Source organism: Camelus bactrianus, chromosome 11 (genome assembly GCF_048773025.1).
Source record: "Camelus bactrianus isolate YW-2024 breed Bactrian camel chromosome 11, ASM4877302v1, whole genome shotgun sequence".
NCBI classification, from domain to species: Eukaryota; Metazoa; Chordata; class Mammalia; order Artiodactyla; family Camelidae; genus Camelus; species Camelus bactrianus.
In genome coordinates, this window is record NC_133549.1 from 66,480,408 (window position 1) to 66,594,763 (window position 114,356).

At 50.7% G+C, this 114,356-nt stretch overlaps 2 protein-coding genes across 8 annotated transcripts; one reads left to right on the forward strand and one right to left on the reverse strand.

Annotated features, from left to right (window-relative positions):
- Window positions 1-6,294: 6,294 nt before the first annotated feature.
- Window positions 6,295-109,800, forward strand: PALD1 (phosphatase domain containing paladin 1). 7 transcript variants are annotated; one of them, XM_074374149.1, is made up of 21 exons: window positions 40,574-41,072; window positions 41,692-41,796; window positions 43,649-43,862; window positions 46,720-46,822; window positions 48,129-48,308; window positions 49,418-49,582; window positions 50,431-50,591; window positions 50,786-50,861; window positions 51,571-51,722; window positions 52,087-52,189; window positions 52,401-52,505; window positions 54,516-54,611; window positions 55,017-55,145; window positions 55,581-55,757; window positions 55,831-55,986; window positions 56,295-56,471; window positions 57,615-57,755; window positions 58,006-58,077; window positions 62,368-62,508; window positions 79,684-79,839; window positions 81,217-82,981. In XM_074374149.1, exons 3-21 carry the CDS (start codon window positions 43,678-43,680, stop codon window positions 81,367-81,369), a joined length of 2,628 nt encoding a protein of 875 aa, XP_074230250.1. In that variant the 5' UTR covers window positions 40,574-41,072; window positions 41,692-41,796; window positions 43,649-43,677; the 3' UTR covers window positions 81,370-82,981. The 7 variants fall into 7 exon arrangements, with proteins under 7 accessions (XP_074230251.1, XP_074230255.1, XP_074230254.1 ...); XM_074374150.1 differs by lacking the exons at window positions 40,574-41,072; window positions 41,692-41,796 and adding an exon at window positions 6,295-6,449; XM_074374148.1 differs by lacking the exons at window positions 40,574-41,072; window positions 41,692-41,796 and adding an exon at window positions 7,391-7,679.
- PRF1 (perforin 1) lies at window positions 107,256-113,824 on the reverse strand. The gene is made up of 3 exons (XM_010951709.3): window positions 111,729-113,824; window positions 109,765-110,399; window positions 107,256-108,889 (listed from the first exon to the last, which is right to left on the reverse strand). Exons 2-3 carry the CDS (start codon window positions 110,355-110,357, stop codon window positions 107,761-107,763), a joined length of 1,722 nt encoding a protein of 573 aa, XP_010950011.3. The 5' UTR covers window positions 110,358-110,399; window positions 111,729-113,824; the 3' UTR covers window positions 107,256-107,760.
- Window positions 113,825-114,356: the final 532 nt, after the last annotated feature.

Consider the following 114,356-nt stretch of genomic DNA (forward strand, 5'->3'; position numbering starts at 1 on the left):
TTGCACAGTTGTCAATTTATACATGTGCAGGCACGTCTCTAGGCTAAATTCCTAGAAATGGAATTGCTGAGGCAAAGAGTCTGCATTTGCCATGTGGATAGATAACTGTCGAACAGTGGGAGAGTGTCCCTTTCCTACACCACTTCTGGCGCTAAGGTTCTTTGAGGCTCGGAGGGTGTGGGTGACCTGACTGGAATAACACTGCCCATGAGTGTTGGCACCGAGACTAGAACATAGGAGGCTGGGCCTGGGCCAGTCAGTGATCTTTCCAAGGCACTTAGCGCCTGTGAATCCCAAGCTTCATGGGGTCTGGGATCTTCCCAGTAAGAAGTCTGGGAGGCCTTGGCCTCTCCTGGAATGTTTCTGGTAAGTAAGCACGCCTCCCTGCCCACCATTCTGGGCAGGGGTCAGCCCAGGAGCTCTGTTCCTGGGGACCAGGAACTCGCCATCTAAAGGCCTTGAGAAGACACTGCCAAGCCTCTGTGGCTCCCTTGACCCCCCCCCCGCCCCCTCCTTCCCTGTAGCATCTTCCTAAATGGCTCTCTTGGAGTGAGACATCCTTGGGAGCCTGAGTGGTGTTGCTTGGATACAACCGGGCAACAGATCTGGGTTATTTAAGGGAGACAGAGGGTGGGAGGGAAGGGGTGACAGCCTGTTTATTCAGGGATGGATGGTCTTCCTGCTGCAGGGTTTGGCAGGCCCCTTCTCAAAACTCCCCTATTCTGCCCCGCCTCATTATTTTCAGTGTCCAGGGCCTGGGATTCTGCAGTGAGACCCAGCAGAAGGCCACTTGGAGCTCCTGATAGCAGTGGGGGCAGGGGATTCTCTGCACATAGGGGAAGGGGTGGAGGAGGAGGTGAGGGCAGAGGGAGATGCCTCGGAGGGGACCTTCTGACCATGCCAGCAGCCCTGACTACTATTACGCTATTGAGCTTCCTCTTGGACTATTTGTTAAGGGCTTTACATTTGTTAGTTCATTTAATCTCAAAATTCTGCCAAGGTCTGTATGACTAGCCTCATTTTATAGATTCAGAAACAGAGGCTCAGAGAAGCTCAGAGAAGCTAAGAGAACTGCCTGAAGTCACATAGCTAAGAAGTGGCAGAAACTGAGTTAAAACTCAGGTCTATCTCATGCCAAAGCTGAAACAAATCACTCTACGTCACTGAGTTGGTAGGGCCCTCGCAGGACATCTTTCATTCTGAGCTGACCTGGAAGACTGTGCTGAGTGCCCTCTTCCCTGCTCCCCCTGCACCCTGGTCCCCCTTCCACCCTGCAGGAAACACCGTTGCTCTGAAAGATCAGTTTACAGGTCTGTGAGCAGCTGGAGCAGGGCGAGGTCTGGCTCATCTCTGCACGGGAGCCCAGAGTCAGGCACACTGTAGGTACCCAGCGATGCCACATGGAGTGCCAATGCTTGAGCAGCTCACTTTGAGATGGAATCCTCACTCTCTCCCTGACAGCCCTGCAGGGACCAGAAGACAATGTCATGCCTCTGAGCCTTTTCCGCTCCAACTGAACAGGCTCAGGCCCTTTTCAGCATTCCCTGGGGCTGGGCTCCAGATCTCTACCCTCGTGCTGTCTTGCTGGGATTCAGCACCCATGTTTCTGGGCAGTCATGGTCTGATCAGTTGGGAGTCCACTGAGGCTCTGGGTGGGGTGGTGAAGACTGCTGGGTGTCTGCCCTGTGTGGCCTGGGACACCCACTAGAGGGAATTTAACTCTTCAGTGCCCCAGCTTTTAGAGAAAGGACATCTCAAACTAGGCTGGGCTGAATTGTGTGTGGAGGGGTGGATGGGTGGGGGAGTGGGGAGAGACAAGCCAGGTGAGCTGTGCAGAGGGACAAGTCAATACGTGTGTGGGTCCTGGGCTGACTATTCAGCTATAGTCAGTATTGTCCCCTCCTCTGCCTCTGAACCCCAGTGCAACCTTACACTTCGCAGATCTTTATCACGGCCTGCCTTTAGTCACAGTTTCCCACTTAATAACGATGACAATAAAGACCACTCTGTGCCAGGATGATGCTACATACTTTGCCTTCATTGCCCCATTTAAGCCCCACAACCACCAGCTCAGGTAAGTGTCATGCATTGCCTGAGGCTCAGAGACCTCCATTATTTTTAAAGTAGCCCCACCAGCACACTCTGTTACACCATTCTGTTGTGCTCTCATTTTCATAGCATGAATCACTCAGCAATGACCTTGCTTCTGGTTTTGTTTACTTATTTATTGTATCCCCTGTCCCCTCCCTACTAAAATGTCAGCCCCTGAATGCAGGACCTTGTCTGCCTCATTCACTGCTCAGGGCCTAGAACAGGGCTTAGAATACAAAAAGGGCTCTGTAAATGTTTGTTGATTGATTGACTGAATGAATAAACTATCTGTTGGGTGAATGAACCAGGATTCCATCTCCCTTTTCTCTCTTCTTCTGATGGAGAACTCTCCCTGTAGTACTTGAGGAATGTTCTGGAGATAGAATTGCCCTCCTCCCACATGTCCTGGGCAGTCTTTGGTCAGGCACTGAGTGGTACTGGGGGAGGGAGGGGAGGTCCCTTTGCCCTTGGGACTTCATTGTTCTTCAAAGCATTTTCAAGCTGCAGGTCACAGGTAAAATCAGTTTTGTGTGCTGCAATCAGCAAAAAAAGAAGAAATAGGATAGGATAGATTAGAAAGTATCTGTGCATCACACACAGTAAGGCTGAGCATTTCTGGTGTATTTATATCTCTGTGTAGCTGGTAGTCCCAAAGTAAAATGTATTTCTTTTTTTTGTTTTTAATTTGAAGTATAGTTGATCTACAATATTGTTAGTTTCAGGTGTACAGCAAGTGATTCAGATATATATACATCTATTTTCAGATTCTATTCCATTATAGGTTATAAGATATTGAATATAGTCCCCTGTGCTAAACAGTAAATCCTTGTTGCTTATCTATTTTATGTATAGTAGTTTGAATCTGTTAAACCCCTATTCCTGATTTGTCCCTCCCTCCCTCCTTTGCCCTTCTGGTAACCATAAGTTTGTTTTTTTTGTGTGTGTAAGTCTGTTTCTGTTTTGCATATAGATTCATTTGTATTATTTTTCAGATCCACGTATAAGTGATATCATATAGTATTTGTCTTTCTCTGTCTGGGTTACTTCATTAAGTATGATATTCTCCAGGCCCATCCATGTTGTGACAAATGGCAATATTTCATTCTTTTTTCATGACTGAGTAATACTCCATTGTATAAATATACCACATCTTCTTAAGCCAAATGTCTGTTGATGGGCACTTGGGTTGTTTCCATGTCTTGGTTATTGTAAACAGTGCTGCTATGAATATTGTGGTATATGTATCTTTTAAAATTAGAGTTTTTGTTTTTCTGCATATAGACCCTAAAATGTATTTCTTACTTTGAGTCTCCATCAAAAAAGTTTGAACCTAATATGTGAATTTGGGAGGTGGGAGATGTTATCCTTGGACCTAGACCCAAAGGAGGGCACAACCAATGAAATTAATAATCCTGCTGATAATTATAATGTCAAGTACTGAATGCATATTCTATGCCAGGCAGGAGTACTCAGGTCCCAGGGCCCTGCACAGAGGTGAGGGGGAAGGAATCCAGAGCAGACAGGGATCCTGTGAGCAGGGAAGACTGCCTGGAGGAGGTGGAACTTAAGCTCAGCCTGGAAGAACCCCTCTGCCCTGGCAGGTTCAGGGCTGGGTCAGGGTGTGAGCTCAGGTGGCAATAATAGTAACAATAACAGTAGCCGCCATTAGTGAGCTCTGTCTGAACGCCAGGCACCCCTTCAATCCTCCAGGAGGCAGAAACTGTTCTTCATACCATTTTACAAATAAGGAAAAAAGGACTTGGAGAAATGTGGTGACATTTAGGGTAGGGGTCACGTAGTGGTAAAATTGCTGAGGCTAGATCCAGGGCAGGTCAGCCCTACCCAGAGCCCTTGTCTTTCAGCCCTGGACTGCACACTGAAGGGGCCTTAACAAACGAGGGCTGCTGGATCCTGGAGGTGGGGCAGTGGGCCTGGAGGGGCAGACAGCCACCGCGGGACCTGGGGCAGCCGGGGCAAATGGGGACTGGCCTGCTTTGGGGCTCAGAGGCCGCCTGGCTCAAGAGGAAGACAGGCTCTAAGACGCCCACCCTGGAGGGCCCACGTGGGTCCCAGTCTTGGCAATAATGTGGCCACGGCGGGCCAAGCCAGGTCAGCTCTCTGCCCTCACATTATCCATCCCTCTGGCCCAGCATCCCCCAGCCTGTGGTGGGCTTGGCGCGAAGTGAGGAACACAACAGAGCAGTAAGGGCTGTTTCTCATCTTTTGTTCAGGTCTCATTTTTGCTGGTTTGAACCCAGCTCCTCTGTCTTCCGGCGAGTCGTTTGTGCCTGTCAGGAAGTCATTCTTGGCTTGAGCGTTCCCACAAGCTAACTGGGAGTTCCCATAGCTTATGGTTCTGCGCAGGGACTGAACTTGGGGGCTCTCTCCCAAGAGCACTAGCACCTTGCTTGCCTGGGTGGAGGGGACTGTGGACGGCCCCCAGCGGTTCTCCTCGGCGTGTGAATAAGGGAGGGTTCACTAGCCTTTGCAACAGCAGCTTACCTGGTTTTGGATGGTGGGGGGTTGGTTTGTGTGGGTGCTACTCACACCCACCTATACACACATGCTCACTTGTTTATCCACACTCGTGCCCACTAGACACTCACACAAATATGCACATCCTCGTTCACAGCTCTATGAACATGTGTTCACACTTCAGCAACACCAGCACACATGCATACACACACATGTTCACACGCGTGCACACGTGTACTGTAGGGCTACCAGTGAGGCTCTGGCATTCTTTAGATGGTAAGGTGGTGTCTTGGATGCTTGTGCATGTGGGGCGTGGAGTGGTGGTAGTGCTGGTGGGGGTGCTGGATGAGTCGGGGTAGGACCGGAGCCCCCTAGTTTCTGAGGTCCTGTTCTGGGACCACTGATTCTTCCTCAGCGGACTTTTGGGCTTCTGCTCTGAGCTTCCAGACTTTTTGGGGAGCTTCTGTGGTAGTTTGGGCTACAAGAGCTGGTCCAGTTGATTCTTTCCTTCTACCTGGGGTTGTAGAGAGGGGGCCTTCTTTTGGGTGTACCTAGGGTTGCTGTGTTCCTCCCTGCTTCTCTTTCTCAACATTCAGTTCCCCCACCTCCCAGGCCCAGGGTGGGGTAAGTCTGGTCCTGCAGGCTTTCTTGTGGTTGGGTGGACCCCCAGGACTTGCTGCTCTGAGCAGGGACTTGGCAGAACCTCAGGGGCCAGGGGTGGGCTGGAAAGACTAGATACTGTGACCTGGATGTCATCTGTACCCTGTCTCTGAGACACCTCCAAGCCACCAGCCCTCTACTTCTAGGGCCTACCAGCTGAGCCTCGAGGCTGTCTGTTGGAGCCAAATGGGCTGTGACTCTAGCTCTTCTGGGGACATCTCTGCCCTGGGCTTTTCTGCTTGATTCAACAAGAACACCTACTGTGCCCACGGTGAACATGAATAAATGACCAACGTGCCAGGCACTGTGCTAGGGACAAAAAGACAGGTCAGACACAGACTTTTGTCCTCCAGGAGCTCAGTCTAGAGAGGCAGCCAGCCACGGATCCCAGCATCTGAGGGAGGGGTAGTGGTGTGCGTGTGCGTGTGCGTGTGCGTGCATGTGTGCACGTTTGTGTGCGCAGGTATGTGTGTGCTTGAGCACATCCTACTGTACATGTGCACCCATACCTTAGTCCTGGCTGCAAGGGAGCATAATCCTGGAACTCAGCATCCTCAGTATGGCAGGGGAATCCGACAACTGGTGGGTTGGATTATGAGGTTGTGCAAAGAGGAGGAAGGAAGGGAGCAGTGCCCAAGGATGGAGCTTACGCTATGCCAGGGAATCACACACCCCAGCTCCCTGGCTCTTCAACACCTCTTTGAAGGAGGTCAGGTCATCTTATGGATAAGGAACTTGAACAGAGAGGTTATGTCACTTTTCCCAGACCACACAGGCAGTAAAAAAAGCCAACTTGAGCCTAGCTCTACTGGACCCTGAAGGTCAGGTCTGGACTTTCTCTACTTGTCTCCTCCTCACACACCTTGGATGGGATAGGAGGAGGCCTGGAGCTGAGGGTGAGTCTTCCCTGGGACTCAGTTTCCTCACTCACTAAAAGGGGGATGATAAAATTGCTTATCTCATAAAATCATCCACTGAACAAACCCCTTGAAACCTATGTGCTGGAGATGTGATAAAATCACCACAAATAACAGCCATTCCTCTTGTCTTTATTTGTTCTTAGGCTCACACGTGCTGTAGGACCTGTGTGCCCCTCTACTAGCCCAGTGCCTTCTGGCCTAACTTTGGAAAGAGGTGAGGCCTGCACTGCCTTCATCCTGGGGAGACGGGACTTCACCAACTCCCGCTCCAGCCCTGACTGGGGCAGAAGCAGGTAGTAACAGGTGAGGAGTGTGGAGCAGAGAGAGGGAGAAAGTGACTCATCAACCACAACAAAGCCCATCTTCCCAAAAGTAAACAGTGGCGAGGGAGTGAATGCAGGAGGGTGCCCTTGAGGGCGTGCAAGCCGAGGGGAAGCGTTCAGATGGGCCTGGCTTGGTGGCAATGCCCTGCCTGCTTGGTGAGGCTGGAGGCGGCCCCTCTGAAGGCAGGAAATGTGCATATCACCACAGGCAACCTGGGGTCGGGGCAGAGGCGCCCCTCCCTTGGGAAGCTTCTGTCATGTTCTTCCCTTTTCACCACTGGGGGTTAAGGGTCCAGCGCTTGGGAGAATCCCACGATTGAGCAGTCTGCTCTTTAAGGGCTCGACGGTTGACTCCTGGGGTGGCTGAGGCCCAGAGAGGGCAATCGCTTAGCTCAGGTTGCACAGCACAGCGAGGATTTTTATTTTTTTCCCGGCACCCAGCTGCTCGTCTTGGTCCCGCTGAGGCTTGGCCTGGCTTTAAAAAGCCAAGAGGGGCGAGGGAAGCCCAGGCCCGCCGATCTCCTGGGGAGCTGGAGTCTGGGAAGGGGTGCGGCGCCTAGAGTATTTGCTTCTTTCTCCTGCCAGGGAGGCTGGATATAGGGTTTGGGCATCTTCCAGAACAAGCCGAACTAGTGACAAGTGAAGACGAACTGGCTTCTCAGGCAGTCTCCCCAGCCCCAAACTTTTCCTCCCAGGAGGAGGGTGGGTGGGCGGGAGGAGGGAGGAAGTGGGCCAGGGAAGATGGGGCCAGCCATTCACTCCCCGCCCGGGAGCCTCGGCTCTGGAATGCCAATCCGGACGCGGCTTGGGTGAGTGTGTCTTTAAATCCGAGCCCCCCGCCCCCTCGGCGGCTGGGGCCGGGGCTCGGGCTGGCCCGGCGGCGGCGGGCGCGGTGATTGGCGGCCCGGCCGGGTCCGCCCCTCAGCGTGGGGGTCGCGGGGCGCGGGGAGCGAGCAGCGTGCTGGGGCTGAGGCGCGCAGCTCCCTTCGCCGTCGAGCGAGGGGTCCCGCTCTCTTGGCTTCGCCTGGTCGCACCCGACCTGCCCGCCTCCGGAGTCGCCTCTGCCCACGGATGGGCTGGGAGAGTTGGGAGGAGCGAGGCGGAGCCCGCGCTGGACGCGCCTTGCTGCTGCTGGACACGGCGCCCGCAGTTCGGGCGCAAAGCGTTGGCCGCAGGAGCGCGGATGCCCCCCGGAGCCGGGGGCTGGCAGGTACTGACGGGTCTGGACGCGGGGCTGGCGAGAGGACGGCTAATCCTGGAATCCTCTGGGCACTCCCAGCCCGGGGCTGCTCCGACCACCCATTCCCCGTTCCCCAGAGTGCACGCCTCCCTGGGCTCTGCTGAGAGGAGAGGTCCTGGGCCCCTACCCAAACCCGCGCGGGATTGGTGCCTGAGAGAGAAGCGGAACCTCACATGTTCAACAGTGAGGTGTTTTTGAGTCGTTCTGTCTGGCTCTGGGCTACCCACTCCCTCGAGTAGGTTTTCTTCGGACCAGGGTAGATGTGGGCTAGCGACACCTCCACTCTTTATGGCCAGGCCTTGGGGCAAGGCCCGTGAGCCGGGCTTTCTGTGCAGCTAGAGGGAGGGAAGCTCTCTCCTGATCCGCACATGGGATCCCCGGGCTCGTCTTTAGGGGCTTGAGGCCATGGAATCGGGAAGTCTGGAGGTCCCAGTGGGTGCAACCTTTGCTGCTGGGTCCCACCTGGTTCTCTCCCTCTGGAGGCCTGGTGCTCCCGGGGGAGCCCCCTTTTCATCTTTAGAGGTTTTTCCTGAGGGGACAAATGGCCTGTCCGAAAGCAGAGTGCACTGTGTGGAAGACTGCTTCCCTCGAGTCTTCAAAGTGGCTAATGGTTGGAACATATTCTTCACTCTTGGGGAGTTAGAAATGGAAGAAGAGCTTCCTGACTTCTGGAAGCTTCCCAGTTTCTCCACTCTCTTGACCAGAGTTCCAGGCACTGACTCCTTGACTTCCTTCAGAGCATCCTGGACCCAGTGACTGAGAGCACTTCTTAAATGCCAGGCACTGGGCTCTGCCAGGGAGGATGGGAGTGGTGGGAAGAGTTGGGGGTTCTGCCCTCAGGTGGCTCAGCCCCATGGGGGAAGGCAAGACATAAGCACAGAGAAAGTTTGCTAATACAGGGTTTTGATACCAGCCCCAGACTAATGATAATAGTGGAAATAGCAAGAGGCTACACATGATTAATTGCTAAATGAATGACTGCGGGCTGCAGTCGCTAGGGGAGCTGGGATCCAATTCTCATTCAATCATGCGAACAGTTTTAAAATGTTCTGCCTCCATACCCATCCTTTCTTACTACCCTGCTAGTCCTTAGGACCTCCCGCCATCTCCACAGCAGGACTGTGCGCCAGCCCCACTCCCAGGTATTTTTTTTTTCCCCTGTGCTGGTGGATTTCTGGAAACACATTTGGTTTCTGGGATCAGGCTGACCACAGGACTCTCCCAGCCTCCCTGGGGCTCCTGAGGTTTGGGGTCTAGATCCAGCCTTACAGGAGGAAGTCCTTACTTCCTTTCTGAAGAGCCTCTGTCGCTGGGGGCTGGGGATGAGCTTGGGAGTCTGGAGGCTCTGAGCCAGACACTATTTCCTGTGAGTGCAGTGTCGCTTCGCTGGCCATCAGGGGTATTGTAGGGGGGTGGCCCTGGTGGAGCTGGCTTGAGGTGAGTCGTACCTGTGGCATCACTAACCTCAGCTCTGAGGTTCTGCTGTTTCTAGGGCTCTGCCCCCTCCCCCATCATCCTTGGCAGGTTTCTGTTTTTCTTGAACGTATTGCGGAGGTGGCAGTGTGCTAGTGCCCACGGCCTTGGGCTTGCTGTTCTGGGAGTGGGAGTTGCTAAGTTCACCCTTTAATCCTTGGTGGGCTAAAGGGTGAACTCAGCAAGTGAGCACTTGGGTGAACACACTCACCGACCTCCAAACAGGTGGCATATACAAGGTCACGCAGGTACAGGTGGGGAATGCTGTCGTGGGCAGAGATGTGTTTGCATGTGCTCACATTTGTAGCTGTGTGGGCAGGGACAGTGAGGAACTGGATACACATGTGCATGAAGGCAGACACAGGAAGACAAATGGAGGTGGGCAAACAATTCAGGGCACAGACACGAGCAGGAACAGACAGTGTGAACACAAGTGTGCACCATGCACGGGCTGCAGATATTGTGCAGATAGATCTATGCCATCATGGAGATTTGGCTGACAGATGTGGACAGACATATGGGTGGGCTTATAGTTGCACAGACGTGGACGTGAGCTGACATTCACAGATACAAGACAAGGAGCCACATGGAAGTGGCTTAAATCCCTGGGCAGACGTGGAGTTGGCTGTGGGCACCTGGGACACAGAACTTATAGCTGCTAAGTCACCCAGCAGCAGAGGCCAGGACACAATCAGAGGTGGGTACCAAGATGTAGTCTGAAGCACGTGCTGCTCAGTTATCTCTGTGACTCTTTGTGGCAACAGTGCCTGGAAGTTGACCTTTTGGGGAGGGTGGTGGTGCAGGTGCTCTGTGATGTGGCTTCATTTCTAGACTCCTGCTTTGGGGTTTGAATACCTCAAAGGTCTCAGTATCCTCTGTTTTACCCTGAGAGTAATTTGGCTTCTCTATTTCCTAAGTTATAGGGCTGAGCACAAACTTTAAGCATGAGCAGGGGTCCTTGAACTTTGAGGCTCATCTTCCCTGGGTCTCCAGAACTTCCTGAAGTGAGGCTGTGTGGCTGGGTTAGGGGAGGAACCTGGCTGGGGACTCTCCTTCTGAGGTTTTGTGGTGGGGAAGGGACAATCCCTGGGGGAGAGAAAAAGTAGACATGCAATTGAATCTTTGGTGAGAACTTTGCTCTCTGGTATGGATTGCCCCTCCCCCAAACCTGAGCTTGGACAGAGAAGGCCCCCTGCCCCACTTTCTGGCTATGGCCTGACCTAGTAATTGGAAGATACAGCTGGACACTAACTCACTGTGTGACCTGGGCAAGTTACTTAATATCTTAACTAACTCATCTTTAAAGTGAAACTCCTCATCTTTAAAATGGGGCCAGTGAATGTGAAATAATCAGTGGAAAGCATTTGGCCCAGGGTCTGGCAATGGAGCTTTGGTGACCAGCCTTCCCCTGTGGCCAGGACTTTCCAGATACAGCCAGTGCCTGGCTCTGGGAAGGCTAGCAGGCCAGGCACCTCTGCTTTGAAAGCTAGAGGGCTTGGTCCTCACCTTCTGCCCACCAGTCCATTCTTAGCCCTATGGGGCCGCCACATGCCTGCAGGCAGGGTGTATGAAGCTTGGACCTGCTGCCTGCTGGGCCACTGGGAGGGGAGCCAGTGGTTTGCTAAGAATAGCCCCAAATTATGGCTCTGCCTCCCAGTGGGCAGCCGTGCACCTCCCTAGTCCAGGCCAAGGGTCTTGCAGATGGGCTTTTTATGTTTCCTATAACTGACGCTCTGCACAGAGATGAGCCTGGGAGCAGCAGACCAGATCTAGGGGGAGGCCCTGCTGTTCTTCCTGGGTCTTTGGCTGGGACCTGGGGAAAGAGAAGGCTCGGGGAGCAGCAGCTTTAAAATCTCTCAGTTCCTTTTCCACTCAGAGCTTATCCTGACAGCTGACCATCTTCCTACCCCTCAGTAGACCTGTTGTGATTAAGAATACCGGGTCCAGAACCAGACCACTAAGGTCTGAATTTCGGCTTCCTCCTTCACTAGCTGTGTGACACAAGGCAACTCACCTAACCTCTCTGTGCCTGACTTCCTTGTGTAACAGGATTAATAATAGTAACTCCCTTATAAGAATGTCATAAGGATGAAAGGAGGTAGCACATGGAGAGCCCTTGAGGTGGTGTATAGCTCATAGTAAATGGTCATTAGGTGCTGCTATTACTGTCGTTATGAGATCTCAGCAGAGAGAGAGACCTGTGAGGCCACAGAGGCCAGGTTGTTTGCACAGTGCCTCATGATGGGAAAGCACCAGGATGGCTTCTTGATTTGGTTCCTGGCCTTTCCTGGTCCTGGGTTCAGTATGAGGTGCAGGGGACCAAAAGTGAGTGAGACTACAGAGAGGCACATGTATACCTTATACCACACCCCCACTGGTACCTTCCCAGGGGCTGTGCCAGTTGGAGTTGGTGGGAGGGAATGCCTTGCCTGGGAACAGGGTGGTACTTCAAGTGGACTTCAAAGGATGGCCAAGAGTTTACAAGGATGAGAAAGTCTTCCCAAGCAGAGTAAGCAGCCTGTGCAGAGATATGACAGCTTGGCATGTTTAGGGAACATGACCAGATCCACAGATCTGGGGACAGAACCCACCCTCAGCATTCCTGTCAGGAATGGGACCTGCTATCCCTCCCACACTGGGCTCAGAGGCAACTCTGGCGTCCCTGTTAGGACAGAAGCTGGATGCCCTCCCCTGGAATTCCAGCCTCTCACTTTGCTTTAACGAATTGCATTTGCTGTGCCCCATTCTCCAGAGGACCTCCCACCGGGACCCTGCCCTTGTATGAATGTCTGCCAGCCCTCCCTGAGCACTTCATTTTTGAACTGGGGCTCCGGACTGCTCCTACCCCAATATCAACATGCCTATTTTTGCTCTTAACTGAGATGCCAATAGGTTAATAGGTCCCCCTCCTCAGGAATGAACTGAAGCCTTTGAAACCTTTCCTAAGGAGTGAAAGTCTAATAGTGAAATTCCTGGACCTTGGAAGGTGTTTGAGTTCCTGAAACTGACTGTGGACTTGCTTTAGCTCTGTAGCTCTGGAGCTGGGACATTCTGATGAGAGAGGGACACGGGGCATCTGGGGTTACCTCCATGCCCACGGCAAGCAGTAGGGAGCATCTGGGAACTGGGTGTGCCGCTGCTGACCCTGCGGGCTCCCAGGGAGCAGGGCTTTTGGAAATTCCAGGAGGAGGGAGGGTGTGGTGCTGGGATGGCTGTGGGTCTACGACTGGGCTTCCTGCCCTCACCCATGAGAAATGTTCCCACTGCCAAGAGACTGGGTCAGGGGCATGTAGCGGGGAGAGAGGTGGGTGCCCTCAGATGACCTTGGACTTTGCCAGCCTCTGCATCCTGCTGAGCCCCAGGCCCGGCCTATCGGCAGGCAGTATGACCTCTGTCCAGGCCCTCCCAGAGTGGACGACAGGGACACTGGGCAGTTTTTGAAGATTCTGTTTAGAGAGCACTAAGGGGAACTTCTCCTCCCCTTTTCTTTTCCTTTTTCTGAAACTGCAGACCTCATGAAGGAGTTAACCCCTCTCTTGCTGTCCACAAAGTGGCTGATGGACGTGTCCACTTTGACTGTTGCCCTGTAGTTACTGAGTCCTCCTCCTGGGTTTCTGAGGTTGGTGCTGACCCCTCAGCTCCCCAGGGCCCTGGTTGGCAGGGCCTAGAAGACCTCATCCAGCCTGGATCTGATGGAACCCCTCCCCACTCCACCCTTGTTTTAGCCTTAAGTCTGACCATCTTCTTAGTGGTGCTCACTCCCTGCCCCCATGGCAGCCCTGTCTGCTGAATGGAGGTCTCGGACTTCGGGAGTCTCCTGCAGTCTGCCCTTCTGGCTCACTCCAAGGCCTTTGGGAAAGCTCTGGTTTCCAAATGCCCCAGAGCAAAGGGCCCAATGCCTTCCCTGGAGATGGAGCCCCAGAGTTCCAGAGCCTTCCAGGGAAGTACAGAGCAGGTCTGCCTCCTTTACTGGGCTCTGAACCAGGCCTGGGGCATAGGTGGATAAGCCCAGGACTAGCAGTTGACTGCTTCCTCTGAGCCCAGTTTTCTCATCTGGAAAATAGGCGTGATACTTTTTTCCCTATCTACTGAAAAAAAATTTTTTTAATTGAAGTGAAATTCACTTGATGTAAAATTAACCATTTTGAAGTGCACAGCTCAGTGGCATGGAGTACATTCACAATGTTGTGGGACCATCACTTCTATCAAGTTCCAAAACATTTTCATCATCCTAAAGGAAAACCTCTTACTCATTAAACCACTTCTTCCATTCCTTCTTCTACCTTATTTTTGAAAAGGAAAGTTTTATTGAGGTCTGCAGACCATAAAATTCACCCAGCCTACGTGTGCAGTTGGATGAGTGTTGGTAAATGTCACAGACATGCAGCCCCCACCCCAGCCGAGTCTGAGAACACGTCCATCACCCAGAAGGTTCCTGGGGCTCCATTGTAGTCGGCAGCCACCCCCATGCCTGGGCCCCTCGTCTCTTGTCAACTCTAATTTTGCTTTTTTTCCTAGATTTTCACATAAATGGCCTCATGTAGATACTAGGTATCTTTTATTTCTGCCTTCTTTACTCAACATGGTGTTCTGGAGTCTTATCCACGCTGTTACATGTTTCACTGCTGGGTAGTGTGTGCGGGGACCACAGCTTGCTCACTGAGTTCTCAGTTGATCGATGCCTACCCTGCTTTTGAAAATGTTTTCAGTTTTTAAAAAATTAAGTAATTATTTTTATGAAAGATTGAAGTAGTAGCTTCAAAGAGAGAGAAAAATATAAAAACCCCTTTACCCTCCTTACTTTCTCTCTTTGCCCAACGTATCCCTGGCAGCAGTTTGCTGAGTATCCCAGTCTTCTTTTCTGTGCCTCTGTGTGAATGTGTGTAGTTTTCATTTGGGAGTACAGTTGGAATTGCACTTGGTCCATGGCTCTGGGGCTGCTTCGTCATTTAGTCCTCGGTCTTGGGGATGTTCATGGCACAGCTGTCCAAGTTTCGTGCCTTCCCTGGGAGTCACTCCTGAGCTGAGGACCAGAGGTGAGGGCCTGTGCCATGCAAACAGGTGTCCACTCCCTCTTTTCTCCCCTCCGCTTTGGGCTGGGGCTCAGTGAGGCTTTGGGGAGACAGAATGATGACTTCCTGGAGGTGATCAGTTTCTTGCAGGTTTCAGGAGGAGGGATGCATTGGGACAAAAGGGATCAGTCTGTCCTGAGGCAGATGAGTTGGTTGCTGGGTGTCTGGGTGGACGTGCACTCCTGCTTGCTTCACCACTGCCTCCCACCTAGCAGCTGCCAGCAGGGGCTTCCTCTTCCTGTCTCTGTGAAGTGCTGCTGGAAGGAACAGGCCCCAAGGAGAGGAAGATTTGCTGGGTCAACAGAGATGGCTCCTTGGGGATTCCCTTCTTGTTGTGGAGTTCCCCCTTGCCAAGGCAGACTCTTTTAAGCAGAGTGCTTGGAGTCTCACCAGTAGGGACCCTGTCCTGTATGGCAGGCTGTGTCGATGTGGCGGGGAAGGTGCAGATGTCTGCTGCCTCCCAAAGCGGGGGCTGCCTCTGCTCAGATTTGCATGCTCCTGGCTCTACCCCAACTCCAGCCAATTGGGTCACCGAGGTTCTGAATCTACATTGTCATGCTTTTTTCCTTGACACTGCCATTGATGTATAGATGAATCACATTCCCTGCATACTTACTGACAGTGGTTGTTTTCATTCTTTTTAAGTTTTTCCTAATTTAATAATTCAAAATAGTACCCTAATACTGTTGTATGAAGTGGATTCCAAGAGATAGGAATCCTATGTTGTAGTGTTCCAGGGTAGCCACCTGCTCACCGGGGGTGGGCTGGTCTTGTGACTTAGGGTTTCCTCTTAGTCTCTGTCTCCTGAGCCCTTGGGGACAGTTTGGGGAGGGAGAGTGGAGTGTGCCTTCGTGGGGAACCATGAATAGGTGGGTTTGCTGATTTCCATGTGATTTCTCCAGCTTAATACTGCCTAAACCTGGGCAATATGTCAGTCCTCCCTTTTAAAAATAGCTTGATTGAGATTTAACTCACATGCTGTACAATTTCGCCATTTAAACTGTGCAATTCATCATTTAGGGTATTCACAGAGTTGTATGTCTGTCACCACAGTCTAATTTTACATTTTCGTCAACCCAGAAGAATACCCTGTACTCATCAGTTGTCACTCCCCACCCCGCAAATCTACTTTCTGTCTCTATAGATTTGCTTGTTCTAGACATTTCGTGTAAATGGAGTTTGTGGGTTTTTTGTGGACTCCTTTTTTAAGGGAGAAAAAAAAGCCTCACTTATTAAATGTTCTTATTCGAATAGTTTAAAGGTATAAATATAAAACTAGGTATAAGTGCCTTAGACGTACATAGTTTTTACATAACTATAAAGCAAACATGAAATAAAACCAGAATAAAACTAATAAAACCAGAAAGCTGACCCATTTCAAAAGAACAGTATTGATTTAATGGGAAGGATGTAAATTGGAATGAAATCACCAGTGCTGGACTGACACCAGAGAGCTGGGCCCCTCCTGTTTCCCCTACCTCTGTCCCTTGTACCTACTCTGCAGAGTGGCATTAATAGTTAATAATAATTAATAATTATAATTAATTAACTTTATTAAAGCTGGGCTGACTGGCTGATTTGGGGATAATTCTGATGACAGTTGTCCCGTGGCAGCATCCTGGGGTGGAGGGATTGGTTTCAGGATCCCCGTGGATACCAAAGTCACAGATGCTCAAGCCCCTTATGTGAAGGGAGCTGTATTTGCATGTAACCTGTGCACATCCTCCCGTATACTTTACATCATTTCTGGATTACTTATGATATTTAATATAATGTAAATGTTATGTAAATAGTTGTAAATACGATGTAAAGACTATGTAAATAGTTGCCAGCACACAGCAAATTCAAGTTTTGCTTTTTGGAACTTTTGGAATTTTTTTTTTCCCAAATATTTTTATTTTGAGGTTGGTTGAATCCAAGAATGCAGAACCCCAAAATATGGGGGGACCATCTGTACTCAAATTGAGCCCAAACTGCCAATGAGTGATCTCCAAATGTCTGTTTTAATAGTGCATCGCATGATAACCTGGAAAGCTGGCTCATTTAAATGAAGATAAGGGTGGAATGATGGTGTTTTGGAAATCTGCATATAGTGGCTCTTAAACCCACCTCTTGTGGGAATCAAGAATCTGGCACAGAGATGGGCTTTATTCAGTTCACACAGACGCTCTCAACATGAACCGATCCTGCCTGCTAAGAGCCTGGGCCTTGGAATTGGGCACATCCAGGCTGCCGTGGGCTATGGAATGGCTCAGTTCTCCACCCCACCCCCCCTCCTCTTATTTGAACTACAACCTTTGTACTGTGTGCAACAATGTCATGTGGCCTTCAGAAAGAAGGAACTGGATTTCGAACCCAGGAGCAGGCTTGAGCCCCAAATTGCATGACAGTGTTTGCTTATGAGATGTTTATTTGGATGACTCAGATCATACTCTTCGTTACTTTTTTTTATTGAGGTGAAATTAATGTAACATAAAATTAACTTTTCTATAGTGTGCAGTTCAGTGGTATTTAGTACACTTACACAGTTTTGCAACCATCACTTCTACCTAATTCCAAAACATTTTTATTTTGTTGTAATAAGAACACTTAACTTGGAAAACTACCCTCTTAATGAATTTTAAAGTGTTTAACGTATTATTTTTGACTATAAAGACAGTGATGTACAGCGGCTCTCCAGCATTCATTCATCTTGCTTAACTGAAACATTATGCCTGTTGATTAGTAGCTCCCTGTTTTTCCCTCCCTTCATCCCCTGGCAACCAACATTCCACTCTGAGGCTATGAATTTGACTATTTTAGATACCTCATTTAAGTTGAATCACAGTATTTGTCTTTCTGTGACTGGCTTATTTCACTTGGCATAATATCCTTAAGGTTCATCCATATTGTAGCATATCCTTCTTTTTAAAGGCTAGATAATATTCCATTGGGTATCTACCACATTTTCTTTATCCATTCATCTGTCAGTGGACCTTGGGTTGCTTCCACCTCTTGGCTGTTGTGTATAGTGCTGTAGAGAAAATGAATATGCTAATATCTCTTTTGAGATCTGGATACAATTCTTTCGGATAAATACCCAGAAGTGGGATTGCTGGATCATCTGCCAATTCTGTTTTCAATTTTTAGGAACCTCTATGCTGTTTTCCATAGTGGCTGCACCGAATTGCATTCCCAACAGCATGCAAGGGTTACAATTTCTCCACGTCCTTGTCAACACTCGTCTTTGTTTTTTAATAATAGCCATCCTGACACGTGTGAGGTGATATCCCATTGTGCTTTTGACCTGCATTTCCTTGATGATTAGTTATGTTCAGCCTCCAAAACGTTTTCATCAACCTAAAAGGAAACCCTGTATCTATAAAGCAGTCCCTCTGATTCCCCCCTCCCGCCCCCGTCCCTGGTAACACTAATCTGCATCTGTCTCTATGGATTTACCTGTTTTGGATATTTCATATAAATGGAACTATACAATATGTGACTTTTTGAGTCTGGCTTCTTTTACTTGGCGTAATTAATCAAAGTTCACCTACACGGTAGTGTGTATCAATGCTTCATTCTTTTTTATAGCTGAATAATAATCCATTGTATGAATAGACCACATTTTACTTATCTGTTCATTATTTGATGGACATTTAAATTGTTCCTACCTTTTGGCTGCTGTGACTGGAACATTCTTGTCAGAGTATTTATTCGGATACCTGTTTTCAGTTCTCTTGGGTATATACCTAGGGCTGAAATTGCTGGGTCATTTGTTTAACTTTTTGGGTTTGATATTAGGTAGTAGTGATGGTTGCACAACATTGTGAATGTGTTAAATGCCACTGAATTGTATACTTTACCAGGGTGAATTTTATGATAATGTGAATTAAATCCCAGTGGGCATGGGGGAAGAGCTCACGGATCCGAAGCAGACATCCTTGGAGTCTGGACTGAGTCATGTTCTCAGCTCTGGACAACACAGACTCCTGGATCACCTCTTGGAATCCTGCCGACTTCCTGGGTGGTGGGGTCACTGGGCTTCTGCCCTATGGTCCCAGTTTGGGATGGCAGGTGGGAGCTGCCTACCTTGCTGCCTTCATTCATTCTGGCCCTTTCTGGTTTCTAAATGAGAGGTGCTCACTGCAGAACTCAGTTCCCTCATCTTCCCCATCTGTGACGTAGGCCCCTGAGCAGCTAGCCGTGGCTGTGGCTCGGGCTCTGTGGGCAGTGAGGCCAGCAGGGGGTCAGACGTGCTTTCCCTGGGACCCACTTTCCCCTCTCCGGCTTTCACATTGCTTTCATGAGGAACCCACACAGGACCAGCTCCTCCTTCTGGTCCGGGTCTCCAGGGCTTGCTGCTTCCTTCTGAGATTGCAACAGGGGTGGAGACCATGGCCCTCCTGTCTGCTCAACCATCCCTGCACATTGCTCCCCTCTTTGTCTGTCCCATTTCAGTGAGTGGCAGGGGGTGGGAGTATGGCTCGGTTGGTAGGGTGCATGCTGGGCATGCACGAGGTACTTGGTTCGGTTCCCAGTTTGAAAAAGAAAAAAAAAAAAGAGAGAGAGAAACCATCTCAGTGAGTGGCAACCCCCTCCCTTTAGTTGTTTAGGCCAAACCTGAAGTCGGCCGTGTTTCCGCTGTTTCTCTCACACCTCAGAAGCATGTCAGCAGGTCCTTTTAGCTTCAGAATGTGGCCAGGATGAGCCACGCTGCTGGCCCAGGCCTCCAGTGTCACTGGCACTATTGCAGTGGATTCTCAACAGGCTATTGGCTTCTGCCCCTGGCCCCTGACGGACTCCTCTAACACAGCAGCCAGGGTGACCTTGTTAGAATGTAAAAGTCAGATCAGGGCACTTCTCTGCCCCAGGCCCCCCAGGGGTTCCTCATTTACCCACAGTGAAGGCCAGTATCTTACTGTACCTCCAGGACACCTCCATCTAGTACCCACCCCCTCACTTACCTTGTTCCAGCCAAACTGGCCACCTCACAGCTCCTGTGACCCACTGGGAACATCCCCCCTCAAGGCATTTACTTGGCTGATCCCTCGACCAGGGATGATTTTCCTTCCAGAGCCACATAGCTTGCCCTGTCACTTCCTTCAGGTCTTTACTTAAATATGAAGCCTCGCTGGGATACCCTAAAATTTCATGCCTCATCTCTATAACTCTTTTCTTTCTTTCTTATCTTCACTTATCACCTCCTGATATACCATATATTTTACTAATTTATATAGTTTATTTCCAGCTAGCATGTGCGAGGCAGGGATTTTTATTCTGTATTGTTAGCTCCTAGAACAATGCATGCACATATCAGGTGCCCCAGAAATGTTGATGGAATGGCTGCATCAGGAGGGAGTGAATTGGCCCACTTTATTGATGAGGAACTGAGTCTCAGAAAGGTTCGCTTGGACATAGTCTCTGGACTTCCAGCCCAGTGCTTGTTTTCTAAGCCATAGTTTTCACCTCCTCCCTATAGCCCTGTTTCCAGGGGCAGTCATGCTAAACCTTGTGGGTTTGGGGCTTCCAAGCTCCCCTTAGGAGGGTCTCCTTGTTAAACATGGTAGTTATGGAGTTGGCAGTCTCATCCAGGCATTCATGCAGGTGAGGTAGCTAGCGCCTGCCCCATTTGTGGAGTGTTCACTCTGTGTTAGGTGCTGGGCTCAGCAGGTTAGGTGGGTTTATTTCTTAGTTAAACCTCACAGCATCCTGAGGAGGAGGAGCTGTCATTTACCCCATGCTGTGGACTTGGTGTGAGAGCTTTTGCATGGAAGTGGAGAGTCTTCCTGTGGGCAGGAATAGAAAGGATCGATAACTTCTTGAGCCAGTGCAGACGTGGGGAAACTGGCCCTCTTAAGCAATTCTGGCCACTGTATGAAGTGCTGCAACCTTCTGGAAAAGTCACATGGCAGTTATCTACGATAGTTTTTAAAACGCACATGCCTTTTCATCTAAGCAGTCCAAATTTGGTAGCCTTTCCTGAAGAGGTAAAACTATCAGACATAAGGCTTTGTGTACTGGGATTTGTGGCTGCGCCCCAGAGACCACACTGTCTCCATTCAGTCCTGCGTTCTTCCCACGACGGGGCCCTGGTACGGGCTGTGTGCTCTGCCCATGGTTTTTCACGTGGCCCAGACCTTCCTGTGTTTAGATAATCAGCGCAGGCCTTCTGTGACTATCATATCTAAAATATAGATGGTCCCCAACTTATGATGGCTCAATGTAATGATTTTTCGACTTTGTGATGGTGTGAAAACCATACACATTCAGTAGAGACCGTACTTTGAGTTTTGAATTTGGATCTTTTCCTGGGCTAGTGATATGCGGTGCAATCCTCTCTGGTGATGCTGGGCATCTCCGTCAGCCACACGATCACGAGGGTGAACAACCGATATGCTTACAACCATTCTGCAGCCAGATCACCTTTTGTTTTTCATTTTTAGTAGAGTGTTTAATAAATTGAACATGAGAGATTCAACACTGTGTTATAAAATTGGCTTTGTGTTAGATGATTTTGCCCAACTGTAGGCTGATGTAAGTGTTCTGAGCATGTTTAAGGTGGGTTAGGTTAAGCTATGATGTTTGATAGGTTAGGTGTATTAAATGCATTTTTGACTTGTGACATTTTCAACTTATGATGGGTTTGTTAGGATATAATCACATCATAAGTTGAAGATCTGTAGGTCCTTTTCCTACCTTCCTCTTTTTCTGTCTCAGCATCTCAGCCCTTGGAGCTCACCAATGTGTATAATGTGTCACTATTATATTTCTTTGTTAACTCCCTTTTCTCCCTCTCTTTTTCTCTCTTGTGGGAATGTCTGCTCTGAGGTTCCTATCTGGTTGATGCTGTCAATACTTAGTAGCTGTTTGTTGAGTGAATAGTGATACAATGAAATGACACGCTGCCATTAAACAGTTATATGTAATTAACTGGGAGGGGTGGTTGTGTTGTTTCACTGAGGAAAAAAGCTTGCTGTAGAAGAAGTTTAAGAGGTGGGTTTGGAGGCAGATAGGAAAGGTATAAACTTTCTTTATACATCCTTGTTTGACTTGTGACAGTTAAGTACAAATTTTGTAATAAAAAAAGTCTGGTCAACAGCAACAAAAGAAATCACAAAAGAAAAAAATCATTTTTGGTCAGAGGGAGCATCAGGACTTGACCCTGGCCCTTCTGACTCCCAGCTGGTACCCTGACCCACCACCCAACACCTTCCAGAGCCTTTCCACATACAGCTTCTCAGTGTCACCTACTGCAGTCCTCAGAGGAAGACAGAAACATGAGTTACTAGCTGTTTGTATTGTGTTTTGTAAATGGGATATACTGTTCAGACAGTAAACCAGGGTGTGGCTTGATGAACTCTTACAGGTGTACCACCTGTCTAACTCATACCCACAGGGGCAGTCATGCTAGACCTTGTGGGTTTGGGGCTTCCAAGTTCCCCATTCTTGCCTGGCTTTTAGTGGACACAGACACCTCTCTAGGGTGCATATGCAGGGGTGCTTGCTGGAGGATGGGACAGAATCCTCATTTTACTAGGAAGGAAGCTAAGGAGGCTTCAGAAGTTCTGCAAGGGAAGTGACTTGCCCAAGGTCACCTGGTGACTCATGGCGGAGCTCAGCCTCTCTACCCGACCCCCTAGGCCTTTTCACACCTGGTCTTACCCACTTTGCACCCCGAGCTGTGGCCTGCTTCTTCTCACCCCAGCTCTGTGGAGAGGGAGGGCAGACCCTGCCTCGTACTGGAAGGAGCCTGGCCGAGCAGCTCAGTCTGGGGCTGGCTTCCGCCTGGCTCTGGTGGCCTCCACTCGCAGCCCTCCTGGGCCCTTGAGGCAGCTCGGTGTCTCTTTCCTCAGCTCCCTCTTCACAATTCTGTGGTACCAGCTCCCTGGGCAGCGGTGCCTTTATACTGTATAGCACAGGGAAATATATACAAGATCTTGTGGTAGGTCACAGTGAAAAAATATGTGACAGTGAATATATATATGTTCATGTATAACTGAAAAATTGTGCTCTACACTGGAATTTGACACAGCATTATAGAATGACTATAACTCAATAAAAGTTAAAAAAAATAAAATTTACCCTTTTAACAATTTTTAAGTGTGCAATTCAGTGACATTGTCTGTTCTCATTGTTGTGCAACGCTCACCACCATCCAGCTCCAGAACTTTTTAATCTTCTCAGACAGAAACTCTGCTTGTTAAATACCAGCTCCCCATCACCCTCGGCTCTCGGTTAACCCCTCTTCTACTTTTTATCTCTGAATTTGACTCCTCTAGGTGCCTCATATAAGAGAAATCATTGTAATTGTCCTTTTGTGTCTGGCTTATTTAAACACTTAGCATAAGGTCTTCAGGGTTCATCCATGTTGTAGCATGTGTCAGAATTTCTTTCCTTTGGAGGCTGTAATTATTCTTTTGAGCACATTTTAAGGGCACTTCAGATCTTTAGGATTGAGTGAGGGGATCAACTTGACAGTGGGAGTGGGAAATAAATAACATTTATTCACATTTACTAGGTGCCAGCCCTTCCCCTATGTTGTCTCATGTAATCCTCACCACATCCTTGTGAAGTAGGAACCAATATTATCCTCATTTTATAGATAAGGGAACTAGGCTCAGAGAAGTTCAGTAACTTGGCAAGGTCACACAGCAGGTCATTAGTCAGCCAGGATTGGACACTGGGTTTGCCTGACTGCACAGCCCAGGCTCTGGTCCGAGTCTCCACTGCAACTCAGGGTAGCACCCAGCCCAGGCTTAGAGTCATTTCCTCAAATCCTCCTCATCAGCTGATGGGAACTGAATGTGAAGCCAGTGGGCACCAGCTGGCACTGAGGAGGCAATGGTAGCGGCCCCTGCTTCCTGGCTGAGGTCCCCCTTCCTGGGCCCGGGCTTCTGTTGAAAACCCCTTTGTGAAGCCGCCTCCCTGGGCCGGGCAACGGTCTGCAGCACAGGCTGGCAGGGCTGCCAACAGCAGGATGTCACTCTTGGCAGAACTTTCCCTGAACAAATAGCTACTAGGAACTTCAGGATTGAGAGGATAGATAAACAGGAAGAGGGAGAAACTTAAACATATTTTGCTTCCCCTCCTGTGCCCTGGCGTTTTCTCCCTGCCCTTCCCTTGGCCACTGGAGGTTTGAGGAGGTGGAGCCCTTCACCTGTCAGAAACTACTCTGAGGCCCTGGGAGCCATGGCTGGTGAGTTTTAGAATTTAGGACTTCAGGTTTTGTTTGGCCTGATGGGCTGGGATAAGCCTGGGTGCGGGAGCCAGACAGGTCCTGGGTTGAATCTTGGCTCTGCTGTATCTTTGCCATGTGATCTAAGATGATTCACTCAGCCTCTGTGTGGGTCAGAATGGAGAAATAATGTAGTGAATATTTGATGAACATTGGCTCTGGGTGCTCAAGTGGGCATATACAAGGATTATTATCTCAGTGAATCCTCACCCAGAAGTGGGCAGGGTATTGTCTTCATTGGCCAACTGTTGAAGCACAGAGAGGTTAAGTGTTTCCGTCAGGGTCACACAGCTGGTGGTAGTGGAGCTCGGGCTCGGACCAAGGCAGTGGTGTACTCAGCGCCCTGCTGTTTTATCAGTTTGGTGTCTGGTACAGACCTTGACACACTAGAATATTGGTACTATGAATTCCTTTCCGTTCTCTTTTATAGAGAAACCAAGTTTAGTTGTGGGGATGGGGTGGTGGGATAAGGCCTGATGAGCTCTGGGCCCCAGCAGTCCCAGAGCAATCTTGAGCCCTTGCTGAGGTGGCTCTCTACATGTTGCCTCCTCCATGCAGCTATCTTAGGTTGACACAGCATTGTCAAAATTCTCTTACTGCCCTGGCTTGGGCAGCACATCCACCCAACAGAGCAACATCCTAACTCCCTGGCATGGTCTTCAAGGCACTTGGGGTTCAGACCAGCCCTGCCCCATCCTGTACTCTGGCCTCACAAGTACCTTCACACTTCCTAGGAGGCTCTGCTCAGGGCCAAGCATCTCTCTCTCCATGCTGTTCCCTCTGTGCAGAATGACTTTCTTGTCTGTCAAATGTTGCTCATCATTCAAGGGCCAGCTCAGTGGCTGCCTCTTCCAGGAAGCCTTCCTGGAGTTCCCAACCCTGAGTTAACATCTCCCTCCTCTGTGTAGCTCAGTGTAATAGAAAAGGTCCTGGAGTCTCTGTCCTGTTGTCCGCCTCTCTGAGCCTCAGTTTCCTCAACTGTGGATGGGGGATCATAGGAGAGGGAGAGGAGAAAGCCTGGATTCTCATGCCCTGGACTGTGTGGAGTTGGCCCCCTCAGGGTTAACTCCCTGCCATGCCAGGGGCGGAAGCGAGGAGGACAGAGTGTGAAATGAAGTCACTTCCCTGCCGGGGGTCTGCCATGTGCCTGGCCTTCCGCAATAAATCCTGTTTCCTCCTTGGCTGCCATGTGCCCGCCCACTCCTGGCTCCCATGACCCTGAAGGTCACCAGCAGGTGGGGCTCCTGATGGAATGTTGGCCTGTCATTCATCCGGCGAGGTCACTTCCTGTCTGGATAAGCTGGCCACCTTTCCTGCCACAGCCTTCCATGTGGAAGTTTCATGGGAGTTATGGGTGTGGGGTTCAAGGGAGGTTACCCGAGGTCAAGTCCAGTGCCCAGCCTACGCCTTTTATTCTGGGGGCACGGAGGCCAAAGGGAGGGCAGGGAACTTCCCAAGGTCAGGCCTCCGGACCACATTCCAATTGTGGGGACTCTGAGGGTGTCTCCCGGGGTCTCTCAGGCCTGCCAGGTAAGGTGAGAATGTCACTCAGACTCTCTGGGCCTCCGTTTCTTCTTCTGTTGAAACTGGGGGAGCCTGCATGTCAGATCTGCCCTGAGAGCTGACCTGGTCCGGCTGGGACATCCTTGACTACTTTTAACCCTCACTTCACTGCAGGACCCCGAGCTCATGGAGGCTCAGGAACTCGTCTGGGTCTCTGGTAGGGGACGGTGCTGGGAGAGTACCTGGGTCTTTCTGACTCTATCCTGGTTTCTTCCACAGGAAGATGGTTAGCTTTTCCTCAGAGGCAACTCAGGAACATCCTCACTCCTCTGATCTTTTCCTGGGGGGTCAGGGTCTCCTTGGGCTGTGACGTCAATACAGAACCATGGTTCCTGGTATTAGCGGCCATAATGCATGGTTCTCTCCCCCACCCCTTTCTGCTATAAGTAGTATATATTCATATAGGAAAATCAGAGAAAATAAACCTTTGCAGGGAGATTAGAAAGATCATCTGTGACCCCACCTACCAGTGATAACTGCAGTTTACCATTAATGTTTGAGGTTTATCCTTTCACACATTTTTCGTAGGGTGTGTGTGTGTGTGTGTGAGTGAGTGAGAGAGAGTGCATGTGTTTGTATTCAGGAGCCCTCTCTCCTTTTTAATGGAACAAAGCTCTAAAATACTCTTTAGTGTCTTTTTAAAAAAAAAAAAAACCTAAACACAGTATTTTCCTATGTTAGTAAATAAACTGCTCCTTCTTTCTTTTGAAACTTTTAAGTTGACGTTTAACACATCACAAGTATACAGCTCGACAGCTGTACACAGTGAGCACAGCCTTCGGAGCCTCCCCCAGGTTAAGGAACAGAATTCTTCCAGGAGGGACCCTGTAGCCCCTCACTACCCCCTCCTTCCTGCTCCAGACGTGACTTTTTGCCTGACTTCCAACACCTGATTTTGAGTTTTAGATAAATGGAACCATATACTATTTGCTTATGTTGGCTTCTTTTACTCCACGTTCTGTTGGAGGCGGTCCCCTGAGGCCCTGTCCATTTTAATGCCTCCATGATGAGTCCATGGTACGTTTGACTTTGACCACTGTTGATGTGAAAGATGTTTCCAGTCTTCAACTTATGTAAACAAATCTATACCGAACGCCTTTGTGGCCATGTCTTTGATTATTTCCTTTGACTTGACTGAAGATCACTGGATCAAAGAGTTGTACATTTTTAAGGTATTTTAGAATTATTGCCAGATTCTCCTCCAGGGAGCTGCGCCAATTTACACCCTGCCAGGTGCTTAGCAGGGAGCGGATCCCCGGCACCTACTCCGACACTGGGTGTTCTCATCTTGCTGTACCTGTGATACTGTGAAGGGCAACATGTGCCAGCTCCTTGTTCCTAGTTGATAAGTTACAAGGTAGAGTGACCATCTTTTCTTACATTTATTGGCCGTATGTTGGGTTTTTGGTATTGTTTTGGTACTTTTTACTCCTAAGACACACTTGTTTTCTTTTTTGGAAAAAAAAATCCTGTATATTGAGCATGATAAATAATAAAAATGTGTTGAAAATACTTGTATCCAATTTCTCATTTACCTTTTGATTTTAATTTTGTGGTTTTTCTGCGTGGCTTAAAAGCTGATCATTTTTTACTGTAGTCTGAGCTATCGTTATTTAACTGTATGACTCCTCTAACATTTTGCATAGGAAGTTCTTTTCTGCCCCAAGGTTATAGAATATTTACTTACGCTCTCTTCTTTCACCTCTCTGGTGCCCTTTGTAGCATGTCATTGTTTATCCTTCCTACCTCCTTTGGAAGCATGATGTTAGGTGAGGGAAGGTTTAGAGGTTAACAGGATGCACTTGGAAGCTTTTAGCCACCTGTGTAGTCTTAAGCAAGTTATCCAGACTCTCTGTGCCTCAGTGTCTGTACCTGCAAAATGGGTATAATGCTAGAACCCAATCACCAAAAGCTTACAGTGGGGGTTAAATCACAACTATTTACAATATTCTTTCCTTTACACTCTTAAAAACTGAAGGCACCAAGGAGCTTTTGTTTATCTGGGTGATATACATAAATTCAAATTTACCACATTAGAAATTAAAAAGTATATTTAATAACATTTCTATATTCATTTAAAAATAACAATAGCAAACCCACTGTATGTTAACATAAATAAAATATTTTTTTCTGAAAAGTAAGTATGTTTTCCAAAAAAAAAATGTAGTGGAAAGAGTGGCATTGTTTTGCCTTTTTGCAAATCTCTTTAGTGTCTGGTTTAATACAAGACAGCTGGATTCTCATATCTGCTCCTGCATTCAATCTGTTGTGATATGTTGTTTCAATTGAAGTATATGAAGAGAAAAATGGCACTGGGATGCCATTGAAGGCCAGTCCCATCCCCAGCCTGTGGGCCTCATGGGGATGATATCCATGGTGGGATGTGGCCAGGGGTTAAGGAAGGTATCCTAGTGCAGGAGGTGGTATTGAGCTAGACAGAGGGAGCGAGAGGGGCCACAAGGTGTAGAATGACAGAGCGTGAGGCTGGTGTGTGGCCTGCAAACGTCACCTGCCGCTCAGCAGAAGAAATACTGGTGTCTCTTCAATCACAGGAAGAAATCTGACTAGATCGAATCAATTGAGAGATGGCTCAGCCTTGTTCTTTATGGGGTATTTTAATGACTTTAATGTAAGGCACAATTTCTGCCTTACATAGACTGTAAAACATCCCACTCTAAACCCCCTGGCCTGGTAAGATGCACCTCTACTTTATTATTATTACTTTTAATTGTTTGAAAAGACCTGTTGAGTTGTTGTCTGTTCCAGGAATGGTAAGGGGTTCCCTTTGGCTGGAGTTTAGAGCACTAAGGTGGGATTTGGGGAGCAGTAGGTTGAAGAGGGAGGCTGGGCCTGCTTGGGGAAAGTCATGGATTGCCAAGTGGTTCCTTGAGTCTAACTGAAGTCTTTCATGCTGAAATCTGTCTCCTCTGCTTGGTGTGCTTCATTCCCTGGAGGAAGAGAGCTCTTCCTGGTCAGGATCTTCTCTGGCCCTGGGTGGACATGCTCACTGAAGCAGATGAACAGGTAGGTGCAGGGAGAGGGGTAGGAGACCCCTGGTCCTGACCCTGCTGTCTGCTGTCTCTGTGACTGTGGGCAGGTCTCTGGCTTACTCTGGCCCTTAGTTTCCTCTTCTATAAAATGAGAGGTATAGACTAGGATCTCAAAGGTGGCTATGAATCTAACTGTAAGATACTTCTTGGTGCCCAAGGGGGATTTGGACCTTGTACTGTTTTTGTGTGTTGGGTGTTGGGGGATGATTCCCTGGGTGGGTGGTGAGCTGGTTTGAGCCCTTGCACTGGGTACAGACCTGAAAATGTCATCCCTCTTCCCTCTCCAACCTCCTGCCCCAGCTCTCCCCTTGGCCCCATGGTAGGGGAACCCTGGAGCGCGGTGACTTCCTCTGTGTTTGTTCAGCAGCTGAAGCAGATGTTTCCTGCAGCTGGCCACTCAGCCTCCTGCCCTATTTTTAGCTCCATTGTTACCCTCCCCAGGCATCTGGCTGCTGAGGGGTGTGTGTGAGAGGCTGTAGCCCTGAAGGGACACTCTTCCCTGGGTCTCTTGTTCTCTGCTTTCTGCCAGGTCCCTGGGTTAGGCTTCCCAGTGTCTACTGGGAAAGTGAGGGTGGGTTCAGGAGAAATGGGAGAGTGTTGAGTGGATGATGCAGGAGAAAGAGCCCAGGCTGCGGAACCAGAGGAGTGGCTCTCCTGTTATGTGATGTAGTGAGAGCTCTCTGTGAGCCTCAGTTTTTCCATCTGCTAAATGGCACGATAGCCCATCCTTCTGCTTTTCTAATGGGGTTGTTCTAAGGCTGAAATGAGATAGTGGATGTGAAATTCGTTTAGCAAATGATGTTCGGAAACTACAACTGTTGTGCGTCCAACCTTGTGGGACCCTGGAGGAGAATGAGATCCAGACTGGGGAGATGAGGCATGTACTTACCTGACATCAGGCCAGTGGGCTTGAGGCCAGGGTCCTGTGGGGCACAGGCTGTGTGCTGGAAGGCTGGAGAGGAAAGGGACATTTCCACTGGACATTGATAGGTGAGGTGAAGGGATGAGGGTGGGGATGGCGTTCCCAGTTGTAGGACCAAGGAGGGCAGAGGCATGGGGCAAGGAAGGGCTGGAGTGTGCTCGGCAGTCCAAGCAGTAAAGGGCCTTGAGCATCTCTGGCCGGCAGCTCTGGAGCTGCTGCTCTCTAGGAGGGACCCCATGGTGGGTCTGGAGGCAGGAGGCTCTGCAACCCCCTTACTGAGCTGGCGGCAAACACAGTTGCCCTGCTTCTGCCTTTTATACATTGGACTTTCATGAAAGGTTGATTTTTTTATTAAGATTGATTTGCTAAAATGGTTGAAAACTACCCATCATGTTCAGCCCCTTCACATTCCAGGTAGAAATCAAGTGTGGCCCAGAGAGGGCTCTGTTGAATTTGAGGCCTCTCAGAGACCCTGTGCTGGAGGGGAACATCTTGGGGCTTCTCCTGCTCCAGGCCATACAGCAGCTGGGACCTGGCTTTGCCTGGAATGTTGAGGGTGTGGAGGGTAAACAACGGAGGTGAGGGTAGGAACCAGGGGTCTTACAGGTCAGGCAAGGGAGTTAAGACTGTAGGCCACAGGGTGGGAGAGATGGAGACAAACCCCAGAATTGGGTCATGGTTCTTTTCAGCTCCTTAAAATGGTATTTCGGGTCCCTGCAGTGTTGCTGAAGGTCTGATGTGGGGTTCAAGCATAAGCTCCCGCTGGCCCTCTGGGGCCCAGTCCCTGGAAGCAGCCAGGACAGTGTCAGCAGGGGGCTCGGAGACTCTGGGTTTCTGCTGACCTTGAGATGCCCAAATGCCCAGTTACTTGGAGTGGCATCACTGAGCAGGTGAGCGTGTCCAGGTACTTGTAACCCCGCCCTCCCCTGGGCCCTCACTGCAGTACTCTACCCTCCCCATCCTCCCAGGCCGAGGTGGACAGGAGCTTCAGGCTCTTTCAGGCACAGGGTGAATGCCCTTCCCAGAGTTGACTGGCGCCTTCCCTGGGCATTTGCTACACTCGCCTCCTGTTCCTTCCTGGAGGAACCTCCAGGTAGGGTCCCTCCCAGCCAGGTGATACCTTCTTGTTTTCCATGGAGTGCTCTTGCTCAGAAAGGCCCCGAGAGGGACACAGAGGGACTCCAGATGGGGAGATGCTTGGGATCTCTCTGCCTTTTTGGAATAATGGAAGTCACGTGTCTATTTATAATATGGGACAAACATTTAGCAGCTTGGGACTTTCTAGATTTCTGCAGCCAACTTGGAAAGCACCTACACCACACCGTCTGTCAGTCGATGGTGCTGCGATGCACGTGTATCTCCTCAGCTGCCCCATGGGCCCTGGTGGCTGAGGACAGTGTCTTCTGTATTCTGTGAGCCCCCGTGGCCCCCAAGTGGGCTGGACTCGCAGGATCCTGGTGTCGCCTTGCCTGAACACAGACCAGCAGGGAACCCAATGTTCTCCTGTGAAAGGGGAAAAATCAGTTGTGCCTTGTGGTGTGTGGTCATTGAGGGCCAGTCCTAAAAATAACACAGTGTATTAGTCAGGATTAGATTTGGCTGTGAATAATAGGAAAAGCCAAATAACAGTGGTTTATACAAGATGGAAGTTTATTTCTCTGTCCTGTCCAAGCCCAGAGCTTTGTGGTCCAGGCCTGGTGTGGTGGTTCTGCTCCATCAATTCCTAGGGTGTGACTTCATATGCTCATGGTTCCGGATGGCTGTGAAGCTTCCGCCATTGTGTGTGTGTTCCAAGCAGGATGGAGGAAGGAAGGAAGGGGGCTCATAGGAAGGATCTGGAACTTGCCATGGGGCACTGCCCCTTATGTTCCATCAACTAGAATTTGTCACCTGGCCCCAGGTATCTACAAGGGAGGCAGGGGGTGTAGTCTTGGCTTTGGGCAGCCACGTACTCAGCTAGCTGTCCTTGTCCCTCATCTGGTTTGTTTAATACAGATGGAGGGAAGGAGAGGGGTTGAAGGCATTGTGGCATTTTCATCAAACCTGAGTACGTTCCCAGGCTAAGCTGGGCCAGTGCTTCGAGGGTGGCAGAGTCCCATGCAGGGAGATTTCTCAGGACGAGGCCAGTCCTGCCTGCGGACCAGAAAGCCACATGCCCCAGGCCAAGAAAGGGAGAGAAAGGCTTTTGAGGGGCTGGAGTCAGCCCCATGTTGTGGCTAGAATAAGGGAGGCGAGCCACCCTCTTCTAAGAGGACAGAATCGTGCTGAGAAGGTGTGTCCCGTGTCTGGGCTGCTGGGGCCTGAGGGTAGGATGCGCTCACCTGTGGAGAGTGGTCAGGAGGCTGGGGGCTCGGGCTTGGGAGAGATGAAGAGCCACAGGTGCCATGACACAGGTGGACTGGATGCAGCGATTGTGGGGTGGCCCCAGGACAGGAGCTCCACCAGGAATGCTCTCCTTGCCAGCCTGTGGCAGGCATGGAGAGTGGCAGAGGTCCTCTAGGGGTGTCCCCACTGCACCCTGTGTTTGCCCATCTTTGGATTCTCCAGAGATCTGGAGCTGTATTTGAATTCCCTTGATTTTCAGGTACTGGCGGCTAATGAGAGGGGAAAATAACAAAACTGTAAGGTTCAAGCACCTTGCACATGTGGACTGCAGACTTCCCCCACCCCAGATGAAATGCATTCTCTATGAGTCTTCGGGGAGGGCAGGGGAGGACCAGGGGAGTATGTGGAAAAGTAGCTTCTCTTAAGATAGCTTAACATTAAAATGTTTTTTATTTTAAAAATGTTTTAAATATCAATTAAATTTTATTGAAGTATAGTTGATTTACAATGTTGTGTTAGTTTCAGGTGTACAGCATAGTGATTCAGTTATACATATATATAATATATATATATATTCTTTTTCATATTTTTTCCCATTATAGGTTGTTACAAGGTATTGAATATTGTTCCCTGTGCTCCACAGTAGGACTTTGTTGTTTGTCTATTTTATAAATAGTAGTTTGTATCTGCTAATCCCAAACTCATAATTTATCCCTCTCCCCTCCCCCTTTGGTAACCATAAGTTTGTTTTCTATGTCTGTGAGTCTGTTTCTGTTTTGTAAATAATTTTGTTTATCATTTTTTAGATCCCACATATAAGGGATATCATATGATATTTGTCTTTCTCTGTTTGGCTTACTTCACTCAGTATGATGATCTCCAGGCCCATCCATGTTGCTGCAAGTGGCATTATTTCATTCTTTTTATGACTGAGTAGTATGCCATTGTTAGATACCAGTTTTTTATTTTGAAAAATTTCAAAACTACAGAAAAGTTTGAAAAAAGACTACGGTGAACTCATGTCCCTACTCACCAGGGGCTAACATTTGCTCTATTTGCTCCCCACCCCCAAACCACGTGAAAGTCCCAGACATCAAAATGCTTCAGTGAACTGTCTATATTCAATTTCTTGTAATAAGCTATAATGGAAAATAATCTGAAAAAATATCTATCTATATATGAATGTATATGTATAACTGAATTGCTTTGCTGTACACCTAAAACTAACGATGTAAATCAACTATTCTTCAATAAAAAAAAATTTAAAAAATGATTCACCTCTGAATACTTTAGCCCGTTTCTCCTGAGAACAAGGCCATTCTCCTTGTATCCACAGTATAATTATCATATCCAAGGACGTTAGCTTATTTATCCAACATACAATCCATATTCATATTTTTCTCACTTGTTCTCAAAATGTCCTTTATAGCCTTGCCCCCTCCGTCACCCCTGATCCAAGATCCCATATAGACAGAGCCTCCTGTCGGGCACAGGTAACCCACCATGGGGAGTTCCAGAGGTGGAGGGCTCCCCCCAGGCCTGGAGGCAGGCAAATCAGGGTGCTGGAAAGGGTCTTCTGTTTTCCCTAAGGTCCTGAATTCTAGGAGCCCCCGGCCCCTACTGGAGCACCTGGCGACAAGTGCCAGGGTCTTTGCTGGCCGCAGAGCAGGCAGGAGCCCCTTCTCTGCCCTCCATCTGTTAGGGGAACTGAGGAGGCTTTTTTTTTTTTTTAGTGGAGGTACTGGGGATTGAACCCAGGGCCTTGTGTATGCTAAGCATGCGCTCTACCACTGAGCTATTTCCCACCCTTGAGAGGGAGGCTTGTTTGCCCCACACTGAGGGAAGGGCCTGCTGCTCTACTGGCAGCTTCTCCCAGCCCAGGGGTCCGTCAGCAGGGTGATCCCCCCCACTCTACTGCTGCCCCACGCTGGCCCCCACTCACCACAGCTCCTCAGCTAGCCACCTAGTCACTCTGCCCTCCTGAGTGCCACCCCCAAGTCCACCCTGAGGTGTCATCTGGATGTGTGACAGTGATGACTTCCGTCTCCCAGCCAGAACTCAGACTTCCAGAGGCTCACTGTTGTTTGCAGGCCCACTTCACGGAGGCAGCCTTCTGTTTTTAACTTTTAAACTTTTTCTTTAGGAAAAAAACATTTCAGAAACATATAATCTAGCTGGTGAAGGTCTCTTGTGATCTCAGACCCCAGACAACTTTATTTTATTTTTTAAATCGATCTCATCTTAGTTTTTTTTTTAAATGATTCTTATTTTTTATTGAAGTGTAGTCGATTTACAGTGTTAGTTTCAGGTATACAGCAAAATGATTTCAGTTTCGTCCTAGTTTTAAAGAGAAGGAGGCTGGGGGGCAGAGGTTGTACAGGTCTGGGTGACCCCCAGAGATGTGAGGTGATGGGCCCCACAGCAGAAGCCAGGACTCTGCCTCTACTAAGCCGTGTGGCCCTGGGGAATTCATATCGTTGGCCCTGCTTAGCTGTTTCCTCTCTGCAAAGTGGGAACCTTAACCCCTGTCTTGTTTCCCTTGAGGGTTGTTGTCAGTAGCAAAGATAGGAAAACTGCAAAGACACAACCCCACTCCCCCAGGCTGTATGAATGGAATGATTTTCTTGGGAACATGGGTGGCCACAGGCAGAGGGCGGCAAAGGCCCTGAGCTGAGGGAGCACAGGGGGACTTGGGGGTGCACTGGGTGAGGAGCCATGACCTTTGTCCAACTTTGAAACTGTTACAAATAACTATACTTAAAACAAAATTCCCAAAGTAATCATGTTCATTGTAGGAAATTTAGAAACGATGCATAAGTGAAAAAGAAAATAAATACTATACTTATTCCCCCAACTCAGAAATAAGTACCATAATGTTTAAACATCTCCCTGTCTTTTGTGCCTGCTTTTTTTTGAGTGCCATCTTTGGTCCCAACAAGGAGCTGGGCAGGCTGGGAAGGTGAAGTGATGGAGCTTTTGTTGCATCAGCAATTGTGCATCTGGCTCCTCCCGTGAGCCAGGCAGCTGGACAGAGCCAGGAAGGACACAGGATGGCTCCTGCTGGGAACAGCATGCAGTGGAAGGGGATGGAGTGTCACACTTTGTGATGCTTACAATGGGCTGTGGGAGTTGAGAGGTGGGGGTGAGTTTGTAGTCAGGGAGAGCTTCCTGGAGGAGCTGGGCTTTAACTTCTAAGGGTGGGTAGAATGGGGGTGGGTGGGGGAGGAGGGCAGTCCAGGTGAGGGGAGTGTGAGACCTGCTCCTTGCTGCCTGGCCCTCCTTTGTGGGTCCTGAAAACTGCAGCTGCCCTCAGGTTGTCACCTATTCATCTCAGAAATATTTCCTGAGCATCTGCTGGGGCCTGGATGCTGTTCTTGCCCTGCGGCCACAGCGTGGACAAATTAGGCACTGTCCTGTTCTTGGAAAGTTGGGGAGTCTGCTGTTACACACATAATCCCACCAATGAGGCAACTGAAAAGTGAAAGGTCATAAGCTGGAGAAGGACTGAGGAGGGATGTGGGCAGACAGCATAGTCAGGACCTCTTCAGAGAGGCTTCTGAGGGGGGACATTTGAGCCAGGACTACGGGCAGGGGCAGCCACGTGAATGAGCTGGAAGAGGAGTGGTGGTGCGAAGCTTTTGTAAGGAAGAGAGGGCCTGGGGTGTTGGGAGGAGGAGGGGGACACGGCCAGTGGGTGGTGCTTCATGGCAAGGGTAGGGGCTGGGGGCCTGTCTGCCGGGGTGAGGGGTTTGCATGTGACAGCGTGATGGAAGGAAATGACATGACCTCTGCCCAAGTGCCCTCTGCCTGTGGTCATCTGTGTTCCCATGATAATCATTCCATTCCTACAGACTCGTGGGGCTTTTTTGTATCTTTGTGGTTTTTCTCTGTGACTGACAGCAACCCTTAAGGGAGGCGAGGCGGGGTTTACGACACCCGCTTTACAGAAGAGGAAACGGCTAAGCAGGGCCGACAGTGTGATTTTGAGCTTTAAAGATGCATCCGGCAGCTGCATGGAGGCTGAATCACTGCGGGACAGAGGGAAGGAGGGAGGCTCCTGCAGGCTGTTGTAGTTGGTCTAGCCAGGGGCCAGGGGGTAGTGGCAGAGAAGTTGGACCAAGTAACAGTGCAAACCTGATCATCTATGCATGGGCTTTCAAAGTGGGCAGAGGACTTGCCCAAGGCCTCAGTGCAGAGCTGGGCTCTCCTGGCTCTTCATTAAGGCCAGGAGCAGACAGAAACCTCTCTCAGTGGCTTACTGGACAGAGTGAAATGGGGAGAGTTAAAATTGTGTATTACTGGAGTGGAGCAGCTGCTGTGGTCCAGCCCTGCTCTGCTCTGGTGTTTGCCTGGGATGAGAGCCAGGGGGCTGCTGGGCCCACTTATTCCTCCAGCCTGCTCCTTTTATAGGCAGGGTCTGGGCACTGCCATGGTCCTGGCTAGGGAGGTGGAGATCTGGTACCAGTCAGTGGTTGCAGGGAGAGGATATGGAGAAGGTGGGGCGAGAGTGCAGGAGGGTGGGGCCTGGGGTGCTAGGAAGGGCTGCTGACGAGTTGTGCCCTTGCTGTGTGTTGGGCTGGGTAGGTGTCACCTTAAAACATGTCCACTTGTTCATTCCCATATGATCTGATTAAGGAGGTACAGTTTATAGTTGGAAAAACTAAGAATCAGAGAAGTGAAGCCACGTGCCACACAACTAACACATGGTAGCTATGGGAATCAGCCCTATTTCAGCCCCAGAGTCTATGCTTTCTGTAGAGAGAGTTGAAACCACTGTTTCTGCCAACTAGGTGTGAGGATGTTAGGGAGTCCTCACTTTTCTATCTGTTAAGTGGGAATGCTAGCACTGCCTTCCTGGGGTTTCCTCATGCCTCAGACAGAGGCTTATTCAGTTCTTACCCGCAGCAGGCGTTGGGCTCAACTCTCAGGACCCTTAGCTGACCGAAGGGGGCCTCAGTGACCATGGAGAACTTGAGACTCAGCAGCACTGTCCAACAGAAATACAGGCTTCCCCGATATCCAAAAGTGAGCGTCCCTGTGAAAGCTTTCGTGAGCTGAAAAGGTGTAAAGTGGAGAAGCAACTACCTTAGGACGTATCTTGTGCTAACAGTGCACAAAATAAGTCAGATCAAGCAGGGATGCTCACAAACACGTTTCAGAGCTGTGGGGCCTGAAGCTGAGAAGCTGAGTGTGGTTCCCAGGGCAGGAGCTTGGTGGTGCCATCCTCGCCACTTGGGGCACGCTGCCTCTGTAATGGCTCCTGCAAAACAAACGCTCAACGCTGTTTTTTGTTTCTCAATTTTTTTTCATAAAAGCAAAATCCTCTTGGGATTTCTTTAGGTTAGCGAAAACCAGTATTAATGCAGGTCTTTTGTAAAAGCAGCGTGGTGTTTAAGTGAACTTTTGAAAAATGGGGGATACCTGTATATAGTGAGCTATGTGTGTCATTTTAAATAGCAACATAAAAAAGTAAAAAGAAGTAAATGAACTTAGTTTTAGTAACATATATTATTGAACTCAATGTATCAAAATAGTATCATTTTGACAGTATAATCAATTTCAATTGTTAAAGCGATATTTCACTTTTTTTTTTTTTTTTGCCCAAAGTCTTTGAAATCCAGTATGTAGTTTACACTTGTACCACATCCCTGTGTGGACCAGCCACATTCCCAGGACTCAGTAACACAGCCCAGCTCCTAAGTCTGAGGGATCAGTGCTCCCTGCAGTGTGGGATGTGGGAACAGCTGATTTTCACAGAGCACTTGCTGACCAGGCCCTATTCTGAGGACTTTACATACCTTATGTAGTGGACCCTTGAACAACACAGATTTCAACTGTGCAATCTGCTTAACATGTGAATATTTTTTAATACATACCTACTGGAGTATTGTACGGTCTGTGCTTGGTTGAATGCATGCATGTGGAACTGCAGGTGCAGACATTAGGCTGCTCAGGGGATCAATGTCCCTAAGCCTAGTGTTGTTCAAGGGTCAGCTGTAGTCTTTAGCCTTCACAGCAACCCCACAGGGGAGGTACTGCTGTTGTCCTCATTTCATAGGCGTGGCAACTGAGGTCCGGAGAGAGAGGCTGGCTGAGGCTGCATGGCAGGTGAGCTGTGGAGCTAAGGAGGAAGGTGTGACTAGAGGGACGAACTCCTCTTGGTTTTAACAGGTTTATTTAGGCAAATTTCTTATGAAAAAATTCACCCTTTTTGAGCATACAGTTTAGCACTGGCAAAGGTACATAGTTGTGTAACCTCTGTGTTCACTGTGTGGAGCCATCCCTTCCCCTAAAAGGTGCCCTCAAGCCCCTGTGCAGTCAACTCCCTTGCCTCTGACAACCATCCATCTGCTTTCTGCCCCTGTAGTTCTGCCTCTTCCATGACGTCATATAAATGAGGCTATATGGTTTGAAGTCTTTGAGGCCTGATTTGTTTCTTGTGTGATGTTTTTGAGGTACATCCATGTTGTGTGTATATCAGTAACGGCTTCCTTTTTTTGGCTGAGTAGTATTTCATTATATGAATATGAATTCAGACATTTCATTTTTCCATCTGTTTACTGGTTGATGGACATATGAGCTGATTTCAGTTTGGGGCTATAATGAATGAATAATACTGCTGTGCACAGGCCCTTTTTTGGAACATGGTTTCACTTCTCTTGGGTAGTTAGTTACCTGAGAATAGAATTGCTGGGCCATATGGTAAGTGTATGTGTAAATTTGTAAGAAGCTACAAAGCTGTCTTCCAAAGTAGCTGTGTGATATTAACACTTCAGCACTGTGTCTCCAGTTCCTCCACAACCTGACGAACACTTGACATTGTTGGTCTTTTAAAATTGGTTTTTCTGGTGCATTTTGCTGATGACAGAGTAACATGCTATAAAAGATGCTGAACATCTTTTACATGCTTATTTGACATCCATTTGAACCTTCAAATCTTTTGCCATTTTTAATTGGATTTTTTGTAAACTTAATATTGAGTTGAAAGAGTTGGCACCTCTTTTCTTGGGATTAAATGAGATAGTATATGTCAAATGCTTTGCAATCAGAGATCCACTCATTGGCCCTTCTGGCGTCCCCCTGTCAACACTTAGGGTCACTGTCTATCTCAAGCACCTGTTGAGACCCTCCCCTTCCTGCTCACCCCGGCAGGTACAGGAATCACACTCTCGACCAGCACCCCCTAGCGGTACAATGTCTGCTCAGTACCATCTCCCTGTGCTCACAAGAGAATCTTCCCCTGTGCCTCAGACCAGTGTTAGCATGACCCAGCCAGGGGGCTTAGGGTTGAGAGGCAGGAGCCCTGGGTCCTAATTCTGTCTTTGTGACCATTTCCCATATGACTTGGAGCTCATCACTTTCCCTCTCTGGGTCTCTTTCCTCATCTATAGAAAGAGAAGGTTGAACTAGCTGACCTCCGGGGGTGTAGCCAGCTCTGAATCTCTGCTTTTAGGGCCCTTGGTAACAGCCGTTTGCGGAGGCTCCTGTGGTCAGAGCTTTCCCTAAGGCAGGACTTGGGATTTTGTGAGAGGGTTGGGGGCAGGAAAGGCAGGACAAAGGAACAGGGAGGGGTGGTGGCTGGGTCAGAAGCAGATGGCCAGCTTTCTGCTTCAGTTCCAAGAGCCAGAATCTGCTTTGGAAAAGCCACTATTCATCTTTTCCAAGCCCACAGGATTTGACAAGCTGGAGTTCATGGCTGCTGTTCTGTGACCAGGACAAAGAATAGGGGTGGCAATTGTGAGCTTTGGACTAGAAATGGGAAAACAGACATGAATGGTGACAATTCGCTTCTACCAAGAACCACATGAAAAGAAATGGACTTGGGTTGCTGAGATGTTTAGAGCTGGGGCCTTAGGAATCAGCTGTTGAACCTCTTTTGTCTGTCATCCCCTATTCTAGGGCCCAAAATGGGCGTCTGCAGCATCCCCTTGGCTTGAATACTGCCCTTGACGAGAGGCTCACTGTGCCAGCAGGCTGGGTGTTTATACTGTAGCATCAGGCAGCTAGTTGATGAGTTGGAGCTAATATTCCAGCTCCTGAAATTTGATTCTTCTTGGAGAATCGAGGTCACCTCTCTGCCAAGGATTCCATAATGCGATTTCTTTTCTCTCAGGTCTGACTGCCATGTGATTGCTCAGAGGCAGAAGGATGGCATGTCCACGTGTGGAACTTTCTCAGATGCTCTTCGAGCTGCAGCCCAGATGATTCTGTGGCTTTGTAACTGGTCACTGAGGGCTTCTGTGAGTGAGATGGGGCCTGGAGTCCTCCTTCCCTACGTGGGACACCCTGTATCTCTCTGCCTCTCTGGGAGGCCGTATCTGGGTGCCCTGGCAGAGAGTGGAGAGGATGGGGGTCCCTAAGGTCCCTGAATGGGGGTTGAACAGATCCAAGAGGGAGGTGAGAGCTTGTGGGCTGCTTTTGCTGTCAGGGTCAGCTGTGATGAGGAGCGAGGCAGGGAGCTGTGATGAGGAGCCATTACTAACTGCTGCCACTGCTGCCACTAACCAAAGGTCAGCTGTCCTCACCTGAAATGGACACAGTAAGGCCTGGACATTGCAGAGTTGTTGGGGGCGGGGACCATAATGTTAAGCATTTAGCATGGTGCCTGGCACTTAGTAGGTGCTTTGAAATGTGAACAAACAGAAGCTAAGGAGAAAGGGGAAGGGAACCTGTATTTGGTAGGGAATGTTCTTCCCTCAAAGCACGGGGTTCCTTTTTTATTTGCCAAGAACCCCTCAAGCAATCTGGCAGAAAACTCTCGGACCCCTTCTCAGAGTAATGTTTTTAAATGCACAAAATTAAATATATGGGATTACAGGGGGGTGAATTTTATTGAGAGCTATCAAAATACTAAAAACCAAATTGGTGATGAAGTAGTAAGTGTCCTTAGTTATTCTTGCATTAACGAGATAATCCATTAGGTAAGTTAAGGTTAAATTTTATTTTTAAAGATACTAGTGACAAGGCTGCTGTTGCTCAGCTTTGGTGGGGACGTTCAGCTGGGGCGTACCTTTCAGAACACGTGCCCCGTGTGATGGACAGACAGACTGCAATTGGTTTGACAGTTCCTGGTGTGGAGAACCTCACTTTGCAGATGGCACGGCAGCTTCTTTACAGCTGCTTCGTGAGGTGAGGCTAGGCTTCTCTCTTGGATGGTCACATTCTCCACGCTTGTTGAGTTAAGCTCGGCTCTGAGAACCTCGGATCCCACCATGGGGGCCTGAGACCACCAGGTGCTGAGTTGCCCAGGGTTGACCAGTCCTGTCACCCCAGGTCTGTGCGCTGGGATCCCGGCTCTGGTCATCATGGGGATGTCAAGCAAGCGATGACTGATCCCTGCACAGCTGCAGTGTGATGTGAAAATGTCTCTGAGCTCAATGGCCACCATGTCCCTGTCTCCGCCACGTAACAGGGGCGGCCTTCACTTGTGGTTGAAGGAAATGCCAGCTTTTAGTTAGAAGTCAGGAAAATAAGGCAAAGTTGTTTGCAAACAATTCAGGCTCTTAGACCCCCTTACTGTCTGGTCTCATCCCAGTCTAGCCCCCATGCTCCCTCCTAGCAGACGTCTGAGCACCGGGGACCCAACCCACACCCCTGCCCTTGCTGACCCCTCACCCTGGACAGCAGTGGAGTGACCACTAGGACTGCCAGTCTTAGAAGCGAGATCCATCTGAAGCTAGAAAGGGCTTTCCCATCCCTCACTGTCATTTTGTGGCTCTGGACACTGAGGCCCAGAGAGGAGAGGTAAGTTGCCAACGGCCCCACAGCAAGGATGAAGGGAGGCTGACTCTGGGCGGGGTTGTAAGAAGTTTCAGGGGAGAGTTGCAGAGTGAGAAGCCTGGGAAGCCCGATGTTTTACCCTCCTCTAGACATTTTGGAGACAGGTCAGAGGATTCAGTGCCTCCCCCACTCCTGCAGCTGTGCACAGATACTGTCTCCTGGCTGTCCTTACAGGGACCGGCTGGGGCCTTTCATTGCCTGTGGGGCCGGTGAGAGAGCTGGAGCTGTGGGGGAGGTGGGGGGAGGTGGGAGGAGAGATGGAGGTGTCAGGTCTGGCCCAGCCCCGTGGGAGAAGGGCCCAGCCTTGGCTGGCAGCTGTAGCCAGCTGTTGCCTCCTGCAGGCCCTTCCCATGTCCTGTCCGTCACTCCCTCCTTTGGGACAGCAACCTGCTCCCCTGTTCTTGGAGGAGGCTGTTCCCACCCCTGCCTCCTTGGCCCGGACTGGTGAGGGATCTGGGGAGTGTTGGCGAGCCATGCTGGGGGCATGCCGCGACAGGCAAAATGGAGAGAAGGGTCTGGCTCTGCTGATGGTTAACTGGGGATCCACCCGCTCTGAGCTGCCTATGTTTCTCTTTGGGAACAGAGGCTCATTCCTTCCACCTTCCGCCTTCCACCAGGAAAAAATTAAAAAGGAGAGAGAAACTGGATCGGGTCTGGAGAGCCATGATGAGGCTCTTATAAACTCAAGGTGTGTGTGTTCACAGAGCTGTCACGCAGCTGCTGGGAGTTGTCAGGGATGACAAGACTGGACTGGAGGAGTGGGGGGGGATGGGTGGTGGTTTGGGAAGGTTCTGGGAGGGACAGAATGAGTCTAGTCATTCTGTCTAGGTGGCTCTGGGGAGGGGGAGCCTGGGGAGCACCTACCTTGGGACAAGCAACTCTGACTCTGGGTCTGGGGGAGAGAGGGCACAGTGTGAGTCCAGGCTTCATGCTGACCCCGACCCCATCATCCACTTCCTGAGGTGCTGCTGCTGGTTTTGAGAGGGCAGGGCAAGAGTCAGGTGGGGGAAGTGTGGATGGTGGGGATCAGATAGTCCCCACTGATGGGAGCAGCTCATGCCCAGCTGAAGGCATCTGGGAGGGGTTGGAGGGGTGTCTTCAGGTTCTCAGGATTGCTTATCATCCCTGTGCTTCTGCAGAGGGGAACCATCTCAGGGTGCAGGCGGGGGTGGGGGCTGGTGGGGCAGGTCGCTCCCTCCCCCTCCTGATCCTGGACCATCAGTGCCATGTGGGGCCAGCTGCTGCTTGGGTCCATGTGGGATTCCCAGCCCCTTTCCTTGCCAGCGGGCTGGTTCTCAGACTGCTGAGCCAGTTCTCCCTGTACCCTTTGCCAGCTCTCAGCAGCTCTCCCGGCCTGCTTCCTCAGCCATTCTTTTATTTGTTTTAAGTAGGTTTTATTACCCAGTGTTCAGAAGCAAAAAACCAGAAAATGCAGATAAGGAAAAAGGAGAAAATAAAAATTGTCTATCATCTCATCACCTGGTGATGACTCGGGTTAGCATCTTGATGTGCGTCCTCCCAGACTGTTCTCCTGATACACGTTTATGTGTTATATGAGATTAGTATAGTAAAATGAGATTATAGCCTGCACTTGCTTTGTAGCCTGCTCCTTCCATCCCTGTTGCCTAGGTATCTTTCCACATCCATCAATAGGATATTTTTAAGGCTGTTTAACATTCCACCTTAGAAATGTCCCATAATTTATTCAACAAATCCCCTGTTGCAGGTTGTTTCCAGTGTTTTGCTACTATAAACAACAGTGTGATCAACAAAACACGCTTGTTCAATTTTTGCAAACATCCCTAACTATTTCCCAGGCAGAGAGCCCTGCAAGAGGACGTGTGAGTCCCTGAGGATGGCCGACATGCCTGAAGTCGAGCAAAAGCTTTGGTTGTTGAGATGTTGTTGACGATATTGACACTGTTGATGTAGAGTTCGGGGGCCTGGTGCTTTCTCTGAACTCTTGATCTGCTGAGAACTCATCCAGTTGGACTTCTCTGGCCTCATTTTGTGACACTCACAGCTAGCATGTTCTTCTGTGTCCTGTTTCCTCCAAATCCTTCAAATCCATCTCCTGACCTCCCTCTGCCTCTTGCCTCTGGTTCTCCCTCCTATGATGGCCTCCCACTTCCCCCAGTCTGGAAGGCCTGGCCTCTATGTGACCAGACCCAGTCACTTAGAGCCCTAGGTCCTGACCTGGTGGGGATGGTTAACCCATTCCTAATGGTCTTATTTTTCCCTCGGGGATTGTAAACTGTCAGGGGTCAGGGCCTACGTCTTCTTGTCTCTCCATGTCCATAACCCCCAAAGCAGCAGCAGAGGGCCAGGCACATAGTAGGCTCTCAGCAAACTTGTGCTTTGCTGAGCACCAGTGTGGAGGCAGTAGACCCGCCCTCTGTCTCCAGCTGCAGGATGAGCTGGTCCTCTCTGGGCCTCAGACTTCTTGTCTGCATATAGGGTGGGGATTAGGGATGGGCTTAGTCCTTCCTGCTGTGGCTTTTCCCACCTGCTCCTTGACTGCATGTCCTTTTACCCAACAGGTCTTGGGTCCTGAGGCTGCTGGGAGACTATGGGTACAACGGCCAGCACAGCCCAGCAGACGGTCTCGGCGAGTGCCCCCTTTGAGGGCCTCCAAGATGGTGGCACGATGGACAGTCGACACTCGCTCAGCATAAACTCCTTCCAGACCACGAGCTTGCACAACAGTAAGGCCAAGTCTATCATCCCCAACAAGGTGGCCCCCGTCGTGATCACGTGAGTGACAGGAGGAGTGTAATCGTTTTCCTGGAAGACATGGCTGGGAGAGCTACCTGGAGGGGTGGTGGCATACAGCACTTAATGTCTCCCAAATGCTTTCATAGATGGAGACACTGAGGCCCAGAGAGGTTAAGCAGTTTGTTTGGAGTCACACAGTAAGTGGGTGGCAGAGCTGGTGTCTGCTGGGGATCTTAGCCTGTATTACTCACCATGTCCATGATGCCAGGGAGTGTGGAGAGGGAGGAGTGGCTGGAGGGACACCCTTTTGAAAATAACTTTTTGTTGAACATTTTCAAAGGAAGTTTATATACTTAGATGCATAAAATTTAGATGTTTTTTTTCTCATAACCTGTAATTATGGTTTGAAACTGAGTTTAACACCAGGCCGTTAAAGGGCCTTGGGCTGAAAAAGCTGGAAACTATTGGCCAACTCTCCTAATTAGGTCCTGGGAAGGGGCTGAGGGTTTGTTCTGGCCTCATATTCTGAGAGACCTGGACACACTGCATACGTCCTGTGGGGCCAGTAGAGGAGCAGGTGCTGGGCGCCTGAGGCTGGGAAGACAGAAGGGGCATTGGATTTGTCTCCTGGTGAGTTGGGAAGCCTGCCTCAAGTTGCATCTGCCTACCAAGCTCCCCTGCCTCTGGACCTCTCCAGGACGGAGGAAGTAGGACATGGTGAGCTAAGAATTAAATATGTTCCACGCATAGAGGTTTGGCAGAGACCTAGCAAGTCCCTAGGTAGGAAGTCCCTAGATGGGATTTTCTGTATAAGGAAACCTGAGGAGTGGGAATGATAGATGTGGCCTGCTGGCTTTGGGGCTTGACAGGCAGATTGTAATCAGGATACAATACTGTGCTCGTGATCAGGCGGGGAAAAGAGATGTTACATAAAAAGGACTTGATGTGTAGCCTCTCAACCAGCAGGTGACAAAACTGGGTTTGGGTCTTGAGCACAGTGTTGGAACCACATGTCTTGAGCCTGCTTGGCTCTGCCTCTGCCTTGCTCTGTGACCTTGGGCAAATCCTTTCCCTTCTCAGGGTCTCAGTTTCCTTATCAGGGTATGTGGAGATGACATTCAAAATGTTTAACTGTGGTGTGGCTGACCTGCTGTGAAAATCCCCTGAAGTGGTACTGAGTGTGCCTCTTGCAGCCGGCCTGACACAGTGATCCTTGGGTTGTAGCTTGTTGGGGGTAGAAGGGACCTTAGAGATCATCCAGTCAGGGGTGGCAAACTGTATCCCTCCGGCCAAATCCAGCCCATCTCCTGTTTTTGTAAATAAGGCTTTACTGAAACCTGCGACTCCCATTCATTGCATATTGTCAGTGGACGCGGAGCCCTTCAACGGCAGAGCTGAGTAGTTGCAGCAGACACTGTGTGGCCCAGAGCCTAGGGCATTTACGATCTGGTCCTTTACAGAAAAAGTTTGCCAACTCCTGGTCTAATAGCTTTTAGATCAGATGTGAAAACTCATCTAGACAGGCATATGTAGAATAGATAAACAAGATTATACTGTATAGCACAGGGAAATATATACAAGATCTTGTGGTAGTTCGCAGTGAAAAAGAATGTGACAATGAATATAGTTACGTTCACATATAACTGAAAAATTGTGCTCTACACTGGAAATTGACACAAAATTGTAAACTGACTATAACTCAATAAAAAAATGTTAAAAAAATTTTTAAAAAAGAAAGAAAACTCATCTAGATACAAAAGCTTAGTTTTGGGGGGTTTGTATGCCATGAGTATTGTGTGGGCTGGCGGAGGGAACCCAGGTCTCTGGACTCCTATCTAGTGCTCCCCACCCCACTCATTCCACCACCCTGCCTTTTCTAGACGCAGTTCTTTTGTAAAGAGGAGCAGACACCAGATTATGAGCTCTGGGAGGCTATGTCTTATTCCTTGTTAGAATCAGCATGGGAGCTTTTTGTGTCTTGAGTGCATAGACCTCCCCTTGGTTTAGCATCTTCAGAAATCTGGATTTGTACCTGAGGGCTTTGTTTGAAATGGCCCTGCATGGAGGTAAAACTGCTACTAGTTACAATAATTATATTACTAAATGCTTACTGTACTTGAGGCACTGGGCTGAGCACTTACTCCATTCGTGCATTGACTTCTCGAAGCAGCCCTTAGGAGGTGTGAATTACTGTAAGTGGAGTGACAGAGCAAGTAATGCCAAAGCCATGGCGTTACAAAGCAATGGAGTTGGATTCATGTGCAGGCCATGCAACGCCAAAACCTGTGTCCTGAACTGCCTCACTGTGCTGTGGGGTTGTCAGTGTGGGGATTGTTCTCAGAGACAGTCTGATGGTGGGACCATCTGGGACCAAAGTAACTCTTATTTAAGGAGACCTTAAACAAGACAGAAGCTTCTCTCTACTCAAAAGTCCAGAAGGTACTCTGGGCTGATTTGGCTGCCCCATGATCAGCCAGGCTCCTCTCCTCTTGTTGCCCTGCCTTCATCAACATTAACTTCCTGTCATCACTTTTGGATGCTGGCCAGGGGGATGGAGGGAAGAGTAGAAGTCACACACCTTCCCCTAAGGGAATGGCCCAGAAGTTGCACACGTCACTTCTCCTCACATCCCATTGGCCAGAACTGAATCACATGATCACACGAGCCACAAGGGAGGCTGGGACATGTAGTCTTCAGCTGGCTGGCCCGGTCACAGTTCCAGGGTATTATTGCTGAGGAAGAAAGGGAGAGTGGATACTGGGGAACAGTGGACAGTCTGCCATAAATGGGTAGCTGTGTGGGTGGGGTGGGGTGGCCCCACTGTGGGACTGGTGAGGGTGGAGTGGACCCTGGCCACAGAGGTTGCCTGACTTGGTCTTCATCCTGCCTCTGGCAGGTACAACTGCAGGGAGGAGTTCCAGATTCACGATGAGCTTCTCAAGGCCCATTATACGCTGGGCCGGCTCTCCGATGCCACCCCTGAGCACTACCTGGTGCAGGTGAGGTCTGGCCCCGCTCCTTTCTCCCCCTTCTGATCTCTCCTTATGCTCCCTGCCCTCCTTCCTCACTGTTTCCCTTCCTAACCTCCTCCTGCTTTCCCCACTGTCCCCCTTTGCTTCACTGCCTCACCCATCCTCTGGGGTCTGATCCCACTTCCCCTCACCCTCTAGTTTTTGGGGATCTGTTCCCCAACTCTTGGAGCCCCCTGCTCTTCTCTCCCTATCTGTCCACTGCCTGGCCCCAACCTGCCCACACCCCTCCCTTGGAGCACCAGGGAGAACAGGGATGGGAGCCTTAAAGTGCCGGGGCCCCAGACTGCTTCCCCCACGTAGGGAATCTCCATCCCATTCTCTTTTGAAGTTTCAGAACTTCTCTGGCACATAGATATAGATGTAGTTGTAGATCTGTCTAGATTAATCTATCGATCTAGCTGTCTGTCTATCTGTCTATCTTTTTGCCTTAAATATCCCCTAGAAAGTAAATTCTACAAGGAAGATGACTTTTCATGTATCTTGTTCACTGCTGTAGCCCCAGGCTTTAGAACAGTGCTTGGGTATAATGTAGGTGCTCAATAAATCATCAATGAACAAATGAATGGTAATCATGATGCTTTAACTGTATTCATTGAAAGAGAGTCTAGATAGTGGGTGGTGGTGGATGGGTTGATGGGTAAACTGGTGGATGACATGACCTCATGCTCAGGAATGAATCTTCTGGCTCTTCCTGCTCTCACCTGATCCCTGAGTGGTGTTTTCCTCTTTTCTCTGAGTCACTGCATCCCCCAGCTGGGGAGGAGAGAGGCCAGCCCATCCTCAGAACTGCAGGTCCCTGGGAAGTGGCTAGCATTTTTCTCCTCGTTGATTCCTGGTGCCCTAGCTGTGATTCCCTACTTGGGCCCCTTTTCTATGGGCTTTCTCTGGAGGTGAGAGGTGTTTGCCTTCTGCCTGGGGAGCTGCAGACCTGCCCTAGGACCACCTTTGGTCTTCAGTTTCCGGTCCCGGAGTGCCTCTCCCTGCTCTTCTTCTTCAAGTTCTGGCTCAGATGCCACCTCCTACATGAAGCCTTCTCTGACTCCCCCTCAGGAGGAGTGGTCTTTCTTTTTTCCACACTATGTAACACCATTCCTGGCATCACAGATAGTCACATATTTTGTTGGCTTTTTCCATGAGCCTGCAGACAACTTGAGGACCATTTCCCCTGCCCCAATCTCCCTGCTCCCCATCCCCTGGGGCCTGGGACAGAGCCTTGTCTGTAGAAGATGTCCCTGAGTCATCTGAGTGACCCCCTGTGGCTCTCCCCCACCAGGGCCGCTACTTCTTGGTGCAGGATGTTGCTGAGAAGATGGATGTGCTGGGCACTCTGCAGAGCTTTGGGGCCCCCAACTTCCGGCAGGCGCAGAGCAGGCACACTGTATTTGGCATGGGACAGCCCAGCCTCTCAGGATTCAGGCAGGTCCTCCAGAAACTCCAGAAGGATGGACACAGGGTAAGCATGGCTACTTCCCAGGCAGGGGCCAGCCCCCCAAATCAGGGGAAAGGGGTTTCCAGAAGGGGCAACTTAAGACATTCTGGAGGGGCTTGGTCACACGGTGGGGAGGGTGGCTGGTGACCAGGACCAGGCCCTGCCAGGTCTTGAATACTGCAGTGTTCATTGTGGCCAGAATGACTGGAAAATTCTGGGTGAATTGCATTGCATTGTCCTCTGTGGACATGGGAGCCCAGAGTTTGGAAGCCCGTTATATACCCCACAGGGTGATGGTCACCACTAACACATCCTCACGTCAGCCCATTTGACAGAGGAAAAAACCGAGGCACAAAGAGGATAAGTGACACAGTCCCTGAGTGGTGTCCCAAGACCCAAACTCAGACCCCTGGACTCCATGTGCCTGCTTTTAATGGCTCCTCTCTCCTGCCTGATGTGGATGTGGAGGTGGGGCTTTGAGTGTCTCCAGGACAGAGGCTGAGGGTCTACCGTGATTGCAGACTCATGGCTGGCAGCCCGAGGCTGATTTGACCTGGGTTAAAACGGAGCATCCTTGAGTGAACCAGAGTGGGAATGGGGTGTCAGCTGAGCACAGATCCCATCTTCCCAGCAGGTTCCTCCAGGGTGGGGTCTGCCCACATATCTCTCTGTCTCTATGGTTCTCAGTAACTGAATCATTGCATAGTGGTGGTGGGCATGCATTTTTTCAGCTGATGTTTATCAAGCAAATGATTTACCCAGGGCTCTGTACTGGGAATTGTGAGGACCTGAAAGGGACCAGGACCTATATGGACTATAGGTTGGTTCCTCTACTTGCGAAGAACCTACAGTCCATGAAGGGAGAAAGATGTGTTCATTGATAATGTTAATACAGAGCAGAAATTAACACCATGAGATTCAGATGAAGGGCTGTTGGCCCAGAGAGGAGAGAGGGTCAGGAGCAAGTGGCATTTGGACTGAGTTTTGCTTTTGGGGTAGGATTCAGGTTGCAGGGGCAGGGTGGGGTGAGGGGCCCATCGAGGGGGGGAACGGCCTGCTCAGAGGTGGGGCAATGGAGAGGCTGTCCATGCTGGACAGTGGTGATGGTTCCTTCCTCCTTGGACTCCTGGTAGGAGTGCATCATCTTCTGTGTGCGGGAGGAACCCGTGCTGTTTCTGCGTGCTGGCGAGGACTTTGTGCCCTACACACCTCGAGACAAGGAGCATCTGCATGAGAACCTCCAGGGCCTCGGACCCGGGGTCCAGGCAGAACACCTGGAGCAGGCCATCCGGAAGGAGGTGAGGGCCACTGGTGTGGGTGGGATGTGCCCTCCCTGGTAGGCCTCGGACAGCTGAGTGGAGCCCCAGCCCACGGCCCTGCGCTTTGCTCTCACTGGCCCACACTTGCCTGCTTTTCTGCCCTGCTTGGGCGAGTGGCTGCTGCAAGGCCGGCTCCTGGGCGGCCAGGGGAAGGACTTCTATTCCCAGCTCTGTTTGCCTCCGCCCCTTTCCCATCCCACTTTTCTCCTCCATACTCAGCATTCTCATTTAGAAAAGGGTCTGGGGGAGGGGAAAGAGCACTAGACTGAAAGTCCCAAGACTGAAGTTCAGCCCTCTGTGAGCTGTGAGGCCTGGGCTGGGTCACTTCTCTCGATGAGCCTTTGTTTCTGAGGTTCCTCTGTCCTCTTCCTCCGCAGCCTGGAGGTTTGTCAGGGTCTCTGAGGTTGTTGACACACCACAGAGGTGTGTAAATAGTGTGAGTGGGTCATGGTGCCCCTCCCCCCCCCCCCGAGATATCCACAGGCAGGAATGAAGGCTGCACTGGCCTCGGTTGCCTCCCCATCTCCCTCTGAGGCCTCCTCTCCTCCAGCTCCCAGCTGATCAGGCTTCCTCCTGTCCTTCTGTCTGGCGGCTTAGCTAACTCCTGCTGCCCACTGGGCAGAGCCCTTCCGACCTGGCCCCATTGTGGCTCATGTCAGCCTAGGCCTGGGTGGCTCCCTGGGGCCAGCAGCCACCCCTGTCCCACCAGGACTCCCAGGGCACAGAGAGCACCTCTGGCCAGTTCCATGGCCTCTGGGTGGCCTAGGTGCTCCAGCACTCCGCCAGGAAGGTCTGTCATGGCCCTCTGGCCCCCCACCTCTGTCTAGATTCACGACTTTGCCCAGCTGAGCAAGAATACGTACTATGTGTACCACAACACCGAGGACTTGCGGGGGGAGCCCCATGCCGTGGCCATCCAGGCCGAGGACGACGTACACGTGACTGAGGAGGTGTTCAAGCGGCCCCTCTTCCTGCAGCCCACCTACAGGTACCGAGGGCCAGTCCTGCGCAAGACCCCAGTGTGCTAGGCCTGTGTGCCCGCTGGGCCTGCCCTCCAGCTGTGGCCTCAGTCTTACCATCTGCAGGTCGGGCTGAGTTCCCCACACCTGTCTGTCCCACGGGAATGTGGGGACACCCAGGGTGTGTGGCCTGCCTGATGGGCTGCTCCCTGTCACCTGGCAGGTACCACCGCCTTCCCCTGCCGGAGCAAGGAGCCCCTCTGGAAGCCCAGTTTGATGCCTTTGTCAGTGTCCTCCGGGTGAGTTGGGGTGGAAGGGGTGGTGGGAGTGCAGGTGGGTGCTGGGAGAGTGGGTCTGTGTCTAAGCTCTGTCTCCATGGAGATGCCTGAGGTGGGTGTGGCCTCTGGAGGAAGGCTTTATTCTGTGCTGTGTTTGGAGTTGAGTGAGTCGGGAGTGTGTGTGTGTGTACCCATCTTTGTTTCTGTGTATGTGTGTGGGGCTTGTGTGTGTCTTTGTGTGGGTGTGTATTTGTAAATTCTCTAATGACAGAGCCCAGCGCTGACCATCTGGAGGACAGGACTCTGGCTGTGGCTTGGGTACTAACTTGCTGTGTGATCTTGGACGAATCTCCTAACCTCTCTGGCCTCAAGTTTCTCATTTCTTTCCTGGATCTAAAAACTCTTACCCTGTAGACTCTTTAGCTGATAGTTCCTGAGTACTGGGGGTGTTCCTGTCCCAACTCCCTTGGGAGGTCACCTTATTGAATTTGCACCTCACAGCAGTGTAAATATGGCCTTGTTCCCTCTGAGTGCTCCTCACTTCCAGGCCTCATTTTGCTCCCTGGGGCCTGAAAGTAGGCAGGGCCTGTGCTCCTGGGGGCAGGTAGAGCACATCTGGCTGTGGGGTTTGGCAAGAGGCTGAGCTGTCTGGAGGGGGAGGCAGATGTCATGATGCCACTTCCCCAGCTTGGTCCTCAGTTGTTACCTGCTATCCATGGTCCTTCCCCAGGAGACCCCCAGCCTACTGCTGCTCCGAGACACCCACGGACCTCCCCCTGCTCTGCTCTTCAGCTGCCAGACAGGTGTGGGCAGGACCACCCTGGGCATGGTCCTGGGTACCCTCATCCTATTTCACCACAGTGGGACTGCCTTGAGGCCGGAGTGAGTGCCGTGGGACCCAGTGCCCCAGGGGGCTGCGGAGATGAGGAGTGGAGGGGGAAGGCTGCCCCAGGGTGGTGGGGACGTCAGAAGCCCACAGCTGGAGCTGGAAATTGGGCATCTGGGGTTCATTTCCTGATTTGCCACAGACTTTGCCGGGTGACCTGGAGAAAGTCACTTGATCTTTCTGGGCCTCGGTTTTTCCAGTGGGGCAGATGCCCCTTGCCTCCTCAGACTGATTTGGAAGGAGAATGTGGAGCCTGCAGTCTTGTGCCTCTCAGCGGCCTGATGAGCGGGAGGGTGTTGACAGGGGGCTGTCCTCGAGGCCTTTGGGAGCGCTGATTGTGCTATTGCCCTTCCTTGTCAGAGTTGTCCCCATGAAGACCCTTAAGCCACTGCCCATGGAGCAACTCCAGGTGGTACAGAGCTTTCTCCACACTGTGCCCCAGGGGAGGAAGATAGTAGAGGAGGTGAGCAAGGGGGCCAGGCAAGGAGCTGGGGCAGGGCAGGGGAGAGGCACTCGCTCCCCTCACTTGTGGGGCCTCCTCTTCCCTTGCCCGCACTTCCTGGCTAGTCATTCTCTTTGCCCCTCTCTCTCCCCTTCTGTCTCCTGCGGTCTTTCCTTGGCCCTGCTCCCTCCCCGCTGCTGTCCCCCTTCCCTGCCCTGGTCCCTGGCACCAGGTGGACAGAGCCATCACCGCCTGTGCAGAGTTGCATGACCTGAAGGAAGCAGTCTTGGAAAACCAGAGGAAGCTGGAAGGCAGCTGGCCAGAGAGCCCAGCCCAGGTGAGGCACGGAGAGCTGCTGCTTTTGCCCAAGCCTGGCAGCCTCGTTTGGTCAGGCCTGTTGACTGGCTTCCTTCAGACTGACTTTTCCTGATTGCTGCTTCTCCCACAAGAAGAGCAGTTTTCAGAGGAAGGGGAGATTGGGAGCTGGGCCTGCAGGAAGAGGGGAAGTTTACTTTCCCTGACCAGGACCCCTCGCTGCAGAATAAACAGGATGGAGGAAGGGGCTGCTGGCGAGGTGCTGGGGACCTCTGGCTCCAGATGCTTCCCAGGCTGTTCCTGGCTCCCCTGCTAATAACACATCGCTGTTTCTTTGAGAAGGCTGGGGTCTGGTCCAGCCACTGCTTCTGGAAGAGTGATAGGCCCTGGGCTGTCTCAGCAGGCCTGTCCCTGTGCTCGGGGTCGGGGGGGAGGTCAGCTTGACAGTGTTTGCACACAGCGCATGGAAAGAATCTGAAGTCCGCAGAGTCTTTTTCTTCTTTAATACTTAAAGAAATGTCTTTTAAAAGCAGTGTTACATTATGGAAAATTGAGAAATTAGAGAAGGAAAAAAATCTCTCATCATCCAGGCACAGCCGCCTTGAGCATTTTGGGCTGGCTTCCTCCAGTTTTCATATTTCTGGTGTTCTTGTGTAGGTTGGCATCCTGCTTATTTCATGTAACCCCAGATTTCCCTGTCACACCTGCCTTTCGTCTTTGAGGTTTACTGGTCCTGGCTCTGTCACCTGCAGGTGTACGGACCTGGGCAACCTACTAAACCACTTGGTGCCTCAGTTTCTCCATTTGTGAAAGGGGGCCACTAACAGTAACTACCCCATAGGGTTGTTGTGACGATTAGCTGAGATAAGGTCATAAAGCACTTGGGGGGGTGCCTACAGAGCAGGTGTTCTTGGACCTTCACCTGCTGTGACTTACTCAAAGACCCCTTCCTGTTGCACGGTGGGGTCATCTGTGTAAATACCTTGCATTGAACTGCTTCATGAAAATGAGGCTTTTGTGTATTTTGGATTTCTCCCCTTAGAAAGTCTAGATTAGCGATTGATAGACTATGGCCTGTGGGGCAGTTCCTGTCTACCACCTGTTTTGGTAAATAAATTTTTTTTGAGGGGGCGTAATTAGGTACGTATGTATTTATTTATTTAACAGAGGTACTGGGGATCAAATCCAGGACCTCGTGCATGCTATGCACTCACTCTACCACTGAGCTACACCTTCCCCCAGCTCTGGTAAATGAGTTTTGTTGGAACAAGGTGTTGCCCATCCATTTCTGTTCCGTCTGTAGCTCTCATATGCTGCTGCAGCAGAGCTGAGCTGCTGTAATGCAGACCGTGTAGCCCACAAGTCCAGAATACTATTTACTGTCTGGCCTTTTATAGAAATAAAAGTTTTCTGACCTCTGGCCTGGATTCCCAAAGATGGGATTAAATTTCATCCAAGAGCATGGCCTTTTTTTCCCTGGGCCTATTCAAATCTCCCTTGTCCTCCAGAAGGTGGTCCTGACCCTACAGGAGAATTCTCACCTGAGGTCCAAAGATGAAGAGAGGGACCCTTGGAATTCTCTGACAGCCCCTTGCCCAGAGGATGCCGGGATAGGGAGGGTCATAGCTCCTAAGCAAGGGCCTCTGGCTCAGGGAAAAGTGTTTATGTACTTGCTGCTTCATTGTGGGTTGTGGGTAGCCCTGCATGGTGGATGGTGTTGGAGCAAAGCGGGGGGCCCCAGCCTGACTCTGGGTGCAGAGCCTGCAGGGGAGGCAGTCCCTGCACTGAGAGCTGTAGTGCCTGCTGTTGTCACCTGTAGCTGTCCCTGCACCATAGATAAACCACAGCAAATGGGATAGGGTTAGAAGCTTGGGGGCACCTCCAGCCTGGTAGAACAGAGGTACGAAGGGCCAGGTAGATCATCTTCTAGGAATTTCTGAGGCCTAACACCTGTCCTTCTGGGGGTGGGGTGGGCACCTTAGCAGCCCCATCTTTACGGGGGGGCCACTCCTTCCTGGTCCTCTCCTCTCAGAGAAACGGCAGCCAGCACGGTGGCCGGCAGAGAGCGCTGCAGAGCCTGGAGCGGTACTTCTACCTGATCCTGTTTAACTACTATCTCCATGAGCAGGTGGGGCTGAGGGATGAGCCGACCCATACCCTCTTCTCCTGGGGCCCCTTCAGCTTCCCCACCCAGTGACTGGCATGGGGTCAGTGGTGACCCCTGTGGAGCTGGGGAGGGGAGTGGGGACACATGTTGGTTCCAAAGGAAGGTGGGTATGAAAGGCAAGAGAGACCAAGATAGAGGCATGGTCCCTGAGCAGGTCAGGCAAAGGGAGGCCCCACGTCTTTTTCCTCTGGGTCCCCGTATGTGTACTCTTAGCCAGGGCATCAGACATCCTGGTGCTCTTTACCCACCCCCTCATCCCTGCCCTGGGGCTCATCTCTTGGGGCTCCTCCACCATGGGGCAGGCAGGGAGAGTTTGGGATGGCCCTGTGCCCCTGAACTCCCATCTCTCTCTGCCTCGGGCTGCAGTACCCGCTGGCCTTTGCCCTCAGTTTCAGCCGCTGGCTATGTGCCCATCCTGAACTGTACCGCCTACCTGTGACGCTCAGCTCAGCGGGGCCTGTAGCCCCCGGGGACATCATTGCCATGGGCTCCCTGGTGAGTGTGGTTGGCTGGGGAAGCAGGAGTGGGTGTGGGCAGGCCCCGAGGCCAGTAGACCCTTGGTTCCTGTGGGGTTGGGCTGAGCATTGGGCCTCATAAGAGGCCAAGAGTAGATGGCCTGTGGAGTGGTGGGACACTCCTGTGAGCGAGATGGGGTCATTCTTAGTCCCTACAAAGCATCTGCAGCTCTGACTGCTATTCCAGGACCTGCTCCTCACTCTCAAACCCACGTGCTCTGAGCAGGGAGTCAGGAGACCTTGTTCTGGTCTCTTTGCCACCAGCTTCTCATCTTTGAGCTGGCTCAGCTTCCTCATTTTGAGAGTGGGCACCATCACTCTGCTCCTCGCCAGGGTGGTTAGGAAACTCCGGATGTGCAAAAGTGCTTTGTAAACTGTAAAGTGCTAGTCCCGCCCATCCCCCCATCCCCACCAGGGGCAGGCTCTGAACCTCTGCCGGCTGCTGTGGGTCCCAGGCTTGCTGCTCTCCCCACAGGGGGCGGATGACCTCGTCTCTCCGGACGCACTGAGCACCATCAGAGAGATGGACGTGGCCAACTTTCGGCGGGTGCCCCGTCTGCCCATCTACGGCACGGCCCAGCCCAGCGCCAAGGTGACCACCCGGGGGGCCCATTTGTGGGGCTGGGGGAGGGGACCTTTCGCTGACCACCCTCCTGTCCCTCCAGGCCCTGGGGAGTATCCTGGCCTACCTGACCGACACCAAGAGGAAACTGCGGCAGGTGGTGTGGGTCAGCCTGAGAGAGGAGGCTGTGCTGGAGTGTGATGGGCGCACCCACAGTCTGCGGCAGCCTGGGCCCCCTGTGGCCCCTAGCCAGCTGGAGGTGAGGCCCGCCTGCGTGTATGCACCCCTGCCTTGGAGACCTAGGAAGTTGGCCTGAAAGGGTCTTCAGAAGCTTCCATGCACCCCTTGTACGGGTGGAGAAACTGAGGCCCCTGGAGGAGCAGTCTCAGGGAGTGGCTGGTTCAGGACTCCTGCTCTGGTCCCCTCCCTGGCTCCAAGTCTGGTTTTAAACCTTGAGGCTCGAGAAGGGTCAGGGATGGGCCTGGTAGCCAGGACTGGTCCCAACCTTTCAGGGCTGGCCTGGGGGCTGCCTCAGTGGCCTGAGCCCTCTGTTCCACCCTTCCCTAGAACCTGGAGACCCAGCTGAAGGCCCATCTGAAGGCCCCAGGTGCTGAGAACTCGCAGACCCACAGGTTCCAGACGTGCCTCACCACGCAGGAGGTCTTCAGCCAGCACCGTGGGGCCTGCCCTGGCCTCACCTACCACCGCATCCCCATGCCAGACTTCTGCGCCCCCCGCGAGGAGGTGAGGGGGCCCACAGCTGAGGCCTCTGGGGAGGGAAAGGGGCCTTGGCTATGGGCACAGCTCTCCTGAGGAACTAAGAACTTATTCTGCAGGGTTTCAGATTCAGCTCATTGGATTTATTCACATGCCCCAAGCTTTGTGTTTGTGTGTGCATGTGTGCATCTGTGTGTTTGTTGTGCATCATAGGTGTGTGTAGGGTGGGTGTCCACGGTGTTGGAGTGTGTGTGTCCATTGAGGAAATGTGTTTGGAGTGGGTGCAGGCGTCACTGTGGAGTGTGTGTATGTATGTGGTGTGTCTGTAACTGTGGAGGCTGAGGTACCTCTTGTCTTTACTTGTGGAGAGCATGTGTTTTGGGGAGTTGTGTGGCGTGGCACATGTAGGGTATTTGTGGAGGAAAGTGCTGTGGAATGCTGTGTGACTCAGGATGTGAGCGTGTGGTATCTGTAGGTTTGTGCCTGTGGATATCTGTAGTTTGTGTCTTTAAGGTTTATGTGGTGTGTGTGCCTGGCGTGTAGTGTGTAGGGGTCACTGTGTACCTGTGTGGTCTGTCCATCGTTTGGGTGACGTGTCTGTATCTGCAGGCCTGTGATATGCCCCGTGTGACAGGCGGTGATGGGGCTTGTATTTCCCCCTCACTTTGCTCTGTGGGTCTGGTTGCCTGCAGTGTGCTGCCCCCTAGTGGCTGTGTGCTGCAGTGCTCGGCTGAGGTCGGGACTGCCCTCAAGCTGGGACTTGGGTTGGGTCCACCCCTGGTGGGCAGTAGGGCCAAGGGAGTCCATAGCAGAAGGGAATGGCCTACACATGTGTGTGTTCTGCCTGGGGGATGGCAGGCAAGAGGAGCCCCAGGTGTGTGCCTGTGTCTGCTCACACGTTCAGTGCCTGGGGTGGGGGTTGTGACTGTACGTGAGGGTGTGGCTTTTTTTTTTTTAACTGAAGGGGATGTGTCTTTTTACACTCAAATGGCTTTGTGTGTACAGCAGTGAGTTGAGTGTGTACATGCAAGATTGTGGGCCTGACACAGCCTGGCACAGGGAAGCACTCCCAGGACAGCTACTGGGGTTGACATTTGGAGGGATGGACCACCTTGGGAGTCTGTGCAGCCAGGAGTACCTGCGGACTCAGACCTCGGTCTTGCCGTGCAGGATTTTGACCGGCTCCTGGAGGCCATGCAGGCTGCCCTCGCCAAGGACCCGGGTACTGGCTTTGTGTTCAGCTGCCTCAGTGGCCAGGGCCGGACCACGACTGCCATGGTGGTGGCTGTGCTTGCCTTCTGGCACATCCAGGTATGTGTGGCCGCCTGTGTGAGGATAGGGGTCACCCAGGCAGTGTGGCCGCTTGGTCCCTCAGGACAGTGGCCATGGCAAGAGGGTGTGGGGGACAGAGATGGTGCCTGGTGTGGTCCCAGAGCCCCCTCCCATCAGTCTTGGGCAGACGGCGAGTGGGGCTGGCAGACCCCTGGCCGAGGCTGTGGGCGTGGGGAGGGGTGCAGTCTGGGAGGAGTGCTCCCAGTCCCAACAGCTGTCCTCCCTACAGGGCTTCCCTGATGTGGGCGAGGAGGAGCTCGTGAGTGTGCCTGATGCCAAGTTCACCAAGGGCGAGTTTGAGGTGAGCCCCATAGGGCCCCCAGGGGACACCTGGCAAAGGGGAGAGGGCGGGTCTCACTGCCAGGTCTGGTGGGATCTTCGGGGCTCTTCTCCTTCATCATATCAGTTCCCAGGTCACAGATGAGCAAGCCAAGGTGCAGGGTAGCCTGGCTCTGGGCCCTGGCAGGTGGTCATTAAGGAGGTGGGGGCTGGATCCCCTGACTCTTCCTGGCCCTGCTGCTGGGCTGCTGTGTGCCCTAGGGGCCACTGGCCACCATCTTGTCTGAGTCACATTGACAACCACCTCACGGGCACTTGGGAGCCAACTGTGGTTGTTGACCTTGGTGCAGGGCCCTGGCCTGCCCCACCCCACCCCCATATCAGTTCAGGGCACTGGACAGACAATGCTAACATTTCATGTGTTGCACACCTGCTACGTCATCTTTCCTGACATCTGCAACTAGGTGGCAATGTCCCGTCTTCCAGATGGGAAAAGTGGGACTCAGAGCTGGCGCATGGCTGCCTGATGTCGGCGTTGAGTATGGTTGGCTCCCATCTGCCTTTCCAGCCTCTCCTTGTGGCTCCCTGTCCGACCCCTCTGCCTCCATGCGGCTCCTCAGATTCGCCAGGTTCTTTCATCTTCTGGGCCTTTGTGTCTGCTTTTCCCTCTCCTTGGACCACATCTCTCCTCCTTTTCCTGGCTGATTCACTGATGATTTTCATTTTTTTAATTTATTACACATAATGTAAGATTTACCACTTTAATCATTTTTCAGTGTAAGTTCTGTGGCATTAAGTACATTCACATTATTGTGCAACCATCACCACCATCTCTCTCTCCAGAACTGTTTCCTCAGGCCAAATGGACAGTACCCGTTAAACACCAACTCCTCATCTTTCCTCCCCCAGCCCTTGAAAACCACCCTTCTACTTTCTGTCTCTATGAATGTGACTATTTTACATACCTCATACAAGTAGAATCATACAGTATTTTCCCTGTGTGACTGGCTTATTCCACCTAGCATAGTACCTTCAAGGTGCGTCCATGTTGAGTATATACCAGAGTTTCCTTTTTTAAAAGACTGAATAATATTCTCTTGTAAGTATTGACCACGCTTTATTTACCCATTCATCTGTCCGTGGACACTTGGGTGGTCGTCACCTTTTGGCTGTTGTGCACAATGCTGCAGTGATAGCTATGATTTGCTGTGATATGGGTGTACACCATCTGTTTGAGTCTCTGCTTTCAACTTCAGAAGTGGAATTGCTGGATCAATTAGTAATTCTCTGTTTAATTTTTGAGGAACTGCCATATTATTTTCCATAGCAGCTGCACCATATACATTCCCACCAACAAAGCACAAGGGTTCCAATTTCTGCACATTCTTCTTGCCAGCACTTTCTGTAGTGTTTTTTTGCTTTTTGTGTTTTTTTGGATAATAGCCTTCCTAGTGGGTGTGAAGTGATAACTCACTCTGGTTTTGATTTGTGTTTCTCCAGTGACTAGTGATGTTGAGCATTATTTCCTGTGTTTTATAGCCATTTGTGTAGCTTCTTTGGAGAAACGTCCATTTGACTTCTTTCCCCATTTTTGATTTGGGTTGTTTATTGTTGTTGAGTTGTAGGAACTCTTCATATATTCTGAATGTCAATCCCTTATCAGATATGCGGTAGTTCTGTGGGTTGCCTTTTTACTCTATTGGTAGTCTCCCCTCATGCAAAAGACTTTTAATTTTGATGAAATTCAAGTCAATTTGTTGATTTTTTTTCTTGTTTCCTGTGCTTTTGGTGTCATATGCAAGAGGTTATTGCTAAATACAATGTTGTGAGGCTTTTCTTCTGTGTTTTCTTCTAAGAATTTTATGGTTTTGGCTCTTAACGTTTAGATCTTTGATCCATTTTGAATTAATTTTTGTACATGGAATAGGGTCAGGGTCTAGGTTCATTCTTTTGCATGTGGATATCCAGTTTTCCCAGCACCACTTGTTGGAAAGAATATCCTTTCCCAATTCAATGGTTTGGCAAAGCTCATTTGTGTACATGGGGGTTTATTTCCAAGTTGAATTCCTAGTCTTCATGTCAGTCCCTCAGATGTGACAGTTGAGCTCTCCTTTCTCACACCCAGCCCTGTGCTGGGACCTCTGTGCGCTCCCTTATTCACCCTTCACGGCCCTCAAGAGTTAGGTGTCCTTACTCCTCATTGACAGATGAGGAAACTGAGGCATGGGGAGCCAAGCTCATTACCCTAGAACCATGTCAGAGAGGTGGTGGGGTCAGGGCACAAGCCAGGTGGTAGACCTCAGAATCTGTGTTCCAGAGTTACATGACGTGGCCCAAAGACCCCCCTATGCCCGCATCCTCACCCACCCCAAGACCTTCTCATGCCCAGACCAGCTTCATTCATGATTAATTCCGGCCTAGTGAACCTAGTCCAGTGAGGAACATTCAGTAGAGTGTGAAGAGGGCTGAGATAGACCTGGTTCTGAGGGCTGAAAGTGCAACTGAGGGAGCCCAAGAGGGCTTCGTGGAGGAAGTAACATTTGAGTGCATTTTAGAAAGATGAATGAGTCTGCTGAGGGAGGAGGGGTAGTGTGCAGAGGGGATCAAGTGTGCAAAGGAGGGAGTCTGGAAAGGGCAGGAGCTGTAGAAGGCTGTGGTTGGCCAGAATGAAAGGAAGCAGGGCTGAGGTGGTTGTCCCTGATTGTAAGGACCCTGGTGGGGGCCACACTATGTTTGACCATAAGCTTGCGGCCAGCATGGAAATAAGGGAGGTCATGATCAGACTCTAATTCTGGACGGCCAGTGTGTGGATGGGGGAGTGGAGAGGAGAGCCTGGGGCCTGAGTGAGGAGGGGGCTGCCTGGTGAACAGGAGAAGCCCAGTCCCCACTGGTTGGTCTTGGGGACCATTGGTTGTAGGGCAAAGAGGGAAGACACCCAGGATGACCTCGGGTTTCTGGCTGGTGCTAGTGACAGCCAAGGAGATGAAGAGTTCAAGGGGAGGAGCAATTTAGGGGCAGAGGCTAGGAGTTTGGTTCATTGCGTTTGAAGAAGCTGCAGCCCTGTGCCTGGGGACCTGCCTGTGGGCCGTCCTCCTCTCCAGAGAGATGTCCATGGCAGAACTCAGGACCAGAGTGTGGCCTGAGCCATATTAACCAAGGGTCCTCCCAGGCGATGGGTCCTCTTCTTCCACTGGGCTGTAGCTCCACCCCTGCCAGTATGCTTGCTCTGGGCCAGTTCCTTCTGAGAAATGCAGGGGTGAAGGAGAGCCCTTCCAGCCACCCTCCCACCAGGACCCAGTCTTGGGGAGGGGATTCTGGCCATGTGTGCACGTGGCAGCCAGATTGTGAGAAGAGCTGAGTTAGGCTGGGTTTTGTCTTTCATTCAGCATTGTTGGCGGCTGGGTGCTTCCTGGGTGGAAAGCCCTTGTGCTCAGGGATCCGGGAGCTTCTCATCCACTGACCGACTGTGTGGGCTGTTGGCGGGTAATCGAGGGATTCCAGGGAGGCACTGAAGCCTTGGGAGGAGTTATGAGTGAGGCTGGGAGGCCAGTGGGGTCAGGTGGTGCTGGACCTTATAGACTTTTCGGGGTTTTGTTTGTTTTTGGGGGGTTAATTAGGTTTGTTTGTTGATTTATTTATTTTAAATGGGGGTACTGGGGATTGAACCCCATGCATGCTAGGCATGCACTCTATCACTGAGCTATACCCTCCCCATCCCGACCTTTCGGTTTCTGTGTTGAGTGCAGGGGAACCAGAAGGAGATTGAAGCCCGGGAATTATACAAGTGGGACATGCTCACATTTATACTTCAGTAAAATCTCTCCGGCTACCAGGGAGGGGAGGAGGCAGGGCCACTGCAGGTGATGGAGGCCTGGATTGTGCTGGCCGTGGGGAGCAGGGTAGACAGAGTCGGAGTGGTGTGGTGTCCTCGCTGGGTTCCTCATAGCCAGGAGTCTGTGAGGGGCCTGGGGGCTGCTGCAAGCAGAGGGAGAGCCAGCAGGACCCCCACATAGGCTTATCATACACCCTCTCCTCACCCCACCAGCCCCAGTGACATGACAACTCTCTATTTTATAGATTAGATTCCTGGGTAAGGTTTTGTTTGGAGCAAGGTTCATACTGCTTAGACAAATAAGCACCTTGGGAGCCCTGGCCTCAGAGATACCCAGGAACACCCCTCTGAGAACTGAGGGGCGGTCAGGGCCTGGGCCCTGAGGCCGGTGTGCCCTTGGTGCCGGTGAGCCGGTTGCTGGGGCTGGAGGCCCCCCTGCCCACCCTGGGGCTCTGCTTATCCCCCCTCCTCTGGCCCCAGGTGGTGATGAAGGTGGTGCAGCTGCTGCCTGATGGGCACAGTGTGAAGAAGGAGGTGGACGCGGCACTGGACACGGTCAGTGAGACCATGACGCCCATGCACTACCACCTGCGGGAGATCATCATCTGCACCTACCGCCAGGTGAGCCCCAGCCCCGGCCCGAGTGCGCGGCCCAGGTGGGGGCCGACGGGGTGTGAGGGGCTAGGGGTCCCAGGGGACCCGCAGGGGCTCTCAGTCACTTCTCCACCTTCTGGGAGTGGAGGTGATCCTTGAAATGGAAACATGCCCAACTGCAACTTGCCCAGGTGAGATTCTGGGGTGCTGGGCGGGGTGTGTGCAGCCGTGATGTTGGGAGTGTTTAACAGCTGCTGCGACTCTGGGGCCTGTCAAGGGTGTGTCCAGTCAGAAGGGCACCCTGTCCTAGGTCCTGTGGTGCCAGTCATTAACCCTCCAGTGTCTGGGCCATGGAGGGCCCTGGAGGCCCTGGGCAGGGGTCAGGTTGGTAGATGGGACCACTCTGTGGCCCTGGAGAGTGGCTGTGTAATACCCGGCAGGGAAGCAGTTCAGTGCTTTAACAGGTGATGCTGCCTGAGGGACTGGGCATTTAATTATAAAAATCAGAAGTTTTCTATAAAAGTCTAGATTTCATATAAAAATTCAGAGTTTTAGCCTATCTGTAAAAAACATGTCCTGCAGTTGGCTGTGGTCCCCAGCACTCTGTCACACATGGCTGGCCCAGTCCTGTAACCCGCTGGGCTGCTCGGAGCATGGGATGTGGTGGCCTCCGATCTCTGTGTGAGACACACTGACCTGCCTAGTTCTGTTCTTCTCTGACCCAGGGAATCTGATTGGCTGCTGGGGCACAGGCGGGAGCTGGAGCAGGAGGGGGCAGCTGTGGGGGGAGTGAGGGGCTTCAGGAAGGCTGTGCCTGTAGTGAGTGATCCCCACTGTGGGTGCCGACCTTGTGCTCACTGCTTCTAGTCAGCAGTCGCTGAGGTCAGCTTCTGCCTGTGGCCCCTGCCGAGAAGGGGCAGCTGCAAGCCAGCCCCATGGTCCGCCTGCACCGGGCGCACACCGTGATGGCTGATCCACGCCAACCTTTGCTCTGGGCCACAGATCAGACCATGATTGGGAAAAAGAGTTTCCCTGGAGGTGGGCCACTTGGGGTCAGGCTATGCGCAAGGCCAGAGATCAGTTGGAAGGGCTGCTGAATTTGGGGTGGGGAAAGTAGTTAAGGTTCCAGAAAGTGGACTTTGCTGAGCTGCATAAGATAGACTAGTTTTCCCCAGGGCCAGCAGCTCCATTGTATCCCTTTGGAGCTGCCTTTGGGTCTCGTTCATGGTGGTCTCGTATGCTGCCGCCAGGTGGCAGCAGTGAACTGAAAGCCTGAGCTTCTCCTGCTTTCAAAGGACACGGAGAGGGCAGAGAACTGAGGCTTCCAGTTCTTGCTGTAGCAGGAGGCCCAAGTGGTTGAAAAGGGATGTCTAGCCCTGCTTCAGAGCACCACAGGCCCCCCTGTCAGTGTCCCCCTCTCCACATCCCCTCCCTTCAGCCCTGCTGGCTCTCCATTGCCTTCAGCCAACCAGGTATCCCCCTCCCCACCAGCGGATAGGCCCTCCCCTCCTCAGCTCTGCAGCCGTGGACGTTCATTGTGGGGCACAGAGGGTGCAGCAGGGAGCATCAGGAGGACGTGAGCCACGGGGAGAGAGGAGAGTCCCACAGAACTGGCCTTGAACAATCCCAGTGTAATGAGAGCCGGGGAAGGCACTTCAGGCAGGAGGGGCTACATGGGCAGAGGCCGCGAGGCCAAAAAGTGAAGTGAGTTCAGAGGCAGTCAAGGTGCTTTGGTGCCCGCAAACACAGTTGTGTTGGAAGCTGTCAGAGCTGAGGCTGGATGGGTGAGTTGGCTTTTCCTGCTGGCAGTGGGAGGGAAGGGTGGTATGGTTGGGGCTGTGTCTAGTGGTAGATGCTCTGGCTGCCTTTGGGGTTGTGGGGTGTTTTAATGAGGAAGGAGGAAGCAGAGCCAGCAGAGGATTCTCACCCGCTGCTAACCAGGACTCCCCTTCCATTCCAAAGGCCAGGATGGTGCTGACCTCTGCAGTGAGAGGATGGGAATCCCTGAGCCCTATCCCCGGGCTTCCTGGTGCTGGTGATGGGGGGAGTTGGGGTGAGGGTCCCGGCAGAAGCAAGATGTGGAGTCATTCCCCAATGTGACCACCAGGTGGCCCCAGTGAGCTGAGCTTGGGCCAAACTCGCAGAAGAGCTGAAGAGCAGAGGGGCCTGAGACACCCTCTAATCCAGTTCTTCTCACCCTAGCTGCACAAGAGATTCACCTGGGAGCTTTAAATCAGACCAGTGCCTGAGCTCCATCCCCAGAGATTCTGATTTAGTTGGCCTGCTGGGGAACCAGGGCATGGGTCTTTTAAAGTTCCTTAAGTGATTCCAAAGTGCAGTCAAGGTTGAGAGCCACATACTCTAAGCAGGGGTCCCCAAGTTTAGTGAGGTTAGGGTCACCTGGAGGACTTGTTAAAATGCATGTTGCTGGGCCCATCCTGAGCTTTTGATTCTGAAGGTCTGAGTGTCTAGCAAGCTCCTGGATTAATGCTGATGCAGGGCAAGGACCACATCAGGGATCTCCCGCTGTAGTGTCTTGCCTTCTTGCTCTCCCTTGGTATAACAGCTTTACAGAGATAGAACTCACACACCACACAATTCACATATTTAAAGTGTGCAAGTCAATGGTTTTTAGTACATTCACAGAGTTGTGTAAATCATCATCACCACAATCAAGTTTAGAACATTTTCATCACCCCAGAAAGAAACCTCCTGCCCGTTAGTGGTCATTCCCCATTTCCCCCTTCCCCCAGCCCCAGGCACCCACCAGTCTACTTTCTGTCTCTGGGGACCTGCCTATTTTGGGCATTTCATATAAATGGAATTATACAATATTTGGTCCTTTGTGACTGGCTTCTTTCACTTAGAGTAGTATTTTTGAGGTTTATCCACACTGTAGCATGTATTAATATTTCATTCCTTTTTATGACTGAATACTATTTTACTGTATTTCACATTTTGTTCATCTAATCATCAGTTGATGGACATTGAATTGTTTCCACTTTTTGGCTATTATGAATATAATCTTATGAGCATTCATGTACAAGTTTTTATGTGGACATTATATACATAGAAGTGGAATTGCTGGGTCACATAATCTTTTGGGGAACTGCCAGACTACACCATTCTACATTCCCATCAGCAGTGTGTGAAGGTTTCAGTTTCTCCACATCCTCACCAACACTGGTGATTGTCCTTTTTGATTGTAGCCATCCTACTGGGTGTGAAGTGATATTTCATGATGGTTTTGATTTGCATTTCCCTTATGACTAGTGATGTTGAGCATTTTTTCATGAGCTTTTTGGCTATTTGTATATCTTTCTTGGAGATTTGTTTTTTCAGATCCATTGCCCATTTTTCACTTGGTTTTCTATCTTTTTTTAATTGAGCTATATATAGTTCTTTCTGTGTTCTAAATATTACATACTCTAAATACATAGCGGATATACGCTTTGCAGAACTTTTCTTGTATTCTTTGGATTGTCTTCACTTTCTTGATGATGTCCTTTGAAGCATGCAATTTTTAAATTTTGACCATGTCCAATTGATCAGTTTTTTCTTTTGTTGCTTGTGCTTGCAGTGTCGTGCTTAATCTTAAGGATTTACCCCTGTTTTCTTCTAGGAGTTTTATAGCTACAACTCTTACATTTAGTCTTTGATCAATTTTGACTTAATTTTTATATATGGTGTGAGATAGAGATTTAATTTCATTCTCTTGCATGTAGATATCCAGTTGTCCTAGCACCATTTGTTGAAAAGATGATTCTTTCCTCCTTGAATTATCTTGACACCCTTAAAAAAGATCAATTGACTATAAATGTGAAGGTTTATTTCTAGACTTTCAATTCTATTCCACTGATCTATTTGTTTGTCCTATGACAGTTCATACTGTTTCAATTACTGTAGCTTTGTGGTTAAGTTTTGAGATTAGGAAGTGTGAGTTTGCTAACTATGATTTTCTTTTTCAGAATTTTTTTTTTTGTGGGGAGAGGGTATAGCTCAAAGTGGTAGAGTGCATGCTTAGCATGCATGAGGTCCTGGGTTCAATCCCCAGTACCTCCTCTAAAAAAAAAAAAAGTAAATAAATGAGCAAATTTAATTATCTCCTTCCTCATCTCAAAAAAAAAAATCCAATATTAAGAATTTTTTTTTTTTGGTTATTCTGGGTCCCTTGCATTTTCATATGAATTTTAGGATCAGCTTGTCAGTTTCTGCAAAGAAGCCAGCTGAGATTTTTATAGGGATTGTGTTGAATCAGTTTGGGGAGTATTGCTGTCTTAACAATAGTCACTCTTCTGATCCATGAAAATGAGATACCTTGCCATTTATTGAGGTCTTCTTTAATTTCTTACACGATGTTTTATAGTTTCTGGAGTGTAAGTATTGTACTTCTTTTGTTAAATTTATTTTCAAGTGTTTTATTATTTTTATGCTACTATGAATGGAATTGATTTCTTAATTTCATTTTTTAGTTTGTTCGTTGTGTAGAAATACAACTGATACTTGTATATTGATTTTCCATCTTACAACCTTGCAGGATTCATTTATTCTAATACTTTTTTTTTTTTTTTAGTGAATTCCTTAGAATTTTCTATATACAGGATCATGTCATTTGCAGATAGAGATGTTGTATTTTTTTCTTTTCACTCTGGATGCCTTTTACTTAACTTTCTTGTCTGGCTACCCTGGCAAGATCTTCCTGTACAATGTGGAATCGAAGTGGCAAGAGAGACATCTTTGTCTTGTTCCTGATCGTAAGAGAGCTTTCAGTCTTTCACCATTAAGTGTCACGTCAGCTGTGGTTTTTTCACAGATATCTTTTATCAGGTTGAGGAAGCCCCCCCACCCCATTCTTATTTTATTGAGTGTGTTTTATAATAAGGAGATGTTAAATATTGTCAAATGCTTATTTCTCTGTCCATTGAGATGCTCTATGCTTTTTGACCTTTTTTCCTGTTGGTGCAGTATATTATTTGCATTGATTTTTGGATGTTGAACCAAGCTTGCATTCCTGGGATAATCCTGCATGGTCACGGTGTATATTCTTCTTTCTGTATTGCTGCATTTGGTTTGTTGAGGATTTTTGCATCAAATTCATAAGAGCTATGGGATCTGGGGTTTTCTTTTCTTGTGATGTGTTTGTTTGGTTTGGCAGTAGGGTAATATTGGCCTCGTGGATGTTACCCTCTCACTTTTCCAGTGGGGAAACGGAAGCCTAGAGAGGGAGGGTGGAGTATCACCAAGTGTATCTGTCAGCTTGGGCTGATGTAACAGCGTACCACAGACTGCAAGGCTTAACCAACAGAAATTTATTTTCTCACAGTTCTGAAGGCTGACAAGTCCAAGATCAAGGTTCTGGCCGATTGAGTTCTAGTGAGAGCTCTCATCCTGGCTTGCATACAGCCGCCTTCTCACCATGTCCTCACATGGCCTGGCTGTGTGTGTGTGTACAGAGAAGGGGGGGGGAGGAAAGCTGGGAGGGGGCTCTCGTATCTTTTCTTACAAGGACACTAATCTCAGAGGTCATCTAATCATTGATGCCTGGAAGTGCAGTTAGAGAACAAAGAAAGAACCAAAAGCGACCTTGTTCCTAGTTGGGCTTTCACAGACCAGTTTAAACAAAGGGAAAGACCTTTCTAGGGTTGCCAATATATAACCTTGTTAAATGTGTCCATTTGAAAGGAAGGAAGGAAGGAAAGAAGCAAAAATTAAAAACCCAACTACCATCTAACATGGTTGGCATTTCATAAAAGAAAGGATATTTTAGTACCAGAAAAGTAGAGTGGGTGTTCTCGGAACAGAGGACAGTCCTTGAGAAGATTTATATATCTAAATTCCTGTGGACTTGTGAAACTGATTGTGGACCTAGATTTGGGAATTGCAGCTTTTGGTGACAAAGCCACTGTTTATTTTAGTCAGAAAGGCAGAAATGCCTCCTCCACGGTAACCCTGTGCTCGCCCCAGTCAGGCTGGGTCAGGGTGATCTGAGCTGTCCCAGCTGCCTTCAGATTTGAAGGTGCATCTGGCCAGCCTTCAGTGTGTATAGACCCTGGAATGGACTTAATTATGATCGACCAGGCCCAGTGTCAATCCCTGTGTAGGTGGGAGGGAAGCAGGTTGGATTATCCTGTGTTGGTGGGCAGAAGGAACAAGGGTGTGGGGGTTAGAAGGAGCTGGGTCCCAACAGGGCCATCTTCCTCCTCTCTGACCGCCTGTGTCTCCACCTGCCAGGCTGGACTAATGCTGCTTCCTGGCTGGGCTGTGCATGGGAAGGACAGAGGGGACTGGAAGCACAGGGCTTGGCTGGTGCACAGTAAATGCTCAAAAAGTGGGAGGCCCCCAAGGATCATTGTAGGGTAGAGTGTTCTCCTTCCCGAACAGACTCTTAGATTTTAGTGTCAAAGGGACGTAGAGAGCATCTGACCCCTCTGTTATAGGTGAGCAGGGGGGCAGGCTGCCCAGGGCCCCACGTGAGTCGATGGCAGAGCAGGAATGAGAGGCGGAGGTTCTCACGCCCAGCCCTGAGCCCTTCCCCTGACTGCGTCGCCCTGGACCTGAGGTCTCAGTCCGTTTTGCCCTAGTGAGCCGTGGGGGCCTTGCTGAGGCTCCAGAAGGCAGCTGCTTCCTCTCCTCTTCCCCTCTGACGGACTGCCTCCTCTGGAAATTGGCAGCCATGTCTCACCCCTGGGATCTTGCTCTTAATTTAGACCCCCGCCCTCTGGCTTCAAATCTGAAGTCCCCAGGCGATCTGCGGTGGGGCCTGCTGTTGTCTGCGCAGAGCGGGCCCCGTGCTGCATGTGCAGGAGACGCTTGTTTGCCTGGCTGGACCCCTAGAACCTCTGAATGGGAAGGTACCTGAGCCCAGGCTCAGGTAGGGATGTGTCACCCACAGAGGCTCCGTTTGCCTGGGAGCGTTCCAGGTCCAGTCTACCTTCTGCCCATTGGAAGGTTCCCCCAGGAGCCCGCAGCCTTGGGATTCTGAGACTGTCAGCAGCACGTGGCTCCTCGGCTTCCTGCCCTGCACCCCCAGGTCCCCCAAACCATAGGTACCGTGGCCCCTGCCAGGTCCAGCAGTCAGTTTACACTGTTATAAGCAATTAAGAAAACAGCTCCTGGAAATTGATGTGTGCGTTTCCGCCAGCAATAAAAGTGTTTCAGGGCCCTCGGTGGAGACAAGCGGGAGAAATGTGGGGGTCATGGCTCTACGTGGCTCAGCAAGGAGGGCTCAGGGTGTGCGTAAGTCTCCACCCACACGGCGAGGTCCTACCACAGCAATGAGGACTGGTCGTAGCTTGTGTGTGGTTACGGAATTGATATTAGACCACTGCCCGGTCATCCAGCGATGGTTTCAGCGTTGCCTCTCTCTGGTCTTGGTGCACGTGCATGTGTTTCTTCTCACAGGTGTGGTCGCAGTGCACACACAGGCTGCCCTCCTGTTCACCCGGATGATGTTGTGGCCTTTAAACACGTGCTCAGCCTGCACATGCTTAGTGAGCGCCTGCCCTGTGACTGGGGATGGACCAGTGAGTGAAGCTTCACTGAGCTTACATTCTAGTAAAACGAGGAGAGAGGCTCATTGATAAGTAGTTTTAGCTCATGGACACTTTAGCCTTTACGTCATCACGTGTAATATCAGCATAGTACGTGGCTGAGTGGATGCACCCTGGTGTCACCTGCCCTTCCTGTGGAGGTGTCCTGTTGGATTACTTCCTGTCGTTCTCTGGGCAGATGATGGTACAGAGAACCTCACAGTGCATGCTGTGTGGCATATTTCTGTAGGCTGATTCTTGGAAGTAGGATTATTGACAAAGCTGAAAAGTAGGAACTTTTTTTTTATTTATTTGGAAAATTTCAAACAAAGTTTTAAAGTAGAGAGAATAATTTCAAGAATCCTTGTGTGCCCACCTCCCAGCTTCAGTAATCAGGACCAGTCTTATTTCATCTAAAGTCCCTCCAGCCACCCCACCGGATTATTTTGAAGCAAGTCCCAGACCTCATATAATTTCCTCTGTAAATATTTCAGCACATACCTTAAAGAAGGGGGAGTCTTTTAAAAAAGATCATAACACCATTATCATGCCTCAAACAGCAGTGACTTCTTACTGTCCAATACCTGGTCAGTGTTTAGATTTTCTCACTGATCTCAAAGGCGTTCTGCAGTTGGATCATGACCCAGACCTGATCCACAGATGGCATTTGGCCGATGAGGCCCTTAGGTCTTTGAATCTAGAACACTTCTCCTCCTTTCCTCAGCTGGAGTGGATGTGAAGAGGTGACCGGGCTGTCTTCCCGGCACCCTGCAGTCTGGGCTGTGCTGATTGTACCCCGGGTTTAGTTGAGCCTGTGTTGGAGTCCCAGTGCTCCCTGTAAACGGGTAGAGCAGAGACTTGATCAGATTTGGCTTGGTTTTTGGCCAGCATGTCACGGGTGGTGCCATATGCTGCCATGGGGGGCAAGAAGGTCCTGTGGTCTCTCCTGTGACCTGTCAGACACCAGTGCTCGTCTCCCAGATTCCTTATTTCATTGGGGGTTTGCAACATGGTGATATACCGGCTCTCTCACTCCCTCTACAGTACTTCCAGAAAGAGACTTCCCGAGGTGCAGTGAGGGCAGGAAGGTGGGGATAGTGCTTGCTTTTTCCCTGGGTTTACCCATCCTCAGATTAGGTTTGGGAGATGCTTCTCTAAAGCCGAGAGGAAGGATGTTGCATTCAGTGAGCCCTAATGTTCCTCCAGGCTCTGATGGTGCTGGAGTCAGTGATGAGGGTCTGGCAACTGGGTGGAGATGGGCTGGGAGAAGGGAGATGGAGGGGCTCACGAGGGGAGATTGGGAGGGGTAGAGGCTAGTGCTGGAGGCCGGGGTCCCAGGCCCCATGTGTCCTGACATCTCCTTGGCCAACTCAGAACCAGCCTGGGAGGTGCCCACAGGCAGACTGTACCTTTTCACATCCGCAGTCCAGCTCAGTCTTTGCTGTGTGCCTGTGCCTGATGAAGGGCAGCCTGTAACATTACCTCCATGTTTGCTTCCGAGGAAGGGAGGCACTGGGCTCTCCTGAGAGCACGCAGCCGGCAGATGATGGCAGGAGGAGAGTGAGACCCCAGACCCCGACTTCCAAATCAGGCCCTCTCCACTGAGCCACACTGCCAATCACAGAGGTGGAGGCAGTTTCACCTCCCCTGCTCGCCGCCAGCCCCTTGTGGGGGAAATAAGACCTGGAAGCCATGATCCCTGTCCTTGTATTCCCAGCCTGTTCAGGGGAGGGCAGTGGCCAGAGGGCAAGAACACATCCCGGACTTGGGTCACGGCTACAGAGGGGCAGGGACCAAAGCTGCACACACGTTTTCCCTGGAGGCAGACCTTCCTGGGGTAGCAGTCTTGGCCCCTCTCTCTGCCAAGGCCTGTCTCAGGCCACCTGGCCTCTGGGGGCTGCAGCCCATGATGCCTCCTCCAGTCTCTAGAGCGTCAGTGAGTCTGGCTCGGGGCCTGTGTGTGAGGGGGGCAGAATGCTCAGGGTATTTAAAAAAAAACAACGCCTCAGAAGGAAAAATAAAAGAGAAAACCCTTTGAACTGAGCTGCTCCATGCAGTTGGGATAGAGGTGAGAAGGCTGGGCCCCAGACTGAGGGGAGTCCAAGATGGCCACCAGCCCAGAGTGGTGACACCATCTGGTGAATTAGTCGTTTCCCGCTGCACCTGGAAAGGGAAAATATTTGTGACAGAAACCAAGGTCAGGGCTCCTGGCGGAAGTCCAGTTAGATTCGTTAATGCCAGGGGCACTTCTCCTTTGCCTTGGCTAGTGATGTTAATTCTTACTGGTCTGTGTCTGAAACAGCGTGATGCATCTCCCACCTGTCCTTTCAGACAGGGTTTGAAGAAAGTCTGAGAGGAAGGCAGCCTCGCGGAGAGAAGCAGAATGTCCTTTGCTCTCAAATTGAGATGTATTTTGTGAAGACTGCGGTGCTTTAACTTTGAGCAGTGCTTTTTGAGTTTTCTAGGAACTTCCCTCTGTCCCCTCTGGTCCTCGGAGCAGGTAGTGAGGAGGTGAGAGTGGGTGATATGAGACCCATTTTACTGAGGAAGACACTGAGGACTGACGAAGTTTTGTGACCAGCTGGAGGCAGGATCAGACCCTATCTCCCGACTCCTCGGCCTACATTCCTTTCCTTCACTACGATGGCCATGACTCAGGGGCCAGCTCTCTTGTGGTGGGGAATAAAAAGGGTTGGCGAGGAAGCCACCAGCCCTTACTGGATGCACTGCCCTGGGTTGGTGCAGGGTTGCTAAGAGGTCATGGAGATCCAGCTCAGTGCCCAAAGGTCTAAGATTGCTTCTTAAGAAAAATGGAAAAAGAGACAGCTCTGGCTCTGAACACAGGTGGGTGGGGTCTCTCTCAGTCTCTCCAAGACTCTAGCTTGGCCAAAGTTACTCCCAAGAGACTTCATTCTAGTAAGTAATGTGTTTTCAGGGCTGTAATTAGAGCAGCCCTCGAACGCTGTGAGCTGTCACACAAAATAGAACGGAAGGAAAGGGTTGCTTCCCAAGGCTCTTTCACACTGGCCCAAAATAGAGCCAGTGGGTCAGCTGTTTGTTAGATGGAGAGAGAGTGTGTGTGTGTGTGTGTGTGTGTGTGTCAGCGTGAGCATGTGTGTGGAGGCAGGTGTTCTCGGTATCTGAGACCTCCCTTGCTTTCACTTCCTTCCCATCGTATGGCTGAGCTGGAACCCTTTCCGCCCTCCAGGGGGACTTTGCTGGCTTATTCAACAGCATCCATCCAGTGAGCACTGACAGCGTGCCAGGCAGTGCTGCTGAGTGTGCACATCGGGTTTGGAATTTTCAGTGATTTGGGAGGCGTTTAGATCTCAACCCCAGCATCTGCCCCCCACCCCTGATTCCCCTGGCATGCTCTCCATCTCCTGAGACCCTGCCTCTATGCTAACTGCTGTCATTGTTGGGTTGTGGCTGTCACCAGAGCTGCCTCTTTCTGCTGGTCATCTCTGGTCCACGTGCCAGGACTCATCTCTAAAGCCCTGACTCAGACCCTGCCTGGTACAAGTAGGGCTCCATAGAGGTCTCCCTGGGAGTGGATGGAAGGGGAAAGATTGAAAAGTCATTGTGTAATTAAATAGGAAACGTGCCCCCTACCTTGGCTGTACCTTCTGGTTCTTTGTCTACATTGTTGGTCTCCAGGAGAGGGCGCGCTTCTCCAGCAAGAGCCCTGGGTCCGGGAGGTTGGAAACCTGGGTTCTAGCTCTGGCCCTGCTAGTAACTTCCGGCGCAGCCTTGGGCAGATTGCTCTGACTTGTCTGGGTCTCTGCTTTTCCACATGTTACCTGGGGTCACTGCTTTTGCCCTACCTGCCTTGAAGGGTGATGGGGAATGCCAGCCTGGGTATGGGTGAGGTGGGAGTAGAGTGTAGGGGTGTTGGGACCCCAGGTGGGCCCCCTGGGTATGTACAGGGACAGCACGAGGACCAGGACCACGTCTTGTTGGCACTGACTCCCAGAGCCTGGTCGGGGGTGAACAGTGATGAATGAATAGCACACAGAAAAGCCCATGGTGCCAGGTTTAGCCCCTTCATGCTTTGAAAGTGCTGATCAACATATGACATCTTTGGAAAACCAGTTCCCTGCCTCTGGGCTGAGGGCCGTTTTCTCCCTTCTGGGGACTAGGTATGGAAAGCTTCCTTGTGCTAGAGGCACCTCTGCCCTGCAGGCCTGAGCATGAAGTCTCAGAGTCTGCAGGGAGTCATGCGAAGCCCCCAAGGAGAGGGGTGGCATTGGACTTTGAGAAGAAGGGTGGGGTCCAAGCTCTGGGAGCCTGTCCCTTAGAAACTGCCCGTGTTTGAGGGCTGTCCATGGCCCACCCTGCCCGGTCCGCACATCAGCTGGAGGGCAGCGGTCACCAGGCCACGCTTGTTCCTGTGGAGATCTCAGGGAGAGGACAGCAGGGAGGCTCCAGTAGTGACTTAAGGGTCTAGCAGAGTCACGCTGGTGCTGTGGTGAGAACAGACAGCAGGGATGGGGGGAGGTTGGTGGGGGAAGGCCAGTCAGGCGCTGTCTCTGAGATGAGGCAGCTTGACCAGGCCATGAAAGTGTGTTGAAGTCAGGTCGATGAGATTCCCTGATTCGCTGGATGTGGGGCCAAGAAAGGGAGAGGTCGAGGAGGAACGTCAGGTTTGGGCCTGAGCAGCAGGAAGGTTAGCGTTGCCTCTAAGATGGCAAACTTGTGGGTGGGACAGGCTTGGGGAGAGCTCCGGACTTCCCTGTGGGGCGTGTTTTGGAATTAGAGGAGCCTGAACCTTGGCGCTGAGCAGCGGTTACATGTCTGAGTCTGGAGTCCCAGGTGCAGGTGCACTTGTGGGAGTCCCCAGGATCCAGTCTGGAATCCAGGTTCTAATAACACCGAAGGCATGAGACAGGGTGAGATGCCCTAGGGAGTGAGTGCCCACCGACCAGCCGGGCATGCACACCGGGTCCTAGTCAGACACTCAGGGGAGGCAGAGATGGAAACCTGGTTTTAATCTGGTGCCTGCCCCTTGCTTATCACTGTCTTAGGGAGACCAACCATGGCTTGGAGAAGCAATTAGAAACCCTCAGGATGGAATGTAATATAATAGTTAATGAACTGGTTCAGAGCAGAGGAGGCTGAGAAGGGCGGGGCTGAGCTGAATGGTTCAGAGCCTCAGGAGAGTGAGAGCTTGTCCTGGGCCTGGAGGGACAAGCTGAACGCGGCCAGGCTGGGCGGAGGGGAGGGCATTCCAGGCAGGAGGAAGAGAGAGGGTAAAAGTACAGAGCAACAGTCAGGCACGGATGGTTGAACTTGACTGTGGTGAGAGGGGGCTAGGGTGGTAGGAGAGCCGGGATTTTGGAGTTCATGTCCCTGCTTGGAACTCTGTAACCTTGCTGAGCCTCATCACAAAGCGCGATGTCCCTCTTCCTTCACGGGGTTGCTGGGAGGGTGTAGTAGATTCTGATCATCAGATCTGTGTGTGGCGTGCTCAGCCTGGCACCGGCATGTACAGTAGGGCCTGGACACACCTGGACACACATCTCCAGCCCTGCCTCCATGGGCCCCTCCCAGGTGGCCCAGTGAAGAGCAGAGCTTCAAGAAAGCCACTGCTGGCATCGCTGGGCCTGCGTTGATGCCGGGCAGACTGGAGGCTTGAGAGGCCTGAAATGCCCAGCGCCTTGCTCACCTTTCCTGGGCCCTGGCTATTTTAGGGCTCAGTCCCCAGTGGACGAGGAAGACTTGTCCGCTGCACCACAGCTAATGACAGCCTGGCCTGCCAGGCCCTTCAAAAACAGCTCCACTATTTTTATCCACTGGAGGTGGCTGGCCTGTCCTCCACCCCAGACTGTGCCAACATGGGGTGATTTTAAGGAAATTGGGGCTTTGCTAGGAAGATGGGTCATTGTCTCAAATCACAGACTGCAGTCCGGCAGGATGTGCCCACGGAACCTTCCGGGTGGTGTCAGGCGTCACCTTGACCCAGTGGTCTGAATTTAGAGATAATTCCACCCTACCTTGCCAGTAGGGCTCGGAAGGAATCACTCAGCCTATCCACCCCAGATGTTTCTCAGAATCCTCCCTGGTATCTCTGGCAGCAGCAGGCCTCTGTCTCCACGGGATCAGAGGCATGGGGAGGAGAGGGCTGTGGGGTTGTGTCCCCTGGCCAAGCCCAGCACTGAGGGCGCTTTATGCCCACAGGACATTACTTCTGAGCTATTTCATTGAAAGTAGTTTAAAATGGCTCTCATCTGGTGGGAATGTGGGTGGTTTCCTTTTCTTTCTAAGAAAATGTTTTTAACTAGACTCCTGGCCTCTGGATAGAGCCTGGGGAGCAGTGTCAGGGATGGGGTGGTGAGTGTCCAGTGCTATGCGGCATGAAATACTCATCCTTAGAGGTAGGCAGAATCGTGTTGTATTGGCCACAGTTTGCATTTAGGTAAAATATATATATATATTTAATCCACTGCCCAATTTCTAAACAGAATTGCTTTTTTCTGAGCACTTGGTTGGTTGATCCTTAAAACAATAGGCATCCTAGCCCCACCCCCCATTCACTCTTTCTGCTGCGGCAGCGGTGGGGCTGTACCCAGCCTCGCTTCCACCAGAAGCCTGCACTGGCCTCTTTGTCTGTAGGGACAGGACTTTCTAGCTCTGGGCCCTCTGCTGCTGCAAGACCCTCCCTCTCTGTCTCCTGGAACCCACCTCACTCTGACCCATTCCTCCCCTCCTCCCATTCTGCCCCTTCTTCCTAATGTACCTCAAATACCTCCTCCTCTTGGACGCCGCCTCCAGTCCAGCTACCCACCCTGCCTCCATCCTGTGATCTGGCCGCTCTGGGTGTTTGGCGATAGTCTTCTGCCTCTGCTGAACAATGAGCATCTCTGCGGGCAGGGCCTGAATATGCTCCCCTTTGTGCTGTGGCTCTCCCTCTCATTCCATGAATGGCTGGACCTGTGTGGCTCCAGGGTTTACAATGCTTCCTTATACCTGACTTTACTGAGCAATCTGACCTCTAACAATGTGGGGGCTGAGAATTTAAATGGCAGAACTGGGACCAGAACCTACTCGTGTCTCCTGGGGAGTCAGAGCATTGGCTGTGGTCCCCTCACCCATCCAGGTCCTGTCCATTGTCTGCCTTCCCCCTGACTCCATCCCCAAGACCCCAGGGCTGTTTCTGGGTGGTGTGGGTGGGCCAGCTGTGCAAGTTCCCATCCACTCACGTGCCCCTGGGGGCAAAGACGGCAGAGGCACCAAGGGCTGAGTCACCCGAGGCAGAAATGGGAGGTGGGGGACCACTCCAACTCCCAGTTCTTGGGGCTGTGGAGCATGTCATGTCTGGGGCAGCCCCCACCCCCAGAAGCAGCTGGGAGGAGACACACGTAGGCTGACGTGTGCCTGTGCCAGAGGGCTTTCTCCAGCTGTGGCCCAGCTGTTGGGGGACCGCCCTTCCTGGTTCCTGGAGGCCTGGGGTCTGGTTGTCCCTCCTACAGATGTTTCTGGTCCCTGAGGGTATGGCCCCTGTGCCACATCCTCTTCCTGGAGCAGAGAGAGCTGCTGGATGGAGGGGGGTGGGTACGGTGAGAAAGGCGGAGGGTGCAAGGTGAGATGTGGTGTTCAGTTCCCCGGATTCCCCGCCAGGGGAGTGGTCCACATCTGGTGGGTTAGAGGAGCGCGCTCAGGTGTCGGGGCAGGGACACCCTACAGGGGGAGAGCTGGCTCTGCATGTCCTGGGCCTTGTCCTCTGTCCTCTTCACCCACCCCCCCCACCGAGGAGAACTGGAGAGGACCCCGTATTAGTTCCCTTCCTCCTGAGTGTTAGTCTCCCATGAGCCTTCCATTGACAGGTCACTCCTACTCTCAAACCTACAATGGCTCCCCAGTGCTAAAGCCATGGAGCTCAACCCTGGCTCCGAATCACCCAGGAACTTTTCAGAATCCCGATGCCCAGGCCCACTCCTCAGAGGTTCATGTGATTGGTCTGGGGTGGGGCCCAGGCACCTGCACAGCAGGGTTGGGAAGCCAGCTTAGAGAGTGGGCTTCCTGGGCATCCGGGCAGCTTTCACAATTGGGCGCCAACCCCGTTCCCTGTTTGTCTCTTTACCCCCTTGTTCCAGCCAAGCCAGCCCCTTCCCAGTCCCCACCTGCTGGCACCATCCTCACCTCTGTGCCTCCCCATCTGGTGCTCTGTGTCTCCACCCAAGTCCACCCAGCCCTCACCACCTGGCTGAATTAAAGATGGTCTCTGGGAAACGACCTTTAATCACTGGCTGTCTCTTCTCCCTAGCCTGTGGCCTGGCGCTGTTCTCCCAGAAGGTGCTTGCCGTTGCTTGTTAGAAAGACCCATGTCCCCCTCCCCCGCCTCTTCCCCACCTGAGCCCCTGCACCTCCTGGTCCTGCTCCTGGGGTCTTTCTGTGATCTGTCCCCAGCCTTGGAGAGGGTGAGGCCCAGGGTCTGAGGGCCATATGTGTTCATCTTCTGTCTCTGATCCAGAACCATTTAAGAAATGGGCCAGGAGGTCAGGTAGGGACCACTGCGGCGGTCAGAGACCAAGATGGGGTCCCCCCTTCCCAGGCAGAGGTGAGCCCACCGCTGTGAGCAGGGGGAGCCGCAGAGCCCAGGCTGCCATGGAGGATCCGTGCTGCACCCATAGTCAGAGCTTTGCTGTGGCAACCTGTCCTTGTCTGGTTGCCCCTCAGAGCAGGATAGTGGGTATAATTTCATGAGGAAACGGGGGTTCAGGGAGGCTGAGTGACCTGCCCACACCTCCCAGGTGGGAAGTGAGTTTCTGACTCCTGCCGCCAGCACGCCCTGTTGGCCTCTCCTATAATCTGGGCAGGGGCGACCCCCTTGGCCTTGCTGTGTGAATCACTTCCTCCCATCCCTGCCCTGGTGCAGAGGGCAATGGGGTGTGTGTATGTGTGTGTGTGTTAGCGAGTGAGTGTATGTGGTGTGGGAGAGTGTGTGAGTCTGAGTGTGTGTGCAGTATGTGTTATGAGTGTGTGTGAGAGTGTGAGTGTGTGGGGTATGTGAGTGTGTGTGGGGTGTGTGAGTGTGTGGGGTATGTGAGTATGTGTGGGGTGTGTGAGTGTGGCGTGTGAGAGTGGGGTGTGTGTGTGGTGTATATGATTTGAGAGTGTGTGTGGGGTGTGATTGTGTGTTTGGGGTGTGTGTGTGGTGTGTGTGATTGTGAGAATGTGATTGTGTGTGGGGTATGATTGTGAGAGCGTGATTGTGTGTGGGGTGTGTGTGTATGTGTGGTGTGTGTGATTGTGAGACTGTGTGTGGGTGTGTGTGTGTGTGGGGTGTGATTGTGTGTTTGGGGTGTGTGTGGGGTGTTAGTGGTGTGTGTGTGTGGGGTGTATGTACGGGGTGTGAGTGGCGTGTGTGTGTGGTGCGTGTGGGAGGTGTGAGTGGCGTGTGTGTATGGGATGTGATTGTGTTGGGTGTGTGTGGGGGTGTGTGTACAGGGTGTGACTGTGTGGGGTGTGATTGTGTGGGGAGTGTGTATGGGGTGTGAGTGGCGTGTGTGTGGGGTGTGAGCGGCTTGTGTGTGTGGGGTGTGTGTACTGGGTGTGGTTGTGTGAGTGGCATGTGTGTGGGGGGTGTGATTGTGTGTGTAGGGTGTGTGTATGGGGTGGCGGCCCCAGGGAGGGGAGGGCCCGCACCCTGACCCCGCCCTGTGCCGTCCTCCAGGCTAAAGCAGCCAGATCGGAGCAGGAGGCCCGGAGGCTGCAGCTGCGGAGCCTGCAGTACCTGGAGCGCTACATCTACCTGGTGCTGTTCAACGCTTACCTCCACCTGGAGAAGGCTGGCTCCTGGCAGAGGCCGTTCAGCACCTGGATGCGGGAGGTGAGGGCGGGAGGCTGAGACTGCCCTGTGCGTCCTCCTCGGGGACAGACAGGGACAGGCAGTGTTCTCACCCCTCTCTACAGGGGGCGTCCCTGTGGCTGAGATCTTGTCTTGTTTGGCTGTGGGTCCCCAGCACAGGGTCCGCGCTTGGCAGGCAGTGAGCGAATGAATGAGGGGAGGGGAGACAGGCGCGTGGGGGCAGGACTGGGCGGGCGCTGGTCTGGGCTCCTTTTCCGTGCGTCCCTGAGGCCAGCGTCACCTGGGCGCTTTGTGCCCATTGCTGTGTTCATCCCTCACCTGGGGCCTTCCAGCTTCCCCTGCCACCTTCCAGCCATGGCCTTGGGCAAGACAGTTCACCCCTCTGACCTGCTGTCCTCAGCGTTAAGGTAGAGATAACGCTTGTACAGTCAGCACTGCTCGGAAGTCTGTGGTGGGGATCCCATGAGATACGTGCCGGCCGTCTGCTGGAGCATGTGTACGTGGGGCTGCAGTACGTGGCGGCCATTACTCCCCCATTCTGCAGAGGAGGGGACTGAGTGCAGAGAGGTTAAATGCTTGCTCACGGTCAGTGTGAGAGCAGGTTGGTTGGCTCCAAAGCCCACCGTGTCTGACCTAAGATGCCGCCCTCTTGTGCCTCCTCCTCCATCCCTCTCTGCTTGGCTCTTCTGGAATCTGCACCCGACTTGGCTAGTTTTAGAGGCAGAGCTGCCGCCTCGGCACCTCTAGGTCAGGAGGAAGGTCTCCTTCCCTTTTTGGCAAAGTGGCCTGTAATTACCCCTCCGCTGGGACACTGGCCCTTGCTGACCTCACCAGCCAGCCGCTGGGCCACAGGGCTGTGTCGAGAGTGTCCGGTAGGCCCCAGCTAGCCCGCCTGAGCTGAGACCCATGGTGGGCCTGCCTGACCTACAACCAAAACTCACAGCCAAAGGGTTCTTGCTGGCTCCTGCATCCACGCTGTGTTCCCCAGCACTCCCCATGGGCCCTAGCTGTAATGCCCGGAGCAGCTGGGCTTCTGCCCCTGAGTGTCCCCAAGGGAGTATCCGAGCTGCACAGGCACAGGGTGTGCTTGGCCTTTTGCACTGCTCTCCTCTTACTTCCTGCCCAGTGCTTTCTGTGCTTTGCAGCCAGCCCCCTGCGCTGGTGCTGGGAGGTGGAGACTTCCCTCCCATTGTAAGGCAACGGAAGCTCAGAGTACGTAATATAATCAAAATGCAACCTGTGCAGGTCGCTGAGCTGGTGGGAGGCAGCGCTGAGCCCCAGACTGACCTGTGTTCACAGAACCCAGTGACAGGAGGACAGCGTGGTGCAGGGGGGCAGGGGACCCAAATGACATCCTCCCTCCCCTAGGACACTGTCTATCTCTGCTGTCCTCCCCAGGTGTCAGCAAAGGCCGGCGTCTACGAGATCCTCAACCAGCTGGGCTTCCCCGAGCTCGAGAGTGTGGAGGACCAGCCCTTCTCCCGGCTGCGCTGCCGGTGGCAGGAGCAGAGCCACAGCCCCGAGCCCTCCGCCGCAGGGGACTTCCTATAGGATGCGCCGCCTCCCAGGGGGCTGGGGGTGCCCCGTGCTCTTCACTGGGAGTGGCCCTGAGAAACGATTCCTCAGCTTCCCAGAGCGACTAGGGTGGGGTGGGGACCCTTTTTTTGAAAGAGTTTTTCTAGGACAGTTAGCACACAGTGATATCTTGTAAATGCAGGTGGGTGGATGGCCCGCAGGAAGGCCCGGTGTGGCATCAACCTGGCAAGGAGCTCACTCCCCGACAAGGAGCTCACTCTCTGAGTTGCCAAACAAAGCTCCACACCACTCCTGCCCTCTCCTCTCCCCCTGAGTGGTCCTGACAGCCCCCGGCGCGGAGCAGCCCTGGCCAGTGCTGGTACCTTTCTCTCCTGCTGCTGCTCTCCCACTTGACTTCTCCCTTTTTGCTGCCTGAGCACTGCCCTCAGGGCCCCTGGCTCCCTGGGGGAGTGGACTGCGCTTGGGGTGGATCTGTTACCTTAGAGGCAGCTCTACCCAGTTCTCTTGCTTCTCATGTCCCGTCTCCAGCCTGGAGACTTTGAGAAAAACAACGACGTGCCCAGTGGGTCCGGCAGAAGCCTCTACTTCTCCTTCCTTTGCCCTCTTCTCCTGGGCTGGCAGGACTGTGGAGGTTTCCAAGGAGCTGAGAACAAAAGGGAGTTCTTCTCAGGGGAAGGAGCTTCCAGAAGCTGCATGCAGCCCTGTGGAAGAGGCTAGCTTGATTTCCCTAGGAGCGTGGGTGAGGGGTCTGGGGCAGCACTTCCTGCCCCACCACCCACCGTGGCTGGTGCCCTCACCTGCTGTGACAGGGGCCCCAGGGACTACTGGGACCCTGAGTGAGCAGTGGGGTGTGAGAGAGTGGGCCAAGGATGGTGTGAGCAGGCACTTGGATTCCAGGCCGTCTTTGCTGAGCATCCTTGAGCTGCCTCCCAGTGGGAGCAGAAGGGGCCAAGCACTGCTGAGTTAGCAGCTGCGGGGACCAGCTTTGTGCAAACAATGGGAAGGATGCTCGGAGAGGCAGGAGAGGCAGGTGTTACTGAGCTGAGTCTGTGGCTGTCTGGGGACTGGTGTCTGCCAAAACACAGGATGAACAGTGTGTACGCTGTCCACCTGGCTTGGCTCATTGGGGCCAGGGATATCTCTCTTGGTTTGACGCCTGCACTTGTGCAGAAAAACAAGTGATGTATCATTGGTCGTGATATTTGAAAAGGGGAGAAGCGGCCAGAGTTGTTGACATCTACCTAGTATTGGAAAATATTTGACCATCTTGGCTGAATTATTTTGCAAATCTACTGTATGTCTGTTCACTACCTTTTCAGATTTGTTGTTGTTTTTGGTTTTATTTCTGCATGTAGTAAAAAGTTTTAATTTCTTTGCAGACAAGGTCTAGATGAGGGGTCAGAGATCAGGGCTGAACTGGGAGGGATCTTTCCTGTTCTCATGGTTGGTCTGACTTAACTGTGCTGGGACTACTGGCTGGTCACTTCACCTCTCTGCCTCAGTTTCCCCATCTGCAAAATGGGAGAATAATACTTGCCTACCTACCTCACAGGGGTGTTGTGAGGATTCATTCGTGATTTTTTTTTTTGTACATAGCGTTTGAGCATTAAAAACAGCTGAAAGTGAAGTGCGCCTAGCTGCTGGTGTCTTTAGTGTGGGGCGGGCGTTACAGAAGTGCTCTTTCAGAGTAGGGGTGGGAAGGCAGAGTGAACCGAGAGCACTTGCCCTTAGTGTGTGTAATTCTCAGAGAAGATGGAGTTTTCCAGACATCCTTCTCCTTTCTTCACATCCCTAATCATGTCTGACCATCTCACTCTGGATGCCCAGGGTTGTTATGCTGAGCCCCTCCATGAAGAAAACAATATAACAGGCTAATTCACACTAAAATACGAAGGACTGATATATCTAGGAAAATGGAGCAAAATGGAATTTCAAGGTTTATGAAGGAGGGTGCACTTCAGTCTCTGCTTCCTTTTCTCATCCCTGCAGCCTCCTTTTGGTCCCTTTATGCCCCTCAAGGCTTAAACACAGATGCACTGAGAAATTTGTGTGTAAAGAGGCAGTAGGGAGAGTGAGGCAAAGAGAGTCCTGACTCCAGGCTTCTCCCTAAGCTTTCCCAGATTGATGAGGTTAAGACCCTCTGGGTTCTTCTAAGGTCAACTAGGGGCGGTCGGAATGGAACCCAGAGCTCCTGCTGCATTAGGGTTGGTGATCTTGCCACCCTGGGAGGGGAGGCCTCCTGGGGTTACTTTTCATCACAGCAGAGTCTGAGGATGCTCCATGTGGCTTCTGAATATGAGTGAAGCAGTGTGTACACCAGTGTGAGCGTGTGGGGTGGTTCTGCACTTCTCTGCCTGGGATGAGCGCGTCTGGGTAGGGTACGTAGGAGTGGGTGGTGTGTCCATGTGTGTCCACCCACCAAGTTCCCAGGCCTGCTGCAGCCTGTGGGAGGGCATCTGGCAGTTACCCGGACAGTACTGGCTCACATGTCAGTACCTCCTCTGGTCTGACTAAATGAGGGAGTTCGTGTCAAACTTGAGAACTATCCCTGATACATAGGAAGTACACAATCAGTTTTAACGAACTTTGCAAAGTCTCCAAACCCTTTGGGGGTGCTCAGATGTAGTCCCCTACTTACCCACACCTCTGGTCACTGCCACTTGGGCGTCCCTGCTGCTTCCGGTGCCCTCCCCAACTTCAGTTGGGACAAGGCCTTGTGTCTGTTCTTACTTGTAGCTAAGGAGTCTGACTAGGTCTCTTGGATGAACTGTCACCCTGTCTTCCTGCTGTCCCTAGGGGACCTGGTGCCCTAGGCCCGTGGCCTCAGTATGCCTGGCTTCCCCTTCTTATAATGCGTTCTCTCCCTGAGGCTCCCGGGTCTTCTGGTGTCCCACCACACCAGTTTGCCACCATGCCCAGACTAGACTGGCCTTAGCAGGGTCCAGCTGGGACCTTGTCTGACTTAGGGATATACCTGTGCGTGGTAATGAGCTCATTCAGGGATCTGCATATAAGCCTGGGGGTGCAAAGTGGAGATACCTGCATGTGGGCTGTGGGAAGATTCAACAAGTAAAAACTGGTCTGTGTGCAGGATAGCCCTGCCTTCCTGGAGCCTGCGGTATTTTGGGGGAGAGACAGTGAACCAGCCATTCCTGCTGGGAGTGGCAGGAGCTGGGATGGGGCAGGCTGCTGGTGGACAGGGCAGTGAGATGAGGTTCACCACCAGAGTTCAGCCTGGGGCCCTGGCTTCCGTTGCTCTCTCGTTAGAAAGCTCCCAGGACCAGGAAACACCAATGTCGTGGGCCCTGGGGACGGGGCTGAGGGGCATGCTGTCTGGCGTCAGGCCACTGTGCCCGGCAGACCCTACAGCTTTGATGGGCTGATCATTTCACGATTCTATGTACCATCCCATCCCATGGCCGGACTCCAGGACCTGGCCATACTCCGTGGAAGGGGGACTTTAAGGGGACCTTTGATTTCTCTCCTCATCACAAGAACTAGTTTAGGATGAGCTGGAAGAGTGACCTGTCTGCAGATGTTGCCTGCCTGATCCTTTCCTGCCATGGCCAGTAGAGACCCCCAGCTTCACTTGCAGAATCAGCTCAGTCCTATCTTTTCACTGGTTTTCTTTTTCAAAAAGCTGTTCATCTTTTACTCACACGATTACGGCATGATGGTATACTAGTTGTGAAAATTCAACCAGTATCTTTATCCTCTCAGATCCCGCTCCCACTCCCCGCCCACTGGTTATGGAAGGTCCGCTTGTGACTGGAGCAGCCCATCGGGTGTCCGGGCTTCTCTCCTGGCCACACTGTCCCTGGCCGTAGCATCCCCGCCGGCTTCTCTGGCTTCCTAATACTGTGTGGTGTACACACCTCTCTCTGCTCAGGCAGCAAGAATGGCTTCAGCATCCGTACCCTGGCAGTTGAGATTGTGGGAAAGTCACTTTGCCTCTTGGAGTCTCCATGTCCTCAACTGTAAATGAGTAAACGACTTATTTTGTAGGGTAGGGTCAGAGTTAATGTGGTGAATGTGCCTTCCACACCGCAGGTGTTCCTGCAGAAATTGTCTTTGTTCTGCAGAGTTTATCGTTATGAGATCTGGAGCAGAGGGGTCCAGCTGAGGTGTCACCAAAGTAGTGACATGGAGACAAGCTCCCTGAAAGTCAGGGAAGCTTTGGTGAGGAAGGGAGTCATGGCCAGGGGTCAGGGCAGGTGGATGCCTCTGGCTTTCGGGGATACACAAGCCCTGTCCATCTCCTGTCCTAGAGGAGCCAGTGTGAGAGGACCAAGTCACTCCTTAATGTCCCATGCAGCCATTCTCTTAGGAAAATGTTGACTTCTATAACAACCAGAGCAGGTGTGGGGCAGCCTGGGGCATGGGGTGGTGAGCGGCGGGCCAGGGAGAGGCCTTGGGAAGGGCTGACTCGCTGGTGTCCCCGGGGAAGCCAGCAGCGGGCTGTCCTCAGTGAGCTGCTGGGAGAGCGTTTCTGTACGTTTGTGGTGGTTAGATTAGGGCAGACAACCCGGCTTCCAGAAAACCTCCCTGCCTTTGTGTAGCTCAGGACAGAGCAGGGGGTCAGGAAGCTCCAGGGTGACTTGAGTTCTAGAGTTTGCTGGGGGCTGGGGCCAGGCATTGCCTTCCTGGGGTGGCTTCCCTGCTTGTTAAATAGCAGGATGGTCCTGGCCCCTCTTGATGTGAGATGGTCCAAGGGAAAATGAGACAAAGCCGTTCTCCCTCTGCCCTTGGCCTAAAGGAGGCAGGACAGGACATGTGCTAAGGTCTGGTGGCCACTTTCTGGGTGCCTGGTCCTGTGCTATTCACTATTGTATTTACGTTCGGGCGGGAGTCCAGGATTATGCCATTTACAGAGAAGGAAGCAAAGGTCAAATAGGAGACAGGAGGTTTACTCAAACCAGGGGGAGCTTGGAAAACAAACAGAAGGAGAAAACAAAAACCATGGACAGTCTCACAAGTCACAAAACCATGTTCAACATCTCAGTCTGTTTCCTTGTAGTTTTAGTCTCTGAGTATACATACAATGTCTATGCTATGTCTTCTGTATGAGCACAGTGCATTCATGCAGGGCTTTATGACACTAGGACCAGAAAGTTTTATTATCCTAGCTTTTCATTTACCACATTGTGATAGTTCATTTTATGTGTTGACTTGACTGGGTCACAGGGTCCCTGGATGTTTGGTTAAAAAGGATTTTGGATGTTTCTGTGAAGATGCTTTTGAATGAGATTAACATTTAAATTGGTAGACTAAGCAAAACAGATTGCTCTCTCAAATGTGGGTGGGCCTCAGCCAATCAGTTGGAGGCCTGACTAGAATAATAGCCTGATCCTTCCCTGGATAAGAGAGAATTCTCCTCCTTTGTGGCCTTGGAGCTAGAACTGGGACATCAGCTCTGCAGATTTTGGACTTGCCAGCCTCCATAATTGCGTGAGCCAATTTATTATAAGAAATCAATCACTCTCTCTCTATATATATTTAGAAACATTTGTATATATATAAAATCTTTCTCTAATGTGTGTGTGTGTGTGTGTGTATATACACATATATACGCATTACACTGTGACTTTAGCCTTTGAGAGATTTTTGAGACTTTGTTGGATAACACTTCATTGTACGAATACTTAATACTTTTGAAAACCAATAAACCAACTCTTTTATTCTAGGGCACCTAGGTTACTTTGTTGTTGTGCACTAATTTTTTATTCTTTTGGGGTAAAATTTCCCTACCCCAAAAATGCATGAGTCTTTAAGTGTACCATTTGATGAGTTTTTACAAACGCATACACCTGTGTAACCCAGACCCCTATCCAGACATACAACCTTACATCTGGGTTATTTTTTAATGTTCAGATTTATAAGCAATACTTCAGAGAACATCTTCAAACACATATCCTTGTGCAGGTATTAGTCAAAACTTGGATTGCATGTTATTGAAAATTGTCCCAGCTAAGCAAAAAAGGGCATGATAAAAACATGGTCACTGGAAGGATCTCCTGGGACCCTTGGTACTGGGATGCAATAGGGTCTTGGGACAACTAGGGCTGGGAACTAGAAAACTGTCCAGGGAGCTCCAGAGGCCTTGTGCAGCATCCGGGGGGTGCACTGCTCTGATCTCCCCTCAGGAGAGCCTCCTGCAAGTGCAGCTGACACACCTCCAGCCACTGCAGTTTTGATCCAACACATGCCAAGGCCGCACTCCCTTTTTCAGCACGCTCCCTGCTTGGTCTCTCCCAGAGGATGACAGGCAGGCAGGGCTCTTGAGCCACTAGCCCTGCTGTTTCTGCCTGTGGCAGCCTTGCATGGGGCTCCCCCATTGGTCTGGCTGAGCCTTCCTCAGACCCTCCTGTCAGCGTGGGGCTCTTCCTTCCCTCTCTCCTTTCATGGGCGTCAGGCCTGTGTGCTGGTCTGCAGGCTCTTGCTGCTCTTCCTGCCTCCTTCTGCTTCTACCCCTATATTACCCCTCCTCCCGTCCCTCTCCCCGCTGGTAAGCACTAGTTTGTTCCCTGTGAGTCTGCTTCCTTTTTGTTATATTCACTGGTTTGTTGTATTTTTCAGTGTCTACATATAAGTGATGTCATACAGTATTTGTCTTTCTCTGTCTGACTTACTGCACTATGCGTAATACTCTCTAGGTCCATCCATGTTGCTGCATATGGCAGAATTTCACTGTTTTTTTTTTTTTACAGCTGAGTATTTTTCCATTGCATATCTCTCTCTATATAGATCTCACATCTTCTTTATCCATTTGTCTGCTGATGGGCACTTGGGTTGCTTCCATGTCTTGGCTATTGTCAATAGTGCTGCTATGAACATTGGGGTACATGTTTTTTGGATTTAGTGTTTTTTGTTTTTTCCAGATCTACACCTAGGAGTGGAATTGCTGGATTATGCAGTAGCTCTATTTTTAGTTTTTTGAGGACCCTCCATACTGCTAGGGAAGAGACTGTCTTCTCTCCATTGTATATTCTTGCCTCCTTTGTCGAAGATTCACTGACCGTAGGTGCATGGGTTTATTTCTGGGCTCTCTGTTCTGTCTCATCGATCTGTGTGCCCAGAGAGGGTCTGATTCCAAGCCTGTGCTCACTTCAGAGGTGGATGTTGGCGCCAGCTCTGGGTGCTGGAATCCTCTCTGACATTTTCAATAATGGGGGGTGGGTGGGTAGAAATGTCGATCTTTCCAGAATCGTGCCCCAGGGGCAGGTTGTGGGGGTGCGTTGAGGGAAAAGAATTACTTTGAAAACCCTCCCTCAAGGTCTTGTGGTTCTCGGACTCAATGTTTTTCAAACCCCTATGTGCTTTCAAGAGGTTCCCCTCGACACCCACAAGAAGAGCTTGTTTCCTATGAGTCACTCTGGTAGATTATCTGTGATGGGGTCTTTTAAGTTTCATTTTGCGCCTCCCCTTAGCATATTGTTTCTTACTATCTGCCCACCTCACTTATCAACACGCCCTACGTGACAGCGTAGCCTCGCTATCCAAAAGTAATTTTCTTTCTTTCCTTGAACTAAATGAGGCCATCTTCTGGGCTGAATTAAACACCAATTATTTATGAAAACACCCATTTCTCTATTCCTGTCCCAACATTTGAGGTCACCAGTCTTTTTAATTTTTGCCCATCCAATAAGGAAAAAAAGTCTTTCATTTTTATCTTAATGTGATTTTCCCAATCACTAATGAGATGGAACATCTTTTCATATGTTTATCGGCCATTTGGATTTGCTCTCTTACGTGTTTGCTTATTTTACTACTGGGTTGTCTTTTTGATAAATTTTTTATACAACCTGTTTCATTCAGAGGTAGACAGACAGACATACAGATAAATATACAACCAGTTCTTTCTCCCAGTTTATTTAGTCTTGTAATTCTTTTGGAGTGTATTTTGTCAAGTTTTTGCATTTTGTATTTAGTGTCTTGTGTCAGCAGACCTTCCCTACACAAGGTTATTTATCCATTTCCTTGTTTTCTTTGATCACTTGTGTAGTATGTTTTTTTTTTATGTTTTGTTCTTTAATTCACCTCGAATAAATGTTTGTGAATGACTTGAGGTCGAGAATATGATTTATTTTTTCCCAACGGATACCCAGTTGACCCCACGTTATTTATTGAGTTGCCAAGTTTCATCTTCATCTTCCAGTAACCATCTCTGACTTTCCATCCTAATTTTAAAAAATCTTGAATGTATTTTTAATTTTTTAAATATGTATTACTCTTTTGCTTTTTCTTGCATTTATTTTGGTAAACATTGCAACATTTTCCCAGAATAGCACATAGGCATCTGTCAAGATTTTCAAATCTTGAGTAAAATCATATGTAATATTCTCTTAAATACTTAAAAGCCTCCTCTGCATCTATGTTTGTCTTCCTTCTCAACTTTAATGTTTATGACTATCTCACATATTTTTCTTGGTCAACTTGTAAGTTTTTCCATTTAATTATTATGGTCAAATAACCAATTTTCATTCTGATAAATGTGATGAGCCCTGAGAATTTGTGATCACATAAACTAGTTGATGGAGGTGAATTTTTCCTGTAGTAATGCCACTCGATTCTATGAACCTTTTCTGAGTAATGCCAAAAATCACATCATGATCTCTCATCAAAACATTAAAAGTTTTTTTCTATTAGCTGCCAATCAAATACGTACTCCTACAATTTTGTTTTAAGAAGAGAATTGGAAAACGCCTGAATTGTAAAAGGATGTTTTACCTGGGTACTGGAGTCATTAACTCTCTCATTTTCTGGACAATATTGCTCCAAAAGTTTACTAAGATTTGTCAAGTAACAATTAAGTATCTCTCTTACTCTTTCACTCCGAGGTACCCTATATAAACCAACATACACAAAAATAGGTGAGAAAAATATTGTTCATTTTAACATTCCTCCTCCAATACAAACTTTTCTTTTTTTTACAGTTCATAAAGTTTTTAGAAAACAACTTTATTGAGATATAATTGACATACAATAGACTGCACATATTAAAAGTGTATAATTTGTTAAGTTTTGGTTTATGTATATACCTGTGAAATTATCATAATCAGGATAATGAATATATCCATCATCTCCAAAAGTTTGTTCATGTCCCTCTGTAATTCCTCATTCCCTTCCCTATCCCTCTCCCCAGGCATGTTTCCATTATACTTTGCTGCAAGATATCGAATATAGTTCCTAGTGCTATACAGTAGGACCTTGTTGCTTATCTATTTTATATATAGTAGTTTGTATCTATGTATCCCAAACTCCCAATTTATCCTTCCCCTGCTTTCCCCTTTGGTAACCATAAGTTTCTTTTTTATTTCTGTGAATCTGTTTCTGTTTTGAAAATAAGTTCATTTGTATTATTTTTTAGATTCTACATTTAAGTGACATCATATGATATTTACCTTTGTTTGACTTACCTCACTTAGTATGATAATCTCTAGGTCCATCCATGTTGTTGCAAATGGCATATTTCATTCTTTTTTATGACTGAGCAGTATTCCATTTAGGTTGCTTCCATGTCTTGGCTATTGTAAATAGTGCTGCTGTGAACATTGTGGTGCATGTATCTTTTCAAATTAGAGTTTTTCCCAGATATATGCCCAGTCAGGCACACTGATCTGCTTTTTTGTCATCATAAATCTGTTTGCATTCTTTAGAGTTTTATATAAATGGAGTCATCAGTGTGTAATCTTTATTACCTGGCTTCTTTCACTCAGGATAATTATTTTGAAATCATCTATGTTTAATGTACATCAATTTGTCATTTTTATTGCTACATAGTATTCCATCATATAGCAATACTTGCAGTTAGTTAATCCAAAGTATTGTTGGATATTTGAGTTGTTTCCAGGTTTGGGCTATTACAAATACAACTATTATGAATGCGTACAAGTCTTCATATGGACATATGTTTTCATTTCTCTTGGGTAGATACCTAGGAGGTGAATGGCTGAAGCACGTGGTATGTGCATGTTTAACTTTTTAAGAAACTGCCAAACTATTTTCCGTACAGTTTCATTCCCACCAGTGTTACTGAAACTCGGGTCTCACTGCTTGCTGTTCAAAAGTCAGCATTGGAGAGGCACATGTTGGTAGAAAGGAAGTTTACTTTATTCCGGCGGCCAGCAACCGGTGGGGTGGGGTGGGGAGGAAGGCACACTTGTATCCAAAGGTCAACTCCCTCCACTGCAAATCAGGGGGCAAGAGCTTTTAAAGGAGAGTTTCAGGGGTGCATAGGCAGACAGAGGGGGCTACGTGCAGAACAGCATAGTCAGCTCTGACAGTCATCTTAAAATTAGTCATGAGGTGGTCTGATCAGCATCATCTTGATTGTTTTGAGCACAGTTAATCTTTAGTTCCAGGGTCAGTTTGTTCCCATTTTTGAGGCTGGTTCTCGGAATTGTGGCAGCTTATGTCATGGCACAGTCTGGTCATTGTGTGGTTAACTTCTTCCACCTGGTGAGGGTTTCAGTATCTACAAAACAGCTCAAAGGATACAGCTAAAAATATTATCTATAGCCCTGGAGGAGGAACTAAATGTTCTTGACTTTGTTTAATGACTAAACTGTTGTTATTTTGTTTTGCTTGATTAATTCCCTTTGTTCCTGTACTATTTCTCTGATTAAACTTATTCTCCGGCTAAAGTTTCTCTACAGACAAAAGGCAGGCGGAGGCAAGGGGCCGTTGTCTGTCCCACAGGATCCTACTTCATTTCACCAGCAGCATCTGACAGTTCCAGTGCCTCCACATCCCTACCAACCTTGGAATTGTCAATCTTTTTAACTTTAGCCATTCTAATAGATGTGTGGTGGATGTATTTCCTACCACCACCCTCTCAGATCACATTTTTAATTTGTAACATTTCCAATTCATTGTTTTTTTAGGGTAAGCCCAAAAGCCTTAAAAGCCTCATCTCATCAAAGACATTAATTATTCTTGTTTGAAGGCTTATTCAGTTAGCTCAATTTCCTATGATGTTAGGTCTCTCTTTATTGAATTTGGTGTTTGTTTTTCATATTGTTGGTTTTCCTCAGTGGTTGGTAAATTTCAGTTGTGTACTCATCTTTGTCTTGAGATTTCAGGTTATCCTGTTTGTAAGACCTGTGCCTACCTAGTGTAGCCTGGACTGGTGACTACTGGGGATGGATGAGACATGCTGACAAAAGTGTGTGCTCACGGTTGCCCTTTTGGACGAGGGTGCGCCCTTGGTGCTAGGTGTATCTGAGCCCTAGGATGCTGCCCTATTTAGCATAGTTGACTACCTGGCAGACTCCATTGCTACCCTGACTTGACCTGGGCCGCTGAGGGGGCATAGGAAGAGCCAAATTCTCCAGCTGTCTCTGCTGAAATGCTTCAACCTATATCCTGATGGGAATCTAGACTTCCTCCTGCCTCCTGGCTTGGTGTCTCTGAGCTGAAAGCTTCCTTAAAGCTGGTCCCCCTCTTCAAAGGCATTCACCTGCATGGCTTGTGGGCTGTCATATCCCTTGCCCATCCAATCCCATCAAGCCTTCATCTTTCAGGGATTCATCAAAATTTCTGACCTCTTCTTGTTTCAACAGTGGCATAGAATTTTAAATACATGTTTTTAATGACATTTTGAGGACTTTGGGTTGGGATGGGGAAACTAGAATGTATACTTAATCATACTTTTAAAGTAGAAAATAGCTCACACCGTGTGCCAAGCCCTGTTAGCAGTTAGGGTCCTGGCAAAGAATGGATGGCAACCTTAGCTCTGGTGCAAAGACAATTTAATGAAAGGACCATTTGCAGAGATGTGGGCAGGGTTAAGGAAACCAGCTTGGAATGGTGAGGTGCTCAGGAACTAGTTAAAGGGGGAAGTGGTAACCACCCCTAGGCCTGAGGGGGTGAGGGGACAGCACGGTGTTACTTGAGCCTGCCACAGATACCTTCAGGGGACCATCCTTTAAAAACTGGTTTGTGAAGGGGTATCCACAGCCCGGGCAGCATCACTGAACACAGGGCTGGTGGAGGTGGGGCAAATGCCCTGACTTCTGCCTTCTCTCTGGTCTTCCATCTGCTCTCCTGTCTGATCTTCCATCAGTGCCTGCATCAGACTGCAGGGGCCCCAGCCACATGGTCCATGGGGTGAGTCAACCTCCAGAGATGGGGAGTGGGGAGAAAGACAGAGGGCAAGCAGCACAGCCCTCTTTCCAGCACTTCATGTGTGTCATCACCTCCAGCAGTTCCGAGACAGCCCAAGGAGGGAAGCGTATTATCCTCATTTTACAAAAGAGGGAGCCCAGGCACTGTGATCCAGGGACACCTCAGAATTTCCCTCTGCTCTTCCCTCTGCCTGGTGCGCCTTCCCCTCCTCTCTAGCTCACTGCTCCTTATGCTTCAAGTTCAGTTTGATTTAGGTCTGTGATCTAAGTGTCCTCAAGATACCTAGAGAAAGGATTCTGACTTCCCGAGATGAGGTGCCCCCACATTTCCTCCCAACGTTTCATTATGAGAAAGTTCAAAACTGCAGGAAAGTTGGACGAATTGTATGGAGAACACCCCCGTACCCCTGTGCCCACTTCTCAAAAGCACTTCCACACTGTTGTCCATCAACTTGTCTATACCTCCACTGACTTGTGAGTCCCCTAAAGGAAGGGCTGCGAGTGATCAGTCTTCACATCTTAGGGTCTACGGCAGCCTGGCACACGGAACGTTGTCAGTAACTATTTGATGGATTGATAATTCACAAGGCATTTGGTATTTTCCAGGAAAGGAGGAGAATTTTATTTATAGAACACATACGGGTGGTTTTCACACATCATGTTGGTGCACTGCATTCATTATTTCACCAGCGCCTTGCGAATCAGACGAGGCTGGGTTATGGTCTCTGTTTTATAAGACCAAGACAGGTTTCATAATTTGCTCAAGGCTCACGTCGTCTCCCTAAGACATCTGGGATTCAGATCATCAAGCTGCCCTCAAACCCATGCTGGTGACGTTGCATCATTGCCTTCTCAACAGGCTGGAGGCTACTTGGGGCTGGGGAACTGTGCATTTCTGAATGTCCTGGGACCTAGCAACTCCAGGTACAACAAATTTTTTTTTCAGTATTTGTTTGTTACTGGTGATTCTTTTTATTTCAGTGTGGCTTTATTACCATTTCTGTGTGTATGTGTATAATAACATATTTGTATAGATATATAGATACACATGTGCAGAACAACACAAAATCAGAGAATTTAGAGTTACAGCAATGCAGTAACTTAGCACGAAAAACGTGAGTGCTATGGGTGAAATTCCAGCAGCCACTTCACCCAGAAAAGCAACCCTTTTCTTCCCCTTGTCGTCTTCTTGCTCAGCAGAGAGCTTCTAACCAAGAATACTCTGTCCAGCAAGGCGCTCATTCAGATTTGGTAGAGAAATCAAAAGCTTCACAGATTAAAAAAAATTTTAAAGAATTCAGCACCACCAAACCAGCTTTACCACAAATGTTAAAGGACCTTCTCTAGTTGTTGGATTCAGTCCCACTTGTCACGGAACCCATACTAGTCATTCGGAAGCCACCTGAGCAAGATTCACTTCCCAGGTTAAGTGCCTGGAGATTGCCCGCGTTACAGAATGGACCAAAAAGTAGTGGCAGAGCTGGATCTAGAATCCAGCCCCAACAACAAATATTTTTTGAAAGAATGAATAAATGAACCTTTGGTGAGTATTTTCACACTACTGGAATTCACTTCTGGAACATGGCATTCACTGCTGGCCGTTCACTCACTGCGGAAGTATGGCACCTGAAGGGCACTGATACATCACTTCGAATGACCTCTTGACTTAGTAAAGGAGGGCTCTGAGGCTGGGGTGGGCGGTGACAGCCAAGGCCATGCAAGGAGCCAAGGGCAGAGCCAGGGTGCTGGCTCCCTGCCCAGTGATTTCTTTTCCCTTCCTCTCCGGATCCATCCAATCATCTGGGTTGGTGCCACTCACTAATCCAAGGCCTAGAGACCCACAGAAACTGTGTTTCCCAAGAACCTCTCTTGGCGTGTGGGTGCCCACCAAGCCCGCCTGTCTTCCTTCTTCACAGAGGGTTCCATGGATTTCAGAGGCTTGAAATTGTCTGAAATTGTGTTTATATACTTTTTTCAGGAGAGGATCCAGAGTTTACATTAGGCTCTGAGATACAAAAATCATGACCCCCAAAGTGAGTGGGGGTTCCTTTATGTGTTCTCTCCAGAGGTTCCCCAACTTTTGATTGAAGAGACAAATAGAATTTTCCAAAGAATATTAGAATGCAAATTTCTGCAAAATTGGCCCATTCAAAAGAAATGAACTACCCTCTCAACACTAACGTAGTATAAAAGGACAATTTTAACTTCTCCAAACAAGAAGGACAAGTTCTTTGCGGGAGAAAAGCGACAGGCCTTCTTCCAGTTAGATGAAGTAGCTTTAACTCACTACGTGGTCCTTGTTAGGTTCACTTTGCCCTTGACTGAAAATGTCAGTGTGGACCAACCTTTGGAAGGAGAAGGGGCCACTAAACAGCTTGTGTCCTGGCGGCTGTGGAGAGTGCTCCCTGAAAGGCGCCCCCGGAGCTGGCCAGGTGTGGGTTCCATTGGATCTGTGGGTGTATTTCCACCGGGGAAGCTGCCACTGGCTGTTTCCTGGGCTTGTGAGATGGGAATGAATGCGGGTCACATGGGGAGGTGATGTCATTGTCCATGGACTTAAGTTTCCTCACAAGGGTTTTGGGTGAGAATTTGAAGAATACAGGCTCTGAGTGGCCAAAACAACCCACTGTCTCCTACCCCCTTTGAAGGGCAGCACTGGGTGGGCGCGGGGCTGTGGCCTGTGAGATGGCCCCACTCCCTTCGGGTTGCCCAGGGCTCTGCGTCCTCCCTCCTGCACTAGGCTGATGCGTTTGGGACAGGCCCTTGTTCCTTCTGCCATGGGTTCCCCTATAACGGACCTGGCTGGCGTTGTCTCCAGCTAGACCCACTCTCTCCTTGGCTGAGGACAGGCAGGATTGAGGCTTCATAGATTTTTCAGGAGGAACGTTGGCCCCACCAGGAATGGGTCTCTTGGCGGGGAGGTGAGAGCAGCAGACCAGCACAGCAGGCTGCGGGTAGGGAGTCCTTGTGTCCCTGCAGCTCCACATACAGTAGAGTCTCCTGAGTGTCCGTCTCGCCCTTCCTTCCTCCCTCCCTCCCTCCCTTCCTTCTTCCCTCTGTCCCTCCCTTCCCCCCTTCCTCCCTCCCTTCCTTCCTTTAGCAATTCTTCCTTTTTTTAATTGATGTATAATTGATTTACAATGTTGTGTTAGTTTCAGGTGTACAGCAAAGTGATTCAGTTATACATATACATACATATTCTTTATCAGATTCTTTTCCATTATAGGTTATTATAAGATACTGAATATAGGACCTTCTTGTTTATTTTGTATATGGTAGTTTGTGTCTGCTAATCTCAAATTCCTAATTTATCCCTCCTCACCCTTTCCCCTTTGGTAACTATAAGTTTGTTTTCTATGTATATGAGTCTGTTTCTGTTTTGTAAATAAGTTTGTGTCTTTTGTTTAGATTCCACATATGAGTGATACATGGTATTTGTCTTTCTCTTTCTTACTTCACTTACTATGATAATCTTTAAGTCCATCCATGTTGCTGCAAATGGCATTATTTCATTCTTTCTTATGACTGAATAGTATTCCATTGTGTGTGTGTGTGTGTGTGTGTGTGTGTGTGTGCGCGCACAACTTCTTTATCCAGTCATCTGTCGATGCACATTTAGGTTGCGTCCATGTCTTGGCTATTGTTTATAGCGCTGCTATGAATATTGGGGTGCATGTACCTTTTCAAGTTAGAGTTTCCTCTGGATATGTGCCCAGGAGTGGGATTGCTGGATCATGTGGTAAGTCTATTTTTAGTTTTTTAAGGACTCTCCATACTGTTTTCCATAATGGCTGCACCAAACTACATTCCCACCAGCAGTGTAAGAGGGTTCCCTTTTCCCCACACCCTCTCTAGCCCTTACCATTTGTGGACTTTTTAATGATGGCCATTCTGACTGGTGTGAGTTGATACCTCATTATAGTTTTGATTCCTGAATGTTTGAGTGACAGGTGCTATGGAGCATCTAGCACGTGCCTGACAATTGCTGGGACCTCAGTTTCTACATCTCTAAAAGGAGTTGATGAGGCCCTCCTGCTCCAGACCCCCTGTTGCAGCGCAGGCAGGATTCCCTAGCCGTCTGTGTGCTCTGGGGCAGGGCAGGCACCAACCCATCAGCAGGGCTCCTTCTTGATGCTGCTGCACTGACGTGTTTGTAGGCGCTTCCACGTCAGGTCCTCTCCCACCCAGGGGCCCTTTGTGATCTAGCTGTTAGTATGTCCAGGCGACATGAGAAACTGAGGACTCGGAGGGGAATCCACTTGTTGAAGGCCATGTACCAAGCAAGGGTGTAGCACACGTGTGGTCTGGGAGGGCTGTGGGAATGCCTTTCACTCCAGATGGTACCAATAAAGAGCCCTTTGCCTAGTTTGTGGATACAGCAAAACAATAAACAAATGCCTTTTGGAAACAGTTGGGGGACATAATTAGGGAAGAATTGACCAGAACGTCAAATCATTGAACCTTTTCAAGGAAAACTCTAGTATCATTTTCAGATACACTACAGATGAGAACCAAGAATAAGCTACTGTCTGACCCAGCTGGGGCCCCTGCAGCACCTGCTTAAATACCAGATAAGAATCTTGAGGGATTACTCCTGGTTTATAAACTAATTTGCATGGTTTGCTTAATAAGCACATTTACATGGTTTTAGATGGTTTCTGAAGGCCTTGAAAGCAGTTTGGGTTCTTAAAAAAGTTATAGAATCCCCTGCTATGTCATTTGCCCTGTGAATTGGTCTAGCAAACCATACTTTTATTTTGTTTATGAAATCATAAACAGATGTTTATGTTTAGACTGCTGGCTCCAGCTTAAACACAGGCTTTCTGTTTCTTCTCTGCCCAATTTGCTCTTTAAGGGGCAGGGAGGGGTGTTCTAACCAGGCTGGAGTCCTGTCCCTGGGTCCCTCCCCTGAGCTGCCTCCAGCAACTGGCTGCCCCCTTAGCAGCCGGCCTCCTGGGAGAGGAGAGGGCCCTTGGGGATAGAAGAGAGAGGGTGCCAATGAGTAGGGCCTTCTGGGCCAGTCTGCATGGCCATGAGAAAGTCCTCCTCTTGTCTTGCCTGTCCCACCTGACAGCTGAGGGGGTTAAAGTGACAGAGAAGCTTGGTGTCTGACACAAGGATGCCCATAAATGTGTCCCCGTACTTTTCCTTCAGCTCCCCAGGAATTCCCAGCTGGCCTTCCCGACCCTCTTCTGGCCCAAAGGGTGGGCATAGGAGCTGGGGGTCTGGCTCAGTGAATGCCCCGGGGAGGAGAACTGAGTGTGGTTCTCATTCTAGCTCCTGGAGAGCTATGTGCAGCTGTGGAAGTCATTTCCAAATGCTAAGGCGGACAGAGGGGGACGGCCAGGGTGGGCTAGGAGCCTACAGTGCTAGATGGACCAGAGTGGAGAAGCCAGGGGCCAGAGAGAAGGGGGCCCTAACGAGAGTCCTGTGCCCTGGCAGGGAGGGGAGGAGGGCATCCAGGCACCGCCTCAGTCTGCAGTAGCTGAGGGGCAGATGCCCAGGGAAGACTGAGGGGGTGGGGTGTGGGCTAGGAGCAAGACATACCTAGGGCCATCAGCAGCAGAACCCTTGGTTCGAATCTGACCTTTCCCAGTATCTGGGGGACTAAGCAACTGGGGGGCTTTGGGCAAGTTATCAAACATTTTTAGCCTCAGTTTACTCATCTGTAAAGTGGGACTCTTAGGAAAAGTAAATGAAATCATGCATTTTTACACATGACATGTTTCACAGTAGGCACTTAAGAAATAGTCAATAAAGGTAAAAGCAAATTGTAAACCCCCAAGTCCCATCCTCACCTTGCATTTATTGTAGGTTTGTACCTCTTAGGCACCTATGCCCGAGGGCAGGGGCACCTTGGTTGATTCTGGTCGGAATACCCTTTCTCCCAAATATTGGCTCCCCACCTTGTGGGTCTCAAATTGTTTGGAGGTAAAATGGGGAATAGTTGGGGTGGAGTTGGCTTTTCTGGGTGCAGGAGGGGCAGTGAGGAGGGAGGAGCTGAGGCCATCCCTCCAGCCCAGCCTCAGCTCTTCCCAGCCCTCCTTCCTCGGAGTAAGGCTCCATGCTTGCTCTCCCACCCTCCCCAGGCTCCTTGTCTCCCCCCACCGCTTCAGCTTGTTGTCCTGGGAATATATGCCAACATTCATTCATTCATTCATTCAGCAGTGTAGACTGAGCACTTGCCAGGTCCTGCTAGGGGCACGGAGGCGGTGACGAGCAAGATAGAATAAGACAGCACCGGACAGGAAAATGCCGAGACCCAGTGACAGCACCCACCCATTCAGCTTTCTTCACTGCCTCCCCAACTCCACCCCAGGGCCGTTGTTCTAGAGGGGAGCTCTAGGGGGAGGGCGGAGTGGTGGGCAGGGCTGTGTCCTTGATGCCTGGAAGGCTTGGAGTCACGATGGCCCTGCCATGAGTTTGAGGATGGTCTCCCTAATGCTAGAGGGCTGAGCTGGATTTTGTCAAGTCCTGGTTTGACAGAGATGGGAAGGTAGGCTCAGGAAGGTCAAGGCAGAGGCTAGCTAAGAAGCCAGCAGCCGGCTACAGGAAATAGTTTGGTGGTTTCTCAAGAGGTTAAACAAATACCATATGACCCGGTAATTCCATGCCTCAGTATATGTCTAAAAGAAGTGTGAGCAGGGACTCAAACAGAAACTTGTACCCCAATGTTCACAGCAGCATTAGTCACAATAGCCGAAAGGAAGATACAACCCAAGTGTCCCTCGATGGATGAATGGATACACAGTGATATATTCATTAGAGTGGAATATTAGTCAGTCATAAAGGGAGTGAAGTCCTGACAGCCTACAACACGATGGACCGTGAAAACATTATGTGGAGTGAAAGAAGCCAGACACAGAAGACAAACACCGTATGATTCCAATTGTCCAAGGTACCTAGAGTAGGCAAGTTCATAGAGACAGAAAATAGAATAGAGGTTACCACAGGCTAGGGGGAGGGCAGAGTTATTGTTTAATGGGCACAGAGTTTTAGTTGGAGAGGATGAAAAAGTTTTAGGTATAGAGAGGTGTGATGCTTACATGACATTGTGAATGTATTCAATGCCACTGAACTGTACACTTCTGAATAGTTAAAATGACAAATATTATGCTCTGTATATTTTATCCAAAAAAAAAAAGTGAGTGGCAGGTGGCATGAGGAGATTGTTCTTGCTGAGACCATCGCCCAATAGTGGGTCATCTTCAGCCACCCGTAGGCACTGTATTGTGAAGACAATGAAGGTGAGACATTAGGGGAGACAGTGCAAAATACATTGTTGACTCCTCAGGAGTCATATGGTGGGGCGGCTGGAGAAGGTTCGGGACAGATGTGAGGGGAGGCTCCTCAGCTTTCTGGGAGACCTCACTTCTAAAACAGGGATGAGGACATCCACCTCATAGGGCTGCTGGGAAGGGGGAACGCGCGAATACACGATCAGCCCTCAAGACGCTATAGTAAGCACTCAAGAAATGTTATTGATTAGTATTTCAATCTAATCAGTTTGGTGGTGGTAGTGAGAAAAATAAGGGAAGTGAAGAGGCAGGGAAAGGCAGTGAGGCCCCTCAATGATGGCAACTTGGAAAAATGCCTCACAAGTGAAATCACATGAAGCCCCATGTTCCTGCAGGAGAGGGCGTGGTGGAGGTGGTCAGGGTGTCCTCAGTTACTGCCTCCCACTGGAGGCAGGACCTTGGCTGAAGGTCCCCGGTCTCAAAGGTGATGACTCCCATGAATAAAGAAGAAAGGGAGACCAAGAGGGTTTTCCTGGGGGATCAGCCTCCTTTGTGATGGTTGATTTCATGGGGAGTTTGGGTTTCCTGGGGGAGAAGCCAGTGTCCTGCCAGCAGGCTGATGCCATGGCCCTTTTGAGAAGAAACAGGGAACCAGCTGTTGTGGAGATTAACTGTGAGCCCAGATGTGCAGTCAAACCCCGCCATAAACAGATCACCATTATAACCTGCAGAAAAGCAGCCGCAGCTCTGGTTCTGGCTGGCCAGGGTTTCCTATCTGGCCTTTAGGAAGAGAAGTGCCAGGGGTGCAGGATTTCCTCTAGCACTGGACGGGCAGTGCTGTTGGGGTAGGCCCACCAGCAGACTCGGGGTGATGGGGTTGTTGGGTCCTTTGACCACGCCCACCAAGTGTCAGGTACCAGATGGCTTGAGGAACCAGGGCTCAGCCCCTCCCGGGTAGAAAGCCATGCAGAAATCATTGTCTTAGCTCCTCATTTTACAGCTGAGGACTCGGGTCTGGAGGGAGTTTTATGTGGTTGGGATGTACTAAAGAGAACTGGCTGGGGTGGGGGCTGTCTTGGGTCAAAGTCAAGGTTCATGTGGTAAGTCTCCATGGTAGTCCAGGATGCGCATATGGCCGGGTCCTTTTATCTGTGGCCTGGGTTGGCTTCCAGCTCTTGGCTGCTTTCGAGGGTCTTGTCTGTGATGGGGTTTGGTCTCTTTCTGTGCGACAGTAACCCTAACCACCTGGTGAGAATCTCACCTGTGACCCTGGTCTCAGCTGCACCAGGCCCACCCACCACCCAACCCCTCTCCCTAATAGTAGGAAGCCAGGCAGATGCCCAGTCTGCCTCTGCCTGTGTGTGTGGCTGCCTGGGCTGTGGAAATCTTGCCTGGAAAGGACCTTGCCAGGCAGAGGGCTGGGGTGTGGGAGGGGAACTCCATGAGTGGTTAAGGTAGTAGGCTGGTCCTTCTGGGGTCACAACTTGCCTAGACTGAGTGGGTACCAGCTGTGCCCAGAGAAGGAGCTGCCCCAGCTGGAACCAACTCAGTTGGTGACTGAGCCCATTGAGGAGTAAGAGGTCTGGGTAGGTAACAATCAAGAGCCATCCGTCACCTTCCGTGGGAGGTTCTTGCTTCTACTGTCAGTAACAGAGGAAGGCGGCTGACCCAGTCCCATGTCTACTTTGACCTGGGCAGCGTGCGGCCCTTCTGTGGCCCCTTCATAGAAGGAGGAGTGAGGGACAGCTACTGCCTGGGCTGGAATCAGCTCAGTGGTCCTTCTGCCCAACCAAGTCAGAGAAAGGACCAGAGATTCAGACACAGAATCCCTGATCCATGACCAGGGCTGGACGTTATAAGGAGGCAGGTTTCTGTGTTACATGATGATTCATGGTTTGAACCATCCATGTGTAGAGCAGCTGCCTCCAGAGGGAGTGAGCTCTCTGTCTCTGGGAGAGTTCAACCAGACGCTGAAAGATCCCTTAGTAGGTTTCATTCATTCATTCATTTATCCATCTAATCATCCACCCACTATTTTTCAAGCATTAATGTGTCAGGTGCTGGACCAGTGGATTCAACTATGAATAAGATAGAAATGGCCCTTGACCTCATCGTGCTGTGATGGGGAAATAATGAGGACTGTGGGGGCAGGGTACAGGGACCTGTATGTGACCTAGATGTGGAAGCCAAGGAAGCCTTCCTGGTGGAAGCCATGTTTGAAACTGAAGCCTGAAGGCTGAGGAGGACTTAGTCCGGGTGGAGGAGAAAAATTCCAGAAAGAGGAGGCAGCATTTGTGAAGGGCTAGAGAGAGCGTGGCTGACAGAGGAATCAACAGGCTCAGTGAAGCAGGGCTTAGCGGGGTGGGGACCAGGGGGATGGGGGGAGGGGAGGCATGTGGGTCACATTAGGGGATTTGAACTTTATCCCAAGAGCGACAAGGAACCAATGAAGCGTTTTATGCAAGGCAATGATGTGGTCAGATGTGCATCTTAGCTGGTTTTCCCAGAGGCAGATCTTGAGACAGGGATTCAAAAACAGGTAGTTTATGTGGGAGGTGATTCCTGAAAGTAGCAGTCAGGGAGTGGGGAATTGAGACAGGGACAGGAGATGGCTAAGAGAGCATGTGTGGTCAAGCAAGTCACGTTGTGAGTACTGGAGCTTAACCTTGTTGGGAAACTTTGGGAGCCAGTGCAGAATATGTCCCTCAGAGTTATTCTCCACTAGGCAGAGGGAACTGGGGTATTTACACACACCTCCCATCAGCCATTGGTTGAGGCTGTTCTAGGCTGGAGAGGGCAGGGACACTGTTCCTCAGCACTTCTGGCCTCCCCATGGGGCAGGCAGAGTGGCCCCCAGCACGGGCTCTCAGGCAGAAAGGCGGGACTGGCATGGAGTGGGGCCGAGGGGATATGGGCACGATGCCAGCACCGCTGTGGCTGTGGGGTGGAGAGGCTGCACTGGACAGACAGGAGCCTAGAGATCAGTGAGGAGGCTACAGGAAGACTAGTCCTAGCAAGAGATGTTGATGGCCTGGGCTAGCGAGGCTTTGGTTATGAGCGGAAGGCAGCAAGTGTCAGGAGGCAGAAATGGCTGGCCTTGGTGACACATGTGGAGGAATGACGATCACTCTAAAGAGGATTCACAGCCTCTCAAAGGGGCGAGGGGCCCCCTGCACCTCCCCTCAGGCTCTCCCCACGCCCCCGTCCTCCAGCAGATCCCCCTCTGCTCACACATGTCAGAGACACGCCGCAGCAGCCACAGCAGTGAGGGCCACACCTCAGTGACCACGGAGTGTGTTTGAAGGGAGATGAAGGCGCTGTGGCAACTGCTTAAAAAACAAAAACTGCGCTGTGGTTAGCACCAGACCCAAGTCTTGGAAGAAATCACTTAGGCAGGGAGAGAGAGAGAGGAAAAAAAAAAAAAAAGCAATCCAGCCCAGTCCCCCAGCCCCTAGCCTGAGTGCCATCCCACTCCCTGAATCTCCCTCCATGTCCACATCCATCTTCCCATCAGACACAGGCCATAGGCGGACAGATGCTCCATACGGCTTGGTCACTGGCCCCAGGACCTGGTTGACAGAAGGCGCTCAGTACCGTCTGTGAATGATGGAATCTGTGAACGGTCCCTGCCCTCTGTGCTCCATGACCTTGGCAGGTTGGTGCCGGGGGCAATTGAGTGGTGGCTCTAGGGACATGGGCCCACCAGGCAGGGGTGGGAAGATGGTTGGCAAAGGGGATGGGGGTGTCGAAGCAGTAAGAGAGAAGATGGGATAGTGTCATCACCAGGGTTTTCAGTTGCCAGAAATAGAAGCCAAGTATGGATGAAATAAGTAGAAAAAGAATTTAGCCCTTAACCACTGATGGGTGGGAGGTAGTGTATGGACACCCAGCTCTCTCCACCCCAGCTGGGGTAACTCTCTTCATTGGCTCTGGTTGCCGGCAGTGGTGACTTGCTGGATAATTCCCCTTTTATGGGGCACGCTCCCTCCCCTGCTCACTTCCCCTCTCCCCTACTGGGGCTTCCTAGGATCTCCTCCCATGTAATTACCTGTGCTCAAATCCTGTCTCAGCTTCTGCGTCTGAAGGGACCTCGTACCCCAGGGCAGCTGCATCTGACTGGCAGACCCAGTCACACATCTTTTCCTAGTTGCAGGGGAGTTTGGAGAAGCAAGAACTGGACATTTTCTGCTTCCCACCGGGATCCATGGGTGATGTGTTGTCAGGGTCTCTTTAGGAAGCTGTCTCAATCTATTCAGGCTACTATAACAAAATACCATGGACTGGGGGCTTATAAACAATAGAAATTTATTTCTCACAGTTCTAGAGGCTGGAAGGCCAAGATCAAGGTGCTGGCAGATTCAGGGGGCCTGCTTTCTGGTTCATAGAAGGAACCTTCTCGCTGTGTCCTCACGTAGGGAAAGGTGCCAGGGATCTCTCTGGGTAATCACCCCAAAGGCCCCATCTCGTAATACCATCACCTTGGGGATTACAATTTCAACCTACGCCTTGTGGGGAGATGCAAACATTCAGACCACAGCCCAGGTACATTCAAGTGATGATGACTGGGCGAGGGTTTACAAAGGCGTAGGGGGGTGTGGAAGTGGAAGGGACAGTACAGTAACTCAGGATTAGCAGTGGTGGGTCAGTTACCATCCCTAGGTCTAAAGGGATGAGGGGAGGGGGCAGTGGCTGGAACCCAGAAAGAGAGAGACATGCAGAGACCTCCTGGAGAGGAGCAGTGACACAGGGATGCAGCCAGCCCCAGGCCACTGCACTGAGAGGCACTGAGGGGATGCTCATCCTTCCCACTTCCCTCCGGTCCCCTGCCCACTGACGGCTGGAGCAGGGTGGAGCAGGGTGAGGACGAGACCTGGGGGGGATAGCAGGCACACTGGGGAATTGCCCGAGCAAACAAGTGGCCTCAGGTATGACAAAGGGCCCATGAAATGTCAATGAGAATGTCATGTTAGGGCTGAGGGCTCCACAGCTGTCCCTCCACAACATCGGCCATTCCTTCTCCTGGGTAATACCATACCTACTACCCACCAAGGGCCCTCCTGTCCGAGTCCCCCTGGTCTGGTCTTGTGACTCACAGAGACCTGGCCTGGCCACTGACTTCTGTGACCACAGTCAAATCACTTCTTCCCAGCCTTGGTTTCCCTATATCCAGAAACAGGAGGTTAACCAGCTGACATTTCAGGACCTTTTCTGGAAGCACTGACCTTCTAGAAAGGCTCATATCCCCCTTCTAAACGTCCTGGAAAGGGAGTAAAAAAAAAAAAAGATTGTCCTTTTGGGGAAACCAAGGCACAGGGAGCAGAGGGACTTGCTAGAGGTCACTGAGTACGTGGGTACCAGAACCAGACTCTTGTCTCTTGTCAGAGCCGTTCCCTGAGCCAGGCCTGCCCTGGCCCTGCTTTCCCTGTGGGTACAGCCCAGGCCCATGTTTATTTTCAATTAACGCAGCAGCCAGCATGAAGTTTCACGATTTCCCTTGTGCTCTTGTTTGTGTGTGTGTGGCCGTGAACAGAAAGGCGTAAGAACGGTGGTTTCGACCAGGCTTCTAGAGCTTACCAATCCCTCTGCCTCAGCTGGGGATTCAGGGTCAGTGTCATGTCATTGCTGGGCTTTTGAGCCTATGGGTCAATACGGACCTCAAAGGGCTTAATTTGTTGGGAGTTTCACAAAGCCAGGAGAGCCGTGCCAACAACTCTGAGCCCCCTCTGAGAATGGCACTGCACAGCCAAAACCTACCAGGTCTAGGAGGCTGCCCTGAATCTTGCCACCCACCCCATTTGCCTGTGTTCTGAGGCCTGTGTCCCAGACACATGAAACAAAGAGCACTTCATTTTATATCATAACCTGAGGCGCTGGGGTTCACTGCTTGCCCAGGCCAGGAGGCCGTTAGATACCACCTCATTGGAACCACTGCCTTCTAATGCTGAATTATGGGACAGGGGAGAGCTGTTCAGCCAGCCAGATGGGTTCTGTTGAAATCAGAGTTTTCAACCTGATTGTTCCAGATCAGTCATGGCCGGCATACATGTTCTTTTTGGCTTGGACCATGTTTGCCCACATCGGTTTATTTTTACAAAGTAGCATGAGTTGCCAACACTTAAAAGTCAAATTGGGATTTCTATTTACTTTAAGAAACTAGAAGACCTGGCAGCACTGGGCTCACATTTCTGCCTGGGAATGTTTGACTTGTGCAAAGCTGCCCGCCCCCCGCCCCCGATAACCATGTGCCTTTCAGCTCACCGTAGTCCTCACCACTCCCTATTGTATTCCTGCTTGGAGCTGAATGTCTGTTGCCATTTATCACTGAGTTTATGCTTCTGTTTCTCACATCAGAGAGTTACAAGGAGTAAAATATTTTGGGTCCCCCCATTTCCAACAAAAGTGGAAAAACTATTTACATTACCTGCCTACCCCTGGGGTGAACCACCTGTCCTGTCATGTAGGTTTGAAAATGTAGAAGTTTATCTCCAGCTGTGTTTGGGCCCCCTCCTCTCCTCTGCCAGAACCGTCACCATCATGGTTATCAGATCCCATTTATTGGTTCTCTGTCAGGCTGTGTACACAATGAGACAGGACAAGACAGCCCTTGATTTGTCTCAGAGGCAAAGCTTGGTGGGCAAAGAAAACAGAGCAAACAGAGCATCTGGGGCCTAAGGGGTTAGATCTAATATGAAAGAATTCACCATGTTAGAAAGGGCTGCAAAGGAATGGTGCAAATGACACGAGGCAGCCTGGTGGGAACAGCCTCCTGGCCTTCTGTCCAGTTCCAGACCTAAGCTGTGGCCTTTGTGGCAGTGGCTGAAGGGTGTGGCTCAGCCCCAGCCCATATCCGGGGCTCGAGAATATTGAAGAGCTAAGGTAGTCTGGACAGGGAGACTCAGGGCTGGCCTATAAATTCAGCCACCTCATTGGAGGGGAAAAACAGCCTCAGTTTTCTGTCTAATGGGGACCTGAAGATAGGCCCTCTGGGTCCTGTGTGAGACCCCTTCAGTCTGGCACTCTGGTGCTCTCAGGACCTGCTGGTCTCACCACACTGCCCCACTCCGGTTTCCTGGGGGATCCCCCAGAAGCCCTTGGGGGGCATACTTCAGGCACGTTTCCCCTGCCAGGTGAGGCAAGCACTTGGCTTGGTAAAAGAAACTCAGGTGACCGTGCTTCAGGTGGCAGTTCACCTTATGTGAGCCCGAATGTGGAGTCCGGTCACAGGTGCCGAGAAGGTCATCATCCCAGCCATTGTCCGCATCCCAGACCTGCACCCTCAGGGGCCCCCCCGTGGTCAGAAGCACATCCCCGAAGTCCAGCTGTGTCATCCACCGAGGGTGGTTGTTGTTCCACACTGTGCTTGTCCTTTGCTCCTGGCCTCCAAAGAAGACTTTCAGATAGGCGTCTGTTTTAGTGATCCAGTCCCCCCACAGACCTGTTGCCAGGAAGTTCATGACCTCCAGCCGGGCCAGGCCCCTCTTCCGGGGACAGCATTCCTGGTTGATGGCTCCCGAGCCATGGCACACACACTGGCACGGGTCCTTGGGGTTCTTCCGCTGCCCTGGGGGGCACGGCCGGCTGCAGTCCCTCCAGCGAGCCCTGTCCCTCACGTACTTGCTCACAGCCTGCCTCAGCGCCTCCCGCCGCGGGTCCTGGCTCTCCAGGAGCACGTGCAGAGGCTCCAGCGTGTAGTCCACCAGGCCGGGGCTGTCCTGCAGTGAGGCCACCCAGGCTGAGAACTGCTCAGGCCCAGCCTGGTTCCCGAACAGCAGGTCGTGCATGGAGGTGTGGTGGCCACCAGTGACTTCGGAATGGCGTTCCCGGTAGGCCTGGTGGAAGGAGGTCCCCATCTTGTGCTGCTGCTTCTTATCTTCACACGCCTTGAGTGCGGACGAGGAGCTGGCGCGGCCGCTGATGCTGACCTCGGCCTCTACGTCCAGGCAGTCCTCGATCTCCTGGGCTGTGAGCCCATCCAGGGCCAGCTCGCAGGTGCGCAGGGCAGTGAGGGCCGAGGTGCGGCCGCCCAGCTCCACGGACCGGATGAAGTGTGTGCCGTAGCTGGAGATGAGTCTGTGGTAGCTGGGCTCGGTGGAGGCGTTGAAATAGGGGGGCAGGGTCCTGAGGGCCCTCTTGAAATCGGGGTGGAGCGGGGGAGTGTGCACCAGGTGAAAACTGTGAGGGGAAAGAAATAGAGCAGGTGGGTCCAGTAGTATTTCCCCATTCAGCAACTCCCTCACAAGTGCTCAAGGTCGAAGGGAGTGGCAGAACTAGGACCTGAACCCAGGTGGCCTGGCTCCAAGGCCCAAGCTCTCAGCCACTAAGCCAGCAGGGATATGTGCTTTGCCCATGGCTCCTTCATGACCTGAGTACTCTGTGTGGGTATTTTTGCCTTTTTTTTTTTTTTTTTAAGTTTTTTCTTTCCTTTTCATCTTCTAATTTTAAAGGTGATGATACTGCTCTGATGGTGTCCCTCTAGCTTTGGAACCTAGTCCTCTGGCCTCTGTCCCCTGGATTGGGCCCTGGATGCCTGGGCTCCTCCCTGACAGCTCTGGCCGTGCAGGCGGAGGTGCCCTGCGCCACTGTGTGGGAAACGTGGCCTCCCATGAGAGAGCAGAGTGGGTAGAGACCATGCCTTTCTCGGGGTGACTAGGCCCGAGGGCTGGGGGCATGGCTACTGTTGTTCAACCTGTGGCTCCAGTTCCCAGCACAGAGCCTGGTGAGGCAGACCCAGGGATAGGAGGGACTCAGCCAGGTCTCCTGCCCACAAGAGACTGGAAACGCCCAAGAAAGTGGGGACTGGGTGATCAGTAGACCTGAATGGCACCATTTTGGGGCTCTAAGCACAGCTTTGCTCACTTCCCCTCTGTTTGTTCTTGCCCTGTGCTCTTCCAGATCAGGGCCTCAGGGAAGGAGGTATGTGAGAACCAGGATTGTCATCTCCTCCTGGTGGAAGTAGCCTCTGGGTTCCCCAACCTGCTGGGTTCCTAACCACCCAGAGTTTCCCATGCCTTTTTCAGGTCCCCTCCACCCGCACCCGCAGCGCTCACCTGTAGAAACGACACTCCACCGAGTCCAGGCTGAAGCGGTACTGGTCTTGGTAAGTCTTCTGGGCCGCAAAGTTGGCTGCCGCGGAGTGGGAGCCTGCCACGGTCACGTGCACATTGGTGCTGGGCTTGGGATTCACGTCCAGCCCCACCCGCCAGTCGTTGCGGATGCTGCTGGCTGCCTCCGCAGCCACATCCTCGGCCGACCGGCCCTCTTCCCTGGCCACTTTGCGCTTGCAGCCCGAGCCGTGGGCGCGCCAGTCAGTGAGCGCCAGGGGCAGGCGCTGGAGGGCGTTCTGCTGTAGGGCGTTGCGGCAGAGGGTGCAGGTGTGGTCGGGCCGCTGGAAGCGCTGCGTGTCCACCGGGAAGGAGCCCGAGCGCTGGAGGGTGGTCACGTCCACGCCCTCCCCCGCCAGCCAGGACCCCGGCACGAACTTGAGGTTGCGCCGGCACTCAGAGCGCGCGGCGGTGTAGCAGGGGGCAGGTGCTGGCGTGGGCAGCAGCAGCAGGAGGATGCCGAGGAGGAGCACACAGGGGGCCATGGAGCTGCACAGACAGAGGGCACTGGGGCTCCGGGAAGCTGTGGGCAGGGGCATGGAGGATGGCCGACCCCTCCTCCAACTGTGGATTATCAGGGCCTGTGGAATAGGGAGGGAATGGGGTATCTCTTAAGTCATTGTATGTCAGAGCTGGAGTGGCTTTTACAAACCTGGTTCAGCCCCCACATTATACAGATGGACCCAGAGAGGAGAAGAGAGTTGCCCAAGGTCACACAACCAGGAGACCCTTGATAGCATTTCCCTACTTAAGGCTGAATGAGAATCCAGATTGATGGCTTTGTCCCCAGGACCACAGTTACTGCTGGCGGGGAGGGGGCTCTGTGTGCAGAGGAGGGGACAGAGAGTAGCTGTAGCAGATTTGGGGAAGAATCTGGGAACTGTAGGGAAGCCTGGATTCTGGAGAAGTATCATTTTGGACCCAAGAACAAGCTATGCTTTCCCTACCCCAGCTCGCTCTCTCTCTTCCCGCATTAAGCTCTTAACAGAATTGGAAAAGAAATGAGGCTGAGCATCACCATCATTTGCCCCATTTCCCCTTTGGGGCCGTCTCTACGAGCTCATGGAAGAACATCAGCCTGAATTCTAGAACATAAGCTGCCTGTGCGCCTGTGCCCTTACATCCTGTGTGTGGGGGGGGCGTTCGGTTTGCTCTTCTCTTTGGCATTCCCTGCCACACTCTGCGGGATTCTGGCAGTGACTGCGAGCTGCCTGTTGCTGATTAGTGGACAACGACGAGCTAAAATGTTCTTCTTCCATTTGAGGTGGCTCTGGAGCCTCACTAGGCCTGCTTACAATCTGGAATCTCCTCTCTACCCCTGTCCAAACTGAGCTTCTCAGAGGCTCCGCCCCTCTGGCACCTGCCAGGGACAGCAGCTTGTCTGAGACGTGGGGGATTATGGAGAGCAGGGATTTCCCCTGCATTCTGGCTGGAGCCTTCTTTGCCTTCCTTAAAGGAGTGGCTCGAATGGTGGAATTCCAGGCAACATGGCAGGCCCCCTGGGAGGTAAAAAGGAGAAGGGGAGTCTTTTGAAGGCCTTCAGATCATCCCACTTAGAGGCCAGCACTGTTTATAACCTAATCAAAAGAAAATTTCCATCTTGACCTTCATCATACTATCTCCTGGGGAGCCTGTTTTCAGCATTTTTAGCTTTCACTGTCAGCATTTGAAGGGGCCTTAAAGACTATGTACTCTGACCTCTTCACTTTGAGAAAACCAAGGCCCACTGTGGGCATGGGGCTGCCCAGCGAGTTAGTGCCAGAGCATGGTCTGGACCCAGGTCTCCTCTTATGGGTCACAATATATCCTGCTCCATCAGGCTCTTTCCCAGAAGAAGCAGCCCTACTCTTGTGTCCCTTGGTTCCCACCCGGGGGCTCCCAGCCTCCCTGACCCCCTGCTTCCTCCCTACCTGGAGTCCTGTGCTGAGATGCTCCTACGGAGATGTGCTCTCTCCTCACGGGAGGCCCCTGAAATGGTGGTACAGCCCCCTAGGCGGGCTCACCACACAGCTCATCACCCAGGCCACAGTTCTCATCACTTCTGCTTCCTGCCCCGCCCCCCAACTGTGGTCATGGGTCCCCTTTGCTCTCCCCCCGCCCACCAGCACGCACTCTGTCCTCACCTTCTCATCCGGCCTGCTGACAGCCTTCAGGAAGCAAGCTGTGAGGGCCACAGGCTCATCTGCCAAGCAGAGCTGCCTGGGGCACGGGAACCCCGGGCAAACAGGGGAGGTTTAGGGGGTGGGACAAGAGCACAGGGGTCTGAGAACTTCGAGATTCAACTCTGGTGTTGATGAACAGGCCACTGGACTATTTCCCTGCTTCTGCCCCGCAGCATCACATGCACGGACTTTAAGAGGCAGTGCAGAGCGGGAGCTCGGGAACCAGGCTGCCTGGGCTTGGGCCAGCTCGGATGCGCACTAACTGTGTGGCTTGACCGGTTTCCTTAGCCTCTCTGTGACTCAGTTTCCTCATTTGAAAGTGGGAATAATATTAGTGTAGACCCCGTGGGTTGTGAAGACTGGGGATTACTCCATGTTGAAGTGCTTAGGACAGTGCTCGGCCCTCGGTGAGTGGTAAAGCATGTGACCGTTCCCTCCTCCCAGAGCAGTGGGGAGAGAATAAACATTGTTCAGACCTCCGTGCCCACTTCCTGCCCACACCTGCATCCCAGCCTAGGTTCTGGGCCCCAAACACATACTCCAGAACAGGGTCCTGTGCCCCCCACTTTGTGGGGAGAACTGGTGGCCGCACTGGTCTCCAGTCTCCTCCGTGGCTCTGGTCTGTGAATGCAGCTGTAGCGCAGGTGGGTGGGCAGCTGTGTGACCCTGCTGGGGAGAGATCTGGGTGGGACCAGAGGCCCAGGGTCTTCTCTAAACTTTGTCTTACCTGAAGTCAGAGTTGGGTGAGGTTTCCATGGGTTGAGTGACTCACTGGGCAACTTCTGGGGGGCAAAATCATATTGTCCTGAGGTGGAGACAGCTGGGTAAGTGGGGGACCATTCTCCTAACTATGTAAGTGACAGGAAAAAATAGCCACAGGCCCCAGACCACGTGTGACACCATGGCAATGGCTCATCATTTGTGTCCCCACAATGTCCCCTCCTCTTACGGGAACTGGTGCTTAAGCTGTTTTCTCGAAACTTGGCCCCATCTACTCCCCGCAGTGTCCCCCTCCCTCTCCCAGAATTTGTAGCCCCCTGAACCCCCTTCCGGCTCCTGCCCGTGGCCTGACTTTGATGCTGTGAGGAATTTAGTTTTGACCGTGCTCAGAAAACCAGTTTGAGGGGCGTGGAGCCCTGCAGAAAATCTATAGGAAGAGAAAGGTGAGGTAGGGAAAACAAGTTCTAATCCCAGCTTCAACGGCAACTTCCTGTGTGAGTCCTGGCAGGAGAGCTTTAACTCCTTTCTGGCTTAGTTTCCTCATCTATAAAAGCAAAGGGAGGACTGCTGATTTAGCCTATAGAACTGATGACTGCTGTCCTCTCCAGTTGAAACTTAGCACTTGAAATGTGTTTTAAGCACTGTTTTTCCTCAGAGACATGTTTGTTTCCAGACTCCATCTGTATGGTTCATTATTAATTTAACAATTTTTTTGGAATAGAATTCACATACCATACAATACACCAATTTAAGGTGTACAATTCAATGGGTTTTAGGATAGTCACAGAATTGTGCAACCATCACCACAGTCAATTTTAGAACATTTTCATCGCTCCCCCAAAGAAACCCTGTACCCATGAGCAGTCACTGCTCATTTCCCCCAACACCAATCTACTCTTTGTCTCTCTGAGTTTTCCTACTTTGGACATTTCATGTTAATTGAATCATACAAGATGTGACCTTTTGTATCTGGCTTATTCCACATGATGTAATATTTTCAAGGTTCATCCAAGTTGTGGTATGTAGCCATACTGCATTCCTTTTCATGGCTGAATAATATTCTACTGCATGGACACACCCCAATTGTTCCACATCCTTTTTATCATCTGACTTTAAAAATTTTTAATTAATAAATTAATTATTTTAAAATTTTTATTGTCAGTTTATAATGTATCAATTTCTGGTATATAGTATAATATTTCAGTAATACATATATACATACATATATTCATTTTCATATTATTTTTCATTATGGGTTACCACAAGATATTGAATATAGTTCCTGTGCTATACAGAAGAAACTTGTTTATCTATTATATATGTAATAGTATCTGCAAATCTTGAATTCCCAATTTGTCCCTTTCTACCTTCTTTCCCCCCTGGTAACCATAAGTTTTGTTTCCTATGTCTGTGAGTCTGTTTCTGTTTTGTAAATAAGTTCATTTGTGTCTTTTTTTTAGATTCCACATCTAAGTGATATAATATGGTATTTTTCTTTCTCTTTCTGGTTTACTTCAATTAGAATGAGTCCATCCATTTTGCTGCAAATGGTATTATTGCATTCTCTTTCAATGGCTGAGTAGTATTCCATTATATATGTGTGTGCATGTGTGTATGTACACATACCACATCTTCTTTATCCAGGCATCTGTCAAT

Bases quoted from the DNA above. Each gene is read 5' to 3' on its own strand.
- PALD1 (XM_074374150.1), top strand. From the start codon at position 43,678: ATGGGTACAACGGCCAGCACAGCCCAGCAGACGGTCTCGGCGAGTGCC. The intron at 46,823-48,128 runs GTGAGGTCTGGC...CTCCCCCACCAG, and splicing joins CTGAGCACTACCTGGTGCAG to GGCCGCTACTTCTTGGTGCA. The intron at 50,592-50,785 runs GTACCGAGGGCC...GTCACCTGGCAG, and splicing joins TTCCTGCAGCCCACCTACAG to GTACCACCGCCTTCCCCTGC.
- PRF1 (XM_010951709.3), bottom strand. From the start codon at position 110,357: ATGCCCCTGCCCACAGCTTCCCGGAGCCCCAGTGCCCTCTGTCTGTGC. The intron at 108,890-109,764 runs GTGAGCGCTGCG...TTCCCCTCACAG, and splicing joins GTGGAGTGTCGTTTCTACAG to TTTTCACCTGGTGCACACTC.